Source organism: Nilaparvata lugens, chromosome X (assembly GCF_014356525.2).
Source record: "Nilaparvata lugens isolate BPH chromosome X, ASM1435652v1, whole genome shotgun sequence".
In the NCBI taxonomy this organism is placed as follows: domain Eukaryota; kingdom Metazoa; phylum Arthropoda; class Insecta; order Hemiptera; family Delphacidae; genus Nilaparvata; species Nilaparvata lugens.
The window spans coordinates 26,455,395-26,599,573 of NC_052518.1; the positions used below are offsets into that span (position 1 = coordinate 26,455,395).

At 34.8% G+C, this 144,179-nt stretch overlaps 1 protein-coding gene and 1 long non-coding RNA gene across 2 annotated transcripts; one reads left to right on the forward strand and one right to left on the reverse strand.

Annotated features, from left to right (window-relative positions):
- Positions 1–44,357: 44,357 nt before the first annotated feature.
- LOC111062983 (phosphoribosylformylglycinamidine synthase-like) lies at positions 44,358–119,909 on the reverse strand. The gene is made up of 19 exons (XM_039441865.1): positions 119,858–119,909; positions 110,409–110,685; positions 107,727–108,028; positions 106,990–107,126; positions 105,725–105,837; positions 104,421–104,561; positions 101,979–102,091; positions 98,634–98,894; positions 97,525–97,700; positions 95,463–95,649; positions 92,537–92,760; positions 92,131–92,256; positions 90,631–90,867; positions 84,830–84,955; positions 83,313–83,493; positions 82,048–82,293; positions 55,358–55,632; positions 53,259–53,475; positions 44,358–47,733 (listed from the first exon to the last, which is right to left on the reverse strand). Exons 1-19 carry the CDS (start codon positions 119,892–119,894, stop codon positions 46,934–46,936), a joined length of 4,176 nt encoding a protein of 1,391 aa, XP_039297799.1. The 5' UTR covers positions 119,895–119,909; the 3' UTR covers positions 44,358–46,933.
- LOC111052382 lies at positions 85,684–88,572 on the forward strand. Its single transcript, XR_005573308.1, has 3 exons — positions 85,684–85,818; positions 87,129–87,247; positions 88,427–88,572. It is a non-coding gene; the product is annotated as an uncharacterized LOC111052382 (long non-coding RNA).
- Positions 119,910–144,179: the final 24,270 nt, after the last annotated feature.

Below are 144,179 nucleotides of genomic sequence, written 5' to 3' on the forward strand. Positions count from 1 at the left end.
CTTCAAAAAACTCAATTTTCCTCCGTTTTAGATCAATTTCATCCAGTTCTAGCTTACGCTTCTTGGCTGATAGCACTGAGATAGGAGACAAGGGTTGTATCTCTTTAACAGGGTATGGAGGAAGCTTACAAGTTATGTTTGCCCGTTTTCTTAAGACTTGTGGTATCAAGTTACCTGTTGCTACAAGACCCAACTCATCTAGGTCAACAACTTTGGATATGGTAGAGAAAACTGTGGTTGACTTGGAGAAATAAGTCTCTCCACTCTTAATATAACACTTTTGTGAGAAACTGATATTATTTTTGTTTGATGGATCCTCGAAAATTTCCACATAATTAATAGGTAGTAGATTAAAGCTAAATGCAGAGATTACATAGGATATTATTTTATTTCTATGTTGTGGGTCAGTGGGTAGCTTTACTTGTACTCCACTCAATTTGCTGGTATTGCTATTACCCCAGTAAACATACTGTAGAAGATCATTATAGATCAAACAACAACTATTTTTCAAATTATCTGTCAGTTTTCTCCACATTTTAGCCAAGGACACAGAATAAATTGGAGCATTTTGGAAATAATTTCTACTATCATTCAAGAGTGACAAGCTATCTTGAATAGGGTCAAAGGTTTTGCTATTGGCTCTATTTGTTAAACTATAGTTACAGATTGTAGCTTCCAAACGTGTAATACCATGCATTTTACCTGTAGGAGAGGTGAAAGTTTTCCCTAATCTTGAATCTGCACATTCAATAAAGTCTACAATTTGGTTACCTAATTGCTTATTTACACCAGAGCTTGTTATTTCACATACAAACTTATTATAAATTTTCACCCTCGCATTACTATTAACCCAACTCAAACAATCAATCCCAACAGTTTTATTGTTATCTGCTATCACATTATAGTCTTCTTTATATTCTCCTTGGAAACAAAAATGATGATTTGTAGTTAGAAAATCACACATTCCATTCTTGTTGAATATTCCACCAAAGTCCTGTGTTATGTCCAAGTCCAGAAGATAGAAGTGCTCTTTCCTCAGCTGCTCCAATAATCTCGGTAGTTCTTCTATCAATGTAGCAATTGGCACATCTGCAAGCTCTACTTTGTAAGGTATGCCTACTGGTTCCTGGTATTTTTGTTTCGCTTCGTTGTAATTGTCATTGGGAAGCACTTGTAGAATCTTTTGAGACATATCACTTCCACTGTTCAATAGGTAAGCCAGCTTTGCTTTGACTGCATGTTTAGCTGACACCATATTAGAGAATTTCCCTCTTAAATATAAGTTGTATGCAGCACATATATCCTTTTATAGCGTCTCGGTTTTAGTGAACCGTCTTGGATAGATAAGAGTCAATTACTAACTAAGTAAATATTTTACAATTGATTATATACGCTGATCATTCCAACTTATAGTTTAATATGTTTTCAGATATGAGCTCTCGAACGGAAATCATTTGATGAATATATAAGTTCAGTATATTATAAATAGGCATTTTAATGAATTACGTAAATATGATTCTGTTTCTTTAGAAAAAATGGCGAGAATACAAAGTTATCGTTGTGAACTAACTGAACTATTGGAGACGCATCAGCAATTATTGGACCAGTTAGCAGAAAAAGGATGGACAAATCTACAATATTTAACATTTGTGAGAGATTATGAAAAATTAGGAGTTTGGCATAGTGATAACTATAATCATATTTCAGTTTGTGATTTATATGGTACATCATATGATAAATTCCGGGGGAATGGCGATATGCCAGGCTCATGTGTGTGTGCACATCTTAAAGAGTCTATCGATAAAATTAAGAAGGTTATAACAGAAAAAAATAAACATTTAACAAAAGAACAATTAAATGAACTTATCTGGAATTTTTTTTTCAGATTTTCAGATGAGACAGGCTTAGAACAAGATTGATAGCATATTCTGTTTAATTTCAGATTGGAGATGGATTCAATTTCATTTGATAAGAACTATTTTTCGAATAAAATCGATAAAAAATATAAATGATGTTATTTCGAACTTATTGACAAAACAATATTAGAATTGAATAATTTCGGAAAAGAAGGAATAACGTTTGAGGAATATTTAACATTTATAAAACCTGGTAAAAGTGAAGAACAGAAGTCAGAACATATAAGCGTATGTTATATTATAAATAAGAATATAGTTGATAGACATCGAAGACGCGAATTAAAGGAAATTCCTGAATTTTGCTATTGTAATTCATTAGGTTGGTTGAATATTCGAATGTATTATTTCATTGATGATAGGTTAACAGATAAAAACATTGATAGTGTAAGATTTACATTTGAAATTATGAAAATGTGTGGCGAATCAGCGATGTTGTACAAACTATAACTTTTTTACAGAAATTATGATGAACTCATTAATTGAGGAGAGAATAAAACTATTAAATACTAAAAGCTTTGAATGAGAAAATTAATTGTAATACTTGTAGAGGTTTAAGGAATAAATGTATTAGTTGTAAGTTACGAATAAATGCAAAATTATTATAACTATTGACAAAAAATAAATGCTGTATAATGTTTCTATGTCATGTGAACTATCCCACTCGCAAGTATGAACTGAAAAGTGAAAAAGATCTCCTTCAAGCAGACCTTATTGAAATGATAAGTTTATCACGTTTTAATAAGGGTTATAAATATATCTTAGTTGTTATTAATTGTTTTACAAAATTTGCATATTGTATACCATTAAAAGACAAGGCAAGCCAATCTGTATTTAACGCTCTCGAGCCAATTATTTCTAAAAATAAGGGCATTAGGCTGTTTCAAACAGATCAGGGAACAGAATTCTTCAATTCAAAAGTTAAAGCATTATTAGATAAATATAGTATTAAACATTAGCATGTTTTTAGTGACAAAAAAGCATCTATAGTTGAAAGGTTTAATAGAACACTGAAATCGAAAATTTATAGATATTTAACTGAGCACGGAACAAAAAACTGGTTAACCAATCTAGACAGTTTGGTTCAAAATTATAATGCTACAGTGCACAGTTCAATTAGAATGAAACCTAAAGATGTTCGCAGGAAAGATCGTACACATGTTTTATCGTCATTGAATTCTGCATTCAATAGACGATATAAATTGAAAAATTCAAAACCAAAATTTAAGCTAGGCGATATCGTGCGAATCTCGAAGAAACGATTATTTTTCGATAAATCTTATAACATAAACTGGAGCGCAGAGTATTTTGTGATTCATTCTATATTTCCTTCCAAACCTATAACCTACTCACTGAGAGATCTAAACGGTGAAGTAATTAGTGGCCGGTTTTATGCAGAAGAAATTAAAAAAACGCAATTAAACGAAACGGAGAGACAAGTGTATTTGATTGAAAAAATATTAAAACGTGATAAAAAAGGATTGTTAGTGAAATGGATTGGATTTTCTAAACCTAGTAAAGATCAATTATTAGATGAAAAATAATCTTTTGTAATCTATTGTAAATAACATGTACATTTATTGTAAATAATCTATCGAAGATTTTATTGTAAATATCATGATGTACATTTGTAGAAAATATATTAGCTCCTCATAAAAAATTGGTTCTCATTTCGTAATATAAGAATCTTTTGAACATCCATAATCTGTTTGATGATGATGTGGAGAGGAGGTGGAGAGTGTTGGCCTGCATTCCAATCTCTGGGAAACGCCTCTCTCACACAAGTAGCGTCATCATGACCTCGCTCATTGTTCTAACTATTCAGTGGCTTATCAGATCACGTACTGTACGTTTGTAATCATGAGTCAATTACCAATTGTTAACTTTGATAAATTAATTACAAATAAAGAAAAGCCTGCATTTTGTAAAAATGGAGAGCTACTACCTCACAATGCAAGAATGTTAATTATATCTCCCAGTGCTGGGGGAAGAACAAATCTCTTATTTAATTTAGTATTTGCTGAAAATGGTTTAAAATTTAAGCACATTTACTTATTTCAAATAGGATTGGTATGGACTTTGACATGATGAAAAAGAAAAATTCAAGCTCATAGATAGATAGTCACTAGATAGATCTGAGATAGTGCTTGAGAACCAAATTTTGTAACATTTAATGCATTTTTGTAACAATTAAATGCTTCAATTACTTGAGATGTCATACAGACAAGGAAAGGTTTAATAATTGCTATAGAAGTTTCATCAAACTTCTTAACAAAAACAGTATGAATATTTGAAGTTTTTGTTTTAACGCAAGTTTCATTATCAATTTATCTAAATTTGAAACTCTTTGTTTTATTCTGATTCATAGTTTCAGATTGAAGATTTGATGTTGAAATTGAAGTGAACATAATATTTGAACGATTTGTGACAAAATCAGGAAATTGAAGAAGTTTTGGGCAATAGCCTGTTTTTTCTTTTCCAACTATTGTATTGTTCGCTCTATCTAATAAATAAATAAAGCTAATGAGAGAATGCTTTATTCGTGTAGATTACAATATATACTGGTTTTTTACACTTATATACAATTATAAATGAATTTACATAATATAGACTGAGAAAATATTTTTTGAAGTGCATATGATATGAAAAAAGCAGTTGTCAATAGTTGTAGCTAATATTGCTATGCATTAACATGAATTTGGAAAGAATATTTGAAAACATCCTTGCAACTAACTCTAGAACGAGAAACTTAAAGAGTAATAGGGTTTTAGCACATCTACAAAAGAGTTTCTTATCTATACTAGACTGGGATTGATTCACTTTAATCTGTCAGTATAAGTTGAATTGGGTTCTTATATCTTAGAGATTCATGATGCTGAAGCTGTCTGAAGTAAGATCTGACTGAGAGAATAATTTGAGCATATCTTCCAAGGTTGACTCTCACTACACTTGCATATGAGAGAGTTTCTTGTGTTTTACCAGTACATGGAATCTCAAAGTGAGTATTATTATTTCTTGCTTTCATATTACAGAATCAAACAGTGATTCAACAAGTTAATATGCAAGTAATAACTATTAACTGAATCAGTAATTTCCAACTCTTGTAATGTGAACAGATCTATTAGTATAATTTATCAAATAGTTTCATCAAATAACTAACCTTTGATTTGCTGTGTGCTCCTCCTTCTCACTCTCCTTCTCCTTATCCTCCACTCTAACTCTGCTTCTCATGTTATCATGATGAAAAAAAAAACTCAGTTTTAGATGTTCAGTTGAGTGGATTTTGGAGCAAAGGCTGTGAGTAATAGACTAGTAATATTTGTAATTACACAGAAAAGTTTTCTGTCTATTTGTTATGTATCATGTTTCTGTAATCTTTCAGATAATATACTTGCATATTCAAGGTTGAATTTATGCACTGAGTCAACATAAATGTATAGTTTTCCTAATATTTCTGATAAAGGAAGAAGCAAAATCATTCAAGATTCGGTAATCCGCAGGTTTTGCATTGAAATTTTCCTATAGGTTATATGTCATTCAACTAATATTATTTTTTAGCTGAGTGAAAACGACAAGTGAAGAATAAATAACAGTTAAAGCTGTCTTTCTTGAGAAACTATGAAATATCACACTTTCCTCCAAAATGAAGAAATTATCCAACACTGTGAGTGAGAATATTGCACAACAGCTGAAGCCAATGAAATTATAGTGTTTTTTCACTCTAACTTTGTGGGTTGAGAGTAGTGAGATGAAAAAAAGCTATTCATACTTATCTGGAGAACTGTAATCTAATTCATGTTGAAAGTGTACATCTAACTAGACATAGAACTAACTCATAACTAACCAAATCTCTACACGTATTTATTGTTTAACAAAGGATGCTAACAACAAAAAATTCGTACCAAAAAGATTGCTTGAATCTTACTTTCATCATATTGTAATCTTAATTTTCCAGCATTGCGGTGTTATTACAGTATTCCATAAAAGTTTTTCCTTGCTTGTGACAGAAACTCAATTGATAGAGAATCTATGTTCCTTATAGCATTTGAGACAAATTATTCCTCTTGATAGACAAATCTCCAAGTGTAAGGGATTGTGATCACAAGTCACTATGATCGAAGAGAGTTTCTCTCTCTCAAATTTGTATTTTAAAATTCTGCTAGTTGCTGTTCCCCGAATGTCTCTGTGGTTTTCAAAAAAAAAACTAGTTCTAGCTAGATATGCATATCACCTGAAATCAAATAATCGCTTTGCTTCTCTCAACAATAGCCACTTGTGCTTTCACCAACTTAATCTGAATCACGACGTTCATTTGACTTGGAAGGGATACATCAAGGTTGTCTTTACATGTGTCTTACACTTATCTAAATACCTACTTGCATAATTACTCAAATATAACTATAATCAATAGCTTTCATTTTTCCTTTGATAGAAAAAAGTTCTGTCTAAATCTGCTTCCATAATATTACTACCAGTCTTAATTTGTTCCTCAAATAATCTACTTGCTTTTCATTTTTAACAATCACCTTCAAGTACTTTCTACATCTTTACATCAGTGCAACTTCATCTAATTTTGCTTCAACTCTGATGCACAATTTTGGTGACATCAATGATATTAATTTATCAAATAATAGTTGTCTCTTGTCAGGATCCTATAGGCACTTTTATTTATACTTGAAAGTAATGCATTGAACTCGATGTTGAAAAAATGCATCGGTCTCTTGAGAGTTTGATGCATTAATGTAGTTACGATAAATATTTTCGTTGTCTCTTGTCAGGAGCCTATAGGCACTTTTATTTATACTTGAAAGTAATGCATTGAACTCGATGTTGAAAAAATGCATCGGTCTCTTGAGAGTTTGATGCATTAATGTAGTTACGATAAATATTTTCTTGAATGAATTTATGTAGCGTTGACACAGGGTTTGAAAACTAGATAGAACCAGCTAAAACTCTGTTGTTAAAAAATCTTGTCATCTACATTATCATTAATGGTTGTTGAGAAGTAAAATCGTAACTCGTTTATTTCTGTTCAAGTAATTTCTGGATTGAGCCTACTCAGTAAAATAAAATACAGAACATGTCATAAATGTCATAACAGGGAATGCTGTAGGAATCTTCAATCTACAGCAATTGTATTTATTATCGTAGTTATCTCAATCATAGAAAAGCCAGCAGTATTAAAGATTGGTGACAGTGGAATAATTATAATTGATATTGCAGGAATGTGAAGAGTTGTAGCGAAATCTCATTGCTAGGTGTGTGAACCGGGAACATTGGATTTTCAGTGATAAGAGATGGTTCAAAATAGCTTATTTCGTTATTGAGAGGAAAAGCGGCAACGTGCCAGGAGGCTCGAGTTGGGTGCAAGCCACATATAAAGTGACATATAAAGTGAATAATATGGATTCACTTCAACTGGCAGTATAGGAAGGCGGGATTAAAAAGTAACTCACCACTGATTTCTCTTTCACATGGCTTTCGTAATAGAGGAAAAAGCAGTAGCGAGTAAGCGAGAATAGGAGATAACGCATGGGGCCATCTGTTTTTTTTTTCCACCTAGTAGTTTGCACAATCTTTAAGCTTATGCGAGAGACAGAGAAACGATGGGTGTATCACACTCTCTCGTACCCTCCGAATTATTCAATTTGCAATCACTTTATAATTTTACAGTATAAAGATGTAACAGATTCACTCAGTATAAAGATGTAACAGATTCACTTTAATCTGTCAGTAGATACAGTATAAGTTATTAGATGTATTAATTTGCAATCACTTTATAATTTTACAGTATAAAGATGTAACAGATTTACTCAGTATAAAGATGTAACAGATTCACTTTAATTTGACAGTATAGCATTAGATGTAGAAATATGGATTCACTTTAATCTGTCAGTATAAAGATGTAGAAATATGGATTCACTCAGTATAAAGATGTAACAGATTCACTCAGTATAAAGATGTAGAAATATGGATTCACTATAATTTGACAGTAGAGAATTTTTCCCTCATTTAGCATTCACTTTAATTTGACAGTATAGCATTAGATGTAGAAATATGGATTCACTTTAATTTGACAGTAGAGAATTTTTTCCCTCAAAGGGACATTATACAGATTCACTCAGTATAAAGATGGATTCACTTTAATTTGACAGTATAGCATTAGATGGATTCACTTTAATTTGACAGTATAGCATTAGATGGATTCACTTTAATTTGACAGTATAGCATTAGATGGATTCACTTTAATCTGTCAGTATAGCATTAGATGGATTCACTTTAATCTGTCACTATAGAGAGAGGGAATTTTTCCTCCAAAAAGGGAAATTTTTTTTTCCCTCACTGAGAGAGATATATCTCTCTCTTTTCAACCCCCTCGTCCTCACTGGGAGAGGGGAGATAAGATAAGGAGAGGGAGAGGGAGAGGGAGAGGGAGAGGAGAAGGAGAAGGAGAGGGAGAGGGAGAGGGAGAGGGAGAGGGAGAGGGAGAGGGAGAGGAGAGGGAGAGGGAGAGGGAGAGGGAGAGGGAGAGGGAGAAGGAGAGGGAGAAGGAGAGGGAGAGGGAGAAGGAGAGGGAGAGGGAGAAGGAGAGGAGAAGGAGAGGGAGAGGGAGAAGGAGAGGGAGAGGGAGAAGGAGAGGGAGAAGGAGAGGGAGAGGGGGAGGAGAGGGGGAGTTTGCGCATGCGCAGAGGGGGAGGGGGAAGGGGGAGGGGGAGGGGGATTTGCGCAAAAATTTTTCCTTATTTCTCGGGGATTGCACAAAAATTCTTCGCAGAAGTCTTAAATATAGGCTACTGATAAGAAAAAGCGTATATCTTTATTAAAACAAAGTGAATGGAATAGTTGTCAATTACTTTCCTCTCCCAATTTGGTATATGGCATGATTAAATGAAATTTTGATAGTGCAACATAACAATCTGAGAAAATTATTCGTATTAAAACCATTCCAATGATTTTAAAAATAACTGAATGACATATATATATGAACTATATAATTAGCATAAAATAAGAGATATCTTATTTAGGCGTTCCAAAAGCAACCCTACGAATACTGTGTACAAAAATGATTATCAAGCTTATAGGAAGAAACTTAATAAAGATATCAATTTGCTAAACGAACTTATATAATAAAAAGCTTCAATGATTCAAAAACCAATATCAGGAAGAAATGGAAGTGTATAAATGGTATTTTAGGACGATCATCTGATGTCTCAGATAGTAGAATCCTTAAAGATTTCTCTCACAAATTCTCAAATCCAGACCAAATTTTCTCAGCCTTTGCGGATTCTTTCATAACAAATATTAGAAATACTTCCCATTCATGTCCAATAATTCTTGATGGCTCTGTTTCAATCCCACCTAATCACAACTTTTATCTAAGACAAGCTACTATTCAAGACATTAAACAAATAGTTCATGAAATGGATAAAAACAAATCCCCTGGATTTGATTGAATAGGAGTATTGGAATTGCAAACCCTTGAAGACTATCTTTGCACTCCTCTTTGCCGCATGATCAACCTATCTATTTTAAAAGGCATTTTCCCCGACTCCCTGAAAAATTCAATAGTAAAACCAATTCATAAATCTGGTGCACGTGATAACTTCAATAACTACAGACCAATCTATAATAGTCAGTATCAGAAAAAAATTTTGAAAAATATTTATTAACACAATTAAATAAATACATACTCCACAACAATATTATTTCTAATTATCAGTATGGATTCCAAAAAGGAAAATGCACTGAGTCACTTCTAGTAAATTTTACACATAAAATAAATACTCTCCTGAATGACAGATATCATGTTCTTGCACTATTCATAGATTATTCAAAAGCATTTGATACACTTAATCATAGGATACTTCTTAAAGAATTACTTAATATTGGAATTACTGGCAATTTATTGAAATTGTTTGAGAGCTATTTGAGTGATAGACACTTCATGGTCAACCTAGGGGGCAATCACAGTGGGTTATATAAATGTGACAATTTTGGAGTTCTGCAGGGAAGCATTTTAGGTCCCATTTTGTACAATATCTATATAAATTCAATTTCCAAAGTAATAAGACATGGAGGAGTATTAATGTATACTGACAATACAGCTCTGATCGTTGGACATAAGAATTTAAAAGTGGCTAAACAATTAATACAGTTCGATTACAACAGAATTCTGAAATGGTCCCATGACAGAAATCTCATAATCAACAGGAAAAAAACTGTACTAATGCACTTTAAATCTCCACATCTAAGATGCAACGTAAATCCAACTGTATTAAGCCACGACTGTCATCGCCTTCATGCAAATGCTTCTCAGATCTGCACTTGTCTGTCTCTTACTTTAGTAAATAGTACCCATTACCTTGGCATTATAATCAATAGCAGCCTGAGATGGTGTCCTCACATAGACTAAATTTCAAAAAAACTTCAAGCACTCAACGCAATAGCTATTTATGTATTAAGAGCGAATGCGTGACTTTATCATGCAACGCAAAGCAGAGCATAATAATTTTGCAAGAGCGATAAAGAAGCATTACGTGCGAATTACATACAAAATTTTCTCTACAACTACACAAACCTGTTAAATCACTTATATCTGGCGGAGTTTATGATAATTTGTCTACACTGATATCCATCATGGCTGTAGAATCGGTACAATTACCAACTTTTTAGGTTAAGATCTGACCGAGAGTGGTTTGTCTTTGGCGAGCTGCTTATCATCAGCTGATTAGCGAGCGTGAAGAAACTCTTCTGTGCATGCGCGAATGATTTGCAAGCATAAAGAAAATCTACTGCGCATGCGCAGATGGTTAGTGAGCGAAAAAGTAGATTCTCATCAGAAATAAGCTGTTTTACGAGGAGAATTGAGTATGTAAATTCTTCTTTACACGCAGTTGTAGAAAAAAGTCTTCTATTTGCATAAAAATATCACCCCTGACTGCTTATATCTGATTTATAAGTCCTTGATTGAACCAATAATTAGATATGGCAATGAATCATGGGGAAGTGCAGCCAATTATCTTTTATCTAGAGTTGAACGAATACAATTAAGAACATTAAAATGTATAACTACCAGAATTCCTTATGTTAATAATATTGATCCATACAACCCACGTAGCTTACAAATATTCCATCATACCTTACCGCACAAACATTTCTATCTTTTCAAAATATTGTAATACTCCACAAAGAAAATTTATACTATAGACTCCTTGCTCCTCCCTCACCCTACAATTTAAGATCTCCGTCAATATATGTAGTACCCAGATTCAATAATATTTATGGTAGAAGATCCCTACATTATGTTATTCCCTACTTATTTAACAGACTACCTCCAAATATTCGTGATTACTCTAAGAAGGATGTAATGTTGTATCTCAATATTAACAGCACAATTTATAAAACTAATAATATTACAAACGTACACATAATTTAAGAAACGTCAAGTTAAAAAAATGACAGCATATGCTTACATTATTCGAATTTTTCAATTTTTGCTGGCTGAAGTTTTAAAATTTTCCTTTTATTGTCACTGCCGCCTGCCTCAACGATAAAAATGTACTATTACTTGTGTAAAACAATTTTTCCCTTTTCCTTATTATTTCATTCCTTTCTAATAAATTTTCATTTTTCCCTTTTTTTATTAATTCTGTATCAGAATCTGATGTATATTTCTTATTTTATTTTTGCATTTTGTATTAGTTTTCTTTCATTTTTCACATAAAATCTTTGAAGTGTAATATTTATTTTGTCTAAGTTTATTTATCTTTTGTAACTAATTTTCTCCTGTAACTGGGCACCCGCCGAAAAACCTTTGGGTTTGGCAGGACCCTCAACTGTTTGTATTGTGAAAATTTTGATTTGATTTGAACTGGATTATACACGTATACAGGTGTAAAGTATAGGAAAATTATGTTTGATGCATCATCACGTCTGAACTACTGGACTGATTCATTTGAAATGCTGCTTATAAATTCTTAATCAACCGAGGATTCTTATAGGCCTTTTTTCAATTCTTCTAGATTTCATTACGTCAAGTTTTAAAATAGATCCTTGCAAAGCACGGGTTACCTGCTAGTATGTAAATAATGTGGTGACATCATTTGATGCCAGCTTTAAACGTTTCTCCTGTGGAGAAAAAACGATGAATTTAGTAGACTGTTTAGTGGATCCTAGACATTTAGATTCAAATCTACATAACAATTGATTCCCCTTTTCATCCAGGATATATTTGTGGTTTCTTAAAATTTCGATTTATTGACTGAGCGAATTGAGTTCTAAGATTCAAGTCGATGGTTTCGCATTTCTTTTTATATTAATTATATGTTCGCAATTACGGCGAAACGCAGCAATTGATTACCATGAACTTTGACAGGTATATTTCTTTTTAAATTGTGCCTCAACGTATATACAAGGTTTTTGGAAATTTTGCATTTTAAGGTTAATACAATAGAAAAAGTCTCCTTTGAACGCCAATATTAAAGTAAAAATCAGAATAGAATCATTCATCATAAATCAGCTGTCGAGTGGATTTTTAATTGCATGCAATAAATAATGCATAAATAACGCATGCAATTAATATCTCAATGTAACTTAGTAAAAAAGATCAGCTGTCGTGTTGACTATTCATTGCATGCAATGACGCATGCAATTAATAACGGAAAGTCTCTTTTCTTCACAAATGGATCTTTGAGAAAGTCTATAAATTTATTGGAAAAGTGTACAAATTTATTGGAAAAGTGTAAAAAATTATTGATTAATATTGTAGAAAGTGAACAAACTTATTGATTTAATTGATTAATTCGAGCTGAGCCTCCAAGAAATACTCCTTACCTCATTTTACATGAAAGAATAAGCAAGAAGCTTTCACAGAAAACTGTGCATAGTGCATAAATTGGTAAATGACTATAGATTTATTTGTGTTGCTTAGCTTATCAACTGAATGAGTTTATGTTGATACTTGGAAGATAAAAGAAAGATCAGGGGTCCTCCCTCGTGATTTTTTATCTTGTAAATCATTTTTTAGAAACGGTATTTTATATAAGTCCTAGAGACGAATTAATTCAACCATATGGAAAAATTAACTCTTAATATTAAGTCCTTAAATCATCATTGCTTTCATTGTCAATGGAGGCACAGAACACTGTGCCTACTAACAATAGCTGATTAATGTCTACTAACAATGGCTGATCCATCCACTTTATTCATAGCAAAAGAATACTTTTATTGATTCAAACACAATTATTTTTGGTTCTCTGCAAACGGGATGGATGTCTATGAGAATTAAATTGAAACTTAACGTTTAGCTCTATTGTGAAGGGTCAACAATAGTTATTTGTATATCTAGAGTGAAAAGTACTGGTTTTTCTCCTGAGGGAAAAGTTTGAAGCCCGAGGTGAAGCCGTGGGCAACAATTTTCCTGAAGGAGAAAAAACATTTTTCACTCATAATATACCCAACATTTTTCCTCCACCTACATTTTTATAAAAACTTCAAATAAAATATTTTTTTAAAATGTACGTGACCAATCAATGTGTTACAACATAATCTAAAAAGTAAACAGAAACAGCTGGCTTGTAATCACAGTTCTCCGCAGACAGTGCTATCTGTCGGCAAATGTTGTAGCCACAATGGCCGCCACAGCTACAGCTATGATGAAGTTCCCGTTTCAAATTTGATTAGTTAATGAGGAATATTCGTTGGCTGGTATTTTGAATAACATGGAATGAAAAAAATTTAATTTTTTTTTAGTATAGTAAAAAAGTAAATTCGTATGGCTTTTGTTGGTGGGGAGTCTCTTGCAGGAAGGTGGGACCTTCCTGCAAGAGACTCCCTGAATATATAATTTAAGCCGTCAATGGGCCTTACAACTGTCATACTTCAGCCGGGACCGACAGTAACGTGCCCATCCAATAACACGGGAGTGATCTTTTAGTATAGTGATATGAAGTTTGTAATAATTTTAGCATACAAACATAAATTTCATATATTGATCAAATGTCTGGTTGAGGTATTGAATTCTATATGCTTCCTCATCTGAGCTTAGACCTTCTAACCTATTACAATGTACGTTTTTAAAATAGCTACCCAACATGCTTCCCATGTTATCTAAATGGAGTCACTTTTCCTCCCTAGGGAGCTTTAGACAGTAGGTGGAGGAAATAGCTATTTATGTATTAAGAGCGTAATGCGCAACTTTATCGCTCACGCAAAACAGTTATCATGTGACACGAACCGGAGCGTGATCAGTTTTCAAGAGCGATAAAGAAGCATTATGCGCAAATTACATACAAAATTTTTTCTACAACTGCCCAAACCTGTTAAATTACTTATATCGGCGGAGTTAGAATTACTGACTTTTTAGGTTAAGATCAGACTTTTTGGCGAGCTGCTTACAATCAGCTGATTAGGGAGCGTAAAGTAACTCTTCTGTGCATGTAGAGTTTATAATAATTCATCTACACTGATATCCATCATGGCTGTAGAATCGGTACAATTACCGACTTTTTAGGTTAAGATCTGACCGAGAGTGGTTTGTCTTTGGCGAGCTGCTTATCATCAGCTGATTAGCGAGCGTGAAGAAACTCTTCTGCGCATGCGCGAATGATTTGGGAGCGTAAAATAAATCTACTGTGCATGCGCAGATGGTTAGCGAGTGAAAAAGTAGATTCTCCTCAGAAATAAGCTGTTTTACGAGGAGAATTGAGTGTGTAAATTCTTTCTTTACGCGCAGTTATAGAAAAAAGTCTTTTAAACTGCTAGGATTAAACCTTGATTCGAAGCTTACTTGGAAAAGTCATACTGACACACTTTGTACCTGATTACCTAGAGTTGTATTTCTATTAAGGAAGTTGAAATCTTGTACTATAAGCTTCAGTCTCACCCTAAACGCATATTTCGCACTGTTCCACTCTCACCTTCAATATGATACATTACTATGGGTAAATTCTAGTGGCGCAAAATAGGTGTTTCTGTGTCAAAAAAGAGATTTGCGTGCTATCTTTAATCTGGGCATGTGGGAGTCCTGTAAGCCTTTTATTCTTAGACAATGGTATATTGCCACTTCCATGTATTTACATTATGAATTGTTTAATATTTGTAAAGCGAAACTTCAATCTTTTCAATTTGAGGGGAAGCATTCATGAGCATAACACACGGACAGGTAGTTAGATTGATCTGGGGCGTGCTAGGCTTACCAAAACACAAAAAAAATACTGCTATTATAGGAGTGAACATTTTCAACAGGTTATCACTGGAAGTACGGAATTATGATCTTGATAGTTTTAAGAGAGCAATAAAAGGATGGTTGAAGAATAAAGCAAGTTATCCAATCGTGGAAATGCTGGTCTGTAACTCTTATGCATAGATAAAATATTTTAGTACGGTAGCCTATTTATATTTTAATCTGTAATAAAAATAAAATATAATAATATAATCTGTATTATAATATACAGTGTTCTGAAAAAAGGTGCCCATAAGCCAGGGGGTGGTGATTCCTCACATCAAAAAAAGAAGAAAAGTTCTTATTGACATAGGTCTGAAAATGCTTAGATACCAAGTTATACAGGGTGAAAGATTTCGTCTGAATTTCAGTTCCCCTGCCCTATGGGTATTTGTTGGCTGTCAATTAATACGTTAAATTCAGCCTACTTTATGTAAAATGAACTGAGAAATTGGATAAAACTGTTTCCAGACCGATAGCTATAGTAATGTTCAAGATATGTGACAAAATACGCGAAACTTGGTCCCGAAAAACAAGTTCCTTTAAGTTTTGAAGCAGATTTACTATGTTACATGTACAATAAACACAAAATATTTTCCCACAGATAGAAATTTCAATTTCAAAGAGAAAGATGTAGGATAAGTCTAAAAAATAATGAATAATAAATCTGAAAAAATAATTCTTAATTACATACAAAACGCATTAAAAATAGACAAAATCTGTTAAGCTCTCTATTTTTCATGCGTTTTGTATGTAATTAAGTAGGCTATTATTTTTTCAGATTTATTATTCATTATTTTTTAGACTTACCCTACATCTCTCTCTTCGAAATTAAATTTTCTACAATTTCTGTGAGAAAATAGTTTGTGTTTATTGTACATTTAACATAGTAAATCTGCTTCAAATTGTTTTTCTAGACCAAGTTTCGCGTATTTCGTCACATATCTTAAAAAGTACTGTAGCTAACAGTCTGGAAACGGTTTCATTCAATTTCTCAATTCATTTTACATGAAGTAGGCTGAATTTAACGTATTAATTGATAGCCAATAAATACCCGTAGGGCAGGGGAACTGAAATTCAGACAAAATCTTTCACCCTGTATAACTTGATAACTAAGAATTTCAGATCCATGTTAATTAGAACTTTTTTCTTCTTTTGATGTGAGGGATCACCCCCTGGCTTCTGGGCACCTTTTTCCAGAACACCCTGTATAACGTTTACTTGTAAACAAAGTATCAATGTTATGTTATTGTATCCTTAGGAAGTGACTTTTGTCAATGCAATTATTTTGTTTGTGACATTCTTGATTCTTGAAATAATTCGGTGGATGATCAACTGGAACTGTATAATCTAATTATCAAATATTGTTGGCATCGTCGCCAGGCTTGGGTCCTCTTGCATTCTATGCTTTCTCGCTCATCTGTTTATTTAATTTTTTTGGTCTTTTATCTAATCATCTATTTGATTTTCACCCAATCACTCTGCGCTGTTATGTTAACTACTCATTTAAATTAAAACTTTATAAACTGTGATTAATTAGACTCTATTCATTTTAACAATTACAAATTATTTCTCAAAAGCTCACATCACATCAAAAGAATTACATCAAATCAAGCACTAGATTTTTATTAATATGATTCCTTGTGATATTCATCGAAGAATAGATATGGAGGGAATAGAAACTTGTATTAATGGAACGTATTTCACTGGGCCAATAAGAAATAACTTCTGATAGAGATTATTATAAATGTTAATAATAAGTGTATATTACATGCGGCTAGATTTTATATAATACTCCGTATACGTACTTGAACTTGAAAATAATGAGGATGTGGGTACTTACTTCGCACACTCTTCATCAAAGATGTGCGTGGCTCTGTTGTTTCCCTGGAAAAACGTTGCAATATGCACTCCCTCAACATGGTAACACCAACAAACGTTGGGTTGGGCAGATGGTTATGATTGATAGTGGTATGAAAACTATCAAAAGTTCTATTTGCCATACAAAGTGGCATTGAGGCGCGACTTGCACACTCGCGTAGATTACATTTTAAATAGATACGCGTTTGGTCGCTGGAGGTCACCCAATAGAAAAATCCATCGTCAATATGGTATAATGTAGTATTGCGGAACATTACCATTTCCTTGACCAATTCCATATCGACTGAATGTGTTTTGTCAACTATTGAACTCGCAACGCAAACGCACAGGTAAAGCATCCTCGTAGAGGGGAGGCAAACAATACTAACCAAAAATATATTTTTCCCAGGAAGGGTATAATAAGGAAAACACATGTGCCAAAGTGCAGTACTTTATACCTGGCACTAGAATTTTTAGGAATAGAAACATTTGGTTAATTTGGTTTTACGCTTCAGTGAACATAGTCTATTAGCAGGGTAGTTCTACCTGAGGACACCACCGATGGCTAATTGACCGGGCTTTCCAAAAGTACCTAACGGGAAACATTTGACTTGTTTCATGGAAGGAAGGCATTGTAATACTGTATGAGTATTTATAGTTCTATAAAGCAAGGCCTTTTGGTTCTAATACCCGAAAAGTCAGTCTGCAGATTGTTGTTATGGAATGCAGAAAACTTCTTTCACCACCCTCTTACAATAAAATAATGCTGTTTCAAAAGATTGAAAAAAAGACATGCCGCTTCCAAAATCTATGGATATGGTTCTAGTACTATTATACTGTAAGTGTCGACACACTATTATTCCTCACCCACCATATGTAGCATATATAATATATCGAACTCTCTCACTCCTCCATTTGGTAGAGAGTTAGTGGGAAGGATACTTCGAATATTCTTTCCGAAGAATGAACATTGATTGATATGTCCAAAGCTCAGCCAATTTATGTAGATGCATAACAATATTATCTATTTTATCTATAGTTATCACAAATTGCTTTTTTTCATATCATATACAACTCAATAATTATTTTCTAAATTTATATTTTGTAAATTCATCTATAATTTTGCTGTATTGTAAGCTATTGTATATAAGTGTATAAGCCAGTATATATTGTAATCTACATAAATAAAGTACTCAATCAATCAATTCTACTCAACCACATCACTCTCTCACACATACCCTTTCCTTCGGGTTCACTCTCTCTCTCTCACAAATGATATTGAGTTGAAACGCAGATTTCTGTCTTTGACACTAATATCATGCTTTAGTTGGATCAATAATGTTTCAATAACCATCTAGATCTAGGTGAACTATTTGTAACACAAAAACTAATAATTAAAACCACCCTAAATAAACCTTGATTAGTCCCAACAGATATGGTTTTCAGTAACTCTAGGACATGACAATAAGACAATAATTGTGGGTTAGAAACGTAATTTTGAATATTTATTATAATAAAATATAAATCCCATTTTCCCGGTGCTCTAAACTCGTTATTTAATAATAAGCCTACAGTATAAGAGCCATCACTGATAAATACGTCACTTAGTATAAATACAGAAGAACAAAAATCATAAACCTTATTCCAGGCCACTTTCTCATTAATTCTAAATTCTCGTATATGTGTGTGATAAACGAAATTTGAATTTGAAATCACAACATTTTTTGAAAAACATACAGTTTTGAATTATGTGCTTATTCTAGAAAAATTGAAACCCCTTTCTTAGCTGGCGTCTAGAAATAAGAAATATATTGACCGATAAATACAAACAATTTGGATGCAGATTAGGCGATTAGGCCTTGCCTAAAGAATTCAGCTTATAGTCTGTTATTCAATAAATGAGCAATTCAATTCATAACATCTTAGTAGTCATCTTATGAATAGTGTAATCATTCATCAAATCACTCTTATCAAGTCATAATAATTTTATTATCATCACTAAGTACAATTGAATAAATTAATTCATACATTGAAAAAAAACATAGACTATTTATAAACTCACAGCACTGGATATCATATTTTCAACAATTTTAAAATTAATTTACGGAATAATAAGCATTTTTATTCAGAATTAGATTTACTGCGTTTTTAAATTTATTTAGAGGCAAGTTTCTTCTAATATAAGATAGTGGCAGATTATTGAACATGGAGTACACTAAATAGGAATAAATTTCAAGCTCTTAATCAATCTGACATCACTGAACATCCTTTGCAATGTGGTAACAAGAATATTCAGCCATCTACTAGAAATAAAGTCATTGTTATAATATCAGGGCTTTTTTAAAATGTTTGCCAATGGCCCCACTAAGAAATCTGATCAGGCTGGTTGGAGACTTCCAATCAACCATACGATCACATTTCATTACATTACATACCTTACCAGGGCTACCAGACATCGTTTTGCAGTAGTCGTCAATATACTATATCATAATGGAAAAAGTAGAACTTTGATATGAAAGTAATGAACTTACTTCGTTACAAATAAAATCTATTGGTGTGCACTCTTCTAAAATCGAAATGTTGCACTACTTCAATCCTGTAAAAATGAATACCGGTATAATATTTATTCTGAATTGATGGAATCCCTAGTCCCATTGCGCTTATGATAATTTTAAATGTTACTTTATTAACTCAGTAAGTTCAGAAAGTTATTGCTCAGTTGAATCAGAGCTACAATTAAAAAGATGATTTGGGAATTATCAAGTGGCACTTTCTGTTTTTCACTGGGATTTTCATTTTGTAACATGTAGAAACGCTTGTAGAACAACAATCTGTTAACATTTTCATGGGAAAGATTTCATAAGGAGAATGAAGTTTTTCATTGGCATTATTATTCGTAACTCGGAACGCCATGATAAATCTTGGCATCTAAAGCTGAGTTTACACCAAAGTTATTAACAAAATGTTAATAAATTAATCCTCACAGATTTTTAAAGATTGAACGGCACTTGAAAAACACATATGTTCATCATGTGTATGATAAGTTATGTTCAATCTAATAGAATCTATAAGGAATCGATAGAATCTATTGGTGTTGACGCAGTTTTACTCTGTGACTGCCTGAAGTTAATATTATCAATTTGAATTTACAATTCGAGACCACATCTCGGAAAAATAAGACGATGATTAGCTCATAATATCGGAGACCGAGCTTCGCTCAGGAGTACAAAAGCATAAACAATTTATCACGAAAGAAGGAATTATAATGAAAAACCGTTTTGGCCATGTGGTTTTTAAGAAGCGGGGATGAACAGGTCAGTGGTAGGCTATTTGGCTTTTATATATTCCATTTCATATTGATTATTATTTCGGGTTGAAGGTCTAGTATATACTTATTAGATATATTGGAATAGTTATTTTGGAGTTTGGTAGAAATATATTACATTTGCATAGAACTCAATTTATTTATTTAAGTTATCTTCATAATTCTATCTATCTTCTATCTAATTCTAATAGGTTGCCAACCCAACCCTATCTTATATGATAAACCTTTAATCATAATCATATACCTAAATGATAAAAAAACAGCAGACATTCATTTTACTAGAACAAATAATGGAATGCCTTCAAGTTCAGATGTAGGCATCATGCCTAACTTCTTCCTACATTCGCTACCTTGTCTCTACCACACTGTACTTGCTTCTGAGAGACACCTTGTTCGAGTGAGAATTTGCTTCTGTGAGACTGCCATTTATAGCGCTACTAGTTTGGATGGAGACTTGTCTCTATGAAACTGCTTGTCTCTGTGGGAACTTGCTCCTGTGAGACTGTCATTTATAGAAGTACTTGCTCCTATGAAACTTGTCTCTGTGACACTAATATCGTTCAAAAACACTACTTGTCTCTGTGAAACATCCCCAAACGAATATCTCTTAGAAGGGAGTGGACTGATGATTCCCAGATCCAGAGTTATTGAACAAACTGCATGATGGTCACATGGGTGTTACAAAGTGCAGGATGCGGTACCGAGAATGTATATGGTGGCCTGGCATTATATCATCAATTTATTTGCAAATGTTTAGAGCAAAGAGCTAACTACAGCAAACCCCTTCACTACACACCCCTACCAAATGGACCATGGAAGGAAATCGGGACATACTTAGCTAAATGTTTAGAAAAGTGATACTTGATACTACAGGACTACTTTTCAAGGTTCATTGAGATTATCGAAATACAAAAACTCACTTCAGAGAGTGTTGTTCAATGTATGGCAAATGTTTTTGCTAGCCACGGTATACCTTGTGTGGTTTGCACTGATGGAGGTACACAATTTACGTCTGACATTTTCAGAAAATTCTCAGAGCAATACAGTTTTGAACACAGAACATCAAGTCCAAAATTTGCACAGTGAAAAGGGGAACCTTACAAAGCAGTGGATATAGCAAAAAGGATCTTATTTATTTATTTCTGGACTGAAACGTGGACTCAAATCAATTCAAGTGGATAGCATAACTTATAGTTTTTATTCATTCATAACTCAATTCTCTACCTTCATTGTATTATCATTCATACCATCATCATCACCTAGGCTTAAAATACTTCTAGAAAGTCAATCGCATTTGATCCTAACTAAATGTGGAGATCCAAACATTATGCTCCTCTCTCATACTAAAAGCACTCCCTTAGAAAGTGGTCTAAGTCCAGCTGAGTTAATGTATGGAAGGAGAATCTGTACAATACTAGTAGTATGATTTTGGGAAGTTTGGGACAAGGTCAAAGTTCAAGGTCAAAGGTCAAAGGTTGTTCTGAACAAAGCTCAGGCTAGAGCTACCAGAGGACTGTAATTTACTATTTGAATAATCAAATACAAACAAGGGGCAAAATTTAATCTTCAATTTGAGCCAGGTTATTTGTACAGTTAAACTCTGCATTAATGAACAATAAAAAAGAGCAAAAACTCAAAAAGAGACAACTTAGAAAAACATCGACAAGGCCAAAGCAGCAGGATGGTCTGCGCCGGCGCAAAAACAAGCCTGCTATTGGCAGAACTGCAGTCTGGCATTCTGGTGCTACAATTCAAGTTCTCTGGCCAGAACATACCCCCGCCTCTGAAAAACTATTTTTCAGCCAAGTTACAAAACTGAAAAAACCACAGAAAGGAAAAATCCAGACATGCCAAAAAGAACAAAACACCAACACCAAAAAACAACACAAAAGAAAAAGTGCAACAATCACAACAACTATTGAGTTGGAAGTGGATATAATTTTGTTACTGGTCTTTTATAAATACCAGTTTTTAGGCGAACACTCGCCACTTGAACCTCGCTGTCACTTCCCGAAAACACTTGTTCAATGACACCCAGTGGCCACTGCAATGGAAGTGTGTTTGGTTGGTCAACTACCACAACCGTTCCCACACCGATAGAAGTGGTGATTTCAACCATTTTCCACGACTTTGAAGTTCGTGCAGGTACTCTCTTCTCCATTGGTTCCAGAACGATTGAATAAGTTGACTGATCAATTCATACCTGGTGAGACGATTCACAGGGACACTGTCCACGTCCCACATGGGAAACGATTTCAATGGTGTTAGAGTCAAAAAGTGCGCTGGTGTTAAAGCCAGTGGTTCAAGCAGATCCTCACTCAGTACACACAGCGGGCGGGAATTCAGGACACCTTCAATCTGCACCAATACAGTGTTCAGTTCCTCATAGGTGAGAAGTTGATTGCCAATTACTCGGAACAGATGCAACTTTACAGACTTGACATTTGCCTCCCACAGACCTCCAAAATGCGGCGAACCAGGGGGAATGAATTTCCAATCAATTTTGTGTTCGGCGAGTTGACTAGTCAATGTGGTTTGAAACTTGGACGAGTTCAAAAGTTGAGATATTTTTCGCAACTGTTCCTTGGCACCTACAAAATTTGTACCACAATCGGAATACATCACACAACAGGGTCCACGACGTGACAAAAAACAACGAAACGCAGCTTACAACATGGGCGTTGATAGATCCGATACCAACTCAATATGTACCGCCTTTGTTGCCATACACACAAACAGACAAATGTAGGCTTTCAAAACACAAGGATTACGACGTCTTGTCATAGTAATACACAGAGGACCAGCGTAATCCACACCAAAATTTTCAAATGGTTTGCATTTTGACACTTGACAAGCAGGCAGGTCACCCATTTTTGGAATAATTGCATTATTACTAGGTCGAATACGGAAACAACGATTACACTTAAAGACACAAATACAAATAATAGAGCGAGCAGAGAGTATCCAGAATTTCTGTCTGATCAAGGACAACAATAACGAAGTTCCAGCATGACAATTCTTCTTGTGATGATAATCAATTAACATTGATATGAAAGCGTCAGATTTTGGTAAGATCATCTGATGGAAAGTCTCAAATTCAAGTCCAGCATGAGACAAACGACCACCGACGCGAATCACACCTCTATCAATGAATGGAGACAGGCGACGTAGGCGCATAGAAACAATCTTCTCCCTTCTCTAATTGCACAAATTCAGATGAAAAATGTATCTTCTGTACCACTTTACATAGATACCTCTCAGCAACATCGAAATCTGATTCTTCTGATTGGGGTAAGATTCGTAAGAATTTGAGAACAAGAATTAAAATTCTCAAAAGACGACCATAATCCGAACAATGACAAATCAATGAATATATTGCATTGCTGTTACAATCAGGAGATTTTGTGACTGTCAACACTGACGGTTTTTTCGCCTCCGGTGGATCCACTATCTCTTCCATTTGAGTTCGAACGGGCCAATTGCATTCGTCCTCTGCTATCCATGATGGACCTGAGAGCCACAACAGAAAGTTCACAAGCTCAACTGGTGATAAACCTCTAGACAAACAGTCAGTGGGATTTTCAATTCTGGCAACATACATCCACCCCTGTATACAAGAATCCTGTATTTTTGCGATGCGATTACCAACAAAAGTTTACCATTTCGCGGATGGAGCATTAATCCAACACAAGGTGACTGTAGAATCAGAGAGTGCAACAATACGAGACACATGACAACGTTCACTAATAATAGTGACTACTGAATTCATGAGTTCTGCCAACAAGAGTGCCGCACACAACTCCAAACGAGGTATTGAAACAACTTTAGATGGTGCTACCTTGGACTTTGAACACAATAATACAACTCTTGGCTCCTCGCTCTCATTCTGCAACTTCACATAGATAACTGCACAGAAACCAGACAATGATGCATCACAAAAACCAATCAAACTGATGTGAGAATCCTGAAACAAACCAATGTGACATGGAACAGCAAATTTCAACAATAGAGGCAACTCTTTTTGACAATTTTCCCAAAGAGTGCTTATAGACTCAGGCAGCTTCTCGTCCCAATCCACTCCTAATTTCCACAGTTTCTGGACAAGACACTTTAGAAATAATGTAAACGGTGACAAGAAACCAAGTGGATCATAGATACAAGCCATCACTGACAGAATAGAACGCTTAGTAGCGATGACCTCACCACTCTTGACTGAAAACTGAAACAAATCAGTACTAGGTTGCCAATTCAATCCCAAGATAGCCAAGGAGTTGTCTGCTTCGAAATCCTTGTACAAAAACGATTTCTCTTCCTCCGAGAATTTCTCCAACATTGATGGTGAATTTGAAGTCCACTTTGTGAGCGAGAAACCTCCTCCCTCAAACAGCTGCTTGGACTGACAATACAGCTCTGCAGCCTCTGACTCTGTGGTGATAGATGTGACTAAGTCGTCCATGAACATGTCTCCTGGTATTCTTGCCTTGACTGCTGGAAAACGATTTCCATCCTCCTCTACAAGCTGGTGGACGGTGTGAAGCGCCAAATATGGAGAGCTTGAAACACCAAAAACAACACAATTGAGCTGATAAATTTCGATTGGATCCTCTGGCGAAAATCTCCACAATACATGCTGATAACGATGGCAGGAATCCTCCACTAATATCTGTCTATACATTTGTTTAATGTCGGCAGTTAGTGCGATTGGGAACAAACGAAAATTAACTAACAAAACAAAAATCTCAGTCTGCAATTTGGGACCAGCATGAAGAACCTGGTTCAATGACAAACCAGATGATGTTCTGGAACCAGCATCAAATACAATTCGGATGGGCGTGGTAGTGCTGCTTGCTTTCACAATGGCATGATGCGGTATGTAGTAACCACCTTGGTCTGTCTGATCTGCTACAAACGACATGTGACCCTGATGTAGGTAATCGATCAATATTTCATGATATGAAATACGAGTATTGCTGTCAAGCTCTAGTCGTCTCTCCAAAGTCAGCAGTCTGTGTTCGGCGACAGCATACGAATCTCCCAAGCTGCTGGGCGGCTCCGCAAATGACAAGGCAACAACAAAACGACCAGAATTCATATGATGTACAAATTTCCGAAAATTTACCTCACACTCCAACTCTTCCGGTTTCAGTTGACAGCTTGGTGCAGGGCACGATTCCAACTCCCTAAAACGTTCCACAAAACTATCCAACGATGGACTACTAACGAATGGACTACAGATGGCTGTAAAACAATTCGACACATTTGTTGTTGAAGTGAGAATCCGCACTCTCCCTATCAGAATGTGACCAAAGACACTATTAACAGTCATCAATTCTTGCGATTCACCTGTACTAGGACTCCTACGTAGCAAGTGAGGAACTAACTCCACACCAATGATGCCATCTATTCTACTAGGAAGGTAGAATTTGTCGTCAGCCAGTGTGAGATTTTCAAGATGATGAAGTTTGGATCTGTCGATTTCACAAGAAGGCAACTTGTCGATGATTTTATCTACCACTGTGGCATCCATCGAAAACTTGACGGTAGGATCCAACTTCGACTGAATTACAACCACAAGTACAACCTCAAACTTCACTAGTACCACCACTGAATCCATGAACAACGGTTTTCATGGGCTGGAATGGTAGTCTCAAACGCCGACACAATTTGGCTGTAGCAAAATGACACTGACACCCGGTGTCAACCAAGAAACGAATATCACAAAGCTGATCATTATAATCTCGAACATGTGCAGTGACGGTTGACAACACAACGGTCGAATTTTCTACATCGTTGGATGTAGAACAACAACTAATAGGTGATGTGCCACCTGCCTTGGAGTTCGACGAGGACACAACACCTTCATTGGATCTTTATCTGGAAAAGTGCAATAAAGAATGATGAGATTCTCGACATTGAGCACACTGAGTTTTACTACGACAATTTCTACTCAAATGATCCACATCAAGACAACGAAAACAACAAAACTTTCCTTTAATCAAACAATAACGAACCCAATGAGTCATTTTCAAGAAACTTGCACAATCTACTAACCAATGACCCGGTTTTGAGCACTTCAGACAATTGGGATTTTTACTAGATGCATCATTAGATGAATCATTAGATTGAACCACAAACACCTTTGATTTATTATCCTTTTTGTGCTTCATATTAAATGATTCAGTCTGTTTCTCATCAGAAGGAAGAGTCTTAATTTGCTTTTCAATGAATTTGACATAATCGGTATAAGTTGGCATAGCCTTGTCACAGATGGCCGATTCAAAATTTCTACGAGAACTTGGATCCAGCAATCTCAAGCCATGATAGAGGAATATTGAGTCTGACAAATCAGTGAGTTGCAATCTCTTCAATGCATTGATTGAACTGCAAAACCCATCCAAAATCACAATACAACCTGCCTTTGATTCTGATTTAATGGACGAAATTCAAAAATTTGTTTGAAATAGGCATCTACTTGTGCCCGTGGATTGTTATAGCGGGTCATGTGCCTGCCAAATTATTTGATAATTGTTAGCCAATGGTGGCAAATGACGACAAATATTTGCTGCTTGTCCAGTAAGTCTACTTACAAGATATTGGACCTTCTGCTGATCGTTCAAATTCTTGTTGTCATGTACCAATGCCTTAAATAGTTCATAAAACACCAACCATTGAGTCTGGTTCCCATCAAATTTCAGAAGGTCGATTTTAGGCAGTACCGACTCGGACACGACCGGCTGTGAACTAGCTGCTGTAGCTGCCAAAGATTGAGCAATAGCAACAGTCGCTTCTCTCTGTTTGAGAGTGTTAGCCACTACTTCAATATACTGAAACAGATCTAGGTGTGAGTTGTTGAATGCTACAACATGATCTTTATTCAACTCAAGTTCCAACTCATTAACCACTGATTCTGTCTTTTCATAATCCGAAATGGTCTGAGACACCCGAGGATACAAGATTGAAAATTGCTCAGCAACTTTTGGACCAGATACATTTTTAGACAGGTCATAAATTCTTTGCAATTTGGCATACAATTGTTCCAGTTTAGCGTGATGCACCCTGATTTGTTTCTGTAATTTTTCCTCCATCTTGAACTCATACACAAAACAATTCAGCCCTGACAATACAAACAACAGACAATAAAACAAGAATGAGTTCAAAACTAGATGAAAGGAAGAATCATGAGTTAGTAAGTTATCAAAGTTAAACTTTGATTATCAATTCACAAGATAAGTTATTGCTGAGAACAAAACTATATGATTGGATAATGTTCTTCCAACAACTCACAAACAAATGATAACTTGTTGAATTGAACAAACAAAATCATGCTGGTGATTAACCTTCACTAACATGTATGAAAAAAATGGACAATACAAATTCCAACAAACAAACAAATTCCTGAAAAAAGCATAATGAGCCTAGTTTTAGGAAATTATAATTTTAACTGAAATAAATTTAATTTCAGACAAATACAAATTGACAAGAAACCTTGCTCTTAGAACAAGGCTACAACAAACTTAAGTTGAGCATGGATCAGACCATTCTCAACATGCCAACATTGGACAAATATGAAACTGCCTAAATCCAATGTGTGTGAATTAATCAACAAATTACAAATTTAAATTTATCCCGGCTCGGCAGGATCATAAAATGTTCTGAACAAAGCTCAGGCTAGAGCTACCAGAGGACTGTAATTTATTATTTAAATAATCAAATACAAACAAGGGGCAAGATTTAATCTTCAATTTGAGCCAGGTTATTTGTACAGTTAAACTCTGCATTAATGAACAATAAAAAAGAGCAAAAACTCACCAAATTTATTCCAATCTTGACTACTTGCCCTTCGAAGCCTTTATTAGGTGTTTTGGTCAGGTTCAGGGTGGGACGAAATCTGGGAATAGACAGGTTCTTGCTTCCAGGCTGCCTTTTCGCGTTCAACTTGCAGGTCATGCACTGTGTTTTGAACAAAGCTCAAACTGGATTCTTTATAAATTCAAATCCGATTCAAATTAATTCTATTCAATACTATTTATGCTGATATATTCATAATTCACACACACTACACTCAAACAATTTACAAGAAATTTCCGATCGAAAATTACATGACAGACAAACACAATTTTGTTCTTGCAAAAGAACGGGCTGACAAGACAAGACTGAGACGACTTACAAAAACATCAACAAGGCCAAAGCAGCAGGATGGTCTGCGCCAGCGCAAACACAAGCCTGCTATTGGCAGAACTGCAGTCTGGCATTCTGGCGCTACAAATTGAGTACTCTGGCCAGAACAAAGGTAAAAAAAATATATATTTTTTTCAATTTATAAAGTATTAAAATTTATTGAAAAGTATGAAAAAGTATTTAAAATATTGAAAAAGATATTAATAATTATTATTCCTCATTCTATGGACTTAAATCTAGAGTTGATGGAATGTGGTGGGGAGTGGCTCGTGTATATATAAGGGTCGCATAGCTAGTAGGGATGGGTATCAATACATCAATGCTTAAAAACATCGATGTTTTAACATCAAACATCGATGTTTTTAACATCGATGTTTACTGTTCGATGTTTTTCACTTATCGATGGTTTCACCTAGACATCGGTCATCCGATGTTTTTCCCAACTAAAAAGTAAAAACAATTCTAATTTTTCAATTTGATACAAGTTTTTTTTTGTTTGAAGAGGATTATCTTGAGAGCAATAAGCAATAGTAACAGAATTATAATCATTATCGTTATCATATTTAGTGTAGTAATTCTGTTTAGTGTTTTTCGTGAATAGAGATCACTCTTGTGAAAGATCTCGCATAAGTTTTGATTTCCTGCAGATTGCTATTCTTATTTTTCAATCAGGCTCTCTGTATTTTTATGTGAGACTGTTGGATACTCTTGAAGATTTACATTACTTCTGTGGACCGTGTCAAGATAAGATAGTTAGTTATTTAGAATTGAATAAGAGGTCGGATTCTTCGTTTCTTAGGAAGAAAGAGTTTTTTCTTACTACAATTATTTCCTCAACATGTGTTTAACATTAATTAATCTAGCTCTGGAAAAGAGGTCCTCGTATTGTAAGGAGTGCAGATATCAATATAAAAAAACTTAATCCATTTCCATTTCTTGAAAAATCTATCAGGTATGAATCATACGATATGAGTATCAATGATTGCTAAAATTAGCTTGGGGTGAAATTTCAAGACCGAATTCTCAAGGATATCCCGAGAGGTTTCAGACTAGACCATGAAGATGACAAATCTTGTGAACTAGAGTTGATGTATCTTTCTAGTCACAACCTGACTTCAATTATTCGAAAGACTGTTACTTGAATACCACAAGTACTGTTACTTGAATACCACATTGCTGTGATTCCAGTTGGTAACTGTTAGAATATTGGAACAATAGCTCCAGATAAAATTGTAGTCACTTTAGAAGCTCTTTTTTTGCTCTACAATCTGAGATCAGGTAGAGCGCTCTATCTCATATTCCAGATACACCTGACAACAATGCTCCTTGAATTGTGAAAAACACCTAGTTTTCAGCTTCAAACATCATCACCAACTACATTGTCCTCACATTGATATTTCGCACAATGACATACGTTCTTGAGATTATATTCTATGAGAATCACCCATAAGATACACTTCATTTCAGTATTTCCTAGTGAAGAGGCGCGCTTAAGGACACCTCAAGAATCAAAATCTCAAGCACATAACTTTTGACACAATGCTCAGATTTCATCGTACTACACTTCATCCTTCTCGGCTCGTCACGACGGTTCAAAATCATGCAAAATAAGTCAAATTCGGTCGAAAAATGGAAAATTTATTGTTGAGTGTACTTAAGCATTCCAATACACAAAAAATGACAAATATGACCGGATATTCAAAGTTGCATGTCTTGTGAAATACTTATAAAATTTCCAAATCTAGTGAGAATGTAAAAATTGTCCCCCTCTACCCACTTCAATAAATAATACTTTCGATTCCAAAAAAATTTGGAAGTTAAGATTTTAAAAATGGCGATTTCAGTTTTTACATTTTTTTCGTAATTTTACTGTTGATCAAGAGTTTCTAAAACGAGTCTGATAAATCATAGAAACTTACGATTGATTACAAATTGTGGATAAATTCATCCTCTACGAGCTCAGTTGCCTAAAATCCATCTTGAATCACTTTTTGCTATCATAGAACTGCCAAAACCGTTAATATGAGAAAAATATCTACAATTTCCGGATTTTTTCAACAATCAAATCACACTTTAAGAACAAATTTTTCATGAATTGCTTACAGCAGTTGAAATAGAAAATTCTATTGTACATTTCAAGATCATGTAATAATTTTTATAATAAGGGGTTACCGAGATACATAGCTTTGAATATAGAAATTGGCCATTTTTTATGTATTGAATATGGGCTTAAGTACCTACACTCAACAATAAATTTTCTATTTTTTGACCGAATTTGACTGTTGATGCATGATTTTGAACCGCCTTGGCGAGCCGAGAAGAATGAAGTGTAGTATGATGAAATCTGAGCATTGTGTCAAAAATAAATTATAAGTGTTTGAAATTTTGATTTTTGAGGTGTTCTTAACCGTGCCTCTACTAGGAAATACTGAAATGAAGTGCATCTAACGGGTGATTCTTACCAATGAACTTATGTCATTGTGCGAAATATCAATGTGAGGACAAAGTAGATGGTGATGATGGTTGAAGCTGAAAATTAGGTGTTTTTCACAATACAAGGAGCATTGTTGTCAGGTGTACCTGGAAATCTATATGACATAGAGCACTCTACCTGATCTCAGATTGTATAGCACAAAAATACGCCTAGAGGGATTTTGAAATATACATCTAAATTGTAACAATCAGAAGATATTGTTGATCAAAAACTAAAATTCATCAAAATTGATTTTTTCTTCAAATTTCAATGATTTTTGAAAAATAATAACTAAGTACTCATTGGAGATGGAGAGTTCCGAGTGATCTCATTTTTTCAGAATTTTATAATCAGGGAGAGATTTGGCAGAAGAAATAGCTGAAAACTGGAAAATGAGCCGAAAATACGAGATTTTTGGGCTATCCTGTATCTAGCACAAGGAAATCTTGCATGAAGAAATTGGTTCTGGACTCCTCTTATGTAACCAAATAATATATTAAAAAATCAGAACTACAATATAAATTGCAAGCACACCCCCTTTTTTATGTCTATATTGACTGGACTAATAGTATCATCCATAAAAACGTAGGGCGATAAACGATGTTTAAAAACATCGATGTTCAAAAACATCGATGTTTACTGTTCGATGTTTTCCACTTATCGATGTTAGGATGAAAAAAACATCGATGTTTTGTCTTTCGATACCCATCCCTAATAGCTAGTAGAGAGGGTTCAGCTAGGAGAGAGCATTCAATTGCAAACAGTGAAGCTGTGTAAATTACGATGCAGAAGAAGTTAAGCCATCATAAGGAGTTCATCAAAGTAAGTACAAGTGTTTATCATATTGTTTTAATATTATGCTTATATTTTTTGTATATCTTTTCCATGTTTCTTCTGAACAATGTGTATAGAGTATATTTCTAGAAGCTCAATATAATTTTGGATAGGTTAGGTATGTTGAAGTTAATAGTAACATCTGCTGACCTAACCTTCTTCTTCTCTGTCTCTCCCCACTATGCCTTTACAGCGTTGAGGTAGCCTCGACCCAGTTCTTCCATACCCGTCTGTCATCACCATTCTTCTCATCTCAGGAACAGCCTTCCCTCTTCTTCTTCCAATCTCCTCAATTCTGTCCTCACATGAGTACCTTGGTCGTCCAACATTTCTCCATCCCTGCACTCTTACATTCACAAACTGTTTCACTTTTCTACTGTCATCCATCTGCTGTATATGTCCATACCATTTAAGCTGCCTCATTTCTATCCTCACACTTACATGTCTCATGCCAACTTCCTCTCTTATTCTGGTGTTTCATATTCTATCCCTCCTTGTCTTCCCCAATGTTTTTCTATGACATTTCATTTCCACCATTCTTATTTTATTTTCATGGCATGATCTCATGGGCCAGCTTTCACTCCCATACAGTAAGATTGGCTCAATTATTGATCTGTGTACCTGGTTCTTTATACTCTTACTGATCTCTCTCTTACCAAATATACAGTCTTTGATAGAATAGTAAGCCAGTGAACCTTTCCTTACCCTGTTCAGCACCTCAACATCTTTTTTTCCATCCTCAGAGAACCACACACCCAAATACTCATATTTTGACACCTGGTCAAGCACCTCTCCATCAACCCTAATTTCCACATTCTCTCCTCCTACCTTTGAGACCACCATCACTTTGCTCTTCCTTACATTAAGAACCATTCCTTTTCCTTTCAGTTCTTCTGACCATTCCATCACAGCTTGCTGGAGTTTTTCTGAAGACTCAGAGATCAAAACAATATCGTCAGCATATAGGAGGGCTATTGTACCAATTGGCCTCATATTCCAATATCCTACTACCATGTTCTGTGTCCTCCTCTTGCATAATTATCTTGTGTATATCATCCATCACTAAGATGAATAGAAGAGGACTGAGGCTGTCTCCCTGTTTCACACCCTTCTCCATTTGAAATGCTCTTGATACGTCTCCTCCAATTCGTACTTTGGCTGACATTCCTTCATTTACACTTCTGATGGCTTTCACAATATCATTCAGGTCACGCCCCTCGTCACCTATTGGTCTTGTGCAGAACTCTCAAATCTACACTACTGAATGCCATATGGAACTAAGATAATTGACATGATATTCTAACATATGTTGTAATCATTGGAAAGCTTAAAATAATTTCATCAATCAGCTGATCGAATTTAATTTTCTTTGGATCCTTCATAGAATTTATAGTATTCCTGGTGATTGAGCCTGTCTTTTTTCAGAGTTGACTATTAATAATAAAGCTTTATTTACAACTAGCTTACCTGGCAAACTTCATAACACCAAAAAGTCAATGTATCTCATGTCACACTTTACTTTATTTGGTGAATCATGAAATTTATCTGACAATCAATATTTTCATTTACATCTGAATATGGACTTCCTATGTGCTTATAGTCATGCAGCATTTATCATTCTCAATCAACATATTCTTCTCAATCAATTGGTAGTAATAGCTATCAGTAAAGTGTTGAATTAAAAATAAAAATAGGTTAAATCAGTGTTTCAAAGATGAATTTAATGTTTTCATAGTTGTTGATTGTCAATAGATGGTCCAGGAAATATGTGATGTATGATGAATCACATAGAATTACATATTCTTTCCATGTTCCATTTTAGGATGAATATAAGCTAAGTTAAATTTAAAAAAATTGTAAATTATTCTGCCATTAATGAATGCAATATGAACAACTCTCTTCCATGAGGTGAATAATTTTTTTCCAATATTTTCCGGTTACTCAATGATAGGGGAGTGATATATTTGTATAGGTCTTCTAAGGAACCATTATCTACAACTGGTTTCAATCAACTACACTTCAACTCCAAACTACCGTTGTAATACCAGTAGCCTACACAATTTATCATAGGGTGACGTGTTTATTACAGCTGGTAACTTTAGATGCTAAATCATATTATCTCAATATGATCTTGAATCATGATCATCTTTCCATTCTTCGGTAGCCGCTAGGCCGACAATTTCGAAAACATAGGTCTGTAAAATGGATTAATACATAATCATTATTAGCCACCCTATTAAAATTTCTGGTCAGAAACCATATTCAATATTCACACAACATATTCCCAAAGTTTCATGCTGTTATGTCAAGTATTTTCCAAGTCATAGGGAACAAACACACAAACAGACATTCATTTTTTTATATATACATTATATATATATATTAACGGCTCAAACAAAAGCCTCTCTAAATGGAGGTAGAATGATAAGGTTGTCAACTTTCAGTTTTGTTGTTTTAACATTTTTTTTCAAATCACTTTCAAAAAGTTTATGTAGTACCTACTATTGTGTTTGAGACACTTCTGGCACTATCATAGTTTTACAACTATTCTGTTCCACACTCCTATCTCTTGCAGTCTATAAAAAATATATATCTATAAAAAATATTTTATAATATAATATAATATTATATTTTAATATAATTAATATTATATTTTTTATATTATAATATTTTATTAATAAAGTATTTATAAATATAAATAAAAAATATTTTATAAATATTTTATAATAAAAGAATTGGCTTATACACGTATGGGATAGGAAAATTATGTTTGACGCATCATCACGTCTGAACTACTGGACTAATTAACTTGAAATTTTGCATATAGGCTAGATTCTTAATTAACCAAGGATGGTTATAGGTCTATTTTCAATTCTTCAAGATTTCATTACGTCAAGTTTTCAGATTATCAAGTTTGAAAATAGATCCTTGCAAAGCACGGGTTCCTGCTAGTATACTATATTTGTATAATAATGAAAGCGAGAAATACAATTATTCTCTAACAAGTATTCACATGAATAGGTTTATTTCCGGTGAATACTTTCGACCATACGAGAAACATTAGTACTTTTAATAATTAAAGATTAATATTACTTTAACAAATTAATATTGTTTCTTTCTGATATTAATATTGTTTCTTTAAAAATGAATATTACTTTTTAAATAAACATTGTTTCTTTCTGATATTACCTCTACCATTTTTTACTGGTGATATTTTTCCAAGTTTGAGAGTATCAAGTTATCGAAATATGAGAAGTTTCTCAGAAAAAATGTTTTTTTTTTTTACTTTTTGAGATATGAGCGCCCAAAGTTAACCATTTTGAAACTGATCACTTCTAATTCGGTAAGAGATGAAATTTTCATTGAATTTGAGGTATCTATCTCTCATGGTATTTTTGATAAAATAACAAAATATTATTTTTGAGAAAGATATACAAATTAAGTTATTTGAGCCATTCTTTGAAAATTGAATAATTTATTCAAAAATTAATATTTTCAGAATTTTTTTCATTATCTTAATACCCAGAACAGGCTTATTCAAAGCAGTGATTCAGGGAGGAAACGACTTATGTTGAACACTCACTAAAGACTATAGAATAATGTCTGCTGAAGCACGGCAACATCGCGGCCGCTGTATTTCTACTTTTCTCTGCCTCGCATATATCACCAGGTTGGAAGAAGTTTTAATTGATCAGGTATGATTTCAAATTGACGTTCAGTCACAAAACCTAGAATGTACAAACAACATAGAGTCGATTGTTTTTCCGTATCTATCCTGGAAGTAGTAGCATGCAAGTGTCCGATTCTTCTTCCATCCCTTTTCCTTTTTATGATATTTAGCTGTACGAGGTGTGGCTATTAAATAACGGGACTAACGCTGCAGTGGAACGAGTGCGTATGCGCCAACCAACATTGAGCAACAGTTGTTGTTTAGTTGGGACTTCCTCTATAGAATGCAATTAGTCTCGTTTCTGTAAACAACTTAGTTATAATCACTGAGTCATAACCTTCATTTATGTTAGTGTTGTTATTTTGTTTTGCCGGAAATAGTTTGCAAAAAAAAAGAGCAACAAATTGTTATTAAATTTCACTTTAAACTTGGAAAAGCCGTTATGGTCCAGTCAAATGGTCGTTTTTCAGGAACAGCCCCAAAAGAATTTTTCTCGACGGTTCTATAAGTATTTTTGGGCGCTAAACTCGAATCTGAAATTCGCTGACACGCCAGAGGGCGGCTTCAAACCCCAAAACTTTGGACTTTTTTTAATTCTTCCATTTAATATCGATAACCTTGAGTTTTTCGAGGAAAAGCACTCTTTACAAAATTGAAGATAATACAATTTCCGATAAATTAGGTATTCATGCAGGACTCTTACCATTTTCGGTTCAGGAGCTACGAATTTTCAAAAAATTTATATTTTTTAGGGTTTTTCAAAATTATGCGAAATAATTTGTAATTATGTAATTACTACTTCTAACCTATACAACTTGAATCTTTTTCTAGTAATGATAAAAAAAACACATCACGTGATGAAACAATCTCTTGAAGAATTTACACAGTTTTCAGAAATGTTGTGGAGCTTCTCCATGATGAGGTGAAAAAGTAATAAATTATACAAATATTGTCAAATCCACAAAATTAAGTTTATAGATTCTTAATTAACCGAGGATGGTTATAGGCCTACTTTCAATTCTTCAAGATGAGGTGAAAAAGTAATTAGGTATACAAATATTGTCAAATCCACAAAATTAAGTTTATTTAAAAACCATACTCGAGTTTCAACGCCATACTTGGCATCATCTTCAGTGGAAACTCTGTGGAAGATGATGAGTTTCCACTGAAGATGATAGAAGTATGGCGTTGAAACTCGAGTATGGCTTTTAAATAAACTTAATTTTGTGGATTTGACAATATTTGTATACCTAATTACTTTTTCACCTCATCTTGAAGAATTGAAAGTAGGCCTGTAACCATCCTCGGTTAATTAAGAATCTATATGCAATCAGTTGAGTAGTTCAGATGTGATGATGCGTCAAACATAATTTTCCTATTCCTATAAGCCAGTTCTTTCCTTTTTAATAGTATAGATAACTGAAGAAGATAATAATACTTGAAAACCTCACAGTATCATACTGATTTTTTCAATACATCAATTTTAGTATAGATTAGATCCTCCTCAATTTGAATCATGCAGCCTTTTGTTTCTCTAATTCCAAACAAAATACCTACAATATTTGTTTCACTCCGAATTGATGTCTGATAGTACATTCTAACTGAAGAATAGAAATTATTAGGTACTTATTTTATTGTGATCTATTCATGTTTTTCTGATGAATTCCGATGATACAGCGTGAAGCCTATGTCCATATCATTTTCACTGGTGGCTAAATTTTACATTAAATAATTGTTTGATAGAATCCAAGTTCAATTGTAATGAAAACAAATTCCTACAAAAAATAATTTATAATAATATGTTTCGAGGGAAAAATTAAGAACAAACAAAAAAATTGGAAGAATCGGAATTAGATCCGAGAAACTTATGCTCCGAAACCGAGTTCTCTACCATTTCGCCATGGCTCCGCTCAAAAATTAACGTCCTGTAACAACATTATAGCTCATAAAAGCTTTTTTATGCTTATAAAAAAACACATTTTAGGCCTACAACAATGTATGCTGTATGCAATTTCATGTCCTATGAATGAAATTTGAACATTACTTCTGAAAAATCTAGAAGGAAAATTGAAATTTGGGCTTCGAGGTGCACGAGGTTGATATTTTTAGAATCTATGTCCAAAATTTGGAGGTCTAAATCATTCCCGTTTTTCCGGTATGCAATCCACAAGTTGACATGTTTTGATGCGAACAAACACAACCCTACTCTCTTATTATATAAGATGTCCATATGTTTTATGTTCCGCATTGACGGCGAAAAGTAGCAATAGATTTTCATGAAATTTGACAGGTATGTTCCTTTTTGAATTTTGCATCAACGTATATATAGTTTTTTTTTTTTAATTTTGGATTATAAGGATAATACAAAAGGGAAAGGAGTCTCCTTTGAACGCCAATATTACCGTAAAAATTAGACTATAGAGTTATTCATCACAAATCAGCTGTCGAGTGGATTATAATAATAATAATAATAATAATAATATTTTATTCTCAACAAAAGTATAACAAGAACAATGTAATACAGTTGAAAAACGTCACAGATAAATAACATAAAATATCAATCTTAAAATAAAACTAATAACATTTAACAATTCATTAAATTTAGATGATAATTTTTTCACTCTAACAAGAATTCGTCAACCTGATAGAAAGCCTTCTCACTGAGAAAAGAATATAGTTTTGTCTTGAATTGTTTTTCTTCAACAATACTTCTCAAATCAGCCGGAAGTTTCGCAAAAAACTTTTGTCCCCTATAAGTAGGTGTTTTCTCAAATACACTCAGCCTATGTCTCTCAACTGAAATGTTATTCCTTCCTCTAGTGTTATAGCCATGAATATCTGAGTTAACTTGGAATGAATTCAACCTATCCTTCACATGTAATATTGATTTGAAAATGTACAATGATGGAACAGTTAAAATACTTAGGCTACTAAAAGACTCCCGACATGTCTGTGGAAATTTGAGCCCTTCCAGGTGCGGACTTTTGCAGAACAAAAATTCTTTGAATGTTTTGCTTCGAGGTACTCCCCCATAATTCAATGCCATAAGTAATGTGGGATTCAATCAGTGCATAGTAGACACTTTTTGCTGTTGTTTTAGGCACCCGTTTAACAATATTTCTAAATGCAAAAAGTGACCTACTCAATTTCAATGATATCTTGTTTTCATGTTACAAGCAATTGTTGTTACAAGCAATTAAGCTTGGAATCCATCGACAAACCTAACATGTTCACAACAGTACAACTTTCAATGTTCGTTTCACCAAGTGTTATGGTGGGGTGAAAAGGACGATACTTATAATCAAAGCTGATGACATGACTTTTGTTTGAATTTATAGTGAGGTCTGAATCATTAAAAAACTGCACAACCTCATTTGCCATGTTATTTGCCTCAATCTCCAAGTCTATGAGATCTGATCTCTTAAATAGCAAGGTACAATCATCGGCACAGAGAGTCATTTTATCAGTGACAGGAACATTGAATTGAATATCATTTATATATAATATGAAGAGTAATGGGCCTAAAATGGAGCCTTGTGGTACGCCTCGTGTCAATGGTAGCTTGGCTGAGTTTACTAACCCATTAGGAGTAGATATACATGTGTACTGGAACCTGTTGCTCATGTATGATGCTATCAATCTATTTGCCACGCCTCTAATTCCGAGCTTTGATAACTTGCATAAAAGAATATCGATATTGACACTATTAAAGGCTCTTGACAGGTCCAATAGGAGCGCAGTTACATAATCACCAGCATCAATCCCTTTCACAATTGACTCAAAAAATTTTACCGCTGCAGTGATTGTTGACTTTCCCTTCATAAAACCATATTGACAATTGAAAAGCAAATCGAATTTTAACAGATAACTCATAATTCTATCATGAATGAGCCTCTCAAAAACCTTTGACAACGTATTTAAAACTGAAATAGGTCGATAATTATTAATATCCATAACCTTTTTTTAGGATAGTAATCACTTTGGCTATTTTCAATAAGTCTGGAGTTGATAATGAATACCAATGGTTCTGCTATTTCATGACAACATGCCTTAATTACTGACACCGGGATTTCATCTGGGCCCACAGACTTTTTAGCTTTTAGGTTTTTTATAACACCCACAACCTCATTGACATTTGTGGGAAAAAGAAAAAAAAAATTTGGAACATTCTTTATACTTGAGCTGTGTGATCAGATATAAATGTATGCAAAACACTAACCATATAGCCTTCTTCAGGAATATTTGTAACTGCATTATCTATAGCTGTAGCACTATTTGCTGTTATTCTGGTTGAAATATGTACAGTATAAGATAAACCAAATTGATTTAAGGTATTTAATAAATTTCTTTTGAAAGGAGAGTAGTTTAGAATATCAATATTATAATCACCCGCCAGTATTATATTGTATTCAATGGTTACAAGCAACTCATCCATCATCGACTTGAAAATTTCAAAAAATAAATAAGAATCACCATTTGGCGAACGGTAAACTCCTACAATAACAAAAATCCTGTTTCTCAACCTGAACCTTATCCCACATGCCTCAATATTTCCCTCACTACAGAATTGCTCCACATCCAAAGCTCTCGAACGATCATTGACCTGTTCACTCACATAAATGGCCACACCACCTTTAATCATGTGATCTCTACAGTAATTAGTTGAAAGAAACATATTTTTCAAAACAATACAATCGATTTCATACTTTCTAAGACCATGCTCTGTTATTACCAATACATCTGGGTTTTCATCCTCAATTAAATCATTTAAAAAATGTATCTTGTTAGCAATACAATTTACATTTTGGTGAATTACTTTGAAACATGACTCTAGAGAGCCTACTGAAGCATCATCACAGTGATCAATGCGAGATTCATCTCCTCCTATACTTGGATTCATCTTTCTTTTCGTCGAATTTTGACAAGGAATAATAACTAAATTACTGAGGTCAACACCACGATTATGAGAAGCATTGTGTAACTGAAACCTTCTATCAGTGTGTGACTGACTCATTCTAATTGGTATTTTATAAGCAATATCTTCCACTAAATCTAGAGTCCTAAAAAACCACAACCTTCCAAAGAGTTATGTCGTTGTAGTACCTCAACCCCGACACTTCGAAAACTATTAAGAATCTTATCAGCAATAATGTTCTTTCCATTGATGTTTAGATGTAGACCATGGCGAGTATAAAAACGCCTACCTATGCCATACACATCAAATAATTCTACACTATTAAAGCGACTGACAAGCTGCTTCAGTTTTTCATTAGCCTGAGATATTGCTACATTAATAGGTGAAAAGACAGGAAGATCATATCTGCACGGTATATTTACAACAAAAACCCGAGTATGTTTCAGCTTTTCAAGTTGAGCTTCCATTCTTTCGAGGTAGCCTTCTCCCGAGCTGTTTGAAAAGTCATTCGTACCACCAATCAGAACCGTGAGATCACGCTGAGACATGGATCCGCATTCCTTATCACACTCCGAAATAACTGAGCCGAAACGTTCCCCAGGCTTCAGAATACTAGTAACTCGAGCATCGGTCCTTTTTGAAATTAAATCGTTTAGTCTCCTTCCTTGGCTGGCGGAAAATAATTTTATTACACCATCCGCATTTTGTCGTCTATTCAAATTACGCGCCGAGCTTAAGACAACTCTTTCACTGTCGCGAGGAATTGGAGAAGTAACTCTTTCCGAACTCTTATCAGAGTTCATATACTTGACATGGTTCGCAAATTGAGTTTTACGATTTCGAGATGTTGGTGATTTACAGATACGTAGCTTTACTGGAGGTCCGTGAACAGTCGTGGGTGAGTCTGATTCATCTACAGATAACAATGAAAATCTGTTGTACACTTCAATAGGACTACCAGTGTACTTAATCGACGCGACACATAAATTGTCATACATTGACCTCCATTTATCGGTTTCGTTCCTATGTGTTATTAACTCATTCCTTAAGGCATTATTGTCCGCCTCTATTGTTTCAATAGAGATTGACATGGTTCCAATTTTCTCACTTAAAAAAATATTCTCTTCTTTGAACTTGGCATTACTCTTATTTATACTCTGACAACTTTCGCATGGTTGGATAAACGCTTCGGTGTTTATACTTTTATCAACCAGAGTCACACTGGAAAGAGAATTTGTTGAATTTCGGTTATCCAGTTCCATGGTAAGTCTCTGAATCTCTTCAACTAGGGCAGACTGACTCGTTGTAAGCTGTTTAATTCTCCCTAATAATTCATCTTTGGATTTTAGAATATCATCATCTGTCTGAGAACTGGAATCGAAACAGACAGGCTTCTTCAAAGACCCCATGAGAGTCCAATGATGCTCTATTACACCTTGGTGGCTGCCTGACAGTTGAAACTGGACTTTTAATCGGAGTACACAAGATATCTTTTGGAACTGGGTGTGATGCATGCATGGGTGGATTATTAATTGCATGCAATTAATATCTCAATGTATCTACGTAAAAATTCAGCTGTCGTGTGGACTATCAATTGCATACAATTTTTCACTGCTTTCAACTCGGTAAGCTTTTGGTGATAGTAGCATAATTGTTTACAACAAATAATTAGCATTGTCGATAAAACATCACAAACAGCCATTAGTTGTTCACACAACGATATCTCGCCGACACGACAGAATTTACTTTGATGGACAGTATTAGAGGAGGCAGTGGTTATAACTGCGCGAGGTCTACTATTCGCAGAACTACTAGTTTATCTATAGTGCTACTATTAATCAGTTTATCTATTAGCTATTTTATCTATTGCTAGTTTATTTATTGTTTGAATTATTTAAATTCTCATCAGAGGTTTAATACGCAGTGTAACCTTCAATTTGGCCTGTGCAACGTTCAGTGGATTTGATTCCATTGTTTTCAACTCTAGACGACGTATTTATCTTTATCACTTTATCTTTCGAAAGACTTTTCGACTTCTGACCTGAACTCCGTCGTCTGCAAGTTGCCGGCCACCGGTGCTTTCCAACCTTAAACTATTTTGTGTGGAAACTGGAAAGCGAGTCAGCTGGGATTGCAGACGACTGTTTTTCTGATCTGTCAATGTGACATCTGACTGAGTGCTAGCTCTTATCAACGCAGCCCGTTTGCGTTATCTTCAATGAGCAGCTCTGTTGTGACATCTGCTCTTACTTGTTCTACGCGCTAATTTTTAAATTTGGACTTGACTGGCCTCTACTTCAATTTGGGTAACAACATTTTTAAAATGAGCCAACTCACTCAAAAACCATCCCTGCTTAGTTCTTCTAATGAGGATTCAAGATCTGCACCTCTGTACCAAGTTGATAAACTGCCTACTTCTGTAGTCTCCAGGAGACTTTCGATGTCTTCTACAAGTGATGTGGGAGTTAACACTCCCAGTCCAAGAACCGTGAAAACTAGCACCAATTCTTTCAATATCCGTACCATAGAATTACTTCAGCAAAGGGACGATCTAATTTCAAACTCTCAAGACTTGGCACACATTGTTTCACTGGAAGACGAGATCAAACCACAAAAAAATAAGAATTGACTCGATGACTCTAAAATACGACAGTGATAATCTAAGTCTATTGGAACAAATGAAAGCTATGTCTACAACGGTTGAAACTTTAGAGGCTGACAACAGGGCATGACGAAAATCACCTGCTTAGCGATGTTGTGAAAAATACGAACAATAAAAAATATCATAATAAGGATTTGAAACATCATAAGATTTCAAAATAATTTTTATAATCTAATTGATCAGATTTTCTTGAAGCTTCGAATTTTCATCACATGTTTGGGGAAAATGTTTCAATTCCATGATTGAAAATTATTCATTCATTTCAGAATAATGTATTTTAGAGTTCAACATATACATGATTATGTTTTGATAATACGGACCATAGTTTTTAAGCCACAGAAAAGTAGTATCTCAACAAACTATTTCAATGTTTCGAACGACAGTCGATTATTTATGTAAATAAACAATTTTGTTCACTTACTGAGTGGAGTACTTTTAACAGGTCTATTTTCAAAAAGCCATGGAACGCTTGCCGCCCGAAAGTACTCCAGTCAGTACGTGAACAAAAAAGTTTATTTACTTAAATAATCGACTGCATGTCGTTGTTTGAAACATCAAAATAGTGTGTTAAAACATCAGTTAGTATCGTAACGGATCAAGAAACCATCATGTGTAGTTTTCAATTCGAATAGGATCCCCAATCAAACGTACTATCAAATTATCATTGTAACAGAAATATTAAGCTGTTTCCATAATTCTCACCTCCTCAGTATAGGCTACCATTGTATTAATCTCACGAACCCACTGGAATGAAATTTTTGAGTTTCGACACGAGAAAGCAGTCTTGTAAGTTGTGATTGAAATAGATTACAAACTGTTTTAGTTGATGGAGTGTCGAAGTTTGAACAGTAATGTTCACTCTACCACTCAACCAAGAATTGAAAATGCAATCTTGTAGTATTTTTCAAATATAAGTGAAGTGATTTTATAGCATATTTTAGATTTTTTAAGTGATGGCATATTGCCATTTGAAAACAATCATTCCCTATCATAACCTGAAGCTTACTTCTCCCTAACCCAGTCTCACTAATCTCCAACTAGTGTGCAACGCTGTACCTTACTGTGCATCAGCCTGCAACGAAAACGCGATGCCATGAAACTTGACAAACTGAAGAGTTGAAATTCCCATTTGTTCCAGTATCTCAAGAAATTATCCAAATATATACTTGATGAACTGAGATGTTGACGAACTGATTATGTAAACCTAATTGGTGAAGAAGATATAAAGGTTTGCTAGAGATTTATTCAACACAAATAAGAGAAGTGAAAATGACAATTCACAAAGCATGAGGAATGTATTTGGAGGACATGATAGGAAAATTCAACCACTGATATATGCAAATGATATCTTGCTCATAGCTAGATAGCACTCAAAAGAGATCTACAAAATGCAGTAACAGAATTGTGTAGTGCGATAAGAAATAAGGGAATGGTTGTCAACATTGAGAAGAGTAAAGTGATGATAGTATCAAAGAATCAGGAGAATGTGGAGTTGGATATAACATGGGATGTTAGAATATTGGAAAGGGTAAACAATTATGAATATCTTGGGACATTAATCTCTGAAAATAGGGAAGTATATGAAGAGATAAACAAAAGAGTAAGGAAAGCTAACCAAGTGTATCACTAGCTTAGCAGAACCATCCTGGGAAAACGAGAAATAAGTCAGGGAACTAAAATAAAATATACGAGTCAATATTCAAACCAGTCCTACTCTATGACACAGAATGCCTCATAATGATAGAAAAACACAAGAGTAGAATTACCTCCTCAGAAATGAGATACTTAAGGAGGGTGGTTGGAAAACCCAGAAGAGATTTATTTTATGAATCAATAAAGGAATAAATAAGACAGAGTGAGAAATAGTGTGATCAGAGAAACATAAAAACAGGAGGGACTGATTACCACTGTTCAACGAAAAACCTTAGGATGGCATGGCCATGTAGCTCGGATGAGTGATGAACGAAAAGCAATGCTAGTTATGGAGGCACGACCGGAAGGAAAACGAGGCAAGGGAAGGCCACGACTGGAATGGAATCAGTATATAGAGAGTACAGGTGTTGGAAGAGGCAGGACAATGATTGAAGTAAAAGAATGGCACAGGATCGAATAAAGTTTAGAAAATGGTTAAAGGAACCCGACGCTTAACGGCAAAAGGGTACGTGAAAAAAGAAGATGGGAAAATTAAAAAAAAATCAAAATTCTCTCCAATTACAAATAAAAATTCATTATCAGAATACATTAAAAAGGAGGACCCAGGAAATATTCCATTCAAAAATATCCATTTAGAAATACATGATATAAAATAGAATAATCGTTAAAAATAAAATTAAAATATCAAAGGAAATCTTCATAGAAAACAAATGTTATTCTTATAGTTCCTGAGAAAATTGATTGAACTGATTTCATAAAATACAGTAGATCATACCACGGAGTACTGAACAACGTAGCTACCATTTCTCTTTACTATGACCATACTTAAACTCGTTGTTGATTTTGTATTTCTATCGCAAGTAAAAACAGTACAAACGATGAATGCTAGAATTAATTTGTTGAGTGAATAATTTGATTTAGGAATGTACGGTATATTTTAGACAAGAATAATGATCAGTAAATCATCGTTATCAAAATGGCAAATATCAATAAGAAAATGAGATTCATGAAAAATAATAGCTTCTAAACAAAAGAAGAACTATGTACTATAGGAATGATTCGAAGTGTAACATAGGAAAATGAATAAAGTTAATAGAAACTAGTATGAGACCTAGAAATAAGCATTTTCAAGGGGAAAACAATTTCAACGATTCTTCATTGAGAATGAACTTTTTACAATATTATAACTTTTTTCAAGTCAAGTTTCATCGGAGAAAATATTATCTCCTATTCAATGCTTTGGAAATGGAACATCAACACTAATACAACTGATTCTGCAAGATAGAAATATCAACAGTATACCATAAATACAAATATTTATTGATTAACAATAACGTTTTTATAAGAAAATCCAACAAATTATCCACGGCAAATTGGAAGTATATTTCATGAAAGTAACTTTCACGAATAAATGATAGGCAAAAAAAGATAATCATGGATAGGATTCACTAATAGTTTCAATTGGTGAAAAAAAATCATCAACTGCTACGAAATTGAATATGTATAGCATACTAAAGAGTCCTTTGTTGATAGAATTGCTGAGGTCTTTCACTCAAAACACTCGGATCTAGTTATTACATAATGTAGTTTAAGTATTTTCAACAATTCATAGAACGATAACTCAACGATTTTTATAACGTTTCAATCAAACATTTGTGATAATAATCAGACAATTATTGGTTCAAATGAAAGAAATAGTAACAAATTTAATCCAAATACTTCTTGTGTATTTATTCACTGCTTCAATTATGATTTTGGAAATAAATTGAATGATGCGGGAATGCTGCAAAAATGTGATAGGGAAGTTGGTTTAGCATAAAAACTTGTATATTGAAACCCTGAACATAATATTGCACGATTGGTGAAAGAATAGACTATACTAAGTGATGTAGAAGTGGGTTTAACATCATTACATGACTAGTAAAACCCTGAATACAGATACACAGATGATTTTCATCTCGGTATGGACAAGTAAATTTATGCAAAGTAGCAAAGTAACTAAATGACGTCACCTTCACAAACCGAGGTTTTAATCTCTTAGTAGCAAATCTATTGTAAATCAGATAAATGTAGGATGTTGTAACACCTAGAATTTAGTCGGATTATGAGCATGTCCTCTAACGTCTTATTCTATATTTAATGTATATTTAATGTGAAATAAATAAGTTTATACATCTTACTGTGATGGATAAAGATAAAAAGTTTTATTTATTTTTACTATGATTAGTTTAGTGTGAATTTTTGACACACCAATTGTAGGCATTAGTGAACATTTTCATCCAGGGCGATGTTTGATGGTGCCACTGAGGAGGCGCATAGGGCCACTGCCACATTTTCGTGCATCGCTCAGGATGAGGCATAACGGCAAGATGGCGACCATCCTCCGAGCAAACACCGGCTATTCCACCAGGACTGCCGTTCGGGTTCCAAGGGTAATCCTCAGTGGTAGTTCCCATGTCGTCGGTGTAAGTTAAGGCGCAGCATTCGTTGTCCCGGATTTTGTCTAGTATGTTTTGGTTTTTGAAGGTGAATCGTCCCTCACCATGAGCCACCCAAACACCAAGAACACTTCCCTCCATTCCGTCAAACATGATTGATTTGGATTTGGGGATTTTGACCGTGCTAAACCGACACTCGAACCGGTTGGAAATGTTTTTGCCGAGTACAATGCCCGGAGAAGCGGGTTCTGATTGTACACCCCCAACCCAACCCAACAGCGCCATCAGCTGACAACCATTGCACACACCCAGACTGAACGTGTCTTTGCGCTTAGCGAACGCTGAAAACTGTTTGGCCAGTTGGCAACTGAACAAGAGACTTGCTGCCCAGCCCTTAGCCGCGTCTAGGACATCGGCGTAGCTGAACCCTCCCGGGAATACCAATCCGCGGAACATGTCAACGGTGATCTTCTTGTCGAGCAGGTCCTGCATAGTCACATCCCAAACATCAAAGCCGGCCATGAACAGAGAAGCGGCCATTTCTCGGTCCCCGTTTGAGCCCTCCTCGCGTATTACGGCTACTATGGGCTCTATAAAATAAATAAAAAATAAATAAATTGAAAGGTGGAAACGATAACATAAAAATAAACACAAAACTGTAAATGGGATACAGAACAAACATAACGCAGTGAATGAATGAAAAGTGATAACAAAAATGAAAATATAAAAATCCATGTCCTTTCCCATAACTATACACTCATGATGAAATAATTTTATCACAGATGAATTGTATTTTACAGTAGATACTTAAAACTACCCACTTCTACGCATTGCAGAATAAAATGCATTCCATTTTCAATGTAAACAAGTGAATAGTTTCAAAAATACATTGTCAAATGCATGATTATATGCATGGAGAGCTTAGACTTTGCTACGAAGATGTAAATAATTTTCTCAGAAGATCACACTTTACCAGACATGGCCTTCACCTCAACCGGAAAGGGAAAGTGATTGTTGCAAATCATCTGGTTCATCTTGCTAAGCTGTCTTCGAGAAAAGACGACATAATCGGGGCTTCAAAGAATGGAGTGCAGGTGCGAGTGGATGCAGCCCGCGTTCCCACAACACTGGAATCCGCTTCTTCTGTGCTTCTTGTTGACACACCAAGGAACCTTCCATTCCAATCAGAGCCTAATTCGGGTTGTGTTACTACGTTTGACGCGGTGCAGAGGGATGACGGAGACTCTCGTAACGTTCCCCGCAGTCCTTCAACATTTCTAGACTCTATGACAGATACTGGTATTGTGCACGATTTAAACTCACTAACACAGGATCAAGTGGGTGTGGATTAGTTACAAAGTCTCATGTTAGGATTGCATACCTAAATGTTCAATGTTTGAGGGGCAAATTAAATGTTCTAAGTGATTTCCTATTGAATGAGGATATTGATGTCATCGGTGTAAGTGAGTACTGGTTGCATGCTGATGAGATTGAGTTCATTAAATTGGAGGATTATATTGTAACTAGTAGCTATTGTAGATCATTACATAAGAATGGTGGAGTTGCTATCTTTGTAAGACAGGATCTCAACTCTCAAAGTCGGGAATTATGTTTGGACTTCCCACGCATTGAACGTGAACTTGAGTACATCTGTACCGTTATTAAAGCCAATAAACTTATTATTGTATCTTTGTACAGATCACCTTGTGGAGATCCAAAACTATTTCTAGATAAATTGGAGGAACTTCTTATATACATGTCAAGAAGTTGCTATAATGGCTATACTCTTGTATTTGGAGGTGACTTAAATTCAGCTTTTGATATAAATCAAGAAACTTGTCATTTATACAATTTGAAAAATTTATAAAGACAATTCAATCTTAGACTTTTTAATACTCTGCCTACAAGAGATCAAGCATGTCTTGATAACGTTTTCTCTAATACTCATCCTGATATGACAATTTCAAGTGTCATGAAATTCCCATATTCAGATCATGACTGTGATTATATGTGTACCGGATTGTTCTATTAAGACCTGTATTAAAAAAATTGTTGCAATTACTACAAGACCTGTCACTATAGATAAGATGTTACAATTTAACCAGGCTCTGACTTTGGTAGACTGGAAGGCTGTCTTGGATAAGCCAGATGCCAGCGTCATGTTCGAATCCTTTCTAAATGTGGTTTTGTATTATTTCAATCTGACTATTCCCAAAATGACCTGCAGGAAAAATAAATCCTTAGTTAATAATAGAAAGAGAACCAAACGTACGGCTGACTAGTATACACCTGAGCTTGAAAGGTTGAAAATTTTATTAACTATCTCTCATGAAAACTTTGAAAAAGTAAATACCGAACATGCTAAAACTGTTTATCAGAGATGGAGAGCACTGTACAAAAAGTCATTAGATGAGGCCAAGAGAGAGTCTATTGTTTCAATTATTGAGTCCTCGAATAAAAGTTGCAGAAGAGCATGGCAAATAATCAAAACGATATCTTCAAGTGAAATGTGCTCAAGGTTTCACCACTTCAATGCCAAATATTTTGAATGAATATTTCATACGATCGGTTGATGATGTCCATGAAAAGATAGTGAAGCCATCCATATCAGCCATCGAAATGCTTAATGAAGGTGTTGATAAAGAGCATAATGCCACTTTTTGTTTTCATGAAGTCAGTCAAGAAGTTATCTCTAGAGTAGTTTATAATCTAAAGTCATCTAAAAGTGAGGATTTCTATGACCTATCCAGTTGCCTTCTTAAAAGTATTGCAGGTGCAGTGGTACCAGCACTGACTCGATGTATTGTGAGATTGTCATGTACATATAGGTATACGAATATTTGATAAATATTAAAGTGTTATCAGAACATCAATTTGGTTTTGTGAAGGGAAGATCTACCACTGACGCCTTTAATTCCCTGATAAAATTTGTGATCGAATCATTTGAGAGTAAGTCTTTTGCTCAGGCCACATTCTGTGACCTGAGCAAAGCATTTGACTGCGTGGAACACAATATCCTGCTGGATAAATTGTCATTTTATGGAATCACTGGGAAGAGTCGCAGTCTTTTTAGATCCTACCTTAGTGAACGAAAACAGGTTGTATGTGTGGGCAATAATAAATCAGATCTTGCCAGAGTGAAGTATGGTGTCCCCCAAGGATCAATTTTGGGACCTCTCTTATTTGTGATTATGATTAATGATCTCCCTCTCTCACTCAATAGTAAGACTGTGTGTTGTACGCTAATGATACCACTTTTCTTCATTCTCACTTAGATGCACACATACTAAAGAATATGACAGCTAATACGTTAATAGAAGCTTCTAAATGGTTCAGAGCGAATAGCTTCAAATTAAATGAAGACAAAACTCAGTTTCTGACATTTAGCCAGAGAGATCACACACTAAACAACAGCAATAGTATCAAGTTCCTTGGATTAATGTTTGACCCCAAGTTGACGTGGGAACCCCACATAAATTTCATTACTGGTAGGCTACAAGGCTAGCTAGTTATTTATTTACTGAGACAATTGAAAACTTTAGTTCCAGAACAATATCTCAGGAGCTCATACTTTGCCTTTTTTCAAAGAATAATTGCCTATGGTATTTTAATATATGGGAACAGCAGCCACATGAACAAAATATTATTATTGCAAAAAAACAGAGTTTTGTCAGGTGCAGACTATCTGAGCCACTGTCGACCTCTTTTCAAGAAACTTAAACTATTAACAGTCATAAATTTGTATATCTACAATGTAACTCTTTATACAATGAAAAACTTACCTAATTTGAAGTCAAGATGCAAAATTCATGCTCATGATACAAGGTATAAACATCAAATTGATATACCATATCAACTTCTATCCACAAGCATGAAGCATTATGACAGCTTAGGACTAAGGATCTATAATAAGTTACCTACAGAGATCAAATGTGCTAAAATTGTTCATTTCAAAAAAATACTTTTTAATTGGTTTGTTGAAAGACCGTTTTATTGTTTGAACGAATTTTTTGATAGTACCTGAATGAATGTATTTTGTGTTCTATATTTTGTTATTAATGTGTGACTTTGTCAATTACAAATGTTGGTTTATGACAGTAAAATTTATTTATTTTATTTAGAATAATTTAGTCAATTAGTTGATCAATTTCTAAGCAACATTTGAAAATTAAAATTGTATTAAGAGATATTAGATAATTATAGAATATTTCAAGTACTTTCTTCATATGTGCTTAATGCTTAACTAATATCATTGTCAGTTCGAATTTAAGAGAGGAAAAATTTCTGATGTTCAAACAATTAAATTTCGTTCATGTTGAACTCTGTATTTATTTTCTCTTAATCAGTATCATGTGTAATTCATAATTTATATGTAGGCCTATGTATTCGATACTTCCATATGCGGTCATGCTCGAAAGAGCTTGCATATGTGTAATGTTACTTTATGTAATATTGTAATAATAAAATACTGCAGCATATTAGATTATTATAATTATTTTTGAAGGGACGGATTCAAGGATCCAAAGGTTCAAAGAACCCCACACGTCAACCGAAGCTTATTGTGGTCCCAAGTAGTATGTTAATAGTAGTAGTTAGGCAAACCAATACCTGTGTCCTTTACAAGAGCAAGGAGTTTTTCCCTATGCTAACATCCCATTCATCACCTGGTTGCTTGTCGAGATCCAGTGTGATATGCTTGGCAGTCTCTTCAGACTGATTAGTCCTCGTGACCTATGTGAGTTCCACTCCTGGCCTTCTTTGAAAGTACTTCCACTGAGGAAGAGGTGGCCAAGTTGCCTCTAGGGCGCCCGGCCACCCTTGAATCTGCCTCTTGACCCACATTGTGCCTGGAGTTTCAACCCATCTCTGGTCTCTTGGTTTTTTCTTTTTGCCCCTCCAAAACTTTGCAAGGTCAAAAGCCTCACCTCTCCCAAGAAGTTTTGCCTAGATGGCCGCCCTTCTTTGAGCAGTGGTGAGTTTTGGCCTCACCACCCACAAACTCGTGATCTACGTGAGTTCCACTCCTGGCCTTTTTGTAGGTCCTTCTGCTGAGATAGGGGACACCAAACTGCCTCTAGGGCACCCGGCGCCCGGCCACCCTCGACTCAGCCTCTTGACCCGCATTTGTGCCTGGAGTTTCACCCATCTCTGGTCTCTTGGGTTTATATTTTTGCCTCTCCCAAACTCTGCAGGGTCAAAAGCATCACCTCTCCCAAGACGTATTGCCTCGTGACCTACGTGAGTTCCACTCCTGGCTTTTTTTAGGTCTTTCCGCTGAAGGAGGGGTCGCCAAATTGCCTCTAGGGCACCTGGTCACCCTCGACTCAGCCTCCTGACCTACATTTGTGCCTGGAGTTAATAATGTTTCATAAGGATAGGTTTGGGTTTTGCTTTGAAATTGCTCATCATGCTAGAAAGGGCAAGGGTCCAGGTAGAGTTATGTTTTTTGTTGTTTCAAAGGTCAAAGCCTCCTGACCTACATTTGTGCCTGGAGTTTCACCCATCTCTGGTCTCTTGGGTTTTTCTTTTTGACGCTCCGAAACTACCCTGATGGGGCAGATCCCGTGGGTTTGAAGGCAAGGCAACTTCTGGAGTTGCCTTGGGGTCCCTTTTAGTCGCCTCCTACGACAAGTAGGGATACTGTGGGTGAATTCTGGTTTTCAACACATTCTTCAGTACGATGCTCGACTCAAAGCTCCCCCAACCCACAGGGGGCGCATATTAGGTTAGTAAATTGCAATTATACTGATTGTGATTCGTTTCACCCCTCAAATAACTCATAGCTGCAGGGATTCAGAAGATGTTATAACTTTGAATGAAATAAATTAAAATTAAAAGGGTTGTCAAGTGTGATTAGTTCTGATAAAGTAATCAGCTCAGATGATTAGTAATCTGATGTTATTTAATGATAAAGTAAGGACCTAATTACGGTATCACTAGTAAATTAAGAAGGTGGTGAAAATTACTACAGACAATTTTTACATGGATGATAAGGCGTAAGTTGAGTAATGAGGCAGAATGTAACTAATAAGGAATAGGATGGGTAGTAAGGTACAACGTAGGTGATAATATAGATGAACAGCTATAAATGAGAAGAGCATTATAAAATACTTACTCGATTTCATTAACTTCTCAACTGGGAAGATCTGATCAGGATTGAAGGTCAGGTTGTAGTGAGGGGCTGTACGGTGCTCCAACAATTCATATTCGGCTCTGGCACAGTCAGGGTTTGCTTGGCGACACTCCAGTCTATAACTGGAATCCTCCCACATGCGAAGAAGTCCGAGGACAGAACTCTCCACCAAGCATTTGGCTCCATGGGTGATAAGTATCTAACAGAATATAATAACAATATAAATATATTTTTCCGTAAAAAGCAACAATAAACAAAATCTGAATGTCAGGGAAAAATTATAGTCAACAATAATAAAATGAAAGAAAAAAGTATAATAATTAATGAGTATTTATCAATGATAACAAAAAACTCGGAGAAAAACAGGAAAATAAATATTCACAAAAATAGGAATCCATTGAAACCTAGCTAATATGAAGCAAACAAACTTTTATTGAATTTGGGTTTGATTCAAAAGAATAGAAACCCCCACACAAAAGTGGGTTTACGATTTACAGTTAATGTTCACAGCGACAGTAATTAGTCAATAGTTTTGCAAAAATCTTCTAAAATAATATCAGGATTATTATAGCTATGTGCAACAATAGACAAAAGTATACTCAATTATGAAACATAATATTAAAAATACATAAATTGAAAATAGTTTGAAGAAAAAGGAAGATTATTATCATAATTGAATAGCAGTAGTTAGTTTATGGAGCTCTTTTATAATGATGGATATTAAAGCACGAATTAGATGGAAGTTGAGAGGAGAGAAGCGAAGCGAGCGAGTGTTTTATATATCTCACGAGTGCTTTAAAGACCGAATGAAACCGTTGCATACACTATTTTATACAAGACCGCTCAAGAAAATTATTACATTGCTGAATTGTTGTTAGGTTAGAAATCAACTAACTAACCACTATGGTAAAACGATTGGAATAACATTATATTGAGATTCACTTTTAACTGTAAGCATTGGTTAATTGCTGAGCATGATAACCTGACACCTCGCACACACACGACAGAGTGTCACCCCGACTATTTGTCTCCTGTACCTGCAGGGGATAGTTTGACGGCAACGTTCACGACAACCTGACACCTTTCACGCTGGCGTCAAGGTGTCACCCCGACAACTTGTCACCTACAGGGCACCAGTTGGCACAACTTACACTTCCGTGGCGTGGGGAGAGGGGTCAAGCAATTTTTATTACTGTTTATGATGTAGAATTGAATTCTAAGCACTTTTAGTTCAGTAACATTTTCCAATCAAACGCACGGTTCAGAAGATGTTCGTTTTAGATAATTTTAGGCCAAATTTTTTCGAGTTGGTTGAAAGCAGGAAAAAATTGAATAATAAGTCCTTTTAATGACTGAACCAGATGTAGAACACAATTCTAAACACATTTTGTTCAGTTATATTTTCCCTACAGACGCACCATTTACTAGTAAATTGATCTTAATGCTAGGACAGTGAAATTTTCATCCATCAATGATATGGAAGATGAAGCTATCAGTCTGGTTATCAATTGAGGTATTACATGAAGTCTGGTAATTGATATTAGGATAAATAATTATTTATATACATTTGTGCTCAGATGACGCATCTGTAATGCAAACCATGTTACTATAATACTCCAAGTCGTTGTATAAAGTTCACTTTATAATAGGCACGTATTACATTAGGACACCAGGCTTGGTCGTAAATGGGACATGTGGTGTCCGAGTGAATCGCGCGGCATTGGTTCTTATCGAGTTCATTTCAACAAGGACACCAGCCGGGTGTCTCATTCGGGTCGCCAACCCGGCCACCTGTGTGCTTTACACACGGACATCACTGGTATCCCACTAGTGATCCAGTCTGTGCTCCAATGTAATACTGGCCTAACTTGTCACAAACACTAATTTAAAATAAAATTGAAAAACTAGTTTCGGATTGCACAAAATTATCAATCTCTAGTAAATTCCACTAAATATTTCAAGATTTACTGAAGAAGGTTAAGACTAATAATGGTGTAGCGATCATGACTAGATTCAATTTTGAAATAAATAGTTCTGATTGTGACAATTAAGTGCAGATACTTATTTTGGTGAGGACTAACCTTAGACATCATTCCAAAACCGCTAGATTTTCCAATATTGTGGCAATGTACGCCAGCGTTTGAAAAATGCGATTGCACGTAATTCATATCGCCTTCGTCAACTTCGATTACCCAGCCCAGCTCCTCGCTGAAAAGCACCTGGAAAGGCGAGACGTCTTCCACGATTCGAGGCGTCAGGTCGACTTTCAGGCCACTCATACCTCCAAAACACATTTCGGCCAGACATGTAACAAGCCCACCATCGCTTATATCATGGCCAGCCAGTATTTTCTTTTCTAAAAAGTACAAAATAAAAATATTCGTAAAAATATTATCAAAAGCGAAAAACCATTCATATTCTACAAATAATATTACGTATTATTTATAGTGGATGCTACTATTGATACTAAGCATGTTACATTAAAATATATAACAAACCAATACTTCAAAAAAAAACAAAACAATTACAATTATTTTCTAATTTGTATTCCCCTCCTATTGGCAGACTACCTTGCGTGGGAACACTAAAAATATCCCAGGGGTTGGGTTTCTGCTTTTAAATAGCAGTATACTGGTTTCGTTTAAAATATTTTAATAATTCAAGATATTGAACACAAAGAATTTGCTGGAATCAGAAATTTCAAATCATGCATTTTGTTATTGGAGTTGACAAACCGTTCATTTACTCACCTAAAGGCCTAAGATACTTACTTCAGAAAGGTATGTACGTACCATATATATTGACAATTCATTATATATTTATTTTTGTACATAATAAAAGGGTGCTACAGGCATTATGTTTTATGAAAATCATTTATTGCCAAGGCCTAACATTTATTTATGCTTTATAGAGTTCATGTTATTGTTTAAACTGTAATGTAATGTGATTCCACACAGCTGTCAGTAGTAGTTCTTTAATAATACTACAACCACAATAGCGAACTTAAAGAAACAGGAATATTTTTTTATAATCACATTTTTTATAGAATATCATAATATATTTTATATTATAATTTCCAATTATACTCCTTCAATTGATTGACTTTGGAATAATAATAATAATAATTTCGTTATTAATTGGAATGACGTTCCTTTTTTGAAAAGTTGCACATAAACGAAGTAACTTTGTTCATTGCCAGTATCACCTCCAGTCACACAGTGCTCGGTAACACGGAGCAAATTTTATGGACCGAACGCGACTGAATCATTTTATGCCGAACTAGCTACCAAGGCAGCAGAGAGAAATAGCAGCTTCTACAACTCAAGTGAGAATGATTCGGCAGCTTGTGGCTTCTTCTGATGTGACGTCCTTTTGAACTCTGTTAGCCTGGTAGCATGAATCACTGAGTGAGTGCTGCTAATACGAACGATTCCTGCGTAATTCCCACACTCCATCCCGTTTTTTCCCTCTGCTTTCAACATTTTTCACTCCGTTTCTGATTTCCATTTTCCACGTCACATCTCCAATTTATTTTTTTCAATAATTGAATGATTGAATAATTATTATTGACGTTCTATTTATTAGAAATATAGTCGAAAAAGGCAAGCGCGTATGAGAGTGGAAAGAACTGATCTGTTCTGAAACTTCTATGGAATTGATTCTTGATGAGTATCAAGTATTAAGTTGGTAATTTGTTGGTTAGTTGGCAGTGGTTCTCGTATTTAATTTTCAATCCTTTTTAGAAGAACACTTCAGAGGTGAAAAGAATGTTTTTTCTTATGTTTTAGCGGACACTGATTGATTATAATCGATTAATTTTATTTTCATATTTATTCCATACGATGATTTTTAGGGATAAAAATTATTTTTCTTCAACTTTTTTTAAATCAATAAATTTTAGTTTTATTAACTTCAACATACTTGGTATTTACCAATAAATCAAATTCAAATACTATTTTTCATTTTCTATAGTTACATTTGGTAACCCCCTTTATAATGCTGATGTAGCTATGCATTGTTATTTACTAGCCATTAGTTTAGTTGCTTTTTCGAGTCAGTCTGTTGCCAGAGCTCGTAGAGCGTACATCGCTTATAACCATGTATTAGATGTATTAGAATGTTGAAATAAATAATTCTTTTTAAAAAAGCCGGTTGGTTATTCCAGTTCCTTAACTGGCGCCCGAACCACCCTCGCGCAGTTTTCCGATGTTGTTCGTTTGACAATATTAGTTTTCCGATTCGTGTCGCGATCGCTTATTTCGACTTTGAAAAGGAACCTATCAGACTTTACTGTAATGATGCTATCGAAAAAACTCAACGTGACCAGAACCACTGGCTTTTGTATACCGCTGCACTTCACAACTTAGAAGGCACAGCTGATAGCGTAGTTCAAAATAGTGAGTGCTCCAATGTAATCGAACTTATTCAACTCATAAAGAAACACTTTTCCGATAAACGTACTGTTCCAGACCTCATAGCAGAGATTGCTATCATGAAAACTTTTCAACATGAACATCCCCTTGACTTTCTTGACAGACTAAACGAAAAACGAACCAGGGTAGTTACTCGCTACAAATTAGACGGTGTATCCGGCGACTTACTCAAAAACCTTCTTGAACAACTTGACATGACACTTGTAAGGACACTTATTCACGGTGTTCATCCAACACTCGGAGCTCATCTCCAAGTCTACAAGCTTAAGAACTTGGACGAAGCCCGCGACACCCTTCGCAGTGATTGCAGTATTGTGCTAAATCAATTGAAACTTACGGAATCTGTGTCTGATAATGCAGTTATCAATCCTCAATTTCGGCAGCGTAACTTCTTTCAACCGCGATCAGTGTTTCCCCAATTCAGGCAGTATTCACCTCGAAGTTTCCAACAACCCTTCAAGCAAACTTTTGCTCCTTTTAACCAATATAGGTTTCAACACAACCAATTCCAACAACCTCCACAAATCCAATCTCAACAGCCTCAACAGAATCTAGTACCATTTAACGCAAGATTTCAGCAGTCTCAATTTCAAACTGTCCAACCAAAATCCTTCAACAGTAACTTTCGTAATTTCCAAGGCGGTGCACAAAACGTTCGACAGTCTCCAAATTGGAATTCTCAAAATACTGTCTCAATGCGTACTGTTTCAACCAATCGTAGTAACAACTCTGCACGGAACAATTCGTTCCACGATGTTCATTATATGGAAGGAAATTGCATTGACGAATCTAACGTAAATGTCACTCCACTTGATGAAACTAGTTTCGTTCAATCTATGCAAACTCAAATCGATTCTCTCACTTCAGCTGTAAACGAATTGGCAGACCGTTTTTTAGGATTAGGCCCAGCTCCTTCGGGGGACCCGCCAATCAGTTCGAGTTGAAGATTATCAACAAATCCCTCCCGTACTTTGTCGATGATTCTAATCTAAAATGGCTTGTTGACACTGGATCAGTGAAGAACTATATAAATCCCGCTATTGTACCACCTGATGTGACTAGATTTAAGGAAGAATTTATCGTGAAGACACCTGCTGGTGAAAGAAAAGGAGATGAGTATATTTTTATGAACTCGTCACAAGTGTTTCCAATGTGTGCTAGAATTAAGATGTATTTATTTGAATTTTCTAAGAAGTATGACATTTTATTAGGACATGAAACTCTAAGTGTACTCAATGCCAATGTTAATTTCAAGGATAAGACGTTAGATTATGATAATGGATCGAAAAAATTATTATTTGTAATGAATTCTAGTAGTAACGAAATTGAATTGAAACCAGGTTTTAATGTGATAACTGTCCCAGTTAGGTCTATTCCCAATGTAGGACGAGGATTGCTTAAACCTGTAACAAATGATAAATTTAGTATTGAAGAAGGTATAGTAGATATAGTTAATGATGAATGTACATGTCTAGCGTTTTCTCATGAACTCATGACCATCAGTCCTGAACCCATGGAAATAGATGAGATAGAAACTATTTATGAGCCAACTAATGAATCAGTGACCGAGAGTCCCGAACATTTTGCATTAGTGAAGAATTTGATTTTTGAAACTTTGCGTACAGATCATATGAATGATGAAGAGAAAAGGGAGATATTTGATTTAGTAATTAAATTTCCCGAAATAATCAAACTTGAAAATATCCCTCTAGGGTCGACGAACTTACTCAAACACAAAATCAACACAGTTGATGACAATCCTGTATACACAAGAAATTATAGGTACCCTCAAATTTTCAAGAAAGACGTTCAAATTGAGATAGAAAAGTTGCTAAAGAACAAAATAATTCAACCCTCAAACTCCCCATACAACTCTCCAATATGGGTAGTTCCCAAGAAAATGGATGCTTCTGGTCAAAAGAAAATTAGAATGGTAATCGATTACAGAAAACTCAATGAAAAAACTATAGCTGACAAATATCCTCTACCAATATTGAAGATCTATTTGGAAAAATAGGACGAGCTACGTATTTCTCGACGATAGATTTATATTCTGGTTTCCATCAGATTGAAATGGACCCAGAGTCTGTCCCAAAAACAGCTTTTTCAACAGAAGACGGCCACTTCGAATTTCTAAGGCTTCCCTTTGGATTGAAAAATGCACCCCCATTTTTTCAGCGTAATATGAACATACTATTTGCTAGAATGCCGAATGTTTTAGTGTATATGGACGACATAATTGTATTCTCTGACAATTTAGAGGAGCATTTGAAACATTTGAGATCCGTTTTCAAAAAATTGAAAGAACACAATCTTAAAATACAGCTCGATAAAACTGAATTTTTCAAAAGAGAATTGTTGTACCTAGGACATGTAATCTCAGAAGAAGGAATTCAACCAAATCCCGCCAAATTGAAAGCAATCAAAGACTTCCCGATTCCCAAAACCGAAAAACAAATAAAACAATTTTTAGGATTAACTGGTTACTACAGAAAAATGATCAAAAACTATGCAAAAATCGCTAAGCCTCTGACTCAAGCTTTGAAAAAAGATGTCAAGGTTGACATTTCTAATAAGGAGTACGTTAATGCATTTGAAAAACTGAAAACAATGCTACAAAACAGTCCAATATTGCAGTTACCCGATTTTTCTAAACAATTCATAGTTACTACTGACGCTAGCAATTTTGCTATTGGAGGAGTGCTTTCACAGATTTTCAATGGTAAAGATCTACCTGTTGCCTATGCTTCAAGGACATTGAACAAAAATGAGATCAATCTTTCAACCATAGAAAAAGAACTATTGGCTATTGTGTGGTGTTGTAAATATTTTAGGCCCTACTTATATGGACGTAAGTTTTTAATTCAGACTGATCACAAACCTCTCCAATGGCTTCATAGTATTAAAGAGCCAAATTCCAAATTGATAAGATGGAAACTTTTGTTAGAAGAATTCGATTTTGACATTACCTACATAAAAGGAAAACCAACTTTGTAGCGGATGCTTTGTCCCGTCCTTATGACGTCACTATGATGGAAAATGAAGAGAATGGTTTTCGAGGTTTCGAGGATGGTTTTCGAGGTTTTGTGAATGATTTTCAAGGTTTGGAGAATACTATGATGACCCCCACGAATATGATGATATAAGTATAGACGATTTGATAAGGTTCAATACTAACACTGACGTACCCTCGATAGATAGTAGTACCTACGAAGATTTTTTTCAACGAATAGGTACATTAGGCGAGCGGAATGATAATACTGGTAATGATAACTTAGTAAATAATGCTAATCAAGGAAACTTTGTAAATAATAATGCTTATGATGACATTGATCGTGAGAATATCGTGAGTAATGATAATAATGATGACGAACAAGAAGCCGAGAACGATAATCGCAGCTTAGCTACGATACACTCGCAAGAAAGCTCAAATGAACAGGTAGTTATAGCTGATGATGATAAGTTGCTTAATATTGAGCATAACCAACTTATTCTTGAAAGAGGTGACCAAGCCCCTCAATTAAGAAAAATTTTTGGTAAAAGACGATTGACCATTTATTTTAGGAACGCTAACGATTATGATGACATGAAAAATAAATGTATTGAGTTTTTGAAACCAAAAACAGTATATGGAGTTTTCTGTTCGCGAGAAGGTGTTTTGTATGATGAGTACGAGAAAATTTTCAACAATTTTAAAAATGTGTTATTAGAAACGTTCGATTCGATAAAACTGAAAAGGTATAAGAAAATGAATTTAGATATAGTGGATACTGATGAACAAAAACAGATAATTTCAAATCACCATGAAGGAAAGACGTACCACAGAGGTATCAATGAAACGTATAATCAGGTAAGAAGAAGATATTACTGGCCATCAATGCTACGAGACGTAACAGATTACATTAACAAGTGTGCTGTATGCCTGAAAGTAAAGTATGATAGACAACCTGTTAGAGTCACATATAAAGTCACTCCTACTCCAGATAAACCATTTGAAAAACTACAAATTGACTGTTTCCAATACGATAAAATAAAGTTTTTGACAATGATTGATTGTTTTTCCAAACGATTAACAGTCCATCCCCTAAAAAGTTTGAACCAAATCGATATTCAAGAACGCCTGAATGATTATTTTTCATCTTTTCCCCTACCCAAAATTATACAAATGGACAACGGCCGTGAGTTTGACAATGCAGGTTTACGCGACTTTTTGAGATTGTACGGTGTTGAAGCATACTATGTCACTCCTGGACACCCAGACTCTCAGGGCTTAATTGAAAGAGCTCATTCTACGCTTATCGAAATCCTAAATGCAATTCAATTGGAGAATAAAAACAATTCAACAGAAACAAACATGAAACTAGCAGTTATAGCATTTAATAATACGCTCAACTCAACTCTGAAAATGACTCCCATGGAAATAACTTATGGCATATCAAACAATCCTTTTGTTAACAGAGTTACGGAAAGATTGGTGACAGAACAACAGTCTCACCAATATTTAGAAAGAATGAACTTAGTTCACAAGTTGATAAAGAATAAAATTGAATCCGAAAAACAAACACGCACTGAACAACTGAATGTCAATCGTGAAAAGGATGTAGAAATTGAAAAAGAACCTTACATTAAAACAACTTTTAACAAAAAAACTAAACCGAAATTCTTCAAAGTAAACTACAGTAAAGACGATAAACTAGCTACGAACCCTCGAGCAATTCAGAAACGCCCATTTAAAGTACACCCCAATAGAATGAAACGCCCCAAAAAACTGGTGAAACGAAAGAACTTATGTGTTACAGGACACGATGATACCAATCCTACTTCTCCTGTTGCTGGCCCCAGCAGCACCTTATGAAATGATTGATCTGAGCAAATCCTCCGGTGTTGCTCCCATTAAAATTCAGAACTCCTTTATTGTTAACACGACATACACATATGTTCATAAAATAAGTACTAGCTATTTAAGATTAGAATTAAGTAATATAGAAACATTTATTGATTTTTTAGCTAATAAGGATATTGATAAGAGTCGCCTAAGCATCATGAAATTAAATTTAAAGTATACGAAGAGTAAATTAAATCAAATCCAATCAATTAATTATAGACAAAAACGAGGCCTTTTTAATAGTGTAGGATCTGCACTTTCTTGGCTCACTGGTAATATGGACGCTAACGATAAGGAACGATATGATAAAATTTTACAAACTGTGCAATCAAACGAATACCATCTTAGTAATAATGTAGAAAAACAATTTGCTGTTAATCATAAATTAATGGAGGAATTCAACAATGAAATGAAAACAATACGATCAAATAATATGAAAATCAGTAATTACTTTAATTCATTGTATAATGAATCAAACAGAATCGAACTTAATCAGCAATCCTCATTGTTATTTGACTCTCTCTTGCTTTTAAATAATAAAATTTCTGATATTGTAACAAGCTTAGAATTTTGTAAATTGAATGTACTCCACTCGACTATTATTTCTCACGATGAACTTTTTCTCATGCACCGAAATTCGAATTTTAGCTTCATTTCAAACGATGTCAGTGTAATATGGAAACTCAGCAAAGTCCATTGTGCAATGTTTAAAGACCACATTTCTTATTTCATTGAAGTACCGCTACAGTCGGCAATTTATGAAACATTTTTCCTGTTGTCATATCCTGTCATTCAAGAAAATGAAATTGTAACAACAATTGTACATCCTTCTTTTGTACTCCGTAATGATAAATTATTTTTTGGAACTTGCGAACTTATCAATGATAATTATTATTGTAGTAATATAAGTCGTATTGAAAATTTATGTATTGAACAATTGTTAGATGATAGAGATTTAAATGGATGTAATAAATTAGTTTTAAAAGATGGATCTTCTTTAGTGAAATATATTAACATAATTGATAGTTTTATATTATTAATGTAAGTTCATGTATAATTTACAGTTCTGCCAAGAAGAAAAATGTTACTCTCTTTCCAAACAGAAAAACTAAATTGTTAAAAATTGATAACTCAGAGACTTTAATTGGATATTACAGACCAAACATATTTTGGGAAAATGAAGTTATTGTGCCAACTAAACTTATAGAAAATAAGAAGATTTCTAATTTTAGTTTTGATGAAGTACATACTGCAAACATAAAATTTCAACAACTTGATATTATTGATGACTTACCTCTACAAGACAATAGAATCATCTATATTATTGTAACTACTATATTATTTATTTTGGTTGTAATTTTATTGATATTCATTTTTATTAAAATAATTTGGCAAAAACTGTCCATTTCTAACTCAAATAATTGTAATTCTGGCGTGAATAACGATATTGTTAATACCGATTCCCAACAAATGTATCCAAGATTGCCATGTAACTAATACTTAATTTTTGTACTTGGACTTAATACTATTTTATTTTGAAGCTGAGGGCAGCTTCACACTTGGGGGGGAGGAGTTACATTTGGTAACCCCCTTTATAATGCTGATGTAGCTATGCATTGTTATTTACTAGCCATTAGTTTAGTTGCTTTTTCGAGTCAGTCTGTTGCCAGAGCTCGTAGAGCGTACATCGCTTATAACCATGTATTAGATGTATTAGAATGTTGAAATAAATAATTCTTTTTAAAAAAGCCGGTTGGTTATTCCAGTTCCTTAACTTATGACATAGAAGTGAATTTAATTATTAAGTGTCATTTAAAAAATAACCCGCGACACAGAAGTAAGTAATTCAATGTACCAATAAACAATCATTTACTATCAATCTCATTAATCTTTAGGCAAGATTTAGCAAGTAAATCCACTTCCGCCTCTAAACCACGTCAGTAGGGTAGTTTCAATTTTTAATTACTGAATGAATTATCGTACATAACAATATATTCAAAGTTGACAGTTTCATTAGTTATAAAAAAATTGAAATTGAATTCATAGAAATTGAAACATTCTCTAGAAGCATTGAGTTATTTATTATGCACATTATATCGCACAGATAAGGTACCGGTACCGGTAATAAGCGCCATGATCTAAGAACACACTGGTATGCTCCGCCAAAATCACTTCATGATGGTTCGGAACCCACCTAAAACTAGGTCTATTCATGACTTATCATTATTATTATCATCATCATCATCATCATCATCATCTTCATAATAATAATCATTATCATCGGTTACAATTCAATTTTATTTCCAAAATGAAATTAAATGGATCCGACAGATGTATCGATCAAAACTTCTCATATAGGAGTATGTGTATTACTCACACACGCACAAATGCATATATTTATGCATTCATAGGTCAAGCCATAACAACTCAAAGAAACTAAAAAAGAGAAATTATAAATAGCTACTATAAATATTTATGTACAATCCAAAAACAGCAGTTCAGGGAAGAAAGTTACAAAAATTCACAGATAATTGCATACATTGATGGAAGATAACGAAAAAGAATTATTGAACATAGTGGTTTTATGTAAGGGAACAACTTGTGAGCAACTTGTTTTTGAATAGGATATTCTTAAGCTTTTGATGGGGCGAAAATATCTCACTTCCAGAGGATTAGAACCCTGTGGGCTGGGGGAGCTTTGAGTCGAACATCGGACTCAAGAATCTGTTGAAGCCAGAATTTGTCCACAGTATCCCTGCTTGTCGTAGGAGGCGACTGAAAGGGGCCCCTTTCTAAAGCCCTTCATCCAAAACCCTTCTTCTCCTTCTTAGTATGCTTTGGATCTGTTAATTTCTAGAATGGCACTTTTTCAATTGGGTTAGCTGTGTGCCATTCTTTCTTTCTTACCTTTTTCATCTGTCGGCCTTCCTTGGCCATTCACTCTTCTTTCTTTCTTTCTTTCTTTCTTCCTTTCCCTCTTTCTTGTTTCAGGCCAACCCATGGTGTTATGTGGACCGTGCTGATGGGTGGATGGTACCAGGCCTTCTATACAAGGTGCCACTAACGGTGCCGGCAGGATACCAGGCGCCCTCCTGCAGTACATAGCCTTGCCTGGACATGCGGGACTCTGTCTGGGTCGACCGTACTTCCCTAGCTGCTCGTGGGAATCACATGGACAGAGAAAAAACTAAAAAACCAAAACCAAACCCCGAGGCAACTCTGGAAGTTGCCTCGACCTCAAACCCATTGGGATCTGCCCCATTAGGGCAGATTCCTCAATTCGAAATGGTTGCTTCAGGTACACAGGAGGTACTGTTGCACTCTTATGTAGAGGCTAACCTTGAGAAAGCTTCTACTGATCATGATATGGATGAGGTAAGCTCTATCACACCATCCCAATTGGAGGAGGAGGATGAGCTCCTCAAAAGTCCAGAAAAACAAGAACCCTCACAAATGAGCTCCTACTCCTTGAGGATAGATGCATTTCATCGTTTGCAGGCACCTACATGGAGAAGGATGCCTTGATCATATCCTGCATCAACGATGCTACTAAGCATTGGCTGGAGGCACTCGTCCCCAGACTCAAACCGATTGGGGAAACGAAACTAATTGTCGGCCTGAGAAAAGAAATCTTGAGGTCAGTGAGGGTATTCTTTAGAGCTCATCCATTGCTTCTGAAGAAAGCTCAGGAAAAGATCATTGAGATGCTCGACAAGCAGAACCCCACCTTGAAGGTGAAGGAGTGGAATGTCCTGCCAGCCAAGCTGGACCCGAAAGGTTATGGATTTGTCTGTTTCCTGGATGAGGCCTGCTTTAGTGCTGTCAGGTCAGCCAACTCTAGAGCCAACCTAGGACTCTGGCAGGTTTCAATTATCTCAACAACAGTTAAGGATAATGCCCAGGGTCCTTCAAATAAATCTCCAACACAGTAAAGCAGCATCTGCTGCTTTTTGCCAGTTCTTCCTCAGAGAGGGATTTGACCTGGCACTGATCCAAGAACCATGGCTTCACCGAGGAAGAGTTGCAGGCCTGGGCGATACCAAGGGTAGGTTGATATACTGTACCTCTCTCAAGAATGTCAGAACCTGCATACTTATGAGAAAGGGTATGGACTGCCTAACTCTTAATGAATTCTGTTCCAGAGATCTTACTGTGATCTCATTAACTTGGAGCTATGAGGGCAGGAAATGGAGCAAAACTGCATGCTCAGCCTACTTGCTCTATGACTCTGGAGATCTTCCTCCATCAAGAGAACTTGAACTCCTGGTGGAGTCATCTTGTGCTGGCGGTCGACAACTCCTTGTAGGTTGTGACGCCAATGCTCACCACACAACTGGATGGTGAAGCTCAGACACAAACCCACGTGGTGAGGCTCTTCTTCAGTTTCTCATATCCAGGAATATTTATGTCTGTAATGTTGGAAACCGTCCGAAGTTCATTACACGAAACCGGATTGAGGTTATTGACATTATATTCTGCTCAGAAGGACTCCTAAGGGTCATTGACAACTGGCACGTAAGTCATGAGGCCTCTCTGTCTGATCACAGGTGTGTCTGTTTCGACATGCAAAGCGAGGGCGGCTCTTCCCGCTATTGGAATCCGAGGAAAACAGATGGTCACACTATAAGTCTGACCTTCTGTCTCAACTTGGGTCACTGGGCAGGAGTGTTACCTGCTTTGCAGACATTGATCAGATTGCTTCTTACCTTCAGAATGCAATCATGAGCTGCTTTCAGGACAGTTGTCCATTGCAGCGGGGAAAGAGTCACACCAATACTAAGTGGTGGACTGCTGACCTTGACCGCAAAAGAGCAGCTATAAGGAAGCTTCATAACCATTGCAAACGGAGCCGTATTTGTGAGCCATACCACAGGGCACTCACAGAATACATTCTTGCAATCAAGAAAGCTAAAGAAAACTCTTGGAGACAATTTACACAAGAGGTAAAGAGTCTCAGTGCAGCAGCGAGACTGCAGTGTGTATTAGCTTCAAGCCCAATTGGCCTCTTGGGGACTCTTAGGTCACCAGGGGGACAATATACCACTGGAATTGATGGAAGTCTCAAACTTCTTCTTGAGACTGACTTTCCAGATTATACCTTTGAGAGTGATTGCTCAGGCAGATCTGGCAACAGCAAAATGAGCTCATGGCCAAGAGCTGATCGTGGAAGCTGGATTTTAGCCAGGCAAATTGTCACACTCTCCAAAGTTAAATGGGCCATATCCAAGTTTAGCCCCTTCAAATCTCCTGGGGAGATGGCATAATACCAGCTATGCTGCAGCAAGGACCAGAAGCTCTACTAGTTCTCTTGTGTGAACTTTTTAGAGCAAGACTGGCCTATGGGTACATCCCTCAAGCCTGGTGCCTCAGTAGAGTGGTCTTCAATCCAAAGAGAGGAAGAGAAGACTACTCAACTACAAAATCATTTCGTCCCATCAATCTCACATTGTTTCTCTTGAAGATGCTGGAAAGACTGGTGGAAAGACATCTAAGGAAGGGAGTGCTTTCAGACACTCCCTCCACAGGAATCAGTGTGGAAGTCCTGTGAAACAGCCCTGCATCAGCTTGTGAGCAGGGTGGAGGACAGCCTTGCTGCCAGGGAGATTGCCCTGTGTGCCTTCATGGACATTGAGGGTGCATTTGACTATGTCACTTACAAGGCCATAGTCCGAGCAGTCCGGGGTCGAGGTCTTGAGCCTGCCATATGTAGGTGGGTTGAGGCCATGCTCTGCTCCAGGAGGATCATGGCTGATCTTCAAGGTGAGTCGATGGTGATTGCGCCTGCGAGGGGCTGTCTGCAGGGAGGTGTGCTTTCACGTCTTCTGTGGAACCTTGTGGTCGATGGTCTCCTTAATGAACTCACAAGTAAAGATGTCTTTGTACAGGACTATGCTGATGATATAGTCCTCATGATACAGGGAAAGTTCACCAACATTGTTGCTGACGTCAGGAATGTCAACCTCAAACCTGTAACGACTGGTGTCTTGGAGAGGGACTAAGTATAAATCCCTTGAAGACTGCAGTCATTCCATTTATAAGGAAAAAGAACCTGGAGTCTCTCTCCAGGTTGAAACTTGGATTTACATGGCTTGAAGTATCAAGTACAGTCAAATATTTAGGGCTGACCATTGACTCAAAGCTGACTTGGAACAATCATTTAAACAATAAACTGCATAAAGCAAAATGGGCGCTTATGACGACCAGAAGATTTGCAGGCACCATGTGGGGGATAAAGCCTCACATAGCTCTGTGGCTGTACAAGGCAGTAATAAAGCCTCAGGTAACTTATGGATCACTAGTCTGGTGGACAAAGGTCAACCAGGTTACAGCCACAGCCAAACTCACAAGTCTACAAAGGATGCAAACACTTCTAGTCACTGCAGCTTTCAGGAGCAGCCCATCAGCAACTCTTGAAGTTGCTCTTGGCTTACTGCCATTGAACATTTTTATTATGGCAGAGGCACGGAAATCAGCCTATCAACTAAAAGTTGCAGGCCAATGGAGAGAAGGCCTGTCTGGAACAGGCCACTGCACAATTGCCAAAGCTGTTGCTTACAGCCCTGTGCTTGAGATGATGTCAGATGTCATGAGCACGGAGTTGGTTTTGACTAAACCTTTCTCTGTTAAATTCTGCTCTAGAGAGGAGTGGAAGTCTGAGGAAGGGCCCTATCCCAAAAGAGGCAGCCTTGTCTGGTACACGGACGGTTCTCTCATTGAAGGGAAATCTGGCTACGGGGTGTACAGTGAATCACCTAGAACACAAGTCTATGCAAGTCTGGACAACACTGCACCATCTTTCTGGCAGAGATTTGGGACATCATGGCTTGTGCCAACATAAGCATTGCCAGGCGCTACTGCAATAAGCATATAGTAATCCTGTCAGACTGTCAGGCAGCCCTCAAGGCTCTTGATTCCAATAAAATCAAGTCCAAATTGGTGTGGGAGTGCCACAAAACGCTCAGCAGGCTTGCAACGCTTAACTCTGTGCATCTTGGTTGGGTGCCTGGCCATGTAGGCATAGGAGGTAATGAGCGTGCAGATGAGCTTGCTAAGCGGGGTTCTAATATGCCATTCCTTGGCCCAGAGCCGGGCTGTGGCATAAGTAAACAACTGCCTTCCACACAATAAATAAATGGTCCAGGGACTTACACCACCAGCAATGACAGGGTCACCCTGGTCAAGCACTTGGCAAAAGACTGCTGGCAGATGCAAGCCCTCACTTCACCAGGTGGCTGGTGAGTCTGGGTAGAGGTCAGGTCAAGCAGGTAATTGCCCTGATAACTGGACATGGCCAATTCAGGAAACATCTCCACACAATTGGACTCAGAAATGAAAGCCAGATGTGTAGGCTTTGTAATCAGTCTGAAGAGACTGCTAAGCATATCATACTGGATTGCGAAAGTCTTGGAGCTAGAAGAAGGCCTCTGTTTGGCTGTAAGCAACCAGGTGAGGAATGGGATGTTGGTATAGGGAAGAACTCCTGGATCTTGTAAAGGACATGGGAGTTGGTTTGCCTAACTAACATACTCTTGGGACACACAATAAGCTTCGGTTGACATGTGAGGTTCTTTGAACCTTTGGATCTTTGAATACGTCCCTTCAAAACATAAACATAAACATATTGGCTTGAAAACTCTATGGGTAAATATTTAGAGTATATTCTCTAATAATCTCAAGTAATTAAAAAGTGAGTTAATTAAGAAAGTATGTGAGAGAGAAAGTATGAATAAAAGATGTGAGAGATCTGCTAGGTGCTACGGAATGAAACACAATTAGAGAGGTGAACAAAGGAGGGGAAGGAGAATCTTGACCCTGATGTGTTTTACCTGGAGATGTAGATCCGAAGTCTGCCGATGACAACCGATGATGAGATGCACGAATTGACACAAGCACGTAAAAGAGAAGGACGCGACCTTTGCTCACAATAATGGCGAAGGCGTCATATGGAAATTCCGAGAGAAAAACAGGAAAATTTGTGAAATTCGATAAATTTTGACATGATAAGGGTACTGACGTGAAACAAACGGTGATCTTTACAGATTTTTGTGTTCTTTTTGAATAACAGGGTAGGAATATCGAAACACTGATCGATAAAAACTTTGAAAATTGTGATCACGAAGTAACAAACACGACACTGAATGTTTTAAGAACGTTTGTAACGTATTGTTATAAACAAAACACTTATGCACTGTTTATGCTCGTTTGAGCAAGTAATCAATGCTTTAATAAGTAATGATAAACACAATACACTTTTTCACGAGTTATAAACGTTAGAAATAAGACACAACTTTCCGTAACTTACTGATTCAATCCTTAGCCCGCGAGAGACCATGATGTGAGAGATAGCACAATGAGAATTATGGAGGACTGAGTTTATTAACTTTTGAGCAAATATGACTGTATAGATAGGTATGAAACTTACGGAAAATTGAGTTGAGAGCGTCACGAAAATAGCCATGTACAGGCGAGATGACACAATGTTGACTTGGAGACGTCTGAACTCCTCATACAAAGCCAAGGTCAAGAAAAAAGGAAGGGAGAGGGGATGACTTGCGTTTCCATAATTGGAGTAGTTTACACAATTACCAATAGATGGCATGTAATCCTTAACATTCCACCCACTTGAAATAACATATTTCAAACAGATTTTGGAGGGAAAAAATGAAAACACTTGAAAAATTCATAGCACAAGGATTCGCGAATACGACGAAAATATGAAAAATGTACTTGAGAAATGACAAATAACTTGAAATGCGTAGAATAAACAAACTATGTACAAAGGGGCCTATAACTCCTCTAGTTGATAGGCAGAATAAAGAGGTGATTGACTCCTCGCTTGAATTCATTGCTTGATGTGCGCACAGTAACAACTCTGACTACGCCATCAAGTCCAGGGTGAAGTTTTTCAACAGGAGCAAGTGGCCACTCGGTTGGAGACGTATTTAAATTTTGAACCAATACAATTTGGAAAATTTTAATTGGTTCCGAACTCTTCTGCCATTTATTTCTCTGTATGAGGGTGTGCAGGTATTCTGTGGACCACTTGTGACAGAAACCTTGTACTATTTGACGCAAATGATTCCATCTCTGTTTGATTGTAGTCTTGAAATCAAACGGAATTTCAGGTACTTGAATGATATTTCTACCAATGGTGAAATGTCCAGGTGTTAGAATATTTGGATCATCAATTGTGTCTGATGTCAATTCAATAAGCGGTCTGCTATTCAATATAGCTTTAATTCTGCAAAATACAGTGAATTACTCTTCCATGGTCAAGGAGTTATCACCAATCTGGTTCTTCAGCAGAGTCTTGGCTGATTTAATACTTCCGAAAGTTGGGCTACCTGGTGGAGAGAAATGCCACTTAATTTCACGCCGAACGAATTCAGTGTCTAGCTTAGAACGTTGTTCTGACAGAAATTTATTCACTTCGTTTAAATGGCGGGAAGTACCAACAAAATTTGTGCCATTGTCAGTGTATACATCGGACGGACAGCCTCTTCTAGACACAAATCTTTCAAATGCTGTGAGAAATGCGTCGGATGTTAGTTCAGACACGCAAATGAACAATGCTAAATATCATTTGTATACTTTGGCGTTGCGGAGTGGGCTGGCCTTTGTGTTGAAGGGTCCAGCAAAATCAATTCCTACATGAGAAAAGACCGGAGATGGATTTACTCTACACTGAGGTAAATCTGCCATAATTGGCTGACTTGATAGTGCTCGCATGCGTGCACATCTTACACAAATCTTAATGCAAAATTTGATTGCATTTCGTGCATAAATGATCCAGAACTTTTGAAGAATAATAGCATGTGTTAGTTTCAAACCAGCATGCATGTGACTTTCATGAATTTGTTGACACACAAGAGAGCTTAAATGCGAATTTTTCGGCAGTAACATAGGGTGTTTTACATCATAAAAGAGTGACGAATTTCTCAATCTACCACCCACCCTCAAAATTCCTGTTTTATCGAGGAATGGTGTGAGAAACAACAAATTGGAAAGAACAGCTTTTCTTTGTTTTAATAACTCGATAGAATCATTAAAATAATATTCTTGTGTAATTTTCACAATGTATATGAGAGCTTGCCTGTTCTCAGAAAGAGATGTGAATTCAGTCAGTGAACTTGAGCGCGTTGGCTTTACACGAAGATTGTAAGCTGACTTATGAGAAGCTCCACATTTATTCATGAATTGCACGCATTATGCAAAAATTCTTATTGCTTTGTAATAATTTGATTGTTTTTCAAAGCAAACGAGTGGATGTGATTTTTCTTGAATCACATTTACAAGAACTGTTGCTTGAGGCTTTAGTTCACTCAAATCTTCAATTGTGTCAACTTTGGAAACAGGAAAATTTTGAGGAACTACATGAAATGATTCTGGTCCATGCCACCACAGAGAATTTTGAACAATATCTTTTGCCGAGAGACCTCTTGAAGCTAGGTTGGCGGGATTTGAATCGGTTGCCACATAAAACCAATGTTCAGGCTTTGTTAAATCGAGAATCTGTGTTACTCGATTACTGACAAATATTTTCAGTTTGTGCGCAGGAGTTTTCAGCCAATTTAGCACAAGTTTCGCATCGGAATATAACCGTATTCGAGTGAGACACTTTTCGAATAGAGGGAATAAACTTAGTCTTTTTCATTCAAAAAAAAAAAAGGAATAAACTGCTATAGAGTTTAGAGAACAACAGAGCAGCGCACAACTCCAATCACGATATTGTGTGTACTTTGACTGGTGTAACTCGAGTTTTTGAAACAATGAGATTCATTGATATGAAATGAAATTCGGAGGAGACATGTATGTAAATGCATGTACCATATCCTTTCTCGGACGCATCTGAGAAACCAATTAGAGATATATTGACATAACTTGTGTCAATATGACGAGGAACTTTGACTTGAGCAATAGAAGTGATAGATTTTGAAATGATATTCCACTGAATAATCAATTCTTTACTAAACGGGTCATCCCAGCCGAGATTTTCCAACGAGAGTAATTTCAGAAAATATTTGAAGCTAAATACAACGGGACTTAACAAGCCGAGAGGGTCGTACAATTTTGCAGTGTAAGACAAAATAGATCGTTTTGTCGGTTCATCAGTAAAAGGTGAAATAGAATAGAAAAATTCATCAGATGATGGGTTCCATCTGAGACCGAATACTTCAAACTACAGAATTCAAACTTTGGGTAGAATCAGTGAATACTAAAGGATTTTCCAAAAAAATGTCAGAGAATTGAGCTATAGCTTCATGAACGTTTGACGAACACTTTCTCAACTGTAATTGTCCTTCTGACATGAGCGCATTTAATTGATTGATCAATTCTTTTGCTTCTTGTAAGCTATTAGCTCCTGTCAAAACATCATCTACGTACATATGATTTCTTAATGAATGGGATTCAAGAGGGTATTCACTTTCATAATCAGTCGCTAACTCAATCACTGTTTTTTGAGCAAGAAAACTGGATGATGTTAATCCGTATGTAATCGTTTTCAACTCATACTCACTGAGTTCTTGTTGTGGTGAGGATCTGTAGAAAATATGCTGGTATTTTCTATCTCCTGATCTTACTGATATCTGTCCGTACATCATTTTATATCAGATGAGACTACAACTTTGTGTGCTCCAAAGTTGATCAATATATGATCAAATCTTTTTGAAGTTTGTAACCTTTGTGCAATACTTGACCATTTTTACAGCCTGCGGAAGGATTGAAAACACCGCGAAATTTAGTTGTTGAACTGTCCTCTTTTCTTACACATAACATGGGAATAACTTATGAACTCTCAATGTTTGTTTCAGCTATGTGATCCAACTCAATGTATTGCTTCATAAAATCGTGATACTGTTGCTCCATAGTGATATCTGAATCTAACTTTCTCTCTAAAGCAAAAAATTGGTTTTTGAGGCTTGACGGTTTTCGCCAAAACATACATTATCGGTTGTGAAAGGCAATGCAACTTCGTAACGCCCTGATGGCAGTCGTACAGTTGTTTCCGCGAATAACTTGTCACAGTATTCATGAGATGGATCAACGACTTCATCAACTTTAATTTCTTCAGAAGCCCAAAATTTTTCAATTAATTGTTCGATAGGCTCGATGCAAGTTAGTAAACTAGACACAGAACTTTGTGCTGTTTGAGATTGAGTTTTGGTTTGACCTATGATGACAAAACCAAAGACAGTTTTTAGAGCACCGGGAGAGTTTTCAAATTTCACCTAGCTTGCTTTCAGACAAAGTGTGCATGAAAACATCTGCACCCACCGAGAAGTACATCAACAGGCGCTGATTGGTGAAAATTTTCATCAGCTAGATTGAGGTCTGACAAATGTTCGAAATCACTGGGGTTTAGTGAGACTGATGGTTGATTGCATGTTATATAGCCGAAATATTAAGATTAAAATTAATTTTCTTAGGAGATGAAACATGGAGTTTTACTTCTCCAAAGCTTTTTGTTGCGTTAGAACCAATGCCAATCAACTTTTTCTCAGAGACTACAGGCTTCAGATGCAACTTTTCAACAAGACTTTTATTGATAGCTTTTATCTGAGAGGCGGAATCAAGAATTGCTCTTGTTTTGTGAGGTCTACCATAAGTGTCATACACTATTATGATAGCTGTACCCAGTAAAGAAACTGAATCTTTACTTTCATTAGCAATGGCCAAACTGGTGTTGCTCATTACTGCACTGGATTTTTCAATATTATTTGACTTGGGATTACTATCAGATTTCTCAACTGATCACTTGTCAACATGAAGCAAACTGTGATGCTTGTTTGAGTTACAAGATTTGCAAGCTTTTGTAGACTTACAAACATTTCTATTGTGCTTGCCAAGACATTGAAAACACAAGTTCAATCGTTTAGCAACTTCATATCTTTCAGAAGTAGGCATTTCCATGAGTTTTGAACAATTATATAATAATATTTTCGCCCCACTTGGATGTAATGAGCTGGTTTACGTGCGTCATATGGAGGCCGAAAGTGATTGTTTTCTGGCCAGGCCGGTAAAATTTTTACGGCCCTAGGGCTGTAAAATAACCTTGAAGTCAGCTGATTCTGATTTGATGTGAACGTGTTTACAAAATAGTTTATGAAACGGAATAAGTTTATGCTTCTAGAATTGAATAAAGTATTTTGCAATAAGATACTATCATTTTATTTGGATGAATGAAATACAAATGAGATATTATAAACTATTCAAATTCAATTTTCAGAGTATAATAGAATCTAACCTCAAACCTCCTAGTACTGCGTTTATCACGGAACATAGTGGATAAACGGAATTATTTTATGCTTCTAGAATTCAATAAAGTATTCTGCAATAATATACTATCATTCTATTTGGATGAATAAAATACAGATAAGATATATATTATTATAAACTATTCAAATAATTCGATTTTCAGAGTAGGATAGAACTTCTAACCTGAACTTCCATTGACATTCAGATTGGCCAAATTTCAAGTGTGCTAAAACAGCTGATCAAAAACTTTTCATTATTTGTGTTTATCATTCAATAATTAAAACATTTATAATAATATCATCTTATTGTCATTTGGAAGAATAAAAAGTTTAAACTCAACCTCTTACATAATTGAACATAATCTTTTAGGTTATTTAGACAAATCAGAATAAAAAATAAAAATACTTGGACAATTTCCTGATATTCAGATTACCTCAGATTTGCTAGAGCTATGACCTTCCACTTTTGCTTTTGGAAGTGCTTATAATAGACAATAAATTATTTTCATATATATATTGTTTATTTTTCTGTGTGGCGAAAAATAACGTTCTCACCATGGGCAAAAATGTTTTTCCGGCTCTCAATCTTTTCTAGTCCTCGGCCTACGGCCTCGGACTTGAAAACCGATTTCGAGCCAGAAAAGTCTCATTTTCGGCCCTAGGTGCGAAATATACTATTTCACTTGACTTACAAACATTTCACGACTGGCGAGAGTTAGACTTATTTGAGTTATATTTCATATTGTCTTGCAATTTGTTACCTCACGGGGACTGGTAGGTCGACTTGTGATTAAACTTGTTTGAGTTTTTCTAGGTTTTTCATTTTCCGAAGACGAGGTTGCAGGTTGAACTAATTCAATCACTCTTGATTTATTTGTTAAAAAATCAACGAGGTTTTTGTAAGTAGGAGACTGGTTTGGAGCTAAACTATTTTTAAACTCAACCCGAGTTTTCTGATCAATTTTTCTTAGTAGAATGGATAGCAAAAAAAAATCAGAAAGGTTCTCAATGTTCTGAAATTTTAAAGCTTCAATTGAAGTTGATACAGTGTCGATAAATTCACGAATGGACGTGTGATCTGACTTTGTTATGGATTTGCAATCCATAATTATGTCCATGAAATAATTGCAAGTTAAAACGTTTATTTGCGTATCTTTCGTCAATTGATCTTATGCAATTTTGTAGTTATCATCTGACAGAGTCAAAGTGCTTATACATGTTGAAGCTGAACCTTGCAAACAAGATTTGAGGTACTGAAATTTTTCAATATCAGACAAACTATCATTCTGATGAACTTTCTGTGACATACGTGAATATTTTCCCCCGTTCAGTTTGTTTTCCCAAGTTAACAGTGCAGTGTTTGTAAAAATTCAGTATCAACACGTAATGCTAAAATTATTTGCAGTGATTGTAATAAACCGTGTCATGGAAACTGTGTAAATATGTCCAAAGCGGATATCGAGTATGTATCAGCCCAAAAACAAATTTGGCGTTGCCCAACATGCTCGGAGTCTAGGAGGAGAAGCATGGCAGCAGTATCGGCGGCCGATGATGGGAAAGCTAACCATTCCCAGGTTATTTTTATGCTGGAGGAGGCTCGAGAAGATCGTTAGAGGATGGAAGAACAGTTCAACAAATCTTTCGAGTTCGCTCATAATAAAATTGAGGACCAGAATAAATTGATTGTGGAACAATCGAGTAAACTTGCTGAGTATTTGAAGGTTATTGAAAGTCTTAAGCAGGAAAATAAGAATTTGAAAAAAGGTCAAGGATTTAGAGGATAGGGTTGATCACGTCGAACAGTATACGCGAATGAACACTGTTGAAATTGTTGGTGTTCCTGAAACGACCGGAGAAGACACCTATGAAGTTGTGAGAAGTGTGTGTACTGCTCTAGATTTAGATATAAAACGAGAGAACATTGATGTCTGTCATCGCCTGAAAAAGATGCAAGGCAGTAATCGTCCGGCTGGTATCATAGTGAAATTTGTTAGGAGAGAGGATAAAATGAACTTAATTCACAAGAGAAAAGTGAAAAGAAATTTCTCTACTCGTCACTTGGGTCTCAAGGTTCCAGAACAGCCAGTTTATATAAACGAGTGTTTGATTCCAGGTAACAAGAAGCTTTACACAGCGGCGCGACAGATGAAGAAGGATAAAGGATACACATATCTCTGGGTGCAGAATGGTCACATCCTTATGAGAAAGGAGCAGGGATCACAGGTGAAAAGAATAACATCCATGGACACTCTAAATTCCCTTTGAGACCGACTTATAAAAGAACTGATAACAGCTTTATTTCTTGTTTCATTGCTTTTGTTTCCTGGTATGTTTTTCGTTTTTGTTTTTTTATTTACAGATTTTTGTTATAGTGTCGAGAACTTTTTGTTGAACATTTACTTTATTTTTGAATTACTGCTTAATCATATTATGTATTATTTCAAATGTTATTATAATCGATGAGTGATGATTCTTTTGTAGAGTTTAATGATCTGTTGGAGGTTCCGAACAAAATTAGCATTTTCCATCAAAATATTAGAAGTTTACGTGAAAACTTTGATCGATTTTCCATTTACTTACACTCTTTAATAACTAAACCAGCTGTCATTGTTTTATCAGAGATTTGGATATCGGATTTTGAAACGGATTCCTATCAATTGGACAGTTACAATCAGTATACGAAATGCAATAATACGTACAGATCAGGTGGTCTACTAGTGTTTGTTTCGAAAAAGTATTCGGTTACTTCAAATACCGTTAGATATGATAGCAGCCGATGCAATCAAGGTTACTCTTGATCTCGCCTCTGGTCCCAAATTCTCTGTTATCGCTGTTTATCGTCTTCATTCAGTATCTGTGTCAACTTTTATTGAGCAGCTTAACGATATTTTACCTTCATTCAATGATAGAAATTTAATGCTAATAGACGATATAAATTTATGCTTACTTGAATCTTCGCGAACTGTAGACGAATACCATACTTTAATGAGTAGCCACGGTTTCACGCAACTATTAAATTCTCCCACACGTGGTAATTGATGTATAGATCATATCTATCTCAGGTCAAGAGACAATATACTGAGGCCCATGTATTATCTTCTGGTCGTAGTGATCATGATGCAACTATCTGCCTTTTAGATTCAAATTATTTTCTATCAAATGTCAAACCGTTTTATTATACAAATCAGAAAACTAGAACTATTGATAGGACTTTGCTTTGTAATCTGTTGAAAAATGCAGTTTGGACTGAAGTTTTCAATACAATGAATGTGTCTGATGGATTTGATATATTTTTAAAAACTTTTCACGAAATAGTAAATAAAGCCACCATTGAGAGTAGTAAATAAAATAAAATAAATAATGTCAAGATTTTGAAACCCTGGATGACGGTTGAGCTATGTAAGAGACAGCATCATAGGAATCGCGGTTGTATAAAAAAGTAAAGAAAAATCCACTAAATTTTAGATTGAAAAGAGAATTTGATATTTTTACCTTTAAATTGAAACAGGATATGGCAAATAAGAAGAACCAATACTACCATAATTTGTTTGATATGAATAAAAATAACCCACGAAAACAATGGGATACAATTAATAAAGTTTTGAGTACCAAAATAATAAGAAAAATGCCCTTGATTCAATTAGGACATTTGACAATCCACATTTGACTGTTCAGCAACCACTTGAAGTGGCTGAGGAGTTTAATAAATTTTTCGTCACAATTGTAGAAAAGCTTATCGATCAAATCGATGACTCTAGCAATATGAACCCTTCTGATTTTAATAAAATGTTTCCTCCACTTTCTGTGCAAAACTCCTTTTTCTCTTTCCCAACTTGTGTAGATGAGGTAAAACGAATAATTTCTCAATTGAATCAAAATAAAGCATCTGGAATTGATGGTATATCAGCGTTTATCGTTAAACTTTCCAGTGAATTCATAAGTCATGTGCTAGCTCATTTGATCAATCTAAGTTTTGAAAGTGGTGAATTTCCCGCATGCTTGAAGAGGGCGGTAGTCATCCCATTATTTAAAAAAGGTGATTGCATGGATTTGAATAATTATAGGCCTATTTCACTATTATCTGTGTTCTCGAAAATTATTGAAAAAATAGTTAAAGCAAGAATTCAAAAATTCTTCAATTTAAATAATTTTCTGAGTGAGAACCAATATGGCTTTATTGAGAAGAAATGTACAGAGGATGCATTGTTATCTTTCTGTTCAGGAATTTTCAATGGGCTAAACAAAAACTTAAATCTCTTGGGCCTGTTCATTGATATAACTAAAGCTTTTGACTCTGTGGACCATAACATTCTTTTGCATAGATTGAGGGAGGCTGGAATAAGAGGCATTGCTTTAAACTGGTTCAAAAGTTTCTTGGTGGGCAGAAGCCAGTGTGCTCGAGTTAAGAATATTCTGAGCTCTTATTTGACCATCCCATGTGGGTACCCCAGGGCTCGGTATTGGGACCAATTTTATTCCTGGTGTATATAAATAAATTATGCGCAAGTAATCTGAGTGGAACAGTTACTTGTTTTGCGGATGATACGGCTCTGCTGTATTGTGAAAAATAAATTGATACGGCAACTTCTAAGATGCAAAGTGACTTAGATTGGATAAAAATTTGGTTCTCAGTGCATAGGTTGGCTCTGAGTACTAAAACCAAATTTGTTCGTTTCTCTTTGAGATCAAAGCCCATCCTGCAGGTTCCCGTACTATTCAAGTGTGGTGTCTGCCTATCTAATCATAATGAATTCTGTACATCTTGTGTAAAGATAGATCAGGTGCAAAATATCAAATATCTTGGTTTAGAGCTTGATGAGAACTGCAATTGGAAGGTTCACATCCAATCACTCAAAGAGCACATGAATATGATGCTTCGTAAATTTTATTTATTGAAATTCATTTGCCCTATAAAAATTTTGAGATCTGTTTATTTCGCTATTGCAAATAGCAAGCTTCAATATGGGCTAAGCTGTTGGGGGGTGCATATAAAACAAATTTAAACTCTATACTTATTGCACAAAAAAGATTGATTAGAATGATGACATCATTACATAGGAGAGCTCGTCATTTATTCCTTGCAAAATACAAATACCGTATATGTTATTTCATCACGGTACTTTTCAAAAGTTTCAAGTTGATCGTTTATTTTGACTAAGATGTCACTACCTGATGCCTCAATTCCAATCGTATCCAAAGTTATGGCAACTTTTTCTAAATTGGAACAAGCTTTATGCAAAAGGATTTTTAACTGTATTTTTGCTTCATCGAATGAACTGTTTTCACTGCTTTCACTCTTATTTAGAGTTGAAACAGATAACGACATGTTGTGATTAGCAACACCTAAAGTGTAATTCGACATTTTGTCTGTTTAAGTTGCAGACGACAATAACAAGTCAGCTGGCGAGAGCAACTAAACAATAGCAGAACAACTGCTAGGTGCTACGGAATGAAACGCAATTAGAGAGGTGAACAAAGGAGGGGAAGGAGAATCTTGACCCTGATGTGCTGTACCTGGAGATGTAGATCCGAAGTCTGCCGATGACAACCGATGATGAGTTGATCCGATGAATCGCAATGATGCACGAATTGACACGAGCACGTAAAAGAGAAGGACGCGACTTTTGCTCACAATAATGGCGAAGGCGTCATATGGAAATTCCGAGAAAAACAGGAGAATTTGTGAAATTCGATAAATTTTGACATGATAAGGGTACCGACGTGAAACAAACGGTGATCTTTACAGATTTTTGTGTTCATTTTGAATAACATGGTTGGAATATCGAAACACTGATCGATAAAAAACTTTGAAAATTGTGATCACGAAGTAACAAACACGACACTGAATGTTTTAAGAACGTTTGTAACGTATTGTTATAAACAAAACACTTATGCACTGTTTATGCTCGTTTGAGCAAGTAATCAATGCTTTAATAAGTAATGATAAACGCAATACACTTTTTCACGAGTTATAAACGTTAGAAATAAGACACAACTTTCCGTAACTTACTGATTCAATCCTTAGCCCGCGAGATACCATGATGTGAGAGATAGCACAATGAGAATTATGGAGGACTGAGTTTATTAACTTTTTGTATCTGTTTTGAGTGTTTTATAAATTGAAATTGTGAAAAATATTATTATAATTGTTATGAATAAATTATAGATGAATAATATGAATTTATATAATTACTGACCGCTGATAAGTTTTTGCATGACGTTGAAAGCATTGACAAGCATAACAGGTTGATCAAGGTCTGGAGCACTGTTGCCAAGTTGGTTGTAGCACTGCAGCAGTGCCGATCCTCCCAGACGCACTTTGCCACAACCGATGTCAATCAGAAGCAGCGATCCTTCACGTCCGCGTGCCGGACTCTTTAAATCCGGAGTCACTGTCAATGTTATGTCCGGACATGGCGCGTACGTCGAAACCACTAGAGTACCTGATTACAACAGTTCAAATTCCAGTCAACTCGTGTTTTATCCAGACAAAAGTTAAAATTTCAGTCAACTCATGTTTCACCAGTCAAAACATGCTTTTCGTTTTCCAAACTACTTTGTAGATCCTCAAACACGCATTAGTTATTTGTGCTTCTAGGGAACAAAGTGGGACATTTTCTCCATGAGAGAAAACGTTTGAAGCCCCTGACGAAAGCCAAGGGCGACAATTCCCTAGAGGGAGAAAAAACGCTTGTTTTCCCGTGATGTACGCAACATTTCTCATCCACCTTCATACATGAAAATATATTGTTCGACTTCGCACCATAGAACAAAGCTTGTTCAAACTTTTGACATAACCAAAAACTCAGATAATACGAGAATGAACCATTGAACTCTGAATAATCTATTATCTGAGCTACTAGCTTCCTATTTCCTATGCTACTTTCCTACTACTATCCTACTTTTCCTATGACTATTTATATTCAATTTGGATGGTACCTTGTCACGCAGCCTCTTTATGGTTTGCTTAAGGTAGCTTATTTGGTTCAAAAAACGATTTTTCTATTCTATTCTATTCCTACCTGTCACCAACTCCGGTACTTGGAGACTGGAGACAAAGACTAATAGAATTGCTTCCCATGCTATTTAAATGGAGTTGATTTTAGTCCCAAGGGCGTTAAGTGACTTTTTTAATCCGTAATATACAAAAGTGATATTTTAGTATTCGTTTCCCAGAGAGTAAAGTAAGACTTCAGATAGTAGGTGGAGGAAAAATGAGTTTTTTTTAAATCACAAAATCGAAAATTGTGCACATTAAAGTATGTAATAATATTGATGTCAAATTAGTATGAAAAAGTTGGATTTGATTCATTGGTTTGTTTTGTGTAGCTACACTTCAGAATTTCATAGAATTCTCAATTCCAATTTTCTAAATAATTTGAATTAGATGAAAACATAAGAATGCTTACATAGGGAGGGAATTCGATAAGAAGTTTTTCATAAAATATAAAAAATGAATTACCAGGAGCCTTGATTGATTTTCCGTCAACACGAGCCGCCATACTAAGGGAATCCTTGCCACCATCGACGGCAATATTCAGTTGTGACATCACCTTGCACATAGCTTCACACGCCTCATAGAGGGCAGCACCCTCTCCTGGCAATTTAGCAGCCCACATCCAATTACCGCTGCATTTCACATCCTACAATCAATTACACAACTTCAAATTCAATAATTTTTGCGCTGTAGGTAAAAGTTTAGCTCCAAAACTGAAACAAAAGCTAAATACTAATTTTGTATGCTGTCATATAGGCTATGCCGTTCTGATAACAATTACTGGCAAGTCATCAGCAAATTTCAAAAATATACATTATTTTGATTGAAGATAGTTCAATGTTTTAAAAGGGAATAAAACCAGTGAAAAAATCACTAGACTGACTACATTTCATAGTCAGTTATTTTCCTTTTCCATCAAGTCCATTAGGCCGACATTCATGTTTTGTTTAACTCAATTTGCCTACAGGAAAAATCATCATTCCATTTCCCAAGTATATCCGAAATTGTATTGTAATGTGATGTGGGAAGAAAATAATTAATTCGTTAATAGTGATATAAATACATTTAGCATTTCCGTTCAGATTTGCAGTTAAACTTTGAAAAAAGCCTATGCACTGAACAGCACACAACATATAATTGATCATATATTCAAAAGAAATTAAGAAGCACAAGTTCGAAAAAATAGACAGTGAAAACAAGGCAAAACAAACTGAGATGATTGAAACATGTCTATGGCTTCCCACTTTTGCGATACTGAGTATATGCTGAGGCCGTGCTGGCTACGAGATATTATGAGTATCTGCCATGCTGGCTATTGTGACAGGAACTTCGTTTATTTAAATAATTATAAAATGAATAATAATTGTATTTTATATCCATACCAAGTCCTAAAGCCTCCGCATGGTCCTGGCGCTACATTTCAACTGTTCAATTTCATAGAATTAATGATTTGTGTCATTCCCCATTATATTGTAATTTATAATTTTTCCTCCTCTCCTTATGGGATATGGATTATGATCAAGTGACTAGGAGTTGAGGCTTAAAAAAATGTGTTGAGTTATTATGACTATAAGCTACAATACTAACCAAATAACTGAAAATAAATAATAATAATATGTTTTAATTGGCCGAAACCGGTCGTGTCTTAAAAGCGAATTAAGGGAGTAATACTATGAAAAATAAAATAGATGAATATACAACGACTATCTTATAATATCATATACATTGGAAAGGGCGATTTCCGTAATAGCCTCATGAATAATCAGATAAAGTATTTTAAAACAGGAACTTATTTATTCTTTAGTGTATTAGAACGAGCAATTATAATGGAGACAACAAAAATGAATTCTCAATAAATTGAAAGTACTAAATTACAGTTTGACATTTATAGACATGACATTTTAGCTACAGCTTGAACAATGCCATTGATAGAAATACCAACATCCCGTTGAGCCAAAGGTTTTTAAAAAGAAATTACAAACCTTCAGAGTAGTTATTTGAGCAAAGACCAGGTTAGTGAGTGACTCTGCCACAGTCATTCTAGCGCCAGCCGCAGCATCTATCAGTCCTTTGATTGGTTGCTCTCCTATTGCACTAGCCACTCCCACCTATACACAATCATTTATTTTTTTGAAATACGTAAGATAGCTCACATACAACTTCATGAAGTACCTTATTGACACAACCACTACAATTTCACCATATATAATGCAAGACAACTTTACACATGACAAAAGCTATGGAAGGAAGAAAAATAATAGTAAAAATATATAAATAAAAGGAAAAGAGGCGGATTTTTAACCGTATTATTCATCATTCGAACGAGAGACTAAACAAAATCAATTCACAATATTATTTTTATATAGGCTACATATTTAGATTTATAGTTTATTTTAAATTAAGAATGTCAAACATTTCAAAAATGTGTTGTACAAGATCAAACAAATAATTTAACTCACACAAAAAGTTAATAATAATTCGAACAATGGAATCTGATTATTAAGAACTGAATATACAAAGTTCATTTTTTTCAACCTGCGATTGGCCATAAATAAAATACGAATGTATATAAAAATCATTTTTTCACTTAAAGTTGCTTACACACATGATAATTCTTCAACATAATTGCTGTGAGATATAGGCTATAACTTATACCAGTGGACCAACCTACTAAAGTACTATTAATTAAATGCTGCCGCCGAATGGGTGATTATGTTGTTTTGGAGCTCCTCGTTAGTTTGGGAGCATACATATTAAGGTGTGTTTTCGTAACGGGCAGACGAAAATTGAGGTATTTCTATTGGTTTCTTTATTCTTATAATTTTTACAAGAGAAATTGAAAATGGATTTACAACAGAAACGCGTGAAATTTTCGAAGTTCAAAGTTTTGTACTTTCCAGACCTGCACAACGAATTACCTATTTGAAAAATAGAATATGGTTAGAAATTGCTGATGTAATAGAGGATTCAAGTAAGTACACTTAAATTTCGCATAATAAAGTAGGCTAGATCTACCGTACACAATTATTTGATATAAATTTTATTAGTAGCCTACTAGCATGTTTACAATTTTTATTCAGGTAGCCCACTGTAGTAGGCCTTTAATAACCTAGTCTCTAGGTCTAAATTGCTATCTTTTTCATTTTTCAAGAGGTTAGAAGTTGACAAAAGTTTATTTATTTCTTTTTCAATGTTTAATTTGTAGTATTTAATAATAATGTAAATCCTAGACTAGCTAGTTTGTGTATGGTAGAGAATTATCACAAGAAAGAGAGAAATCTAATCAACTGATTAGATTTAAACTCATTCAAGATTGATTGATTAGATTAACATTAAATAATCAGATTCAAAACATTATTCAACAAAGATAACATTTAGCATTTCATGCTAACAATCTTTTACACTTTCAGTAAGTTGGCCTAATCACAAAATACATTTTTTATAATGCAGCTAGTAGTTTTCACAAACAGATTTATTAAAAATAACATCATAATTTGACTTAGAAGTATTTCATTACATTCTAAGTCCTAAACTTCCATTATCCTTGTTGCACCTCAAAATAGTGTAAACCCATAGTTTATCAATATAATAACAAAACTAACCTGACTATTAGAACATTTACTTTGTCTTTGGTACCTATCTATGAATTAATCTTCTCTTAATTTATAATTTAAAATCACTTGGAAACAATATTAAATAGATTGTTATAGTAATAACTTGATTAGAGTCAGTGTAATTGAATATTGAAAGACTGCCATTGGAAAAATATAAAATAGGTACTATTTTTCTGGTTGACCATTGCTACCAAACTCATTTAAAACTACAATAGTAATGTATTTGAAAAACTTATTCATGCTCTATTGTTCGATATATTGCGTGATGCCAGGTAGATCAATATGAATAGTATAAATTAAAACAGGAGACACACAACATAGATAGATTAAAAACACTGAAAAACTTACATTATAATCGGAAATTTTTAAGGAACTGTGTCCCCTTTCTCAACCGAGCAGAGAGTGTAATGTAAGTTTTTCAGTGTTTTTAATCTATCTATGTCGTGTGTCACCTGTTTTAATTTATATTATAAAACTTTAAAGTGTTTTCTGTTATGTGCTATGAATGTAAGTATATACTTATAGTATTTATATCTAATGTAAATAGTTTATTGAGGCCCAGTTCACTTCTAATTTATTCAAAGTCCAAACTATGTCTTATCATTGATGATTAACTTCACATTATCTCCAAAATGATTATGCTGAAAGATTATGTTTCTTTTTTCAGGTACCATTTACAAACAAAATATTGAAGAGAATGTGCTCAAAGGAAATGCATATGAATTCTTTTTTGTTGACCAGGATGGAACAATTCTTTGGAACCTATAGTTAGAATAAGTTAGTTAGGTAAGATAAAATTCCACTCATTTTTTTAAACTTTAAATAGGCGATGTCATTTTATATAGTTTCCCATTTTTTAAAAAGGTTTATCCACTTCAATGTTTTATTATCGATTTGATGGTAGATATTCAAATAGTAAGATTTAACTATGGTACGTGACTAAAATAATAGAAAAACTGACTGAATTTTGAAATCATTAATAGCTTACAGGAAATCTTAATATTTCGAAACTACGTGAAACCACATGAGATCAAGATGGACAGTTGAGAAGAGTGCTTAAAAAACAATGTATTCACTTATCATTTTACAGGGAATAGAGTTATTCATAATATTTGGGATTCCTTCCATAAAGAAATAATTTATGTAACATTATCTAATAATGTGATAACATTACATCAATAATTTGATGTTAAAATTGTTTTTAAAACACTCTTCTCAACTGTCCATCTTGATCTTGAGTGGATGATGACTTTATAAATGACCATACATTAGAACTATGAATAGATGACTTCAAAAATTCACCCAGCAAGTGCTGGTAGAAAACACTGAATAATAGCTTTTAATGACAGTCATTCCACCTTTTAAAATTTATGATTAAATTCATGGATGAAATACCCACATTGTTCTGAGAGAGATTTATGTATTTGTAGTTTGGTATTCATTTTCAAATCACTTAGTTCTACTTATAATGTTGTAGATAATCATCATTTCAGATTAAGCAATTAATTTATTGATTATTTCCATTTGTTTCATTAAACTTGTTTCTCTAAATGTAGAACTAAAAATTACTTTATGCAGTACATTTTGGAAGAGTTAAGTAAACCAAACGGTCGAGAAGTAGGCCTACTGACCACAGAAATAAATAAATAATTGGTATCCAAAAATATATTGTTCACCAACAAGTTCTTTTGACCTAGGGGCACACTGATTAATCCCAATTCCTGCATAGAGATTTATTTATTCAATCATTCAGAATTACACAACTAACAGATTGATGCTAATAATAATTCAACTGAATGTTGGTTTATTGGAATTTCTCATATAATATTACTTTGTCATTATTGGGGGGTTCCTTCCCAAGAAATATAATTAAAAACTTATACAGATTACAATCAATTTCAGAATTCACTTTGCAAAGTTTTTTTTATAATGAATAATAAATTATCTATAACTTTTTGATTTCAGGCCGTAGTGATGTACCAGCCAGAAGTAGAGGATGACAAAGAAAATCAACTATGAATAATATTCCATGGATATGATTCATGTATGATGTAGTAGCCTACAGAAGAAAGAGATGGACTAATCTAAGAAATATATTCATTTTTTCAGTACATCTTGATGTGTTTATTTCATGTTATTCATAATAATATCTTCTTTTTCTGATCGCTCCTGCTAACTGCTTCAATTCAGGTAGTTTTGAAGAAAACAGCAAGTGACATGAAATTAATAAAATATGTTTTAATTGTTTATACTTGAGGGATTTTTAAAACTATATTTAACCCAAAAGCATCGAACTCTTATTAACAACTTTATTGGTTCTGTATGTCTTCTGCTTTTTTGGAACTAATAAAATTATTTAACATTGCTGACTGGCAAATGCTATAGGTAACACGTAGTTAAATAATAGACTTGAATTGAATATAAAATAGGGTATCACAATTATTATGTATTGTATTAAGAATTAAGTAATAGTACTTATTTACTGCATTGAAGGGGTAATAATTCTTTGAATATGAAAAATAACTTAAGCAAAAGTTGAAAATATGATGTTCCAAGCCACATCAAATATAATCACTTTCAATTCTACCTTCTAGGCTATATTTCCAAGGTTTTGATTAAAATTGATAAGCTTTTAGAACATTATAGTGAATAAGGGGTTTGAAAGGCTACTCTAATTCTAATTAATACCCTAAAAAAGTATTAATTTTAATAGGGCAACTTTAATGGTTAATTGTAGAAAATAACTAGTAGGCCTACCCTAAAATATTCAAAATGAGCATGACCAGTTTCTAATTATGTCATTGTCAAGAGAGTCCTTATTGAAAATGTCGAAACTAATCATGTTTCATTTTGGAATATCACAAGGGTACTAGTTACCTTCTATAATTAATAAATATTCATCCATTTTAAAATAGGCTATGTGTTATTTAAAGTACCATAACAGAACTCGTTTATTAAAGCAAGATATAGTTATCTCAACAATAATTATTAGAATTAGTTCGCCTGTTTGAATACACTTTGTACATGTCATATGTGTTAATCTATAATAATAATTTCCAATATTCGTAAAGCTGGTGAGGAGTCCCTAATTGAACATTGCCTGAGAAGGCATATTGATTTAGACAGTCAATTGGCCTCACGATTCTTATACATGATTGTATATCAGCCGGGACCGTACCCATCCAATGATCAAAAAAGGGGACTGCTAAAATAAAATTGCCTAAAAAACGTTTACAATATTGATATCCCTTGGTGTAATGTAACCCGTAGATTCCAAAAATGCCAAAAGTAAAGCACTTATTTATTATTTATTTATTGATTTTTTTTTCAATAGGCCTTTGAAGTTGAATACGGTACCTACTCATAGTAGGTAGGCCTACCTATAAACGATGTGATTCAAAGAACATGCATTGACTCTGAAGGCAATTGATTCTAGTTAATAAAATAATTATAATAATATCTTATTAATAATGGAATGCTTCTAGTTAATAAAATAATATCTTATTAATAATGAAATACAATCAGTTACTTCAAATAATTTACCCTTACAAATTTCAAGCATAGGAAATGAAAAGTTAACTCTTAGATTGACATGCCTATAAAGCATAGAATTTTGCATAATTATTGAAGTAACTAATAATTGTGGAAAAGTTATCTGAGTTTTAAAAAGCAATTAATTCACTTTATTGAATTAAATCTCCAATAATCATTTCAGAATTACCTTTTGGACAACCCAAAAAGTTCATTACCCATAACACATAAAGCAAAATTCATGTCAAAGAACTAGTTCTTTGAATGTTACTGTTTCTGCCCGCCTGGGTGCGCTGCAATCGATTCTGCTTCTGCCCGTTACGAAAACACAGCTTTAGTGATCCACTCAACTGATCCATTTCAACCATTAGAAATTATGAATAATTAGGAGTATTTGAAATCACAAGTGACTAAATTTTTTCTTTTCCTGGCTAAGAAAGGTGACGTCAACAAAGTAGGCAAGTTCCGTTTAATCTGGTAGATTTCATACGGACGGAAAAAACGAATGTGCGAGTAACACATCTTTTTGTTTTTATTTCAATTGGAGTTTAGAAGAATAACATTTCATGACTATCCTTTTCATTTTATGAAGATTTTAGAAGAATAACAAAGAATTATAAAATGAAAATGACACTTACAGTGTCCATCATAGAAATAGCAGTAACAGCAACATTGCTCAAAGGAGTGTGCAGGGGACCAATACACTGCTGTTGAGCTATTAGTCCAGTAACACAACGGTCCACCTTATTTGTAAGGAATCTTTTACTGGAAACGGCTGGTAGCCTCAAAACTCTGTCAAGGGCTGCTTCAACAGCGATATCCATAGGTAACGAAACTGGTTTCAGTAGAACTGCTTGCCTTTCAAGGTTGAAAACCTGCATGGGAAATAAGAAAATGGAGTAGTAACTACGTTATGAGATAGAAACTATCAATGTAGGAGCTACAATTATGGAAATATCAAAGTTCCATAACAATTTATGTCAAAACAGTATTCTCTGGGAATACTTCTCAAACCCGTTGCATAATCAGGCTATTATAGTAATATATTATATTACTACAGGCTATTATATAATCAGGTTTAGAAATATAACAGGGTATTACTGTTTGGACTATCAAATATTAGAGTTTCGAGATTATTCAATTTGATTTTGGCCTTGTTAGCAGAGACGACTAAGGCGTTGCACCTTTCAGTCTGCTAGCACTACCTGGACGTGGGAGAGTCTCGTCGATAGGCATGGACGTTTGATCATCTCATCAAAACACTCACGATCTTCCATTACCCACGCACAAGCTAAAAGCTCATTTAGGCATCATGCACAATAGAAAAAAGCGTATAATGACATCCCAGAACATCTGGAAAACAGACAGGGATAAAAAAGCATGAGAATATTCCTATAAAAATATTCGAGATTGAACATAACCTTGAGTTGACATTTTGGAATATACTTTTCGGTGCATGCCTGTATTTATTCCTCCAAATTACATTTGTTACCTGATACCTGACTAAATGAATCGATTCAGCTTTGCCACTGCTGTTCTACATTCTACCTTACAAATAACCGTAGGTCATTATTCTAAAAAGAACTATTACTATCAGCTATAGAACATACTGTACTAGATAACTCGCATATGATTTTGCAATTCCAAAGTGAGTACAATTGTATACTTATTTGGTGATTGGGTTAGGATTAACAGTAGAAGCATAGCTACATTTGTTTATTCATTGATCTAATGTAAAAAGGAAAAACAAGGAATCACCCAAAACATGCTGTATAGCAGAATTTTGGCCAGTAATTGGATTGGTAAAATTGAGGTTTTTTCGAGATCACATACATTTGACCTTGAATTTTGACCAAATCTTGTTAACCAAATGTTAACTATTAATGAAATTTTTAGTGTACAATACAACGGAATCAACAATTTATAACTGAGAAATTTTAAACAATATTACATGATTTATCGAAAATCATTACAAATTATTGAAAATCAAAAGCTATGGTATCAACACACTCAGTACTAGGTGATATCTCAGTTGTATTACGAGAGTATTCTAGATTTAATTTACAAATTCAGAAACTAGAAATCTTTAGAAAATTAAAATTTATATCCACTCAATAATAAATGCAAATTGACTTTACTTTCTGAGGCATTTTCCCAAGAATGATATCCAAGTCCAGATCGAAAGGATATGTGACATTTTCCTTATAGTAAGTCTCATCCAAAAATTTCTTACTGTTTGCATTCTTTTCTTCACTGAGAATCATCTGAAACCAAACCATTTTTATTTGAAAATCTACATGCGAATTAATGATTTCCTACACAAGACATGAAATTGTATAATATTATTTGGAAATGAAAGTATTCTCAAATATGTCGAATGAGAAGCATTCTCAACCTTAAGCAAATGGGATTAGAAAAAATCAATGCTTCAGAAAAATAAATACTCCATTGAAATGTGAATTAACAAATTATTCGAACAATTGACACAATTTCGTTAAAAACCCCTAACAAATAGATGTAAATAAAAATTGATGAGATATTCACCTTTCCATTACCAGTGACTGTTCCTACAAAATTTATAGGGCACCTTTCCCTGTGCGCTATTGTTGAAAGAAGGGAACGGTCATCCTGCTTTATTAGAAGAGCATTATTCTCTTGATACTCAGCGCCCCATAGTTCCAGTGTGCTAATACTAGGATCACCCAGAGTGAATCTGTTACTAAATATGACGGCTCCACAAGGTTCGACCAGTTCTTTCAAAACATTACCTGCGAAATACCAATCCATAAATTAATACATCATTTTTATTACTGAAAGTAGGAATAAATACGTTTAAATAATGAATTAGTTATAAAAAATATAATAACCACATAATAACTAGAATCCTAAATGATGAACAAACTGAAGCTATTAAAAAAATGTCAATTTTAAAAAAATTAAGTTTATCGAAATGAAACACATTTCAGTAATTGTACAGGCTATTTATTTTTAGTTTTGTGAGAAGAATGAAGCCATCCTGGAAACTTTTCTATTTCCATTGTAAATATTCAAGATGTAGGCCTATTGGACAAAAAAGTGTATGAGACAAATTGATTACATATTTTCAATTCGATTGTGAAATCAAATAGGTCTACTCAATTTGATAATCAATCCATTATCTATTTATTATTCAATTATTGCTCTTGAATGGCATAATATCCAATATTTGAATGTTTTCAATAAATCTATTACTATAGAAAAATTATTCTTATTTACATTTATTGCCTGGTATTAGACAAATATAATAAATTATGAGACTCCCGTAAGTAAGCGCTCTCTGTTTTCCTGAAAAGTGGTAACTTGAAATGTAATTTCTTATCAGAAGGTAGGCTATTTAGTCCAGACAATAAATGTCATAGAGAGAAAAGTTTGGAAGACAATTTTTGACCCCACAGCTCTGCTTACTCTTTAGGGAAGTGACGAGGTGAACATAACAAAAGTCCCTACCCCTAACCACTGTGCTAAAACAATGTGGTTCAGAGGTACAATTTTTGTTTTTTCGCATATATCTCGAAAACTATGCGTCTTATAGTCACGTACTATTCTGTAGTACTAATCTATACTCCGGAGATGACTATTTTGTAAAAAATTAAAATTTGAAAAACTTCCAACATTTATCTGACAGTTTCGTCCATATCTTATAGTTTTCGAGATATCTGAGCCTTGAGGTGTGACATTCTAGAAAAAAACCACGTTCGTTGCCAATTTTTTTGCTTTTTTGGCCTCATGCCTTCTTAGTTATTGATGTGAAAAATCCATGCTGATTATGAGCTTCTAGAGCATTGAATTTTATTCAATTTTATTTATATTTTCTCTATTTATGCATTTCCCCATGACCGTTGTAGCAGTTTTATTGTTGAGTGTGAAATCTTCACTTTCTCTACAATAGATCAATTTACAAAGGAATTAGGAGCGAACGTTTGGAACTCAATTTTTGACTTAGCAGCTTTGTCGAAAGTTCCCATCCCTATCCTTTGTGCTGAAGGAATGAGGGTTGTTTAAATGTTGCATTTTTTCATTTGTTGCTTACAAGCTTATATCTTGGGAATAACGCGCTCCACCGACATGACTAACCATTCAAAAATGTTGATAAATTTCCTACAAATTTTGTCTAATAGTGTTTCGTGATATATTCAATAGTTTTCGCGATATATGTTCTTGAAAGTGTGAGAATTTTAAAACCACTGGGTTTTATCCAACCTTTTATAGGTTGCTGGGCTTATAACTCTTCAACTTCAACAATGCATCAAAAAATGTTTACTTATCAAAGGATTGAAGAGCATTGAATGCTCTCTAATTTATTGTATTGTTTCACTATTTCATGCTTTCCTCAATTGTTACATGAAGTAACTTTAGTGTCGGGGGTAAATTCTTCAATTTAGCCATAATAGATCATTTGAATTCAATGCTCTATAAGTTTATAATCAGTATGGATAAGGCAAAAAAGAGCCAAATATTGGAGACGAACAAAGTATTTTCTAAAATTTCACACCTTAAAGCTATAAGTTGATGATATGAGAAGTTCATAATATATCAAAAGCTATAAGAGGTAAGGGAAAAGTTGTTGAATAAATGTTGTGGGAAATCATGTAAGCTTCAATTTTGTACAAAATAGTCATGTCTCTAAGGGCCGTTTGCACAGTGTAAGTTTAAGATAAAGCTTAAACCAAATCTGGATTTTTTTTTGTTTAAACTAAAATTCCGTTTGCGCAGTATCATTTTAAACTCTGGGAAAGTTTAAACCTCCAAAACAGGAGGTTTAAACCAAATAATTTGGATTAACTGGACATCTGTAAAATTTGATGGGGAAACAGCTAATAGTCAATAATTATTTTTCAACGTTTGTTTTTAATGCTTCTGTAGATGATAATAATTATTTAGGTTATAGTGAATAATTATTGATAGAATTGACAGGAATTGATAGAAGTTTTCAATGCGATTGATTAAGATGACTGTGAAGAAATTTTGGAACTGAGAAAAATTGGGCAAAAAACGAATCATTTAAATTTCTGGTATGATAGAGAATTTTTTCAACGGTTTTGCTTGAGTAAAGCAAGTGCCAATTAAGTATTTGATTAAATAAGCCGCTTGATAGAAAATAAGACAATTTTTATCAGTGATTTTTGATTAGAAAACATGTTTTTAATAAAACATAACTGAGATATTTTGCTTTCGAGAGATGTCTAATAAACGAGGAAGACCGTAGTAGATTTAAGTAGATTTTCATAACAAAATAAGTACAAATAAACTGCAGTAGCAAAAAATTTTAATATTGCATGAGTTAATAATGATTTTTTTTTAATTTAATAGTATTTGAATGTTAATAAGTTCTTTGAATAATATTTAAAGCGACGGACAATGAATTTATAATCTACAGAGGTATCCAAAAAAATCCATACACATTTTGTCTGTAAATATCTTGGTAACGCACTGGCAGGCCGTTTTAGACCGCCGTACTTCAGTACGGTATATTGAAAGCCGTTTTTCCTAATGTCAATCAATCTGTTCATTTCAAACAGGCGTAGTAGCATCGCTGACGCTATATAATAAGCGTCGTCAATCCTAAGGTTTCCAACGTAGCTGTCGCTCCGTATCTTGGGCAGCGCATGCGCTTTGAGCTAGACAATGACACTCAACCACAGCTCAAAATGTGATACCACAGAATACAGCAGAATACAACAGTTGTATTCTGTGGTGATACGAACATAATGAAATAATATATTTTAATGTGAAATTTTCATAGCTTGCTTATTAATACGCTGGGATACGTGCTCAAATCAAATCAAAAAAGTTTTTACAAATTCAGTGAACAGTTTCATGAATAAAATAATATACAACACTTGTGAATTTTCCTCACATAGACATGTCTGTGTGTGGGAAGAGAGTTCTGATAAAACATTATTTGGTACTAAAAATAAAATAACATAGTAAAAAAGTTAATTAAATCTAGTGAAGAAAATATATGTTTGAATTGAAGTAGCACAATTTAAATATTACAGTATACACCTTTAACGTGGCACAAGATAAAATTTAAAACTTCAAGAATGATACATTATGAGCAATATCTTAGATGATGGATAAAAGAAAAATATAAACATTAAAATCGGTAAGAGGAGTAGATGAGCTGATCAGCGGCATCCCTGCCGGTTTCAAATAACCACATATTTAAAGATCGTTTGGAAATGTTAAAGCAAAGCAGTTCTATTTGCTTTATGTAGGCGGGGATATTTCTATAAAGAATGTGGCATATGTAATGACTATTAAATCTGTTGCAATTGCTAACTAATCTGGGTTGTGAAATTCCAAATATATTCATGTTTTGTGTTTGATAGGGATGGATAAGAGGGATAAATATTGCATTTTTACTACTTCGGATGAAAATTAAAAGTGATTTTATGAATAGCTGTCGCACATCAAGGACCTGAAATTCTTGACAGACCAGCTCTGTCGAGTAGCGACTATTCTGGATCAAGGAAGTCTTTATGATTGCTCGCAGTGCGGGTGCAATTCCGACAGCTCTCAAAATGAACGAGGATGCTCCACCTCAGGTCACGATTCCATAATTTATAATTGATTGAACATAGGCGAAGTATGATACTTCTCAATTGATATATTGTGCTACATCAACAAGAGACGCTACGGCGTTCTAGAACGGCCTTAAAGTTTAATATTCTCTCAAACGTCCAAACGGCCTCACATTTTGCATGCGGGCTACTCATACCACACCATCTTTTGACAAGGCATGGAGCTGAAATACAGAGTAAGATTCATAGTTGTATGTAGCTTTGTTCTCTTCACGTTCACTGTCAATATTAGTGTTCAACATTTTTTTTGACCCCTCTGTAGTTAGATGAACAACTATCCAAGTATCCATTTTGAATGTGTGGTTAGCGTTTTTCCCATGTCACAGGTCTTTTGCAGTTTTATGCAATCGAAGCACAAAAAAAAGGAGAGGAATCAAGTGCAGGAGCTCAATAGTAGTCAAAGTAATTAAACATAGTAACGGTGAATTATATTAGGAACCAATGAAAGGAATGATAAACAAATTAATGTTAACCTCAAAACGATTTCAAATGAGGTTACCGAACTATATTTGTCATTGTACATTGTATCTTATGTTGAAATACCGTATCCATGTACAAATATTGATGAAAAAGGGGACTACCATGCAGTCTACAATTCAATTGGATCGGATCAGCTTGCGGTTCAAACTCTTTACAGTATATACATTACAGTATGACAGTACATGCAATCATCGCTTGAATTAATCCATCACCTATTGTAGTGTTGAAACATATTGTTTATATCTAGTAAATTCGTATGGCTTTTTGTTGGCGTATAGTTACTTACGGGAAGGTCCCACAAAGCCTGCATATATCATTTAAGCTGTCAATGAGCCTCACGACTGTTGTTTTTCAGCCGGAACTGACCGTACCCATCCGATAACACGGGAGCGACCAGGCTAAAAACTTTGTTCATATCTGGGTTAGAACCCGGGACATCAATGCTGCTACGCAAGCACTATATTCACTAGACCACGGTTCCCTCCGTTTGTTTCTAGAAACGCTTGATAGGATATTTTTCATGGTACTAACCTGAACTGAACTGGCAGATCCACCTCCAACTCCAATCCTATAAACAGGGCCACCTATTTTAACAACTTTCATTCCTGAAAGAAAAAACCAAACCGAAAACTTGAAATTCAAATTCAAAATTATTCGTTCATAGTAAAGAATAATAAGTACACAATAATAAACTTGACGCTTGAAATTAAGAAAAATCCATTGAACATAGCTATTATCTAGTGAGTAGTGAGTAGTGAGTAGTGAGTAGTGAGCCCCCCGTGCTGGAGAACACGTTCAAAATGCCGCTGATATTCTGTCAGCTTAAAATATCCGTTTGGCATCGATTTACAATATTTCATATTACTTTCACACGATTTTCTCCTCTCGTGATCATTGATTCTATTATAGCATACATGATATACAGAGTTATACAAAATTATGGATACGGCTATATATTTCTTTCACAAAGATAATTTTTGACAGTGGGTTTGATTGAGATTATATTTGAAAAAACGACTTTTCTGTCGCTTAAAGTTTTGGTCCGTCATCTTGGATCCACCATTTTGATTCCAACTTCATGTTTCTTTAATGCAAAGGTAGTCATGTGATACATGATTTCGATAAAGAATTTCAAAGTAAAATGAATGGCAAAGATTACACATCGATATCTCAAACCGTTTCTCAGTTATTCACATCCAGATAATTTTCACTAACTCTGTATAGTGTATATTGAGCACGCACATCCTTTCTCGCCTTGTAAAGGGTGAATGAAGGAGTTGGTCAAATCTTGTTGTCCAAAGAGCTCAATCTGTATAATTATTGAAAGATTTGTTAAAAATTTGAAGTTGATTGATGTAAGAGTAAGTTTATGATAGTTATCATCGAATCTACAAACGAACAATGACTTGAGCCTCAAGTCAAGAGTGGAAACTCGCTCAGTTCGCTCAATTATTACTATTGACTGAATGAGAAGCATTTATGTTGCATGCAGTTGAAAGTTAATTCAGAGCTAGTTCATCATAATTTATTATGCTCACCTTTTTCTGGTTTATGTTTGTCAGACATATCAGCCTCCATGACACCAATGCCACCACTGAACATAATCGGCTTTATCCATTCTCTTCGTTCATCATCCGAGATGATCATGCCGAACGACCGTGTATAGCCGAGAATCAGTGGTTCGCCGAACTTATTGCCGTAGTCGGAAGCTCCATTACTGGCTTCAATCAGTATATCTAGTGGCTTGGCAAAGTTTGACGGATAGTTGAATGATTTGTCTTCCCAGGGAAGACTGTACTCTGTGAAGTGAGCGAGAACATTAGTGTTAACACTAGTTCAACAGGAATAAATTAATCACGAATTATATACTTCACTAAAACTAAACTTTATAAATAAAACGTTGTATACAATAAAGTTTTGTTAGAATAGATGAGATTCTTATATTTTTACATATATGATCACGGTGCATGTAGGCGGCTAGAATATGATCATTTGTTTCATTACTCAACTGTTATCATAGAGTAACTTTGTGATTAGTCAACAAGTACCTTATAGACCATCTTTGCTATTGTATACATATTAGATTATATAGAATTATAATACAACTATAACATGAAATTATGATATTGAAATATAGAGTTGGGCAATGAAGTATGGATAATTGACCGAAGCGAAGCTGAGGTCTTAGTTTCGACTCGATCGGCTTTTGTCTGTTTGTACCGCAGTTACAGTCGCAGTTATTGTTCGATTTGGATGAAATTTGGTATGCGAGTTCTTTGAAACAAGGCGCAGAAACGTATGTGTAACGATTTTTGATAAGACCACTGGTTTTTTGTCATTTAAAAAAACCGTAAACTAACCTCTATCCAGAAAAGATGTGTCTTTGAAGATACAGCAATTCATGTTCATACTTTTTCGCATCACTATTGTTACGAGCACATGGTGACCAAGTTGGTTAGACCGTGGCTTCTCACACTGTGGGACCCAGGTTCAAATCTCGTTCCTACCAATTTTTTTTGCAGATGATACTAATTGTTTCATCTTATTCTAATAATATATCATTATAAAATGAATTATTATGATTAGATAGAATAATTAAATTGAATCATCTTATTATAATTATTAAATTGATCTATCAAATTAATTGGATAAATTATTTTTAAAAAATCTTTATTGTATTGGAGTCCAGTACTGCAGTTGTAGAAAAAAAATTGTATGTAAAGGTGTAAAGGTTAATTTTGTTTTTATTTTTTTGTTAGTGGAGAAGTTGATATTGTGGTAATTATTCATATTGAATGAAAAAGACTAAGAAATTGTCAAAAAACACATATTTATTGATACTTAGAAAAACCGGTTTCGGTGATTACACCATTGTCAATCTCTGATAAACTTTGATAATGACCGAAACCGGTCTTTCTAAGTATCAATGAATCTGTGGTTTTTTGACAATTTCTTAGTCTTTTTCATTTAAAAGGTAAAATTTGTATGTATTTGATATAAAGGTACCTCCTTGATAAGTCCAGTGTCCCTTCAAGAAGTGTCTCTAGCACTTTCAATGGAGAAAATAATAGATGACATGGCTAAATCTTCACAATATTCTGTACTTTTAGTACTGGCCCTTCTCATTAGATTGAAAGTTGTATTCATGAGCGAGGTCTACTGTTCGCAGAACTACTAGTTAAAAATGAGTTACACACTTTTTTGAAAGAAACTCAATTTTTTCAGTGTGTATCTTGAAGGTTTCCATTTTAATAATTAAAGAGGAAAATTTGTAGTAAAAATGATCACAAACAAGAAATAACATCTTATCTGTTAAATGACATCCGTTTTTGTCCACTCCAGTAGACTCCAGTAGACGTTGAGAGAATTTGATGTCTGAGTGCCGTGTAAGACATAACCTTGTCTTAGTATGATTTCAACTTGAAAATTACCTAAGATAGGGTCGAAACTAGTTGTTGAACTATTTAAAAGTTTTTTAAAAATAAAGGGTACCTCAATATTTTATATTGTTTTTATCAATTTATTAAAAGTAGCCCATGTGAGTGAAGTGTTTTTATAACCTTGTCTTATCTCCAGTGGAGGGAACGTTGATAGATAAAGACTGGAGCTTTCTATTTGTGATCGGAGTTTTTGTAGCAATGACGGGAAATTGACTGGTGTGACATTTTAGTCAAAACTTCATTATTGGTCCTTAGTTTCACTATCAATTCAGATCGTTATCAATGCTACGTGTTTTTCTGCCACAATTGAGAAGACGACATATCAACCTGATTACTGTATGGTTCCATACATCTATATAAGCTAGTTATTTCTAAGGTAGACCTTCGCTAGACGCCTCATTTCGTTGTGTGGAGATGTGTAGTGGAATCTTTGGTTACCGGACATGTCGCCTTGTGATAATTTTCATAGGCTACAAAAAAGCTCGTGTATACATAAAAAACACGTACACTTGAAGCTCTGAGTGAGGTAAGACACAAGAAATTCCAGCAATACCACGTGCAACGCTTCAGGGAAGTATGGACAACTTCTCACAATTTCTACAAGAGTGTTTGGCAAAAAGGGACGCCATTCAAGAGGTTATTTTCAGTATGTAATCATTTTACTAAGATGTTGTGTATTAATATTTGGACGATTTGAAACTAAATTAGGAAATTGAAAAAGGTTTGGGCAATAGCCTGTTTTTTCTTTTCCGATTATTTTATTGTTTGTGCTAACCTAATAAATAAATAAATGTTTTCCTGTCTAATTATCAAAATTGCTTCATTGAAGGTACATACTAGAAGAAAAAACAATTACAATTTGTTAAAATATATTGTGTAACTGTGAATATTTCAAATTATTCATACTTCTTTGCTCAACCTTGTATATTGGATTATAAGACAAACAATAAAGGCTAACTTCGATGAATTTCACAAATTGAACTGAAGAATTATTGAACGACATCAGGATGGAATGCAACTTGTTTATCATAGCATAATAGTGTGCTGTATCCATATAAAATTTCGATGTTTGAATGTATGAACGTTCATTCTTTAAGCGAATGGTCAACATTCAACCGGTCTGTAGCACTCGACCGGACTTCGAAGTCGCGTATTGATAAATAGTTTGATGATGAAGAGTAGTTGCCATTTATGAATCAAAATTGATAATTTCTCATCAATGAGAATTGAATTTATTGGATGAGAAGTTGATTGGATAAGAGCATAGAAAAAAAAGCGTAAGTATCAGTTGTCTCTGATAAGAGAAAGCTGGAAAATACATTTTATGATTGATAAGTCACCAGCCGAATGAGGTACTCGAATTGATGTGATGTGACAATGAATAGTAAAAAGAAGAATAAATACAGCTAGTTGGATGAAAACAGTTGTAGACTAACGACTGACCTGGAATATTGAGATTGCCGACTGAGTAGCCAGCGGTTCCAGCAATACAATGACCTCCCCTTCCAACCGCCTGTACATCTCTTATACGACCACCTGTTCCAGTCGTAGCTCCACTGTAACAACAAATATTAAATACAATTAAAATCATTGTAGAGTATTATTTATTCAATTCCAAATAGTAAAAAGTGTTTATGGTTATAATTTTGTAAACATCGTGGGTACAGTGGAAAAGGGCTCCTGCTACAACTTCGCCCACAACACTTACAACATCTCTACAGATAAACTTGATGAATGTGAAGATAAAGAAATTCATCTACCTATATTTGTAATCTCACAAAAAAAAATTCAAAAACCAACACTGGAAACATGAAGATTTCTAAATCTGATTAAAACATGTAAGTACTTCAATTATTCATTTTCATGAAGCAAATAACTGGTCTGAGCATACAAACAATATTTATCGGTCAAATTCAATATTAATCCGACAAATTACGGATGGTATGGAAATTGGGAATCCAATTTACAGTTATTCTATGCAATATGGGATTCTTTGAACTTTAGAACTTTGAATCAAAATTCAAAATGATTTATAGATGAAAACTTTGGAATATGTCGGTACAACGTCAAAATCACACATGAATCATTACAACATAAAGAGTAATAAATAAATAAAATGAGCAAATCTCAATGTTTGAGGATACAGTAACTAATTATGTAATTATGAATAATAAGCAGCTAAGCAGTTATGAGTAAAGTACAGAAGTTAAAAAGGTAACTGATATTTTAACAGCAATATTTATTATAATTGCAAGACCTGAAAATCTAGCAAGGCAGGCACTATCACAGAGCAGCAATCTCTTCAAACTCTCTAAGGTTGTAAAAGGGGTTTTTCGTCAACCAGGACTTTGTGGTGCTTTTGAATTTTGTTTGAAGCACCTGTCTCACAGAGATGATTTATTGAAAAATATTCTAGTAATTGGGAAACTCCTCTGGCATTTTTCCAACCACATTCTTGGGATTAATTAACAAGGGGAGAGGAATACATTTTTTTTTTTTTTTGAAATTGCAGTGTTTCCGTAAGGGCCGTGATTCCGTAGAGAATTAATTCAAGTATTTATAAAGAAAATTAGCTATCTATAGTGTCAAGTTATTGAGAGTTGACAGCAGTTTATTTCTTTCAAAAACAATGGGAAGAGTTTATACAATCCGTGTTTAAGAAGTAAAACCTTCTTTGAAAATCATTTCAAGTTGATCTATTTTACTCCAACCAACTAGTTTCAATTCAACTTAGTTGAACCAAGCTGATCGGCTTGGTAGAGTGTCAATCGATACAAGCATTGGCCCATATGAATAAAACCAGAGCAAATGCTTATGAGCAACAGCATGGAGCATAAGGTTTTGCTCATGAGCAAAAGGTAGAACTTAGAAGCAAAAGCATTTGCTCATTTCTATATGTATGTATAAGCTTTACCTTATACTCTTATACTCTTACCTTATGCTCCTGAACTCTGGAGCAAATGCCCACGTATTTTAAAAAATTTTCATCAGCTGATTCGCTTTTGTAGCCTTACTTTGTTTTTGTAGCTCACGGAGGCGCTAAATATGCAAGCAGGGGGTACCGCTTGTGTTTGCGTCGTTTGCTCTGTTTTCTATTTATGGATAGAGTTTTAGGTTAGTTGAGTTTATAAATTTGAAATAATAGCGTGAAAAATGTCATCTCTATAATAATCTTCAGCATATTCTTATAATATCAATAGCCTTCTTATAATCGTCTACACTCTCATCTTCTTAAATGCCTATTTCCTATTTTGTGATGGCTATCTTTATATCAGGTAGCTATTTTTTGTATTTATTCTTTTGATAATGGTGATTATATCATGGTTGAATCTAAAAAGAGTTTTATAGTTCTCAACTATTGGTTGTGATCGTATCTGGTATAGTTTCCTCTTCCTCATACGAATTAGTTGATCCATTTTACTATGAGCAAAAGGTGATAAGCTGCTCTAGACTAGGCTCACCTTTTTTCAGCATTTGCGCAAAAAAGCAAGTTGAGCAAATGCTCTAGTTTATTCATACAGTTTTGAGTAAAAGCTTCTACTCTTGAGCAAATGCTCAAACTATTTTTTTGATGAGCATGAGCAAAAGGTTTTTCTCACGTTTATTCATAGAAGATGAAGCAAATGCTCCATATTTTAGAAGTATAAGCAAATGCTCAACTTTATTCATATGGCCCAATGTGTCTACTTTTTCCAATAATCGAATGACGAATATTGAAAAAAATATCGAATTCTTAGAACCTTGAGTTCCATCAAAATGTAACTGAATAAGTTGGTAGTTTACACTCGGAATTTAACAGATGCGACTTCAACTTGTTTCAAAACTGGATTCGAACGGAAACTTGGGTTAAACTGAAACTGCTATTGAAAATGTGATTTCACCAACCTGAAAGGCGCTACAGCTGTGGGGAAGTTATGAGTTTCAGCGGTGAATATTGGATTCAAGCGAGATCTCTTTTCAACAAATTGGCCAGCCTGGATCACAGATGATGGCTGTAGCCAGTTTACTGAAAATCCTTCGATTGAGCTGAAATTATAAAACATAGTCAAAAATACTTGGAATTCTACGTGTACACTGGATTTATTGCAATACTGGAAAACACGTTTTGAGAAGCAATTTGACACTTATAGGAAATTTGGTTTGTGGATTTCCTATGATAAAATAAGTTGAATAAAACTGGATGAATGATTAGATGTTTTAATTTAGAGATGACAAAATTGAACTTGAATTTGATGAGAAAATAATATATCAGATGATTCGCCACACACTCAAAAGCGATAGCTATCAATACATTTCGATTTAAATTATAAAATTCTAATGTATTTCCAGCAAACGATTCACATTCTTTGACGGGGGAGCAAAATCAATTATAACCGCTGTTACAAAGTGTATGATTTCATGATAATTTTTAGTAATATATGAAAGATAAACTTATAGTGAATGGTTTCGAATAATAATGATTTCATGGAGTTATTTCCAAACAGAGCAAAAATTCTTATGTTATCCTTCGTTTAATTAAACTGAAAATCCATCAAATAAGTATCAACGGTTTTCAATCGAATAGTTGTATCAACATTAGTCTTATCGGAGCCATTCAATAATATTGCGAGGGCTCTACAAAATCACTCACTGGCAGTGGGGAAAATGTGTTGAAAAATCATAATATATTTAATAATGCAATAAATGTTTAAACCATCTGAAGTTTGAAAAATTGAAGATTTTATTGAATGTGATAATTTCATGATATCTTTGTATCGATGCATATTAGCATGAGAATGCACTTTGAATACTGGAATATCGCTGTAATTGAGTTTATGGTTTATATTGAAGAATGCAGGTTGTTAGTGGTACAATAAATATTAGGGAGTTGGTTATTAGGTATATAACTGTAGGAAGTTGGTTAGAGTCCGTCAAAATAATAATGAAATTATAGTATAGGTGAGCTTAGTGAATTCAAATAATTGAAGGATTAGAAGCCTCTCATGCATTGACTGAATAATCCCAGTGATGCAAAAAAAAACGTTCTGTTAAATAATGAAGTAATTGTTGATTTTTCTATTGATTCATGACAATAATTTTCAAAAGATACTTTGTATCTTTGAATTCGTATTTGGCCATTTTATTGATGAGAGCTGATCGTTCGACGGATGATAGATGATAGTTATAACTTGAAAACAATAATATCTAACCTGCTGTTATCACTGAACTTTATAACATTGTTTGGATTCGAATTTTCCTGTGTTTGTATAATCATATCAATGAGTGATCCTTCTTTTGCTTCACCATCTATTATCATTTTACCCTGGAATGAAGATAGTTAAATTTCCGGCGTTTTATTAAATAAATATTAATGTTCACATAAGTCTCAATTGTCTTTTTTCAGACTGGCGGACTAGGCCTACAAACGTAGAAGTAAGTGCCTCATAAGTGTACTAATTAAATCTAATTACTGTTCTATAATCATAATTTATACTGATGCATGTTTTTTGTTTTGAAAATAGAGTGTTCCCACAAAGTTGAGATATATTACCACATTTATTGTATAATATACATTATGGTATAAATTATACACGGATCAAGAGAACAGAAATGTTCTTTTCATATTCCACTAGCATTTCAGCATTTCCAACAGCACAGGCCAAATTTTAACAAAAATGGATCAGCCGGTTATATGAACTTGAACTATGACCACAAGTCTGCTAGTTGTGTTGAACAAGTAGAACTCTACAAATACTGAATTCGAATATTGTTGTTCTGTTCTTTTGACCCTGCAGAGTTTTGGAGGGGCAAAAAGAAAAACCCAAGAGACCAGAGATGGGTGAAACTCCAGGCATAAATGTGGGTCAAGAGGCTGAGTCAAGAGTGGCGGAACTTTCTACCGCCAAATAGTAGATGTATCTCATGACAAACTTTAGTTGGATGCACACCTCAAAATCTATAACCAATGCTAACAATCCTCAAATCCAGTTCATCCTATCATTTTTTATTGACCAAATAATTAGTTCAGCATACTCTTCCATGTGCGTGTACGATAGAATCATAACTGACAAATTAATTGATTCACCTGCAGAAGGTGAATTCATCACACTTATAATTACTTCAATAGAGAAGTCTTCTTTCTCCAAAACTTCAATTTCATCTATTCTGATGTTGCACAGCAGACTGACATCTGGATTCCAAAATTCTTCGACAACATTTGCTATATCTAGCAAAGTCTTGCGAGTATAGCCTTCAGCAGGTATACTGCAGAGTAAAAGAGATTCAGTTATACAATCCATTATAAAAACATATTGCTGATATTTGTAATTGAATTCAACTGTCATAAATATATAATCAAATCACTATTTACAAATTTGTAGCATATGATATCTACTACTTTTTTCAATGTGTAGTCGAACAGAGAATACTAAAATATATAGAATACTTGAGCAGTAACATATTAAAATTGACTCACCTTGAAGAACCAATGCCGACTGTGTTCACTATTACTCTGGGCAAGATCAAAGCATTCAACACTGGTGGGATTTCTTTTCAGCCTATCTTTAAACACTTTGGTGTAATAATCAAGATCCCAATCATCGAATGCCAAACCTGTTATTGTATCAATTCAAAAGCAACATTTATTACATTAGAAATCATCATTCCATCAATAGATATAATTATAGAAAGGACTGAGATGATAAAACTTTGTTGATGAACGTAATTTCACACAAATTAGAGAACAGAAAATGTGAACGACAAAACCATCTATCATGTAGTTGGGAGTCATTGGAAAAATTACTTAGAAAAAAGTAATTGAAAAAACCAAGACTTTCATCTTTTTCACATGAAACATTCTTTTCCGTGTGAGTAAAAACTCCAAGATGTTTCTGGTAATACTAAAATCACTAAAATCAGATTCCAACCACCATTGAGTTTAGTGAAATAACACTCTTAGCCGATTATATTATATTTTACAGAAGATAATGAAGTTGAATTGATCCGAGGTAGGTTTCAAAATGCAATGTCATATTGGAGTGGCGCTATTACTGGGACTTATTATTGAATGTATATATTATTGTGTAATAATTTTATTTAGTTGAAAAGTATTTTTGTGCATGCAGAGTAATGCTTATGAGAAGAAAAAACAGCTTATTGAATATAAGGTTTGATGTAAAGTTAGAATACCATTCACAAATCCGCAGAACTTACCCAATTTATCATTGACTTCTTCCAAAGCCCGACGACCGCTCTTCATGACATCAACTTCAAACCAGTCATCCGGCTTGATACCATGATCAAAACTACTAATGGGCTCCAAGTATCGCATCTGTGTCATTCTGTCATACAAAAGCTCCAACAGCTGCTGCTCCAGGGATCGACTGATCTCTATTCCTTGCACACCCCAGCTGATTGTGTAACGAATGGACTGTTCCAGCCTGGTTACCTGATTCAGACCAATAGCCTGGCATATTGATACCGCATTACTTGAGAAAGCCGTTGAAAAATTCAACCTGAAAAATTGCCCAATGCTGTGAAACGTTGTATTTTATATGTGCATCATATGAGATGACATAAATGAGTTTTTAATGTCGAAATAAGAAAATATCTGTTCAATTCAAAAATCATATGGGTTGGAAATTAATAGCCGACATAATATCACAATACTGTAATATAAAATCAGCTGAGCTCATTTCAAGAATGTTTGTTTCTATCTTGGAAATTTTCAAGTTATATCAATATATTTTGAATTTTATAAAGGTTTTTTATTGCTAAGTGTGGTACTCAATTTCTATTCGAAGTTCTATAGTTCTGAAGAGATTTCTAACTTTAAACTTGCTGTACAAATAAATAAATATAGAGAATTTTTAAAATCGAGATAGACGTTATTGACAAAAAAAAACATTGAATTCAATAATTTTCAAGCAAGACACTTTAAGTTCATTATAATTATTCCTAATTTTTCTATAACGTGGTAATATAGCTTTCCTATTATGAGGCTGATATAGAATAACTTAATTAAATGAAAAACTGAATTGAAAAATTAAAATGAAAAAAAAACTTTATTAGGCGGAATTTTTTTATGACAAGGATTAGTTGATAAACCAGAGTTCTTATGGAAACAAGCCAGGCAGTTCTATTAGCTAGATATACATACCCGGATGTAAATGACCTGGATAATTTATTTATTTATAATGTGGAGTGCAATCAAATTTGATAGTCTATATTTAGTGAGTATAATGCCCACATAAGCTCAGGGCTAGTGCATGGGTAATGATGGTAATGATGATGATTGTCTAAATAACAGGAAATTGGATATTAAAGTATCTATCTACTGCGATCATCCTCTGGTTAGATAGGACGATGATGAGATTAAATACAACTCTATCAATATCAACAAGAAGGTGAAACACTACATGAATTACATTCCGAGAGAATAAATTATTTATAAAGTAATAGGAGTGATATCATGATGAGTAAAATATAAATTGTCATGAATATAATTGGGAAAACATCTTGAACAACAAAACAATAATCAATCTGAAAACATGCCATTGGAAAAAATGAGTTCCGGAATTACACACATACTATCATGTTATAGCACAAACGTCATTTAAAACTGATAAACATAAACTGGTCAACAAATTAATACGGCATTGAATGATTTCAATCATGTGATTAGGGTACCCAATGCTGATATCAAATCATAAACACGATTACACCATCCCTGTATTAATTTCTACCAATAATTACGGTATATTGAAATACACTGCAAGACACTCTGAAAATATAACATTATTTCTCTTTCTTCATATTTTCAACGAGAACTTCGAATAATTAAAAATAAAATTCGAATGATCAAGAACACATAATAATTCAATGAAAAAATGTATTATGGATACCACAAAAAACATTAATTTAAAGAACGAAATACACACTCAATGATATAATATAGATATACATGTTTGTATATTATATAAGATAAAAAAGAAAAGTTGAACAACCAAAACCAATTTGGAAAAGTGAAAAGGGAATGGAGCGTCCAAAAAAACACACACCAATAGAACTCAGTCGAGCAATATCAGACTGCAATCTCCGAAACTAAATAACTGACTATTGAAATAGGTGAAATAAATATGTGGGACAAGTGAAATTACAATTTAAAATAAAAATTAATACTGAACCATTTCTCAAAAATTTTGTATGATCTACCTGTTACCTTGATTGTTATGAAATTGATTAGAAATGTATTGATGGAATATTTAAGTAAGTATAGAAATTGGTGAGAACATGTAGAGAGCTTGATGAGATTCACGTTATATAGATTAGTACGGTTTGCTAATATTTTTTAGGGGGTCGTATGAGCGGCAAATATTATTCTTATTAATTTAGAGGATTGTTTATGCATGTTTGATTTGGGGTAAGTAGGCCCTAAGTGTGATTCGGAAAAGATGCTCGGTTAACTATACTCTGGTTTCTCTGGCCTACAATGGTATCTACTTGGTTAACGCCATGGTCATCCACGACGAACTATACTCCGTGTAAATTTACTTCAGACTTGGAGGAATTTGCGGCGCAGAGAAATGGAGGGAGATCAGCCAATTGCAGTGATGGATAGAGTCATAGGTGGAAGCGCAGTTGTCAATTTGTCGATTAGAGTCAGTCGAGTCTGTGATTGCAGAGAGGAAACTTCCTAAGTTTAACACGAACGCTTGAATACTTGAATACTCACTGGAAATTAGAGAACGCTGGCCGGTACACAACGACAACATAGCCGCCGTTGTATCCCTGCCGCTGTATGCCTTCTCTGCTGCGCATGTCCATCCCAAGTCGGAAATTAATTTGTATGGAGTATAGAAATTATAATAATATTATTGGGAAGGGATGCTTTACCTCGGTCCTATTTCAATGACAGTGGACTGTAGTAGATCAGACCTGGGCAAAGATTCAGTTCTAAGGGCACTGTCGTCCAACGGCGATCCGAGAATCCACCTTAGTTTAGCCAAATCGTCGCAGCTCAGATTCGGATCACTTAGCTCCACATTGAAGCAGAGTTCGGTAGATAGACCTGTGATCAACGAGGAAGCTTTCTTCAATTCTTTCAGCTTAGCCAAGGTTGCCCCATGACTCAGACCCGGAGATCTATAGAAATGTATCACCGCCATAATATCTGAAAAAACAAACCTAAGGTCAAATGCATCAATCAATAAAATTCAAAATTGAATTTACTATTTGAAAAGTACAATATACATGGATATATCAAATTAAAAAAGCCATTAAAAAGTCTTGAAATTCAATCTGAGAGTTGGGTTTTTTCTTGTTAATACTAGTTCAAAAACTAATAAGCAAGTTTTTTCCAGGCTAACATACAGTTACTAAATCTAAAATAAACACTGAGTTTCTTATTAACATATATCAATTTATTATCTCTTTCATGTATAGGGCTACCTGTAATATAAATATAAAGAAAATAAATAAAAATTTCAGTACCCTTTTTTTAAAAATATTTTATCACGACATGTTTCGGTCATTTATGCCATTATTTATGCCATACTTGATGACTTGATAATGGCATAAATGACCGAAACATGTCGTGATAAAATATTTTTAAAAAAAGGGTACTGAGATATTTATTTATTTTCTTTATATCAATTTATTAGTATATTATCCAGTATGGACCAATAACTAGAACTCCCGTATAATCTATAATATATAAAAACGAAATGGCACTGATTCACTCACTCACTCATTCATTCACAATCAACAGAACTAAAACTAATCGACTGAACCAAATACTTTCAAATTCTAAGAATAAGATCTATTTTCGCAGACGGTGATATCAAAGTTATAGAACCTGGTGGGGTGAAATAAAAATAACATCCCAAATGAATATTTGCGAAATAATTTACATTCAGTCATATCCTGTATAAATGTAACTAAGTCTAGACTTGAGTCAATTTTTTTTGAGTAGGTTCTGTAGTCTAATAAGTTTTAAATGTTTTGTAAAATGTGAATGCATTTCAAGGCACTGACACTGGACCCTATCTTCAGATCTTCAGGGTACCTTGACAGTATACCAGTACCAGCATACTGGTATTAATTTACACTGAAAACAGGAACCAGCGACTTGCAACGCGTTCTGTTTTTTTTTTTACAAAACATGTGATTGGTTTTATAAGTTACATATTATGATAGCTACTGTATTATTTATCAACCGTTTAAGGTAATTTAGGTGATCAAAGAAATTTAGAATACTTGGAATTGGTCGACTTGAATGGAAATCAGAGATGGAGTGAGGAATTACGTTGAAAAAGTATTGGTGAATTGTATGCAATGATTTCCATGGTTAGCTATTCTACAGTAATTATTTATTATTTCACATTTCCAAATAAGATATCCACTTGGATAAAGTTGTAATATTTATAAAAATTGGCCTTTTGAAACAAGAGTCAAAAAAGGTCCGCTACAAATTTTATTACATAATTTTGAGGCAGACAAGAAATGTATTTAGCCACTGCTGAGGCATGGATAAAACCTAATTATAGTATTCAATAAATATGAATAAAATATCATTTTTCAAGTTTTTTTATCAATACTATAGCTATCTAGCCTGAAAACTAATGAGCAGTTTTTTCTATCCAAAAATAAAACATGAAAAATGAAACAGGGAATTTCTTATTAGAAACTCTTACTGCTATTGTTGAATTAATATTTACACTTATTGACTGAACTATAGAAGCTAGATTCACTCAATCACAGCGCTGCTCTTCCACTGGACACTACTTGAACAAGCACTACACTTCTAGTTCAAACGGTTTCTTGCTCTTGAACCTCCATCAGTTGCCTCTGGACACCAGGTCAACGTGCAGGTCTCTATGAAGATCGCTGTTCCTGACATACCAAGGAGCATCCACATTCGTTTTATGACAATGATGCTGCTGTATTTGATACACCCCCAAAGTTGTATAACATATGTCCCTACTGGCTTTAATCTATGTTTGTACAGAAGTACTTTCTATCGGATTCTGAAGTTTCTTCCGACCAGCCAATACAGCTTCGTATATTTGATTCCAAGCTCTTCTCTCTTCTTCTTGAAAAGGGCCTTTCAACGGAACTTTTCGTCCAAGGTCATACCTAGATACTTGGCATCATTAGCATATGGTACTACTTGGTTATTGATAGTTATTGGTATAGGCAGGTCCTTCTTATTGGTGGAATGTATGTGAATCGACTTTGCTTCATTTAGTTTCATTCTCCTTTTTCTGGTCCAATTTTGAATTCTGTTGATGGATCTCTGTAGTTTATCTGTTGCGATACCAATATTGCTGTCTACTGCTAATATCGTCTGTATCACCGGTAAATGTTGCTGTAGTATTTTCATCAAAGTTGGGAATATCACTAGTATATAGTAGGTAAAGTGCTGGTCCTAGAATACTCCCTTGAGGAGCTCCTATGCTTTTATTTCTTTCAAATCAGAATATGCATTCATGCCTAACACTAAAGTATCTTTTAGTCAGATAAAGATAGTAAGATACGTAGGATTAAATAAATAACAAATGACTGAATAACTTACATAACTTCACGTGTTTCAACATAGACCATATTCAAAAGATCGAACAGTTGTGAATAGAAACAACTGACCAGACATCTTTTTGATTGCCAATAGGTAGTGCAAGACGAGAAACTGTAAGGACAAGGGTCCCTTTCGTCGTGCACAATTAATACTCCCATTTAAATACACGGAAACTGAAAGTTATCGGAAAGTGATTACTTTCGGGACGGGTATCGCGACTGACCGTGACTTTTCCGGGATCAAATTGAGATCAGCTGTCAGCTGTTTTCATTTACACTGTTCGTAAAACGGTATCCTCCAACCTATAAAATGTCCGGGAATTTCTGTGCAGTGTGCAGCAGAAAAATTATTGGTATAAATATGAGGAAGTATAAGATTCTCCAAAAAAACGACCCTTATAATCAACATAACATATGCGTTATTAAACGAATATAACTTGCTACTTGGAGATGATTAGTTTTTGGCAAATTATTTGATCTGTAGCCCAGTTGCACAAAAGATTGTTCCATGATCAAGTGTTACGAAAACCAATTAGAGAGGACTTCTTCTCAGAGAAGGATTGTCTGATTGGTTCTCGTGGTATTTAATCACTGTTAAAATTCAACAGACTTTTGTGCTACCGAGCGCGAGTAGAATTAAATTCAAAGACAACATTAGAATGATTGCATGGCCAGGGATTTAGTTCAAGTTCACTGAAAAGTAGTCGAATCATTCTGATATTTTACATTTTTTCAACCATTGAATTCCAACAATTATTATTATTTGACAATTTTATAGCGAGTAGTGTGAGTGATAACCTATGAAGGGACCTTGAAACTTTACGATGATACGCCGAATAATTGTTGATAACTCTTTCTTTTTTAGCGATTGTAAATTTTAATGAACTTGCAACAAATTAATTTTAGCGGAGGTTGATGCTCGCACAGGTCTTGGCAACAAGGGTTGATGATTTTTGCCTTTGGTTTCAGGTGGGTTACGAATCACTGGACAAATATCTTTAAATCAAGTCTAGAGTGCAGTCTACATTATAATGGCAGTGAAGTTAGATAGGAGAACATCGTTGCCAATTCTCTATATAGAGGATACCGGTATACCTGATGTAATATCAATTGTTCATTCTTGATTGAAAAAATAATCAATTATATTTTACTATCCGTCTAGCCTGAACCCCAGGTGGATCAACCAGGGATAAGTACAGTAGACTCGCTTCGCTCGCCTGCATTCTTCATCTGAGCTTGTTCCTCCCGTCAAATACAAATTTTTAGGATCGATTCAATCACCAGTTGACTGAGACCATGCAGGAAAACGATAGAAAACGTCGGTTTTGGTCGTATCTTCGACAAAATTTCGAAGACCATCTAACACAAAATTAGTAAAGCCTAGCCGAAAATATGTACCATTTGTACATTTTCTGTTCATTTGTTTTTTTTTTTTTTTAAAGATCACGTCCTAAGGACTCCAGTTATGGAGTATAAGACAAGTTAGGTGAATAATTTGACATAATCAACACCAAGTTTACATAATTCAACACTAATTCACTTAGTCTTGCTTAACCTAGTCTTGGTTTGACTATAAAATACTCTATCAACTAAATATGTTTTTGAAGATCTTCAATAATTTATCATTACTTTTAAGGAGTTTTGGTAACCTGTTATAAAATTTCCTTCCAATATAATCTGGTTTTTGTTCAAAAAATCTACTATTGTGAGTCATTATATGATAATAAGCTCTGTTTCGTATATTGTACTCATGTAGGCCTATATTTGAATTTTGGTCCACACCACTTGTTTTCACATACATTATAACTTTATAAAAATATGGTACAGTTAATAAGCCAAGTTTTTTGACTAAAGACCTACAAGAATCTAGCCTATACACTTTCTATATACAGTGCGTGCCTTCTTTTTAATCTTAAACATCCTGTCCAATTTTTTTTGAGATGACTTACCCCATACAAAAATGCTCTTTATAAAGGTAAGAACATTCCGCTTTTGGGCGTATCTTTGGCGTAATTTTGAAGTCCTATCAAGACAAAATTTCTAGATCCTACCTGAACCTTTCAACAAAATTTTTGGTACCATTCATCATCACATCATCATCAGTGGCGCTACAACCCGCTACAGGTCTTGGCCTCCTCCAGTATTCGCCTCCATTCGTCTCTGTCTTTCGCCCTCGCTTTCCAACCTCTGGCTCCAATCACTTGTGCGTCCTTGTCAACACCGTCCATCCAGCGCAGTCTCGGCCTTCCTGGTCTTCGCCTCCCTTCCATCCTGTACAGCATGAGTCTCCTTGGTGGGTAGGTCTCATCTGCCCGAACAAGGTGGCCAGCCCATCGCAGTCTACCAATTTTCATCATTTTGACCACATCAGGTTCACAATATACTTGGTAGAGCTCCTCATTCTTCCTCCTCCGCCAGGTCTCATCCACTTTTATCCCACCACAGATGCTTCGCAGTACCCTCCTCTCAAAAACTTTGAGTTGGCTCTCGTCTTTTTTGGACAGTGTCCATGTTTCACTGCCATACATGAGTACTGGCAGGATTAGCGAACGATATATTTTAAACTTTGTGGCTCTGCTCAGCACTTTGTTTTTTATATACTTGGAGAGACCATAGAAGCATCTGCTGGACAGGAGAATTCTCCTTTCCACCTCCTTTGTTGTTTCATTTTTACCATCGACGAGGGAGCCCAGGTATACAAAATCATCTTTCACCTCAAAACAGTTATCATTCATCTGAAGCCTCTCCCCGATGTTGTGGTTAGTTGATGTGATCATGACCTTTGTTTTGTTTTCATTTATGTGAAGGCCCATTTGCAATGCTGCATTTTTAATATTTTTAAAGGCTTCCTTCATATCATTCACCGATCTTCCAATGATATCAATGTCGTCTGCGTACGCGAGAATTTGGGTTGATTTATAAAAAATATTCCATTAGTTCTTGAAAAATGTGAGAAAACGCTAGGAGACCGCCTATCTTGGGCGTATGTTTGGCGTAATTCTGAAGTCATCTCAAGACAAAATTTCTAGACCCTAGCTCAGCTTCTGTACCAAATTTCAACATTGAAGAAGCCTAGAAAACGCAAGAAAAACGCTTAAAACCGCCGATTTTGGGAAGGAACTTTTAAGTTCTTTCAAAACTCTTCCAAACATTATTAAGCCTCAGCTGAGCCTGAGTACCAAATTTGGAAATTTTTTGCCAATTAGTTCTTCAAAAAGCTGAGAAAACGCAGATTTTTGGCGTTTCTTTGGAAGTTTTTTCGAACCCGTTCTCACTGCCCCTCTAGAAGGTCAAATTTGAACGTATTTGGTTCAGTAGATTTTTAGTTCTGTTGATTAAGAATGTGAGTGGATAAATCAGTGCCATTTCACTTTTATATATATTTATAGATTTGTCAAAAGATATATTTTCCAATTATTAAATAATAAATTAATAATCATGATTGATATAAAATATTTTTTTAATCGATTATATTTCTAAATTGTTGAAAAACGATCTGGCAACGTTGCGGAGCTAGAAAATAATAGTGCTATCTGCTTTGTCGAATGATAGACAAGGATAGCATGACCAATGTCAATTGAATACTGCCGTTATAAAGTGGTCCTCACTACAGTCATTCAAATCAAATCGTTTATTGCACAAAACATTACAAATGGTACAAATAGGCTAATATTTTTAAATAATTAATAATGCTGGTCATCTACCCAAACAGATTAAACAGCACCCAATAACTTTTATGCCATTCATCCAAACTGAGTGAACAAATATGTACAAAGAAAACGTTCCAGCTAATAAAGCAGGATAAAGCCTCATCAACTTATAAAGTAGGATATTTATGAAGTTTGCCTCTAAAAATATGGTGATATTGTGTGATGATATATTTTTAAAAATGAGCTTCATATTAGTGTGAAATGTGTGTAATATGAAATTCATTGTTTCTCTGTTTCTCTATCCTCATTCTTCTTTGTTTCTCTCAACAGTCTGGCATCAGGGGACACTTTCATCGAAGGATACTAATTGTAATACAGTTTATATCCTCTTTATTGACTAAACATCAAGTTAAATTGGACTCAGGTACCTATACTGTATCCTCAGGTAGCGGACAACCCAGTAAACTCTACAAAAATTAAGAGAATCTTATAAAAAAGTAGGTGAATAATAGGACTTTCATAGGTATGGTAGGTAGTTGGTAGGATTTCCACCCACAAAAGCAACACAATAACTCAATTCGAATGATTGTACGCTTTCTTCAATAGCATAAATGCCGTTGGATTGAGAGTCCACTGTAAATCGATGGTTATGAATGAGTCAACTGAATTATATTTGTAAAGGCAACTTCATTAAAACATTCTCCATCTAAATTGTTATTGCTGAATTTTTCGGCCTGTTCATAACAGTATCATTGTTAAGTTTCCATTCCTAGTTGGTTCTCGATTCCCTTTTATTGGATGAAATTAATGTAGGCCTATCAATAGCCTAAAAGTGCAATTCCTTTAGAATACACATTGCTCAAGTCTACTTGACTTTTGTATAAAATGAATGTATTTTACAAATTTGAGGTCAAGTTTTCAAGAACAGAAACTTTAGTCCTCTATACCTATTGATGTTGAACATGTACGACTTTTGCATTCAACTTGAATCTTGAAGGTACAGACCAACCTATAAATGGGAAATGAGATAATAAAAACTATATGAATCCTGAAAGCAATTTAGTAGCCTACATTTCTAATTCATCTGCAGCCATTATGTCCTTAAAACATAGAAATCCAGTGAGTCGACGAATCTAATGAATTTAAAGGTGCTCTAGCCGTGGCGGCTCCAAACAACGCGTCTCCAGTCGTCGCTAAAGGGGCATTAGTCAAGTTTACTTGAATTCAAGTTTTGCATATAATGAATGTATTTTGCAAACTTGAAGTCAAGTTTACAAGAAAAAACTTGAATCCACTATACCAATGTAGACCCTTCTTCAAGTTTTATAGATGTTTAGTCCAGTCAATTGGTCGTTTTTCAGGAAACAGCCCCGAAAGAATTTTTCTCGACGGTTCTATATGTATTTTGGGGCGCTGAATTTGAATCTGAAATTTGTTGACACGCCATAGGAAGCTTCACCCCCAAAAATTTCGGACTTTTTTCAATTTTCCAATTTTATCTCAAGAAAAATCATTCTTGACAGAATTAAAGAGAATAAAGTTTCAAATAAATTGAGTGGTCGCGCAGGATTCTACCATTTTTGGTTCCGGAGCTAAGAATTTTCAAAAAAGGGCTATTTTTTAAGGGGTTTTCAAAATTATGCAAACCTACCACTTCTACCCTACACAACATGGATATTTTTCTAGTATAGATAAAATACCACACATCACGCGAAAGAACAATTCATTATAAGCAGGATTCCTTATGAATTTTCGAATTTAGTAGTGGTGGGAGGGGGAATATACCCAAAAATAGAAAATCATGTCCTACAGCCAAAATACAATTTTTTCATTATAATACCTTTTCAAGGCCTTCCTAACAAAAAAATACATATTTCGGTTGAAATCATTTCACGCGGGTTATTTTCTATGAGAATCACCCGTTAGAAACATTTAATTTCAGTATTTCCTAGTGGGGGGTACGTCATAAGGATACGTCAAGGATCAAAACTTTAAACACTTATAACTTTCGACATAATGATCAGATCTCCTCGTACTACTCATTCTTCTCAGCTCGTCAAGGCGGTTCAAAATCATGTATCATAATTGAAATTTGATGAAAAAATAAAAAATCCACTTTTAGTGTATTTTAGCCCCTATTTAAATACACAGAAAAATGGCCAATTTCTATATTCAAAACTGTGTATCTCGGTAACCCAAAATGTTGAAAAATGGTACTTGGTCTCGATTTGAAGAACAGAATCTCCTCTTTCATGTGAGGTGAATAAATTTTGTAAAAATATGATCGTGAGGTAAGATACGTTTGATTAACGAGATAAAATGGGAAAATTGAAAAAAGTCCGAGATTTTGGGGGTTTCGGACGTGAAGCCGCCCTCTGGCGTGTCAGCAAATTTCAGATTCGAATTCAGCGCCCCAAAATACAAATAGAACGGTCGAGAAAAATTCTTTCGGGGCTGTTTCCTGAAAAACGACCATTTGACTGGACTAGTTGAACATGTTTGACTTTTGGATTCAACTTGAATCTTGAAGGTAATCCATAATTCAATATCGTGATCGATGACCAGGCTTCCCCGGATAGATCGTGTAAAAAATTAAAACTGTATTTTACACATAGATGGCGGCGTCACAGACCAGCATAGTCATCATTGAAAAATGATCCAATCTACAATACAATACAACCGAGAACAATCCAACCTACAATATTGGGAAAATGAGATAAAACAGTACAGTAGTCAGTCAATGTAGAATGTATAAAAGCTAGTAAATGGAAAAGGATGATACAAGAAAAGTTAGAAGAGAACTTAATTACATTTTTAGAAGATTAATTACATTTTCTAATACCTACTTTCTAAGTTATGAGAACTTGATTTCAAAATCACCTAGTCAATAAATTAAATGCTAAAATAACTTCAAGTAAAATTGACTAATGCAAACCCTACTTGAAGAATTGCACCTGATGAAACAACTTTAAGGATCCAGACAAGTTAATTGATACCGTAGTCATTAGTTTGTTATATAACTACCAAATACTATTCTGGTATTGAATTTCTATCATGCAAACAGATTAGATAACACGTATAGAAGGTGAACCGATCTTATAATAGTAATAGGCCTAGTACCGTTTAATTCATGATCTTTCAATAGTATGTAAATCATCAGATATGTCAAAAACAAATGCAAATCAATTAGTATATTTTACTACAACAATAACAATGTTTAAATACTGAGTACTGACCGTTTTAAAGTCAAAACAAAGCAACGTGCAGTCGACACTTTACCACAGAATAGGTAACTTTACCACACCAGTATCCAGTTCTGCCAAATGCAAATTTACGATTTTACATTATGTGCTTGTTTGACTTTGCGTACAGCTGACGCTCGACAACTTCTTATAGCATAAACTATTTGGACACAACAAAGATTACAAACATCAAATTGCTCGAAAAGATTAGACGATTATGAGCTGTCCGATGAGTTCATTTTAAGTGGTGTGAATTATCAATATAGTTGTTGCGACATAATTTCTCATTGAATCGGGGTAAAAACTCCAATTTAGAACTGAATATTGGAAATTATAATGTTTGAGTTGTTGCGGTGCTGTTATTATCGAGTGATTCAAAAAGGACTTAACAACTTCGAAAATTCATATAAATTTTATTAAATATGGTTACAGAGCTGGTTTTTAGTGTTGTTTTGAAGAATGAAGAATGAAACTTCAAGTTTTTTACCTTAAACTGAAGATATTCTATGTGACTTCCGTTGGTTATCCAGCAGACATCCCATCGATGGTAGATTTTTTCCCAGACTTGCAATAGCATTTCAGGTGTAAGTAGCTCCACAGAAGCAAAAATCCTTGCTCTAAGTTCAGGGAGAGTGGCTGGCAAAGGAGGAACCTACACCATATCTTTTATGAAACCCCACAAGAAAAAATCCAGCGGTGTTCAGACTTCGATTCTTCAAACCAAAACACACAGCTAGCATGCTCGGGTCCAGTGAACACAGCCATCTTTGACGTAACTGCCGCTAGCACAGTATACATACAGTATGGAAACTAGCAAACTAGCAGCTTCTCTTTGTCTCAGATACAGAGTAACGGCCAGCAACGGTCACAGTTATCACATAGTTATTCAAAAGTATTCTTTGAGTATCTATAGTGAGGTCCACGTTATAATGGCAGTGTGTGATTTGCAATGGTGTTGATATCCTTGTGTATCATTTAACAAAGCAGATGGTGCGCTATCTCTTTCACCCATTGCAAGGTTGCCACATCGTTTATCAACAATGTAGAGATTCAACTAATTAACAAAATAGGGTTAAGGGTTTGGTTTTATTTAGATTGTATTTAATAATGTTTCAAAAGGATAGATCAGGTTTTTGATTTGAAATTGCAATATGCTAGAAGGGGCTAGGGTCAAGGTAGTTATGTTTTTTGTTGTTTCAAAGATGAAAGGATAGGTTAGGGGGTTGGGAGTTTGCTTCGAAATCCAAAGTATTGTATGTGAAAAGGTTGAGGGTTAGGTTTTTTTGAGTTATATTTGATGATGTTTCATGAGGCTAGGTTAGGTTTTTGCTTTAAAACTGCAATATGCTAGAAAGGGCTAGGGTACAGGTAGAATTATTGTTTTTGATATTTTAAAGGTGAAAAGATAGGTTAGGGGGTTAGGATTTTGCTTTGAAATTGCAATATGCTGGAAGGGATTATGGGTTTTTACCAAGATTTATGTTTGTTAATGTTTCAAGTATGAAAGGGGAGGTTAGGGGGTTAGGTTTTTGCTTTGAAATGACAATATGCTGACTTAGTTGTAGTGTTTTTTAACATTAGTTGAATAACAACCATTATATTTTATTAACTATATTATTGAAAAGTACTCTTTCTTTTATGAAATGAGATGATGATAATATGTTGAATATTATAACGAATTTAATGATAAATCATCATTGGATAATAATATCATCATCGAAATGGAATGACGGCTCAGTTATGGTGCTCGGTAACCATCATCACAAAGAACGTTACATTACATTACGTTACATTCAAAGATCTGACTGAATGGAACGGGAAAAACCCGTTACTAACGTATGCGCGATACGGTGCTATCTGAGACCGAGAGTGGTTTGTATGGAAACTTGGCTAGTACCCTGACAAACCACTCTCTGTCACAGACAGCACCGTATCGCGCATGCGTTATCAACGGGTTTTTCCCGTTCCATTCAGTCAGTTCTTTGAATGTAACGTTCTTTGTGATGATGGTTACTGAGCACTGTAACTGGAACCAATCGTCATTCTATTTGATGAAGATATTATTATCCAATGATGATTTATCATTGAATTCAATATAAAAATCAATATATTATCATTTTATTTGATAAAAGAAAGAGTACTTTTGAAAAATATAATCAATAAAATATAACAGTTGTTATTTAAGTGATGTTAATAAACACTATAACTAAGTCAGCATATTGTCATTTCAAAACAAAAATTGAACCCCCAACCACCCCTTTTACATTTAAAACATCGATAAACATAACTATTTGTAAAAACCTGTAATCCGTTTCAGCATATTGCAATTTCAAAGCAAAATCCTAACCTATCTTTCCACCTTTGAAATATCAAAAAGCATAATTCTACCTGGACCCTAACCCTTTCTAGCATATTGCAATTTTAAAGCAAAAACCTAACCTAACCCCTAACCCCTGGAACATTATTGAATATAATCCAAAAAACCTAACCACTAACCCCTAACACCTTCACATTTATTAATTTAGATTTCAAAGCAAAATCCTAACCCCCTAACCTATCCTTTCACATTTGAAACATCAAAAAACATAACTCTACCTGCACCCTAGCCCCTTCTAGCATATTGCAATTTCAAAGCAAATACCTAACCTATCCTAATAACACATTATTAAATATAACCTAAATTAAACCTAACCTCTAACCCTTTCACATTTATTACTTTAGATTTATTTGTCATCTTTAGAACAAAACATAAACATGTGGTTCATTTCATGAACATGTTCACAAACATATGGTTCAAAGCAAAATCTCAACCCCCTAACCTATCCTTTTACCTTTGAAACATCAAAGAACATAACTCTACCTGGACCCTAGCCCCTTCTAGCATATTGCAATTTTTAAAGCAAAAACCTAACCTATCCCAATAAAACATTATTGAATATAACCTAAATAAAACCTAACCCCTAACTCTTTCACATTTGTTGAATGATAGACAAGGATAGCAACACCATTGCAAATCGTACACTACCATTATAACGTGGACCTCACTATAGATACTCAAAGAATACTTTTGAATAACTATGTTATAACTGTGACTGTTGCTGGCCGTTACACTGTTTCTGAGACAAAGAGAAGCTGCTGTACCCTGGCACAAAAATCCGCCATCTTGTTAGGAAGCTCCACATTGTAATAGTATTGATTGTAGGTTCGGATCACTTTAATGATCCGGTTCAATTGATCTCGTTCACTGTCACAAGTCAATCAGAAGACCAGGATTGGAACTTCCTAAGGTCACGTGACATGTCTATAATGAGGTTCACGTTATATTGGCAGTGTAGGAAGATAGGAGAAAATGGTTGCCAGATCTCAGCCTTGCCACCCAAACAGCTGATACTGGTATATCTGATGAATTCATCTGTTCATTATTGTTGAGAATAGTTAATCATATTTTATTTGTCAAGAAAATATATTTTTTAAAGATGTAGTAATAAATGTTAATATAGTTGAGATAAAATATTTTGTCAATCAGTTGAATTTCTACATTGTTGATAAACGATGTGGCAACATCGCAATGCATGAAAGAAATAGCACAATATGCTTTGTTGAACGATAGACAATGATAGCAACACCATTGCAAATCACACACTGCCATTATAACGTGGACCTCACTATAGTATTTGCACCATGTAAAAAACATTGATTAGATAGGCGTTTTATTGACAGTTTCTATTCTGTACCTATTCTGTGCCACTAGTGCTTGTGCAGAGCAACCAAACACTAGTGGACTACACAAGTCAAAGCTTGGAGTGTTTTCCTTTAAAACAACACCAAAACCAGCTCTGTTCCTTTTTAATAGGATTTATATGAATATTTTCAAAGTTGTAAAGTTCTTTTTGAATCACCCGGTAAACCCAACCAGAAGCCTTTGAAACATAACTCAACCCAGCCTTTAAAACCTAACCTAACTTCACCTTTCAAATACAACATCCTTCAACCCAAAAAATCTCAAATTCAACCTAAAAACTAATTTTCAATATTAATTTATATGGATAGTTACTATCATTTTGAACCTTTCAAAATATTCCAGCAATGTAATTTCATGCCTTATCTGGAAAGTGGACACACCTCCATCAAGATGCACACAGATGTTGAATTTCACATGTAATGCACATATATATGCACATGAACTGGCAACAGAAGTGGGTCACATTGATGTTGTTTACCTTGTATATCATTCGACAAAGCAGAAAGCATAATCTTTTTCCTACAGTTACCTTGAAAAGTGGCCATTGCTGCACTGATTACAGAACACAAAGAATCACTTTTCCGCTCTAGTGCAGGAAAAATTTTTTCTGCACTCCAGATTTGCAACATGGCAACACAAAATAGTTAGTAGGTTATATGGAGCACCAGTGCAGCAAAATCAAAATTAAGTTGGTAACAGTGACTGAGGTGCATGTTATAAGGAATATTGAGGTGGTGGACAATAGTGGATGACAGCAGTTGACAGCACAGTGCCACATCAGTGACAGCCGCCCTGCCATTCAAACACACATACATTATTCTATTTTATTTATTAATAATAAAATTACTCAGATATACATTTGATGGATTTCAGGGAATTTTACCCATAATTACCAACTTTTCATATTCAATGATAGCTGTCGGAAAAACTTAATGTGAAATACATGCGCAAAGTTCCTCTGCTGCACTCAAGAAACCATTCTGCCCAAGCCGTAGGCTCGGGCGTGAATGTTTCTTTCAGTGCAGCAAACTGTCACTTTGCGCACTAGTTGCATAAATAACTATTTCACCACACTGCACAGAAAGCAGCAGTTTGCAGACAATTCTCGGGCGTGAACGTTTCTTTCAGTGCAGCAAACTGTCACTTTGTGTACTAGTTGCATAAATAACTATTTCGCCACACTGCACAGAAAGCAGCAGTTTGCAGACAATTCTCGTCTGACGTAAGAAACAGGTTTCTTTTCCGGTCTAAGCCAGAAAGTGTTCTCTTTCCAGCCGCTTGGAAGTCCGTAGTTAATAAGTCATCCGCTTGATTGGGTGAGTGTCCACTTTCTTCATCAAAGTCACCATGATTTCAGTTTGAGTTTCGAATCAAACTAATTCAGCATTCGCTTCACAACCATTTTTATTCAATTATTTATTGTTGATTAGCGCATTCCAAATTTTCAAAAATGCTTGAAGGTGATGATGCCTGTGATATTCCAAGTGAAATTTTAAAAGAATCTGAATTCCTGACTGCAAATCTTCTACCACTAAAATCAAGAGATAGGTACGATAACAAGTATTCTTTATTTATTTTGTCAGCAATACCTGTAGTGAGGCGAAAAATATCGTTCACACCATGGGCAAAAATGTTTTTCAGGCTCTCAATCTTTTCTAGTCCTCGGACTTGAAAACCGATTTCGAGCCGGAAAAATCTCATTTTCTGCTCTAGGTGCGAAATATACTATTTCCAGCTTCTCAAGGTTCTCACTTCTCAGCAGCTTCTCTTTGTCTCAGAAACAGAGTAACTGCCAGAACAGTCACAGTTATCACATAGTTATTCAAAAGTATTCTTTGAGTATCTATAGTGAAGTCCACATTATAATGGCAGTGTACTATTTGCGATGGTGTTGCTATCCTTGTCTATCGTTCAACAAATGTGAAAGAGTTGGGAGTTTTATTTAGGTTATATTTAATAATGTTTTATTAGGATAGGTTAGGATTTTGCTTTAAAATTGCAATATGCTAGAAGGGGCTAGGGTCTAGGTAGAGTTAGGTTTTTTGATGTTTCAAAGGTGAGGTGATAGGTCAGGGGGGTTAGGATTTTACTTTGAACCACATGTTTGTGAACATGTTCATGAAATGAACCACATGTTCATGTTTTGTTCTAAAGATGACGAATAAATTTAAAGTATTAAATGTGAAAGGTTAGTTTTTATTTATGTTATATTTAATAATGTGTTATTAGGATAGGTTAGGCTTTTGCTTTGAAATTGCAATATGCTAGAAGGGGCTAGGGTGCAGGTAGAGCTATGTTTTTTGATGTTTCAAATGTGAAAGGATAGGTTAGGGGGTTAGGATTTTGCTTTGAAATCTAAATTATTAAATGTGAAGGGGTTAGGGGTTAGTGGTTAGGTTTTTTTTTTTGATTATATTCAATAATGTTTCATAAGGTTAGGTTAGGTTTTTGCTTCAAAATAGCAATATGCTAGAAAGGGCCAGGGTCCAGGTGGAATCATCCTTTTTGATATTTCAAAGGTAGAGAGATAGGATAGTGAGTTAGGATTTTGCTTTGAAATTGCAATATGCTGGAAGGGATTAGAGGTTTTTACCAAAAGTTATGTTTATTGATGTTTTAAATGTAAAAGGGGAGGTTAGGGGGTTCAGGTTTTGCTTTGAAATGACAATATGCTGACTCAGTTATTGATAAAGTTTTAGTTTTACTTTTAAAGAATAAAGAGTTGACAAGGGAAACTCACAAAGAAAATGATTTTACATACTGACTGCGTTTTAATCACCATGTCAGTGCTGCCACCATAGTTGTTCAAACACATAAATAATTTTGACATTACAATAGAAATAATACAAAATATAGTTTTACATGAATTATTATATTCCAACACTCCTCCTTAATGTCAAAATGTTCCAACAAAAAATCAGTTCACATCTAAATTGTTATTTCTTGAATGATAATAAAGATTTTAATCAGAATTACTTGTTAAAAAGTCATCACTACTTGTATTACTTGTTCTACATAGTCACCAACATATCTTTAAACTTCGAAAATTTGTTACTTAATAATGGTTTAGTAAATATGTCAGCTAGCTGTTTTTCTGAACAACAATATTTTATTTCAAACATGCCATTATGAAATTGTTTGCTTACAAAATGGTACCTGACATCAATGTGTTTACTTTTCCTGTTCATTTGACCTGATTTAATTAGCTTGATAGCACTTTGATTGTCCACATTAAGTACTGTATTTATAGTTTTGTTAGTCAATTCTAAAAGAATAGTCTTCAATTATTTTAATTCTTTACAACACTCTGCAGCAGAAATATACTCAGCTTCTGCTGTGGATAAGGCAATAATTGGTTGCTTTCTAGAGCTCCAAATAATTGGTGCTCCCCCCAACAATATAACATACCCACTTGTGCTTTTTCTATCATTTAGATAACCAGCATAATCTGAATCACAATATGCTTCAACTTTCAATACATTTGACTTACAACTGGGAAAAAATAAACCAACATCTTTTGATCCATTTAGATATCTTAGGGTTCTCTTACATTTTGTACATCTTTAGCACTAGGGTTATCTAAGTACCGGCTTTCATAGTTGACTGCAAAAGACATGTCAGCTCTTGTTTTGTTAGTTAAGTATAGCAAACTACCTACCGCCTCTCTATAGGGAAAATCTATTCTAAGCTTTTCAATTTGGTCATTTTCTACTATGGGTGTATTTTGATATTTACTGTCAGTCATACTAAAATTTTCAAGAACTTTCTTAGAATAGCTTGTCTGTGTTACAAAAATGCCTTCTTTGTTTTGTCTTATTTCCAAACCTGAATAACTAGCTGGATTCTCATTTACTGTCATTTCAAAATTTTTCATTAAATTTTCCAATAGATTATTCATTTTAGTTTCATCCTTGCTCATCAAAATTCTATCATCTACATGTATGGCTAAATAAAGTTCATTTGAACTGTCTTTGAAAATGCATTGATCAGATTTTAGTTGATGTAAACCTTCTTGCTTTAAAAAAGATGTTAGTTTCTTATTCCATTGAGAAGGGGCTTGTTTTAATCCATAAAGGGCTTTCTTCAATCTACATACCTTTCCTTCCTCATCACCAAATCCTGGAATTCTCATAAAAATTCCATCATCTAATTCCCCATACAAAAAAGCAGTTTTTACATCAAATGTTTGGATTTTCAAATTAGCCTGCGCTGCAATTGAAAACAAAATTCTGAATGATGCATTGTCTACAACAGGACTAAAAGTATCTTTAAAATCGATTGAACCTTCTTTCTGTTGACATCCTCTAACAACTAACCTAGCCTTGTATATGCCATTATCTTTTACTTTGAATACCAACCTACTTGTTAAAATTTCCTTTCCTGTAGTTCCTTTTTCATCAACAATACTCCAAGTATTATTCTTTTCCAAAGATACTTTCTCTTTATTTATTGCTTCCTTCCATTTTTCTCTGTCCTCACTCTCCATGCATTCCATAAATGTTAACATTACTTGTCCATCATTGTATCTAGCAGGTAGTCTTATATTATTTCTTGGTCTCAAACTATAATGTTGATTCACTTCTTCTAATTGATCCTCATTCACCATCTCTGCTTCTTGCTCTCTTTCATTCATCTCATTCCTGATCTCTGCTTCTTGTTCTCTTTCATTCATCATCTCTACTTCTTGTTCTCTTCCATTCATCATCTCTGCTTCTTGTTCTCTTTCATTCATCATCTCTGCTTCTTGTACATTTTCTTGTTCTCTCTGATTTTCTAAATCATTTCTATTTTGTCTACATTTTACAAGCATTTCATTTTTGTCTTTTACAGTTTTATTTGAATAGAACATTTCTTCTTTTTCATCAAACAAAACATCTCTCGAGATGAAAATCTTTCTTTTTACTGGATCCCATAATCTATAACCATTTGGGGCATATCCTACAAAAATTGCCTCTTTGCTACGGCTGTCAAGTTTTTTAAGTGGAACTAATACTTTTGAATGTACTTTAGAACCAAATATGTTTAATTTACTCAAATCCGGTTTTCTACCATACCATTTTACAGCAGGTGTTGTATCAATACTAACAGTTGGACTACGATTTATAAGATAGGCAGATGTTAATACAGCCTCTCCCCACATACTTTTGGGTAAATTTGAATCAAAAATTAATGCTCTTGCTTTTTCCATTAATGTTCTGTTCATTCGTTAAGCAGTTCCATTTAGTTGGGGTGAATAGGGTATAGTATAATCCAGCACAATTCCCCGTGATTTACACCAATTTTTCAAGCAATTAGATACATATTCCCCACCATTATCACACCTGATTTTAGCAACTTTGAGATTGAAATGAGCTTCAGCTTCATATACATATTCTTTCAAATAAGTAGCAGTTTCATTCTTAGATCTTAACAAATAGACTTTACAAAAATGACTGAAATCATCAACACATGTCAAAAAATAATTTTTACCATCATGAGTTTGTGGATCAATAGGACCACATAAATCTGAATGAATTACTTGCAAAAAATTTGATGCTCTATTTCTTATGTAATTGAAATGTTTTCTTACTTTTGGACAAATATTACAAAATTCCTCTTCACAAATATTCAATACATTTGATGGAATTCCTACTGAAATTTTGGATAATTTCTCAAGATTCTTGAAACTAATATGACCTAATTTCCTATGCCAATTCATTGCTTCTGAATGATTTGAGAAACTGGATTCAGAATCTTTGTCAATCTTCTTAGAAATATGTTTCACTATAGCCTTGTCATGATTAGGGTACCTATTTTACTGGCATATTCTGCAATAGTTACATTATTTTTAATCTCTTCTTTTAATTGAACTTCATATAAACCATGCTTATTTTTATTCCCTTCCAAAATAACAATTTCGTTTTTCATGATTTGGACTTTACTTTTAGTAAACAAAACTTTTCCACCATTTTCGTTAATTGCATTTACTGACATTAAATTATTAGTGAGATCTGTGACATATGTAACATTTTCAAGTATACACTGTTCTGAGTTTACAACTCCTGAAGCTAATGCTACCATACTTTGATCTTTCTTGGCAACAAATATCGTTTGTTCACATGTTTTTACATTATCTAAAATACTTACATCATTAGTCATGTGGTTTGGTGTACAACCACTATCTATGATAAATACTTTATTGGAGACATCCTGACCCTCAGTTGCTTTAAGGCTTTGACTTATTGAACTATTTACTTGAGTTAGAAAAGATGTTTTACTTTGAGCCTTATTACGAAAGTAACAGTCTTTTTCATTGTGATTAGTTTTTTTACAGATTTTACATGACTTGTTATCACTAGACCTATTGTTTTTCAAAAAACAATCCTTTTCATAATGATTCGACTTTTTGCAATAAGTACAACATTTTTGTTTAGACCTGTTATTTGGGCAGCTATTACGAATGTGTCCATATTCATTACAGGAGTAGCATTTTGTTGTCTTACTATTGGAAGTAGAAGCCTTGATCTTACCTCGTTCTTGTCTTACTGTTTTAAACGCCAGAGATTCGCTCTCACCTGACCATTTAATTTCTTCTTGGAGAAGTCTAGCCTTTAGATTATCCAAAGTCTTTTCCATGTTTACTGTAGAATCCCACGCACTTGAAAAATGTTTATACTGTTCTGGGAGTACACTCAGTATTTTAGTAATCACCATTGTTTCATCGATTTTCTGGTCAAGTCTGTTCAATTTGTATGTGATGTTTTGAATGTATGTTAGGTTACCCATCAAGTCTTTATCTGTAGAGAACTTGCATGTATAAAAGTCTTGAAGAAGAGCACATTTTTGTTCAGTTGTGTCACGTTTAAATAAATTTTTCAATGTGTCATACATTTCCTTGGCACTATTACACGATATAATATGTATTTTTACATCATTGTCCAGCATCGTCAAGATGTAATGTTGAGCTTTTGCATCTTTGTATTTGAAAATCTTAATCTTATCAGCACTTTCACCCTGTTGTTCTGAAGTTTAAGTTCCATGTACCACATCCATCAGATCTTTAGCTTTAAGTAATATTTTAATTTAAAATTCCCACATAGTGAATGAATCTGCATCCTTCAGCTTATGCACATAATTTTCCCCATCCATCGTCGCCATTTTGAGGTTACCTTTTACTATTATTTTAAGAGAAAAACCAATAATCACTTTTCATGTTTTACTTGTTTTAAGATTAAACTTTTTACTTGTTTTTACGTTTTTGGCCATTATCTGGGCCCATAACCTGATAAAGTTTTAGTTTTACTTTTAAAGAATAAAGAGTTGATGATGGAAACTCACAAAAAAACGATTTTACATACTGACTGCATTTTAATCACCATGACAGTGGTGCCACCATAGTTGTTCAAACACATAAATAATTTTGACATTACAATAGAAATAATACAAAATATAGTTTTACATGAATTATATATTCCAACAGTTATAATATTTTTTAACATCAGTTGAATAACAACTGTTATATTTTATTAATTATATTTTTCAAAAGTACTCTTTATTTTATTAAATAAAATGATAATTTATTGATTATTATATTGAATTTAATGATAAATCATCATTGGATAATAATATCATCATCAAATAGAATGACGATTGGCTCCAGTTACAGTGCTCGGTAACCATCATCACAAAGAACGTTACATTCAAAGAACTGACTGAATGGAACGGGAAAAACCCGTTACTAACACATGCGCGATACGGTGCTGACTGAGACCGAGAGTGGTTTGTCTCACTTCTCAGGCTGATAAGTTTTTAGGTTATGTTTTTTCTTTTTTGAGCGGTTATTTGATATCGGTTATATAAACCTATATAAGCCATTTTCTATTCACATCTTGGAAAATTATCATTTAAAAATAAAAATAAACTGACAACAAACATAACCTATGCCTAACTGGTCAAAATTCAATATTTGAATTCATTTGCCTGAATATGTCTAATAATTTTGTCTGGAGCTACTTCTATAGTAGGCAGGTATGGAATGATGGATTTATAAGAAGAATTTAGTTATGGGGCAAGCATCAACATTTGTTTGATCATTCAAGCTAACTGTTGATGGATCCCTTTCAAGCTTTTGTATTTCCATGGCTTCTAGTGAGTTGAGTAGCCTGCCTTTGTTGGAGAAATGTAAATATTGTATTTGGAAGCTGTCTGTAAGGCTGTGATTATTTTCTATTTGGTGGTTGGCAAAGTTGGAATCTGTTTTTCCCTTTTTGAGTGAGTTTATATGTTCTTTGATTCTTTCCTTGAACTTACGTCCCATTTGCCCCACATAACAAGCATTGCAGTCTTGACAATTCAACTTGTAAACTCCACTCTTGTCTTCTGAATTTATTTTATCTTTTGAGCTGTTAAGGAGGTTGTTCAACAGTGGTTTTGAAGAGTACCATGCAATTTTGAAACCTTTCCTTTTCAAGGTTTGTCCTACTTTTTCAGAAATTTTGCCTATGTAAGGTAGGGTTATCCAAGTCCTATCTTCTATGATGCTCTTGATTGTGGGGAAGACTGCTCTTATGGACTTATTCAACATTACTTTATGCAAAATACTGTCAACCAATTTGTAATTATATCCATTATTTACAGCTAACTGTTTAATTATTCCTAATTCTTCCAAAAACAAGGTTTCATCCATGGGAACTGAAACTAATCTGTTTATGAAACTATTACATTTCTGTAATATACAGTGTTTGAGTAATAAAGTTTACCAAGTTGAAGCAATTGACCAATTTGATGAATATGATATTTTATGCTTCTCCGAGCACTGGCTGAGGGGGTGTGATTTGCAGCATATTAAAATAAAAGGCCTTGAACTGATGTCTGATTTTTCACGTAGAGTGCTTCACAATGGTGGAGTAGCAATTTTTGCTGCTAAGAGTGTAAAAGCATGCTCAGTAGATTTAGATCGCTTCTGCATGGAGGGTAAGCATGAATTTGCATGCATAGCATTACTGAATGATAAACTGTGTATTGTGGTAGTATATCGGCCACCATCTGGAAATATTGACAGCTTTTCTAATGTATTGGAGTCTTTGATTCAGCATCTTGAACATCGTTTTCCTGGCTTTGACATCGTGATGGGAGGTGATTTTAACATCAATGTGCTTGTTGAGGACAAAAAACAACTGATTTTAAAAACTTGTTGAGATCAAGGAACTTATACTTGACAATACATCAGCCTACTAGGCTGGCTGCTTGCCTAGATAATGTTGCCACTAACCTGAAAGTGGATGTGAATATTTGGTGTGAGGTTATGCACTATGCTCTTGGTGATCATGATGCGATAAGGTGTAGGGTGGTACCCTCCTCAACTTCTCATCTCCGACCAGGAGACAACCTGCCACTCCAACCAAGAATGACTAGAATTATCTCTAGGAGTTCTTTTGAGCGGTTCTGCTGTTTGATTGATCATGTGGATTGGTTTCTACTACTTCAGCACTCTCTGGATGCTCAGCCCACTTTTACAGCATTCTTCAATTGGCTGTTGGGTGAGTTCAACTCAGCCTTCCCACTCAGACTGCTGAAGCAAGCTGGGAGAGGACGAACATCTCCTTGGATAAGCCAAGATCTTATTAATCTGAGAGACTTGGTCCTGATGGCCTATGAAAGGTTTCGACAGGAGGGCTCAGGTGAATCGAAGTCTATGTATCAAAGACTGAAGGTCAGATACCATCGTGAAACCAGGCAGGCTACGCTCTCCTACAATGCAGACATTATCAATGGGGCCTCTAATAAGTGTCTGGCAGCCTGGAATGTGATCCGAAGGGAGACAAAATCATCTGCCCCAGCAAGTGTCCCGCTGTCTTCGGAGGAGCTGAACGACCACTGGATTGACTCTATCCAGCACATCAGGGAGAGGATTGCTGCTTCTCCAGAGGCATCAGCATCACCAACACAACTGCTGAGAGAATCCAGGCAACCACCAGCGGCTACCCTGACTTGGCGCAGTGTCACACCAGAGGACATCTTGAGGATCTCATCCAGTATGAAGAGCTCTACTAGTAAAGACTTTTATTATATGTCTAGTAGGTTTATAAAAAGTATTATTAAGCTGATTGTTGTTCCCCTGACATACTGTATAAACCTATGCTTAGCTCAGTCTGTTTTTCCTAGCCAGCTCAAATTGGCAAAAACGATTCCAGTTTTTAAAAAAGGTGATAGATGTGACCCCAACAATTACAGGCCAATATCTATATTACCTGTACTCTCAAAGATATTCGAGATGGTAATAGCAGAGCAGCTTTATGAATTTTGTGAGATTAATGGCTTATTTGCAGGTACGCAGTTTGGATTCAGAGCGGGGAGGTCCACTGTGGAGGCTGTGGGATATTTAATCTTAAAAGTAATTGAGAGTTTGGAGGGGGGAGGTCTTGCTGGGTTGACTCTCTGTGATCTCAGCAAGGCTTTTGATACCCTAGACCATGACATCTTAATGTCTAAGCTCTCTGCCTATGGCATAGTTGGCAGTCCTCTGGTGCTTCTCCGCTCCTACCTGGAGGGTCGTCAACAGGCTGTGTCTGCAAATGGTATAAGGTCGCGGGTGAGATTGGTGACCTGTGGGGTGCCCCAGGGCTCTGTGCTGGGGCCCTTATTGTTCCTGATCATGATAAACGATGTTGCTCTCTCCAGAAACAGGACAGTGGTATGCTATGCTGATGATACCTCATTATTGGACATCAATGGGGACTTGGCTGACCTGCATGAACTGATGCAGGCTTCAGAGGGGACCGTGGCTGACTGGTTCCGAGCAAATAGATTTTTGCTTAACAGCGAGAAGACTCAGTCCATTGTGTTCAGCCTCAAGAATGGTGATCAGTTCAACTTCCCCTCGGTAAAGCTCTTGGGCTTTACAATGGATCGTAAGCTTGCTTGGGGAGATCACATTCAGGGTGTCTGTTGCAGGCTCAATAGAGTGCTGTTCCTGCTGAGGAGTCTGAGAGGTTGCATCCCAGGGGCCCATCATCGAATGTGCTACTTTGCCTTCTTCCATAGCGTGATGGCTTATGGTATTACACTGTGGGGTGGTGCTGCCGAGGTAAAAAGGATATTGCTGGTGCAGAAGAAGGCTATAAGAATTTTATGTGGGGCTGATTATCTGGCGAATTGCAAGCCACTGTTTGTAAATGAGCACATTATGACAGTCTTCAACCTCTACATTTACAGGTCTGCCATTGCAGCTTTTCGGGGACTTGTTGCCTTACCTACCAGAGGTGACTTTCATCGGCATGACACCAGGAACAGGCACAGTCTGAACCTCCCTTACTGTAGATTGGGGAGGACTCAAAACAGCTTGGCCTACCAGCCGGTGAGGATCCTCAACAAGCTGCCCATTTCCGCCAGAGGTTTACCTGAGGTGGTCTTGAGGAGGAGATTGAGGACGTTCCTGCACGAGAATCCCTTTTACTCTTTAAGGGAATTTTTTGAATGTGACACGGCAACTGTAAGTAGCTACTTCTTGTAATAGCGCATTTGCCTGCTGCTTGGTTGTATTTTTCTGTGTTTCTTTTTACTTTCTGTTACATTTTGACTGTCCATCTATGGACGTGTTTTTATTATTATCTTGACGTGTTCCCTTATGGACATGCCCTGGTGGCATGTCTGTGCTATGAACAAAAACCATTATTATTATTATTATTATTATTATTGAAGGAGGCTAGTTTGTGACCTATTGGGTGGGAAGAGTTGATTGGTATTAATGTGTCACACTGTGTGGGTTTTCTGTGAATTGAAAATTTGTGAGAATCATTAGTTCTTTGTATTTTGAGATCTAAGAAGTTGATTGTCCCATTTTTCTCTTTCTCTATAGAAAATTTTATGTTGTTATCAAGGTTGTTCAGGAAATTGTGGAATTTTTCCAACTTCCTATCTGTTCCTTTCCATAAGCACAATATCATCAACATACCTGTACCAATAGCCTATTTTGTTGGTGAATGGGTTGTTGTTACTGTCCATAATTTGTTTTTCTAAATTGTCCATAGCAATGTCTGATAGCAAGGTGAAAGTGGTGAGCCCATTGCTAGACCTGTCTCTTGTCTGAAAAAATTTCCATCAAACTTGAAAAAATCTTGACCTGTACACAGTTTTAGGCAGTTCATGAAATCTTGTGTCTGGTTGTCTCCAATATTTGCTTCTTTGATGATAGATTCTGCAATGTTCATACTTTCCTCAACAGGCACACTGGTGAAGAGGTTTTTCACATCAAAGGAAACCAGTTTGTTGGTACTTTGAAGCTTTATGTCTTGTATCTTCTCAATTGAATTCCTACTTGAATTCCTTATTGAGTAGGTGGGCTTGAATGCTGTGTAGCTCCTGAAGAGGGTGTTGAGTTTGTAGGCCAGTTTTGATGTTGGTGAGTTTATGCCTGATACAACTTGTCTGATAGGTATGCCTGGTTTATGAGTTTTAGATAGTCCAAAAAGGCATGGTGTTTGGGGGTTCATCACTGTAACTTTTTTGATTTCCCATTGGTTGTTGAATAAAGCTTTAGATTTGTTCACAGTTCTTCTTACCAATCTATTGTAATTAAGAGTTGGGTCTACTGGAATTCTTTGAAAGTTGTTTTCTCCTATAAATGCTGTAACTTTGTCAATGTAATCATCCTTCTTGATAATAACAGTTGAGTTGCCTTTATCTGTTTTTGTGATGATGAGGTTATCCCTATCTACTTTCTGATGAATTGACTTCATAACCTTCCTAACCCTACCACTATCCATAAACGTTTTCTGAGGAATCTTTGTGTCCTTCATTATGTTAGCACATTTTATACTGAGCAGTTTGTTTTGACTATCTCTTCATGTTTTTCCAAGTTGGCTGCTAGAAGTAGAATATTACATTTTGTAGATTGGTCCACACAAAATTTCTTTCCTCTGCCTAACAGGTTCATCTCTTCTTTATTGAAATTAGAGTTGGAGAGGTTAATGACTCTATTTGCAAATTTTAATTTCTCTGTTGGTGAAATAGGTTGTGGTTCCCTATTGAGTTGTTGTTGCATTAAAACATGGATTTTTCTTTTTTTAATTTCTGATTTTAAGTATAGTTTTCCTGTGATCCTCTCCCTTGTGAGGTGATCAAAGTCATCAAATTCCCAAGCATTCAATTTATGAAATAGTTGTGTATGTACAATGAAAAGATAAAAACTGTAGCTGTCCCTTCTCTTGTACCATAGGCTAACCTCATTTTTTAACCAAATTTTCTTACCCTTATCTAGTGTTTTCCTTGCTGAATCACACTCATTGTAGCACTTTAATGACACATATTTGGGAGTTAGAGAGTTCTTGATACATTGTTTGTTGAACCAGATGTTCCTTTCTGCTATTCCAAATTTCAGTTTCAGGTTTGGTATAGTTTCTTCTGTTGTGCTAGACTTGCACTTTTTATAAAATTAATAAAAGACTTTTTATAAAACTATAGAAGTAGCTCCAGACAAAATTATTAAACATATTCAGACAAATGAATTCAATTATTGAATTTTGACCAGTTAGGCATAGGTTATGTTTATTGTCAGTTTATTTTTATTTTTAAATGATAATTTTCCAAGATGTGAATAGAAAATGGTTTATATAGGCTATAGGTTATGTTTGTTGTTGGTTTATTTTTATTTTTATTTTTAATTATAATTTTCAAGATGTAAATAGAAAATGGTTTATATAAGCTATACATATGAACAGTCAGGTTTAGTTTATTTTATTTATAATTCATATTTATTGGAGGCTATGTTTGATTTAAAGATTGATCACACAATTTTTTTATAGCTTTAGGTACATTGAATTCGTGAACAATTAGGTATATGTTATGTTTGTTAATAGTTTACTATTAATTTTTTGATTAGGGTAAATATTCTTCTTATAATCCAACACTCCATACCAATACTATGAAAATAGCTCCAGACAAAATTATTAGGCAAATAAAAGTGGTTCCTCCAGGCTAGGCTATACAGTTAGGTCCATCTATGCATTTGATAATAATTGTTTTTTTGGTTATATTTAGTTCTCAATTAATCATTTCCTTATTATTTCTCATAGACTGTATTATTTTCTCATAATTATGTATATTGAATTTTGGACAGTTAGGCATAGGTTATGTTTGTTGTTAGTTTATTTTATTCTGATTTTTTAAATAATAACTTTCAAGGTGTAAATAGAAAATCGTTCATATAGGCTATACATATGAACAGTCAGGTTTAGTTTATTTTTATTTATACTTCATTTCCATTGGAGGCTATGTTTGATTAACAGATTGATCACACAATTTTCTTATAGCTCCAGGCTATGTACAGTACAGTGAGTTCTTGAACAGTTAGGTATAAGTTATGTTTGTTTTGGTGGTTTATTATTAATTTTTTGATGTTCAATTAACACTGTTTTGTTTAGATTCATAATAATTATATTTCACCAAAATTATTGTGGTTGGCTATAGATAATAGCTCTAAATATAAGAGTCATATTTAGGTAATAAGGATTTTGGTCACATAGCCTACATATCAAATCAGCTAGGTTAAGTTTTTGTATTTAATATTACTATATTCCATATTCTTAAATCTGATTCCATAATTTATGTTAGAACATATACTACAGTAGTCTATTTAGCTTATAATTCATTTTGGTTTTAATATTTGAATCACATTTTGTGTTGTCACACCTGAACTGACCAGCCCCTATAAAATTTCCCTTCCCCTATAAAATTTCCAGTTTCCTCAGTCTACCACTGATGATGATGTAAAGTGCATCGAAACTAGTTTGGACTCAAATAAAAACTTTGTGGAATTGACAACATCTTTTCATTCCACCTTAATATGGAGAAATTCCACAACATCTCTGTGCAAAGTGTTAATTTTAATGTCTTTTATGATAGTTAAAAAAACACTTAATAATGGATTCAACATTCCGAGAATATTTGTTATTGTATTTATGTATTTTATATAAACAAGTTTAAAAAAAGGGTAGCCTACTATAGAATTATTATTCAATTAGAAAGTCAAGTAGCCATGATAGAATACATTACTAGAAAATAAATGTGATTTTTTTGTCATTGCACTACTTTCACTCCCTATGTTAATGACTTTTTAGAGCAAGGGAAAATTATCTGTACGATTGAGAAGAACACATCAATTTCACATTCCTTGCCCTACTGAGGCTACTAAAATTGAGAGGGAGAGAATTTCTTTCAATAAGGTCATCAGTTCCTTTGCATAAGCGTTTCTGAAGGAGGGATGAATAAGGTATTTTCTGCTTTCACCACTGTGCCATGTGTTACCATACAAATACAAACTTGCATTTGTAATATTTAAAAGGAATGAGAAGAAAGATACTGGTTTTGGTGGGTGTGATTGATGATAACTCTAGGAGAGGAAAAGTGAACGATTTTTTTATGTTACATTCACTGTTGAACAATAATAATTATGCTAATAATTGCATGAACAGACTAACATTAATTATTATCGAAGCTATAAAAAACTCGCTATGGCTGTTAATTAATTAATTTATTTATTCTTACAAAAATCTAGGAGTGCAACAGGCATAACAGCCCAAACGCACTCATGAATACAGGAAATACATTATTAAAATTATTACAAAAAATAGATATAAATAAATACTAGAAAAGTAATAAAAGAGAATGTTTAAAATGGTACATGTGAAAAACAGACAAGAAAAATAGTATAATAGCTACTTTGAGAAAGAAAAGAATAATGTTAAAGGTAAATGATAAAACTGAATTTTGATTATTCAATTAGATCAATCATAACCACATAAAATAACAACATATAACCTACGTATTACATATGGTTCTAAGAGAAGTGATAAAAGAACTAGAGAAAAAGGGATCAAAAAAGAAGTGGAAAAAATATTAAAAGTTAGTTAGTGGAAAAAGGGTGACCATGGAGAGAACAAAGAAAAGGCCATTGTGAACCAGAGTAAATTAAGAACAACAGGTCTATATTACTCTTCAATTGAAGAATGGTGACATTTTTCTCTTGAAGCTCCATTTAGACAAGGAGAAGAGATCCACCTGACCATCACAGCAGAGGAATATACGAGGCATACGACTCATTGGTGAGTAATAATGACCAACCATGTTACATCTACAGATTGAGAACTCTTGCCAATTACGATTATTGTAGACAGGAACCTTAAAATTCAGCCTTGCCAACAGATTAGGACTGCTCACGGAACTGTTCACAAGACCATAGAGGAATAAACAAGAAAGTACCTTCCGTCTGGATGCCAAAGTCTCAAAGCCGAACATGCTGCACAACACACCAGTTGGAAACCCCAAAGGACAAGGACGATTCAGTTTTCTACAAAATAACAGTCTCAAAAATTTATTCTGAACAATTTCAATCTCATGTATCAGACCCACCTGATGGGGATCCCAAACCACCACACAATATTCAAGCAAGCTCTGAACAAGGCTAGGAAAGAGAGCCATCAAGCCTTCAACATCTCTAAACCCAGCCGTAGATCTCATGATGAAACCCAGCATCCTATTAGCCCTACCAACCAAAGAATGGACATGGGGAGCAAAACTCAGAGAAGAATCAAACAATACACCCAGATCCTTGAAACTATCGACTCTAGAGAGTTGAAAGCCATTAATTCTGTAATTGAAAATAGGATAATTCAGCTTATGAGTGAAGACCATAAATTTACATTTGCCAACATTGAGATCAAGGCCGTTATCCGTGCACCACCCCGAGACAAAATCCAGGTCACTTTGCAGTAGAACAGAATCATTATGGCAATCAATCCTCCTGTAGATTTTCAAGTCATCAGCAAACATCAAACAATTGGATTGCAACAGGCAGCCAGGTAGGTCATTAATAAACATTAAGAACAACAAAGGACCCAAATTACTACCCTGAGGCACACCAGAGGATCTGACATAAGTGCTAGATTTCAAATTCAAGACAGAAACATAATTAAGACGATCACTCAGGTAGTCAGAAAAGAAACTAACAAGCCGAGGCACCAAACCAAAACTAGATAATTTTCAAACAAGCCACTTATGACTGATTCTATCAAAAGCCTTGGAAAAGTCAGTATATACTACATCCACTTTACCCCCAACATCAAGCGCCTCTGAAACATCAGCCATGAACTCAAGCAAGTTAGTTGTGGTTGAGCGACCCCTCAGGAAACCATGCTGACTATTAGATAAAAAGGGACTAATATGACAAATCACACAATCATAAAGCACTCTCTCAAATACCTTAGCAAAAGGTGACAATTGAGTTATTGGGCGGAAGTTGGATATGTCATTCCTTCTTCCAGACTTAAATATGGGAATAACCTTACCAATTTTCCATCTGGTGGGGAACACTGAAGACCTCAAGGACAGATCAAAGATGAACTTCATGGGAGGACCCAGTATTTCAGCACAACTCTTTACAATAAATGGAGGAACATTGTCAGGGCCACAGCCAGAACTAGGTCTCAGATTACCTATTGCTGCCAATATTGTACTCAGGTCAATAGAACCAATTGAAAGGGAAGGGATATTAATTCCAGGATTGATGTTGCCATCGTCGACATCAGCCAAGTGTGTGTCATCAGAAAAAACTGAAGAAAAATATTGAGCGAAGCCATCTGGCAAATCATGCAAACCAAAAACCTGATCACCCAAATGCATACCTTCATGAGTAGAGCCATTTGCTCTCCTATCTAAATTTGGGAAAGGAACAGTTTTGGGCTTTGAGTCTGTTGTTCCTTTCCCAATCATTCATAGTTGAGAATGATATTGTCACCTATGTATCAATGTATAAATAAATAAATAATGCCCAGGTCGTCTGGAATGTTTTCCTATTTTCATGTGCGGAATCCCCTGACCTTCCCCCGCAATGACTGGATATTCCCTCTGTATTCTCAACATTATCATTTATCAGCTGTTTTTCATCCTTCTGATACGACTCAGCTAAAGTGTTCAGACTTATGATTTTACCCTGTAACACTAAGTTGTCCATCTCCAATGTCCTTATTGTGGATATCATTTCCTTTATCTGTAACTTTATGTCAATAATTTGTTTTGTCAATTCTACCACGCGCATGTCACCTTCACGACTCCTTATTGGAGGTACATCCACACTCGTACTCCCCTCAATGAAGGAGGTATCGGGTGCTTTATCCAGTTCAAGCTCAGTAGCCTCCAGTTCAACTGATCTTTTTATCAACTTAGTCTTTATACGCTCCAACTCAACAATCTTGGAGCGTATGAAGCTCAACTCAGCTTTACTATCGTCAAATGTTGGGAGAGGGAAATAGACATTTAAATCCTTATCACTACTTAGTCTCACAGGTTCAGAATTTTCAGAATCTAGATCCAGATTTGTGCGCTGAATAAAATCATCATTATAATCATCATCATTATCACCATCATTCCGTCCACTCACAAAGGATATGCCGCTCATATTAATTGAATGGTTATGAGAATCCCCCCTCATTTCTACTGATGAGCATAATCATTAATTAAAAAATAACTATGGGTCGGATAAAAATGATTCAGACACCAATAGTAAGAAGACATTTTCCCCGTTATTTTGATATAGCATTCTCACTCATCACGACATCCCTTAATTCTAAGGGAAGTAATATTTATAAGAGAAACATATTTTGGCGATTTTATCATTTCTTTATTTCCTTAATTTTTGGCAACACAATTTTTTTCCTAATTTCTTCGGTTGGAGGTTGGAGGGCCAGTCAATATAAGTTGAGACGATTCACTTCCAGTAACAACAAGAAAAATTATGTAATGTCAGTCATTTAGAAAAGAAACCAAGAAATTCATATAACAACTAGACAACGTGATTTTTTCTCTACTTAATATAGATATATATCTAATAAATAAAAACAATATAAAAATCTTGTAGTACCCTTTATTTTTTAAAAACTTCAAGATAGTTCAATAGTTGAAAAATAAGTTTTAAAAAATAAAGGGTACTACAAGATTTTTATATTGTTTTAATTGACCGAGCGAAGTGAGGTCTAAGATTCAAGTCGACGGTTTGGCATTTCTCTTAATGTTTAAATGTTTATATGTTGCGCATTTACGGCAAAACGCGGTAAGAGATTTTCATGAAATTTGACAGGTATGTTCCTTTTTTAATTGCGTGTCGACGTATATACAAGGTTTTTGGAAATTTTGCATTTCAAGGATAATATAAAAGGAAAAAGGAGCCTCCTTCATACGCCATATTAGAGTAAAAATCAGACTGTAGAATTATTCATCATAAATCAGCTGAAAAGTGATTACACAGATGTGTGGAGGAGCCAGTCTATTGCTGTATTTCCATAAGGTCTATAGTTTCAATCAGGTACTTGTTGATGAGAATACTTCGTGAGGTCTACTGTTCACAGAACTACTAGTACAGTTTTTTCAGCTATACTCGACTTTTGTCGAGGTAGCCATGTTCCACGCTACCGTGGGTTCACTTTGCGTTGACAGTAATCCACTTGTCAGCTGATTGATTATGAATAATTCTATAGCAATAGTTTACAAAACGTCCCACGGCGTGGGTTGCTTTCCGTGGATTAGCGTGGGTCTACTTTGCGGCGGGCCTAATTCAAGGAAGAAATAAATTTATTTGTTAGGGGGTAGGGGTGGGGACTTTTGATATGTTCACCTCCTCACTACCCTAAACAGAACTGCAGGGTCAAAAACTGTCTTCCAAACTTTTCCCTCTATACCCTTTTTTGAGCATTCATTACCTGTACTAAAAAGGTTAAAATGAAAGTTGTAATCAATGATTTTTGCAAGTACCATTCAATAATCAATAAATTGCATTCTTATCATCATACAACCATGTCAATAGAATAGTGGAGAATAAGATGAAATAGGGAGCAGAATAATTCAAATAATTTTTATAAATAATGGTATAATTTTTCGTATTAAATCCGGAATTATGTGAATAATGTAGTTAATTATTATAATCGAATGGCTTTATAGGTGGGGAGCCCTGGCGGAAGTTCCATCTTGACTAAATATGTATTTTATTCACGTCGTCAATGAGCCTCACGACTATCAGCCGGGACCGACGATTCAATGATGGTTGCCCATCTGATAACAGAATCATCTATCTCTACAAGAATATTCTAGAAAATAATTCAGGAACAAAAAATGTTCGAGCTGTAGTCTACAATGTTGGATTTTCTAATGTCAATGGATATTACAGCAGTACAAGGGAAATAACGGATGCGGCAGTGAATTTTAGAATAGTTCATTATGAAGAATATTCAGTCTTGGTGAGATCATTGTTACCTTGAAAGATGCATGTCCGTTGTCCGTATTTATTGAGAGTGTGCTATGGCATTTTCTCCGGTTCTCATTCAGACATTCACCATTAATTTCATAATTTTATTATGATGAGAGCTACACTTTGTAGAACGAGAAAGTAGACCCACGCTAATCCACGGAAAGCAACCCACGCCGTGGGACGTTT

Bases quoted from the DNA above. Each gene is read 5' to 3' on its own strand.
- LOC111062983 (XM_039441865.1), bottom strand. From the start codon at position 119,894: ATGATTTACATACTATTGAAAGATCATGAATTAAACG. The intron at 98,895-101,978 runs GTCAGTCGTTAG...CTCACTTCACAG, and splicing joins CGGCAATCTCAATATTCCAG to AGTACAGTCTTCCCTGGGAA. The intron at 97,701-98,633 runs GTGAGCATAATA...TTTTTCTTTCAG, and splicing joins CAAACATAAACCAGAAAAAG to GAATGAAAGTTGTTAAAATA.